General features: G+C 45.5%; 2 protein-coding genes and 4 pseudogenes across 3 annotated transcripts in view; 5 read left to right on the plus strand and 1 right to left on the minus strand.

Moving 5' to 3' along the window:
* Nucleotides 1-12417, plus strand: part of tfcp2l1 (transcription factor CP2-like 1) — a 13193-nt gene extending 776 nt beyond the window's left edge. Inside the window, exons 3-15 of the mRNA XM_014978179.2 lie at nt 1325-1398; nt 2203-2308; nt 2724-2830; nt 2902-3054; nt 3128-3238; nt 3509-3597; nt 5564-5615; nt 5744-5837; nt 6885-6975; nt 7594-7679; nt 9726-9868; nt 11724-11775; nt 11856-12417. Coding sequence (XP_014833665.2) covers nt 1325-1398; nt 2203-2308; nt 2724-2830; nt 2902-3054; nt 3128-3238; nt 3509-3597; nt 5564-5615; nt 5744-5837; nt 6885-6975; nt 7594-7679; nt 9726-9868; nt 11724-11775; nt 11856-11893 — 1196 coding nt within the window. The 3' untranslated portion in view covers nt 11894-12417. The remainder of the gene's footprint in view (nt 1-1324; nt 1399-2202; nt 2309-2723; nt 2831-2901; nt 3055-3127; nt 3239-3508; nt 3598-5563; nt 5616-5743; nt 5838-6884; nt 6976-7593; nt 7680-9725; nt 9869-11723; nt 11776-11855) is intronic.
* Nucleotides 12418-12456: 39 nt separating this feature from the next.
* LOC148160996 (sterile alpha motif domain-containing protein 9-like) lies at nt 12457-18514 on the plus strand (annotated as a pseudogene).
* Nucleotides 18515-18609: 95 nt separating this feature from the next.
* Nucleotides 18610-21140, plus strand: LOC148160997 (uncharacterized; annotated as a pseudogene).
* Nucleotides 21141-21261: 121 nt separating this feature from the next.
* On the plus strand, nt 21262-22011 carry LOC148160998 (sterile alpha motif domain-containing protein 9-like; annotated as a pseudogene).
* Nucleotides 22012-39631: 17620 nt separating this feature from the next.
* Nucleotides 39632-112223, minus strand: LOC106908601 (transcription activator GLI2.L-like). 2 transcript variants are annotated; one of them, XR_015762328.1, is made up of 15 exons: nt 111345-112223; nt 91300-91404; nt 71965-72067; nt 65628-65833; nt 64194-64382; nt 58069-58270; nt 57675-57852; nt 54218-54328; nt 53912-54052; nt 52624-52773; nt 46159-46323; nt 45800-46072; nt 43028-43373; nt 40275-42810; nt 39632-40126 (listed from the first exon to the last, which is right to left on the minus strand). XR_015762328.1 is itself a non-coding variant. In XM_088003674.1 (14 exons), the coding sequence occupies exons 2-14, from the start codon at nt 91388-91390 to the stop codon at nt 40589-40591; spliced, it is 4377 nt and encodes a 1458-aa protein (XP_087859800.1). In that variant the 5' UTR covers nt 91391-91404; nt 111345-112223; the 3' UTR covers nt 39632-40588. The 2 variants fall into 2 exon arrangements, 1 of the variants encoding a protein (XP_087859800.1); XM_088003674.1 differs by having other exon boundaries at nt 39632-42810.
* LOC148160999 (uncharacterized) lies at nt 87127-90873 on the plus strand (annotated as a pseudogene).
* Nucleotides 112224-132500: the final 20277 nt, after the last annotated feature.

The raw sequence follows: 132500 nt of genomic DNA on the forward strand, positions 1-132500 counted from the left end.
AATAATTGTTGATCATCTGCAGCTAAATATCAACATGAGGAAAACTGAACACCAGTAAAGTATAAATACACACATTTCTAATTTAAAAACTTTAAATTAACATTTAATATGATTTAAAATGGAAACACTTAAAAAGTAATCTGTCACATATAGAAATTCAATAATAAATGTATTCTGCTGAATTATTGTAGAAATAATGTTTGTTCACATTAAAATGTAAGACCAGAAGTTTACATACAGCCGTTTTCTGGATGAATGCTGCTTGAATCTGTTGATTTTTATTAAAGATAAAATGACAAAAAACGAGAAGCCAGGTCCAGATATTTACATACCCCAGAGAAACATTTCTCCCTCTGAGAACTGGACCAGAACCAAACCAGTAGAACCAGTCTGGACCCTCAGCATCAGTCTGCCGCCTCCATGCAGCTGCAGACTGAACCCTTTTCCAGATGTTCTTCTGGTCCAAACGGGACTGGGGTGTATGAATATATCTGACCCTGTCAGAAAATCTTTCCCCCTAAAAATGATTGAAATAAATGATTAAAGGTCCAGAAACGATGAAACGGTGAGCTCCAGGTTCTGCAGAACCTCACGGGTCCAACATGTTGGTTCTTCATGTTTATTATGTTTCCTCTTCCTTCCTGTCTCTCTGATCGGTTCTGTCTGGTTTCTGCTAAACTCCAACTGGTCCGAACCAGAACCTCCATTTACTTCGACCAGAACCCTCCAGGTGTTCTGGAGGTTCTGTCTGTGGAGAATCATCTACCTCCAGGGAACAGAGTCCCCAAAGCTGCTTTCGGCTCCCTTTGGACCGGGTTCCGGTCCGGGAACGCGCCTGAGAATGCTGACAGTTTGAAGACGATGATTATTTTCTGCGAGAGTTGGACAGATTTGCTCCAGCAGTTGGGTGAACTGGACCCAGACACAAAGCAGCTGAAACGAGCCGGGTCGGTTCTGTCGGACCGTCACCCCCTCCTCTGGAGGCTCCCGGCTCCATCTCAGGGCAGACGGGAGCCATGATGGGGCGGCTAGGCAGGAAGAAGTCTCCTCCTGCAGGTGACGCCTGGACGTCCCGGCCCGGTCCGGAGCCGTCCCGGCCCGGTCCGGAGCCGTCCCGGCCTCCAGGTCTCGGTCCGGTGTGAAGGAGCTTCTCCGTGCCTCAGGTTTCTGTTTCAGACCTGTTGGAGTTACTATCCTAGGCTGGCCTTCATGTCGGGCTCTCAGGGTTCCTGCAGTGATTCAGTTTCCATCTCCTCTGTTCTGATTGACTGATTTTCCATTTATTAAATTTTAATCAGGTTTTCTTTAATGTTTTAATATGTAGGTCAGTCCTACGAAATCCGTATGCTTAACAGAAAGCTAGTGGAGTATTCAGATATAAGCAGCAGATATGTGAAGGTAGGTGGAAGCCTCCATGTTGTCTGTTTGTTCATGTCTTCTCTGCTTCTCTTTCTCGTCTGTTTCTCCACTGTCTCGGTTTGTCGCGGGTCCCTGAACGCACCGTTCCCTCTCCGAGGGCCGGTGGCAGCTCAGTGCTGTTGCTCCTTCCTCTCCTTCCGCTCCGCCTCGCCGGGCTTTCTCCACGCTTGGCTCAGATGCTTCCTCCAACCCAAACTCCTGAAGAAAACCCGGCAGCTGCTCTGCAGCTCTGAGTTGAAACTGTGTTGAGGCGATGAAGGCCGCCTCCTGCCTGAGGAGGGGCTGCAGGTCCGGTCCGGCCGGTTCTGAGTGAGCGGACCTGTGGGACGTTCCTGCGTCGGCAGGCTGGCTGCCGCTCGCTGCTTCCTGGAAGTAGAAACATGTGGCAGCTGAGCTAACCAGGAGATGTTTGACTTCTCCGCAGTCATGCATGGGGCCTCCCTCCATAAACGTCTCCATGGTGATGCTGCTGATGTCATCAGCAGGTTCTGGTTCCTCTCAGAACCAACATGGTTCATGGGAACAAGACAGGACAGATGGAGTAGAACCTGGAGTCAATCTGGGTGGAGGCTCCAGTCTGTCCTCACCTGTCTGGCACCATGAGTCCTCAGCAGCTGATTGGTCCTCCAGAACCAATCAGACGGCGAGGCTCTGGCTGATCTGGCTTTATTCTGAAAGGAGCTGAACTTCCTGTGAATTTCTCCTCCTTCGTTGAGGCTGATGATGTGACTGAGTGAATCCAGGCGTTCCCCCGCCCTTTGACCTGCCACTGCTTCTCTGCAGAGCATCGTGCGCATCGTGTTTCACGACCGCCGGCTGCAGTACATGGAGCACCAGCATCTGGAGGGATGGAGGTGGAACCGCCCCGGAGACCGGATCCTGGATATAGGTGAGCTCATCCAGAACCCGCTTGAGCCGCGACAGGTTCCTCTAAAGACGCTCTGGTTCATCCTGAAGGGAGAAGAACCGACTCCACCTTTAGGTATCAGGCTCAGCGCCGCAGCTCCACTGCGCATAGGGAGCCGACGGGCAGGTGGGTCGGGCTTATTTCATTATGTTTCCCTTGTTTTCAGCCCACTTTGTCACCAAACAAATGCCCTGGAAAGCCCTGAATTAAAGGTCATTCCTGCTCAGTGGGTGACCTTTGACCCCTCCCAGGTTGATGAACAGCAACAGTTGCTGCTCTGAGATCATTGCTGGAGTCATCGACTTCCTGCTTCACTCTGATGATGATGCTTAGGACTCTCGGTGCGTTCGGACCTTCAGGCTGAGGATCGCTAACCGCACTGCTGTCCTTCCTGCAGATGTTCCCCTCTCCGTGGGGATCCTGGACCCGCGTTCAGACCCTCTGCACCTCAACACCATCGAGTTCCTCTGGGATCCCTTGAAGAACGCTTCTGTCTTCATCCAGGTGCGGATGGACCTTCGTAGAATGCTACTGCCGGCGTTCCTGCTCTAGTCTCACTCCATGTTTCTCCACAGGTCCACTGCATCAGCACCGAGTTCACCCCCAGGAAGCACGGCGGGGAGAAGGGCGTGCCGTTCTGCCTCCAGGTGGACTCCTTCACCTCCAACGACCAGGGGGAATACGTGGAACACGTTCATTCGTCCAGCTGCCAGGTCAAGGTCTTCAAGGTACTCAACCTGGTGAGCGGCGCCCGGCCGGCTGCGTTCAAAACGCTCCAACTTTCTCATCCTGTGTGTGAAGCCCAAAGGAGCAGATCGCAAGCTGAAGACAGACAGAGAGAAGATGGAGAAGAAGACGCCTCAGGACCGGGACAAGTACCAGCTGTCCCATGAGACCACCCTGCTGAAGGAGGTGAGGATCAGAACCAGCCGCTCTCTGATTGGCTGCTGGGCTCAGCAGACAGGATGACATCATCTCAGGGTTTCAGTGTCTCTGAACACGAAGCGGATCAACAGGTTCTGTTAATCTGGTTGAGCTTTAACTGGATCAGAGACATTCCGTAGTGTTGGACCAGTAGAACCAGCAGGAAGCCTTTGGTCCCAACACAGTTCTGCTCCTGAGCAATCAGCTGGTTCTGGTTCTGTGCTGAAGCCTAACTGGGCGGTTTGTCCTCTGTCCCAGTGCTCCCAGTGGCCTGAAAGCCTGAACCTGAGCAGCAGCAGCACTCCGTCACCCGTCTGCCTCAACTCGCCCTGCGGCTTCACGGACGGGTAAGTCGGAGCCGAGCTTCTCCTTAGTGTGGAGGGCAGAGATCAGAGATCCTGATGTCTGATTGGCTGCTTCAAGTCAACATAACTTAGTCTGCCATGTCTGAGTCTGAGGCCGGTGTTTTCCCTGAAATGCAGAAATAACTTCAGTATCAGAACTAAATATCTGTAATTTATCACCGATAAACTGAGCACTAGCTGCTGGAAGCTAGCAGGCGGGGCTAACGGCCAGCTAGCTACCAGCCAGCTAGCTACCAGCCAGCTAGCTACCAGCTAGCTACAGAGTCAAATAAAAAAATATCCCAATGAAATAAAAACTAGATGAAAATTAATGGGAATAGTTTATTAATCAGTTTGTCTCTTGATTTATTCCAGGCTTCATTGTTTGTTTGTTTCATAATGAGTTTAATTCATGAAGCTACTTTACGTATTTTATCAATTTCTATTTTATTACTTTATTTCATGTTCTTATTTTCAAATGAAGGAGCAGAGTTTTCTCTGGCTCCCATTAAAATGTTTTTTTCATTTATTTTGTTTTTCTGTCAATAACAGTATCTATTTATCCGTCGGGTTCTGTGATTTGGTTCTGTTGGACCCGTGCTGCCATGGAAACTGGTTTTCTTCTGCTAACTGAGGACGACGTCGTTTTAATAAAAGCTGAGACCGGTTCAGCTGACCATCTATACATTTGGTTACATCTGAGTTACGTTTTATTGTGAAAGATTAATTCTGTTTCCTGTCAGATCCAAAAGTCGAGAACCGCCAAGGGGAAGAAAAATAAAGTTTTTAACCTTTTTCACAAACTGAATTCTGAGGGTGGTTTGCATTTACGTTCCCGAGTGAGAACTATGAAAACCTCCAGAGACTGTAGGTGTTGTCTGGCCTTTGACTAGGCCATGAGGCTGCTTTGATCTAAAGCAGCGGTGGGCAATCCTGGTCCTGGAGGGCCGGAGTCCTGCAGCTCTTAACGCCTCCCTGGTCCAGCAGCTGAACCTCCTCAGTGCATCAGGTTCTGCTGACGACCTCAGGATTCGACTCGGGTGTGTTGAAGTGGAGACGCATCTAAAAGTTGCAGGAGGCCGACCGTCCAGGCCTGGAGCCGCCCAGCCCTGACCTAAAGCATGCCTCAGTTTTCAGGTTTTTATCAGAAACATCCCATCATTTTCCTTCAACTTGACAGTTTTCCGTTCCAAAAATCACTGAAGGCTGGAACTGGACAAAATGTGACCGATGGTTGATGGGGTGTAAATACTTTCCAGCACAGCGTAGTGAGAACTTCAGCCTCTTAGGGCTGATAAATATAAAACATTCAAGTTGAAATATAAAACTTGCAGCTAACTGGTGCATCTGATGCAGGAACATAAAAAAACTTCAAAAAATAATATTTTCCAAAACTCCCAAAACTATCTAAGGTGCAAAAAAGCTAAAAGTTGCCTGAGCTCTAGGAGAGACGGGTCGAAGGTCCAGGCGTCCTGGAGGCGCCGCTCTGCAGGAACCAGGAGGGAAACGTTTGCACCAGAACCAGCAGCAGAACCAGAACCAGCAGCAGAACCAGAACCAGCAGCAAGCCATTGATTCATCTGAGTGTGAAACAGAGAGGAAGAGGAAGAACTTCAGGTTATTCATCAGCTCCGGTTCCGACTTCTGGTCCTGTTGGACCTGTTGGTTCTGTTGGTTCTATTAAATCGGTCTCATCCTCTGATTGGCTAAACACTAAAGGTGCATTCAGAGTAACTGGATCCTCTGGGCTTCAGGGTTTGGTTTCCCTCCGGGGCTCCTGTAGTAATACCTCACAGGGCCAAAAGGGGGCGATGCAGCCAATACTGTTGTTCTGGTTGTTCAGAAGTAAAAACCAGCAACTTTTCATGCAGTAACTGAACAATAAGTTGTGATTGTGGCGAGTGGTGCAGGCGAAGCAGAAAGTCAATGACTTCCTGTGTTTTTCTTCCGCATGCTCATGTTTCTATAGCAACTGTTCTCCGAAGCAGCAGGCGGAGGTGTTCATGCCTGGCGGCTCGGATGTAAGTAACTGGGTGCAGCGTTAAATGCTTAATCCTGCTCTCTTATCTCCTTTAGGCCAGTATTTGGAGACAGTGGATGCTGTGCAGCAAAACTCATTTCAAGGACTCTTCTTCTTTTTGACATGTAGCATCTTCTGCCGTCGTCGTCGCCGCAGGACGCTCAGCGGTGGCTGCAGCGCCACAGGTTCTCGCCTTTCTCTAGGCTCTTCTTCAGCTTCTCAGGTACAGTGGCAGCGGTACGGGGCGGGGTGGGAACCGCAGCCCGGCTGGAAAATAAACTGGAAATCACTTCGACGTCCTTTAAATGGACATCTCTAAAGGTCAGAGGTCACTGGGGTAAAAACCAAAGACATTCTCCACATATCAGGCAAACGCTAAGCAAGCTACAGCATCAGTGAGTCTAGACTGACTCACTGAGGATTGGTTGGTTTCTGGTGGTTGTTATTTTTGTCCTGAGGTAAGAGTTGCTAACGTTGGGTGGTTTAAAAGCTGCCTGATCTCCGGTCAGAGGAAACGATGAGCAGTAGGACAGACTCCGTGTTTCGGGCTGGAAGCGGTCCAACAGAACCTGAGAAAACAGGACATGATTTTGGGTTTGTTTTCCAGCAGTCAGGAGCTGAACGTTAAAGACTCCAATCTGTGGCCTGGTTCTGATAAGCTATCAGCAGGTCATATTCTGGTACGTCTGCAGAGCCTGGTGTAACAGCCTCAATTAGCCGAAATGCAATAAACAGCCAGCATAAAATTAACAATATTTATTAGTACAAAATGATGTGTATTTGCAAAAAAAAACCAAAAAACAAACAAAAATGAATGAAAAACAAGGAAAAAAGAAAATCAAACTCTAAAAGAACAGCAGGGTGCAGCGACAACTGCAAAAAAAACAAAAATTAAACGATTAAATCTTTGCAATAAAAATACAATTCAATCCAGTTAAAAATATACAAATCCTACCTGCAGGTGATGCTACCGTCAGATCATCAATAATGACAGTGTGGCCCGTCAGCACTGACTTAATACGATCAGATTAAAAGAATTTTGTCCTTACCACAAAAACAGACAAACCTCATTACAAACTGTGGAACACGTGGGCCACACACACCTGGTCGAACACACAGAGGAGATTGACAATTGGCCACTTGCCTGCCAGCTTCCCTTTTATGGGAGCTCAAGATGTGGAGAGAGCGACACCTACTGGTTCCACCTGTTACACTGAGGCAGGTCAGGCCCGGCTGCCAGCAGAACTTGTAGCTTTTGCTCGTGTTGCAGGAGCCGACCTGCTGAGGATGAGCAGAGCGGATCTGATCCAGATCTGTGGTCCGGCTGACGGCATCCGGCTCTTCAACACCATGAAGGGAAGGTGAGGCGCCGCGATGAGCTTCTTCATCACGCCAGAGAAACGCCGCCGGTTCCGGAGGCATCAGATAAAACAACCGAGGCGCCTGATTCTCAGAACGTAACGTCGGTTTGTGCAGCAGCTGGAGAAATGTGCACTTAGCCCAACATCCCAATCGATAGCTGGAAACTTTTTCTTTCACAATCTGTGCAGTCCAACAGAACCCACTGGTTTCATATGTAATCCCACCGGCCCGATTGGAGCGTCTGTCCAAACAGTCCATGTAGAATCCGTGCTGTCCATTTAGTCCATATAGATCAGGGGTCCCCAAAGTGGGTTCTGGAGGCCCGGCATCCTGCATGTTTTAGTCTCTCCCTGGTGGTAACAACCTGTTCAGCAGGTCGATGTTCCTCTAACAGCCATCATTTGATCCAGGCGCGTTAAACCAGGGAGAGACTAAAACATGCAGGATGCCGGGCCTCCAGGACCCACTTTGGGGACCCCTGATATAGATAGAATCCATTGGACCCAATAGGTTCTATTGGACCCATTTGAGTCCATTAGACTCCATCCGGTCCACATCTTCCATTCAGCACATTTGGGTCGGTCCAGCCTGTTGATCCCGTTGCCTCTCTTGTCCAGGAGTGTCCAGCCCCGCCTCACCCTCTACGTGTGTCAGCAGCAGCAGAGCGGCGCCCCGGCGGCCATGACGCCCGGCGGCTCCGACGGTGAGCGGCTCCCTCTCTTCTGGCTCGTAACAAACATTTACTCATCTTCAGGCTACAGCACAGAAACTTCTCATGTGAAGAACCTTTGGGACCCAGCTGGTCGGGTTTCACATTGGACATGTTCAGGGCTGGCATTGGACCAGAGGAGATGTCACCAGTTTAACCAGTCTGCCCAGTAACAGTGAACTGTTTGCTCCTCTGCTGAATTAAATATTTTCTGATATTCATCTTCAGTGGAGCGTCTGCACCTCAGCAGCGCTCTGCGGGTCGGATTCAGACATGATCTGGACCTGCAGCAGCTTTCTCACTCAGCCTGTGAATGAAGTCGGCTTGCTGTGTGCAGTCCAGGGTTTCCCCCAATGTATAAGCCTGGCAGCCCGCCATGCTTTGCTAGCTCCCCCACCAGACTAAACATTGCTTGTTTTTGCTTTTAAGAAAATAATAATTTAGAAAAATAATCACTTACTTTTCTTCTTTATTTTTTTTGCCGGATTGCAAGCATCTGTTGCTCTGAGCGTTTCAGTGACAGAGCAGATTTGTTCCTAAAAGATATGTTTATAGAAGATAGGTTTATAATTGATGCATTTAAAGCCGGGAGAGCGGACCAATCAGGCGCTGCCGCTGCTTTATCTCTAAAGTTTACCTCAGTGCGGGTCGCACGCTCCTCCCTTCTCTCAAACTGGACACAGGCTGACCTGTATGGATGTTTACATCAACCCCCTGTGAGGAATTATGATTCTCTGGAGAACTCCACATCAAGGTAGGAGTCTAAACCCGCCCTGTTAGCTCTGGTTGAGCAGCTCTACGTGAACCGCAGGAATAACGTAGTCGCTTTCAGAGGAGTTGAGGAGCGCTGAGAATGATTTATGTTTGTGAACAAAGAATTATACGCAGCGTTTCCATCTCGACACGCTGCCCAGCGTGTGGCGCTGTCTGCCCTGTAAAGTTCATGTTTGTGTTCCCGGTTGGTCGGAGCGTTAGCGGCTAACGAACCATAACCTCATCATGCAGGTTCAGGTGAGGAGCTTTAGCGCTCGCCTCGCATCACGTTGGTTTTATATTAGTTATTATTATTTTTCCGGCTACACGAAGCATCAAACCATCAGATGCTTTGTCCACTTAGTCAGACAGAGTTAATGAGCGTGGAGATCTGAGAAACTCGTCCCATAAACTCCAGCAACCAGAACAGTTTCTGTGATTCTTATTAAAACTCAACAGACACTAAATGTCAGAGCTGCTAAAGCCACATTAGCAGCATTATATTAAATATGCCATTTGTTGCTCATCTCTGCTCAGTGCAGCAGGTTTAACTCATCCTGCAGGGCCGGTCCAAGGCTGATGAGGCCTGGGGCAGAATCTGACTGAGGGGCCCCATCAGCACCTCTAACAGCTTCTGAGTTGGATTTAATCTGAGAGAGGAGGAGGAGTTTAACTGGCAACATAAAAACAATCAGTTATAATCCAGTTTATTCATTTGTATTTGTGAACAAACAGTTCCAACTCAAAGATTAAACTCGGAGCATCAGATTGTTGCTATGGTAACGAAACAATCTAACTATGAATATTGTTCTTTGAACTTTTAGTAAACTTGCCAGGTCCTTAAAATCTTATATTTAAATGTTAAACAATTTAAAATCCTTTAATCTATTTATGCTGAAACCATTAAATCAAATTCAGCAGAATTGATCATCTCAATAAATAAATGTTGCATTCATGTATTTGTGTTAAGATAGTAGCATTTATGGCCCCTGAAGCCCTGGGGGCCCGATGAGCCGCTGAGTTGATTTGGATTAAACAGAAGTGCAAATAATTGAAATTTATTTTAATTGTATTTTTTGGTTTGTTGTTTTTAAGACTAGTTGTGGGTTTAAGATACCGTTTCACTGGAGATGTTCCAGTAACACATATTTACCCAGTAATATTTTTACATTTCCTGTCTATTTAACATCTTTTAATACCAAAACACGGTGGACCGACCGCCGGGCTGAGCAGGTTTACTGGGGGAACCCTGAGTCCGTCTGAATGAAGTCGGCTTGCTGTGTGCAGTCTACCACGCCCTGTACCTGGAGGAACGGACGCTGCTGAACCTGTTGGAGAAGATCGCTGGGCTCTACAGCATCGCTCCACAACAGATCACACACATCTACCGCCAGAAGACCACAGGGATCCACGTCCTGGTATCTGACCAGGTAACTAGTGCCATTTAGTAGCCGGACCGAGCTGTGGTACCAGAACCGACTTGTTGCAGCCTGGCATCTTCATCTGGAGACGTTCATGGATCAGTCAGCTGTTCTAGAATGTTCTCCCTGCAGACCCCGGCGCCGCCATCGATCAGCCATGTTGAACCGAAACATCGGGCTGATGTCTGCAGCATCTGCTGGTTCTGAGGTCCACTACAGATTTCAGTGTTCTAACACGGTGGTGCAACTGAGAGTCCGGTGGACATCGGAGATGATTTGTGGAAATGTTTATTATTATATGTAAAGGTCATTATTATGTATGTTTATGTTTATTCAGTTAAAAATGTTAACTATGAAAAAACAGAGTCACCTCCAAATCATAGTGCAGCAGATGGAGCTGCTGCTCCACCGCCGTTTCTTTTTGTTTCTTTTATCTCTTAAAATGTCTCCACAAACTGTCACTATTGTTTCTACATCGTCATCTTTGTTTGGTTATTCTAAATTCCCGCTATGTTGGGGGTTTTGTGGATTTTCTTCTGGAATCGGGATGTTCGTGACTGGAATCGGTTCGTGTTGCTCCTGCCTTGAGGCTGAACACGAACCGATCGAACCTGTTGGACTTTTATCAGCTCTGTGGTCACAGAGGTTTGGAGAATCGGCCGACATCCTTAAATCTTGCTGTCTAAACCAGACTTAAGACTCACAGCTCCACTCCTCTCCTCTCGCCCACTGCCCAAACGCTCTGACTCTGGTCGCTATGGTAACGTTTACATATCCCTTCAAAATAAGATACAGATGCGCCACAAAAACGAACATTTTACTTTCGTGAAAATTTTAACTTATTTTAACTTGACTAACGGAGCCCTGAGCTTGTTTCTCTGCAACCAGACGGTCCATCAGGGAGTGATGGAGGCAATGACACCCGAAGTGTTGCTTATATCCTCAGCCTGCTTGGTCTCTACGTGGCGAAGCAGTTTGAAGCTTCATTGCCTCATCAGCAGCCGGTCGCCGCATGTTACGCAGAGCGGCTTGTAATGTTTGACTCACCTACCGGTCCGGGATAAATCCATCCTCCTGTCTCTTCTCTGGGCCTTTTCCCCTTAGCAAAGAAACTTTCCAAAGACATCTGATCTGTTTCTTACTCATTTTGCTGCTTGTGGGCTCAATGTTGGCGCGCAAGTAACCGAGAGAATCCGGTTAAAGGATTTTCAAAATAAAAGATCCTCCAGACTCAAATAATACATAAAACGGAAAAATTTAATTATTTCTTGTGCGGCTGCGCAATTGGAACCCCTGTTGGGAACCACTGTTCTAACAGAACCGGTGTGAGTTGCTTCTAGAACTGTTGTGATTACATCAAGGCTGTTCTGCAGCTCATTAGTGCGTCCGGCCCAACTCCCGATCCAAACGACTGAATCCTGTCCTGCTAACGACCCAATGATGGGACTCAGTTGTTGAACCATAACTGTTGATCTTTGGGTTTGGTTAATGGGGCGGAACAGAACATGTTGACCCAGACACATCCAGAAGTTGCAGGACTGCACTTCCTGTCTGCTACAGGAAGTGGTGGGGATGGCTCTGTTGCACTACTGCATGAGCATCCAAACCTGAAGCTGTGGCCCGGTTCTGGACGGGTCTGATGGTTCTGTCTTCAGCCTCAGCAGGTGAAGCTGTGGTTGCTAACGCGTTAGCATCAATAGCAGCTGAATAAGAACATGGTGGTCAATAACTGGGTTTAACTACACCAGAACCAGAACCAGTAGGAAGGAGACAGCTGCAGTCAGGTTGCTTGTTTATGACCACAGGACCAGGAGTAAAGCTGTATGGTACCAAACTACACGTTCTGGTTCTGGTTCTGTTTCAGATGGTGCAGAACTTGGGAGAAGAAGCCAGTTTTCTCATCAGCACCATCAGAGGTAAAGCTGTTCCTGTGGGCTATAACGGTGCCACCATCAGGCGGTCCTGATCATCACTGACCCAGTTCTCCTCTGAGCAGATGAAACTTCTGACGGCTACCATGTCGTGATGAAATGAGCAGCAGGGGGCGCCGTCAGCGCGGCTGTACAGACTTTACATCAGTAATTCAGTGGAACTTCAGATCCATCTTGATTTTGGACGTTTTCTGTAAATCATTGTACCTGGACCAGCAGAGAAGGACTCCCAATCAGAACCGGTTTTCATCACTGGCAGAGCAGAAACACGGACGACCAAACCTTTCCACCTCTGGGTTTCATTGATGGGTCGGAACAGAACAGGCTTGTTTTCAGGCAGCAGAGGGAACCAGTTTAAACTGGGAACAGCTGGTTTTAATTAGCATTTTGCTCTAAATCATATAATTTATGGCTGTATGTTGCATGTTTAGAAAAATAATGTGGATTTTATTTTGCTGCATAAGAACTGATGTGATGAGAACGGCTCCTAAAGCTAAGCTAAAGCTAAGCTAAAGCTAAGCTAAAGCAGATGCACTTCTGCCTGAAAATGCAAATGGTAGAATAAAAACTTTGATATGTTGGAAAGATGTAAAATAATACTGCAAATATTAAAATGTTTTCTCTGTAGCCAACAGTTTGTTTTATTGTGATCTGGATTGATGGATGATGGAAACTGGAGCAACCAGCCACGGACTGGGGGAGTCCACTGGGACAGACGGTCCAGTTTTGGACCTGAAGCCTCTCCAGGCTGGATGGTGTCAGGAGAATCAGGATCAGGTTTATTGCAGTAGAACAGTTTAGAAATAAGGTTTAGTTTCCCTCAGATGTACCTGCTGCAACGTGACGCCTCTACAGATACAAATATAAGAACAGCAGAACTTCTGTGCAGTTATGAAAACCAGCGTGCTCCCTTCCAAAGGCGTGTGCAGCTCAGTGGGATCATGTTTAAAATGTATACATGTAACATTTAATTGTTAAATGGTAATAAATTAAATGTTTAAAAAAATCGTATTTCTCTTAAGCACTACATGTATTTGATACCTTAATCCTGAACTGCATCAATATACTGTCCTAGTTAAAACAAGTGAGTGAAGTTGTAAATCAGAGCAGGTTTGTTTTGTTTCCTTTCTGCCGCCAGACATTCAGGACTGGAGCAAAAACCATGTGAGGTCCTGGGCTCTGCAGCTGGACATCAGCAGCCCAGTCTAGATGCTTCAGATCTAACCAGTATGGGTCTGACGTTTGGACCAGCTAAACTTATCATTCATGCCAGAGAGAAGGTGATGAACTCAAAGAGCCAGAAGCCAGCCAGTTCCTGCAACAAGCCTGGAAAACCCAGCAAGCCGTTTCCGTTCAGACACATTCAGATACGAAGAGGCCGGCGTTCTAGATGTCACAGAATCTGGTGCTTCAAGTTCACCTCTGAGGTCAGTTCGGTTTGCAGCTGCCTGCACCAATGGTACCATACATTTTGGAATAGGAGACAGGCCAGACTTTGTTCATGGTCAGGTTTTGGGAGTGCTTCTTAATTACAAACAAGCATATGCTAACAGCCTACAGTCAGCCATCAAACCGTTGAGGTTATGAACAGAAATACATGAAGTGGACATTGAGCCTCAGTCTGCCATCTGTGAAGAAAACATCTTCCACACTTACAGCACAAAAAAGGCACAAAGACCAAAGAAACAGAATCACAACCACCAAAGTCTCTCTACATCCGAGACGGTGGCAGCAGCAGAGACCTGCTAGCATCAAGCACATCTTCCACGGTAGGGTACCACACCTTCACTGGCCAAATGCCTCAACTGTCACTGCTCCGCAAGAACGCAGAGGAGAAGCACTTCAAAAGAATAAGGAGCACAACTCAAGGCTCCAGGTTAACTCGCATGATAACCGGTGGAACCCTGTCATAGGATAAGTCCCACTTTGAGCGTAATGTGATCATGACAAGCAAATCTCATCCAAGCCATTTTGAACATCTGGGTTTCCTCATAGAGCTTGACCCGACTGCTGCTTTAGACTTTGACCCTGACTCAGGTAAACATGGATTACAGACTTACTTTGACCAGCAGAGCACTGTGAGCCCACATTTACCTGGGGGTTGAAGACGTAGCTAACAAACCGAAGTTAATTCAAAACACCAGCTGGGTTTTCTGCAGAGAGATTGAGCATGAGGCGCCCTCAGATGTCGAGGCGCCCTTCGCTGATGGACAAGGGCGCCTCGGTTTGAGACGCAATTTCTTTCTTGTGCTGGAAGGGTGTGCTAAACAAGAGGTTCCTTACGGTGGCCGACAGGTGCAAATGCGCAGCAAAAGAGAAAACATGCAAACAAAAGAAAAGACACACCCCCGAATGAAATGCAGCAAACAAAAAGTGTTGAAAACGGAAGTGCTCCAGACCACTAGGGGGAGTCTAACAAAAAATAGCTGTGTCCGAATTCAGGCTCTGCATCCTTTCAAGGGCCCTGAGAAACTGATCCTTCGAAGCATAGACATAATAAAAGAGTACACCCTCCCCCCCACGATTGGCTGCTCCGGCGCAAATACACTTTGCTTTGCTCAACCAAAACAGCAGAAGATGCCTTCAGCACTGCGGAATATTGTTGATCGGATCGACGGACTACTGACGTGAGGGCTCGACAGACTTTTCGCAAGTAAGATGGACATATTACTGTGTATTTTTGTGATTAGAATATTACTATACTGTATTTATGTCCACTGGCGAAATACCAGCTAATGCTAGCTATAGTGCTTGGTGTTCAGCCCCCGCTCTGACAGCTAACCGAGATTCCGTAAATCTTAAAATGTTTCAGTCATTCTCCAACATTTAGATTATCTGATACAAGAGCCTACTATAGAAATGAAACAATATTATAAAAATCATAACATTCACCAGCAAAGTTTACACAGATGACAATGGCTATTATTTAATTATTTAACTCAGTCAACGTAAGATAACTCGAAAATGTCCCGTTTTTGTTTTGAAGGTTTATGTATGTATATGTATATGTGTGCATAATCATGCATAGCCTAATGTATATTATTCAGTATTAATGATTATTTATTTATGTTTGTATACTTATATAAGTATGTATTGATAAGACGAGAGCGGTCCATTAGGCGTCTGTCCTTTTATTATGTCTATGTGAGAAACGGCCCGATCTACAGAAGACGGGTCCTTCGAAGGCCACGAATATGGACGACCAGAAGAGAGAAGCTGTAGCCTCCGGCTAGCTGCCTAGCCTCCATCTCGGCGTTATGTTGCTTAGCAACCGTGACAACGTGAAGCACAGAGCAACGAAGTAAAAAAAACGGACTCAGTTGTTTTTTACTCTTTATTTCTGTATTATTCTTCACCTTTTGTAATAAAGGTTGTTCCATAGTAAAAAGAAAATCTGTCTGATTCTAAAATGTTTAATGTATACAAGGGATATTTGTCATAAAGTGTGGTTGGTAGTGGTGAGGAGAGACACTGAGACCCAGGTTATAGTGAAGATGAATATATTTAATGATGATGCTCAACAAACAGTCCAAGGCAGGCAGCACGGCAGGAACAAGCACGCAGCTAAATACCGGTAGCAACTGTCAAACTGGACTATACGGGGAACAAACACAAACCAGGACTTAACAGTTCTACTGGCGAGTGAAACAAACATCAGACATTGACAAACGACGACATACGACGAGGATCCGACAAGGAACACAGACAACAGGAGGGTTTAAATACACACGGGGTAATTAAGGGAATGAGACACACCTGGGGAGCAATCAACGGGGAGGACAGGACAGAGACTCACAGGGAAACAGGACTGAACACAGAAAACTCAAAAATAAACACACAAAAACACGGATCCTGACAGTACCCCTCCCTCAAGGGCGGATACCAGACGCCCAATCAAAAAACAGAAAAGTCCAAAAACACAACAACCCAACAGGGTGGGCGGAGGGGCGACGGAAGGGGCCAGAGTCCAGAAACAAAAAACTAATCCACACATGAAAACCAGTCCGGGGGCCGCCCACGGCACCAGAGGCGGAGCTTGGACCGCGATGGGCAGCGTCTCCGGCGCAGGAAGCTGAGACGTGGAGGCGGGTCCGGCGGTCTCCTCCGCCGGCGCAGGAAGCTGAGACGTGGAGGCGGGTCCGGCGGTCTCTTCCGCCGGCGCAGGAAGCTGAGACGTGGAGGCGGGTCCGGCGGTCTCTTCCGCCGGCGCAGGAGGAGGCCCTCGGGCCCGTGGGGCCGGCTGGAGGCCCTAGAAGGCCGGCAGAGGGGCCGGCCGGCAGGAGGCTCGGACGGAGCAGACTCGGGAAACTCGGGGGGAGCAGACTCTGGGAGCTCGGGGGGAGCAGACTCAGGGAGCTCGGGGGGAGCAGACTCAGGGAGCTCGGGCTCGTCCGCAAACTCGGGGGGCGGAGCCACAGGGAACTCAGGAAGCTCGGGGGACTCTTGGAGCTGGGAAGACTGACGCCGCCTCGGCGCGGGGACCGGAGGCGGGGGCCGCCTCGGCGCGGGGACCGGAGGCGGGGGCCGCCTCGGCGCGGGGACCGGAGGCGGGGGAGACTGACGCCGCCTCGGCGCGGGGACCGGAGGCGGGGAAGACTGACCCCAGGGGCCGGGACCTCCGGCGGCGCAGGGCGGTGGTGACGTCTGTGCCCAGGGGCCGGGACCTCCGGCGGCGCAGGGCGGTGGTGACGTCTGTGCCCAGGGGCCGGGACCTCCGGCGGCTCAGGCCGGCGGTGACGTCTGTGCCCAGGGACCGGGATCTCCGGCGGCACAGGGCGGCAATGTCGGCGGGGTCCAACCCCTGGTGGGCACAGCACCAGCCGTGTTCCCCACCAGGGATTTGTCCAGCCGTCCATGTTGGTTCCTCACGTCGTTTGTGGTCGGATCCTTCTGTCATAAAGTGTGGTTGGTAGTGGTGAGGAGAGACACTGAGACCCAGGTTATCGTGAAGATGAATATATTTAATGATGATGCTCAACAAACAGTCCAAGGCAGGCAGCACGGCAGGAACAAGCACGCAGCTAAATACCGGTAGCAACTGTCAAACTGGACTATACGGGGAACAAACACAAACCAGGACTTAACAGTTCTACTGGCGAGTGAAACAAACATCAGACATTGACAAACGACGAGGATCCGACAAGGAACACAGACAACAGGAGGGTTTAAATACACACGGGGTAATTAAGGGAATGAGACACACCTGGGGAGCAATCAACGGGGAGGACAGGACAGAGACTCACAGGGAAACAGGACTGAACACAGAAAACTCAAAAATAAACACACAAAAACACGGATCCTGACAATATTATTCATTTTCAAATACTCTCCAGATCACAGGTAGTAAGACATTATAAACTATGTTTGAAGGCTTAACTTTAATCAGTCAAACCCATTTGCTCAGGAATAAATTAAATACTTTATTAATATCTACATGGAGCGCCCGGCCAGCTGACAGCTTGCGAGTGAAGCTGGCTGTTAATGCAGCGGGAGAAGACATCTCCGAAAACGTCGGAGCAATATTGGAAGTAGGTGATTTATTAATGAACCGAGCAGATATTTCAGATCTACACATCTACATTCTCGCCTAAAAACATTGTAAAAAATAATTTTGTGTAATTTTAAGTGTAATACAGCAAAAATTATTTTGTCGCCATTGCTGCTTTTCTGAACACCCGCTTTAAAGGATGCAGAGCCTGAATTCGGACACAGCTATTTTTTGTTAGACTCCCCCTAGTGGTCTGGAGCACTTCCGTTTTCAACACTTTTTGTTTGCTGCATTTGATTCGGGGGTGTGTCTTTTCTTTTGTTTGCATGTTTTCTCTTTTGCTGCGCATTTGCACCTGTCGGCCACCGTAGTTCCTTGTAATTTTCTTACTTTTATCAGCAGTGAGGGAGGAAATGGATCCCCTTGTTGAGACCTTCAGGATGTTCCTGCAGGAGCTCAGAGAGCCAGGACAAATCCTCTGTATCTGTGACAATGAGAACACTTTCATTTCATGGAGGGATCTCATTGAGGCCAAGTGCAGAGTCGACATCTCTGACAGATGCATCTCTGAGCTCAGCTTTGCTGAAGTCAATGGAACCGTCCTCAGTCTCTGGTCAGAAAACCGCAGAGCCAAACGGTTCCTGCCATGTGGGGGTGAGAGCAAGGTGCCTCTTGAGAAAAGATTTGAGCAAACCTTGAATACTTTGGAGATCTTGTGTGTGAATCAGTGTGAAGGAGGAAATGAGGACAGAGCTGCCATAGAGGAGAACTTCTATAGAGGTGGGAAGGTATCATGGTGGAATTTCTATTTCTCTGAATTACCTGGATCAATACCATTCACCAAACGAGATAAGTTTGATTACATCATGAACACCGTTGTACCAGACCTATGCTCCCTACCTAAAGCTTGTGTCATCTTCCACCTTTATGGAGATCTGGTGTGCTGAGACGCAAGATGGCGCCGGTGTGTATGGCTGCTCGTCTGTCATTCTCCCATTTCCTTATGTTTATACTGTTTCTGACCTGTGTCATCTACGGAACTGAATCTCTGCTGGTATATGATCGCAACACACTACTAGGCCTCCAACCTTTGGTCCAGGATATGATGTTATTTGATGTTGCTGGCCAACAATCCTTGCCCTCGATTCTGTTGGAGATTCCGAGTCACCTGTTCCGGGTTCCTGCGCTGCTTTCACAGCGGAGACGTCATTGTCGTCTCGCGGTAGACGAAGCGGCTGGTGAAGCTGAAGTTTTATCTGACCACTGTTCTGCTTTTACCCGATCATCGCAAGGATCATTTCTAGGCTCTCGGCGTTTCTTGGATCCCGTTGATGGCTGCTTGGTGCCCGTGGTCGGCGTTGAAGCCCCTCTACACTGTGCCGGGTTCCCGACCTGTTGAAGCCCAGGATCCAGTTCCTGTCAGGATAATTACAAAACGAACTAGAAAATTCCAGCAGAAATTTTAAGGGGCCTGCCACCTGTGCCCATCCCTTTAAACCGAGCGTTTCAAATTTGTCATTAAAAATAGATATAAGCAGGTCTGACACACTTAACCAAACACTAGCACAGAGTAGCTGTGAATATTGTCAGGTATGTTATGATATATTTGTCACCATTGAAAAGCGAGACCGACGACTATAAGCATCGCACATGTGGTTCTCACTCATGGTCCAAAATAAAAAACATGAAGAAAGTTGGTAATAGTTAATTTCTAAAAACTATTTCAATTTTCATAGTAAAGATTTTAATTTACACTCAAAAATTCAGACAAATAATAATTTTATGTAAGCAAAACATGAAAAGTCACAGGAAATATGTATTATTCCCACAATGCATTGTGAGATCTGCTTCAGCGCTGTGAGATTACTCACTGCCTCTGTCTAGGACCCGTTGCTATGGTAATTAATTATCTGCACCTGGGCTGGCTCTCTCCCTGGTTTCTATACTTGTGAGACACCCAGCGTCGGTCTCAGGGCCCTGACAAAAAACCATAAGCCCTAGGAAAATTTTGAAAACATTTTACGGGAGCAGGCATGTGTATCTATGTCATGACCAACTTTGAGATCAATAGGCCGCTTTTTGTGCCTGTGAGGGGGAGTTAAAGAGAGTTTTGGAGTCAGACCTCCACTGTGCTGTGTGTGTGTTTCAGAGAGAAATCTTAGTGATGCTGCGAGTTCCTCAGATTAAAGTTTTTTCGTTTTTTTAAATTTATGTCGTCATTTTATCTCAGAACCCCACTAAAAGTAATAGCTCCAATGCCGGGATCGAGCCGCTCATTTTGATACCACTTTTGTTGGTGGGCACGCAGCGGTACGAGCCGCATTAACGGTAGTGGAAGAATAATAAATAAGCTATAATAAAGAGACATTCTATTGGGTGTAGAACAATAGGTGCCTGCCATGCAATGCATGGAGGCAGTGACTGACCTGCTTAGTCAATGAAATCTGTTTTTCATCTGCAGGTTTAGGATGTATTTTAATCACGGACCTGGTAAACGCCAGGTCGCTTGCGAATAAAACTTTTATTCTTCGGGACTTTTTCAGTTACCAAAACCTGGATTTTCTGTGTGTGACTGAGACGTGGCTGAGTGTTGGTGAGTCCAGTGCTCTATCTGAGCTTTTACCAGCAGATTCATTTTTAAATTCTTATGTTTGTTTTTAAATCATTGCATAATCTTGCCCCGGCTTACCTCTCTGAGCTTCTTCACCCCTACATACCCCATCGGTCTCTCAGGGCAGCAGATCAGCTGCTCCTGGAGGAACCGAGGTCCAGCAGGAAGCTCAGAGGGGACAGGGCTTCTCTGCCAGGGGCCCCATATGGAGCGACTTGCCTTTGCAGGTCAGAGAGGCCCCTTCACTGTCCACTTTTAAAACCCATTGATTTTACTTGGCTTTCAACTCCAGCAGGATCCAGTTTTAAATTGTATGTTTGTTTTTAAACTGTAAGTTGTTTTTTTAGTTATGTTGTGTTTTAATGTACAGCACTTTGTTTCAGCTGTGGTTGTTTTAAAGTGCTTTATAAATAAAGTTGGTGTGGTTTGGTGTCCTCCTCCATCTACCTGGATGTGGTGGGACGACCTTGGCCAGCATGTGTTCTGGGCTCCGACTTTCCTAGTAGTTACCAATCAAAACAGACAACTGTCCTTTCTATACCTGTGGATGTCTTGGAGAAATTCAGGCTGGACTCGTCGTCAGCCCCGGTGTTTTCTCCTGACCAGGTCCGCCACGACATCCTGAGCCAGGTTCTGTCAGGAGAAGTTAAACTTGAGAGTGTGGAGAGGAACGACCCTCAATAAAAACAGAACCTGTCATTCTGAAACCTTGAAAATCTCAAGTACAGGATGAAGGTGAACATCGAGTACCTTGATAAACTATATGTGAACCTGGGCTTCAGGTTTGGAGCCAAAGACTCGGGAGCAAGTTGCCCAAAATGAGCTTGTTAGATGTTTCAGAGAGTACAAAAAAACTTTTGCAGGACAGAATCTGCACATCTGCTAAAGAATAAGTTAATGGGTTCAAAGATGGAACTCCACCTGGCAAGAAAGTTCCTTGAAAGGGAAAAAGCCGATATCTATTCTGGGATTCTGTTAGGTAAATTGTATTATTATCAACTATTTGTTATACTGTTTTATATGTTCTTAGTTTATGTACTCTTACTTGTTTAGTCATATCTTTAAGAAATGCTTTGTATTGTTAATCACTCTGATTTCCTTTCCCAGAGGGCCCTCTGAATCAGAGCAGTGACAGCAGCTCTTCACAGAGCGCCCTGCTTTGACCTCTTAGACAGCTGTAAATCCATCGGTGTGAAGATTCACAACTTGTCCTGTTTGACCCCGGGTCAGGAACTGGAGAATCTAGATTAAGATGTTAGTTAGCGATAATCTTGGCGCTGTGACTGTGTGAAGTGTTTCCCCCTCCCTTTAGAGTTACAGCGCTCTCTGTGATCAGGGATCCTAAAGACAATAAAAAGAGAGGGGCAGGAAAATGTGCTTCAGAGCGGTAGGAGATTGTAACTGAAAGCACATCTCTGTTTGTTCTCCTCGCGAGTATTGAGAATCTAACTTTCTCTTGTCTTTCCTGTGTTATTTGCTGTGTTTAATAGGTGTCAACTCTGACAGTTTCTGAATTGTCTCTCAAGAGAAATCTCAGCCAACAACATGGAGAAAGTTGTCAAGGAGTATTTTATTGTTTGCCATCCTAAACACCAACATCTGCTGCCCATCCTTCAGTTCTGAGTGAGCGAACTCCATCCACACTGAGTTTGCATCTGTTCTTCATTGCTGTTGTGTTGATGTGGCCAATGCTACCAGACCTGTGTCCCAGAGATCTGGGAAGTTTCATCTCACAGATGAAGACCGCTTATCACACCACGCTGAAGGAAGTGCACAATGGCAATAGCCCCATTATACACTTTGTTTTGGGAAAAAAGCACAGCTATGAGCGACTTGTGCATGTCACAGCAATCCAAAGTTGCATCACGGATGCAGAGCAACAGTTTGCTGCTTTGTGGAGAAATGGCAAAATCTGGAAAGAGAGGAAAGTGAGAGATTTTCTTAGGGTCAAGCGTTCAGTCATCTGGGATTGGGTTAGGATTAGGGAAGCAAGTCTCAGACTGGAATGACTCCGATGTACTGAAGCCGGATTAGTGGATATGCTGAAGCATCCAGAGTGTCGTTCTTTCTGGGTTTCTCAATGACGGGTCCATTGAAGCTCAGTGTTAAAGAGATGATCTGAACACAGTCAATGCTATGACTGTCTGATTTCACACCGTGATGAACTCACTGAAAAATATTTCCAAAAATTATCTTTGTTTTTAACAAAGATAATAGTTAAAAACCAAATAGTGATTGGTTGGTAATTGTACCATACTTTCCATAAAAATGCCTGTCAGTTAGAAACAAATGGTGAAAAGAGATGCACATTACCAGGAAAACATATAATTATTTTAATAACTATTGCTAAAAATTCATCAGACGGTTTCTCTGGCCAAAATCCCAGATGATCTGGAGACTTTTCTGCTGTTGCTACTAAACAGCCTGGTCTCTCTGTGAGCTTTAATGTGCATCAGGTTTGGACCGTTGGGTCGGCTCGTCTCCTGCGCTGTGGGATGATTACACTGAAATATAACTTCTTTGTGATTCTCTGATATTCATGATCTTGTGATCTGATTCATTTGTATGTTTGGAAATGTTGACTGAATAATGAAACAATGTTTGAGTTCTCGATGAAATCTTACTTTTTAACTTTTATTGTGATTTATTGTGATTTTGTCCAAACTACATGCATTTCTTTTGTATTTTTAACAACCAATGTGGTGTTCATGTTTTAATAAAGATGCATAAAATATCCCAATCAGATCTTTTGTTTGGTCTGAATTTAAGAGTCCTGAAGTGGAGGAAGGAACGTCGGTTTTATTGCTGACGTCCAAATCTGTGCTCCGAGATGAACCGGTGGGAGAGCCACCAGGAAAAGGTCTCCAGACAACATTTGGATCACCATTCATATTTTCAGTTAGAAAGCTTTTCCTGTTGCCCACAAGATGGCGCCATGAGCTCAGTGGTGATAAACCAGGGGTCCCCAAAGTGGGTCCTGGAGGCCCGGCATCCTGCATGTTTTAGTCTCTCCCTGGTGGTAACAACCTGTTCAGCAGGTCGATGTTCCTCTAACAGCCGTCATTTGATCCAGGCGCGTTAAACCAGGGAGAGACTAAAACATGCAGGATGCCGGGCCTCCTGGACCCACTTTGGGGACCCCTGTGATAAACCCTCATTTCCACATCCAGCAAATAATTATGCTGGATTATTTCAGCAGAACTAATCCAGATTTCTAGTTGAGTTGAATTAATCCTAACCCAGCATAATAAATTCAACATGAAGAATGTTAGGTTGCACGGTTGACCATCTTCTGTCTTGAGGCATCAAGTTCCTGGGTTGAAATCCCGGCCAGGAGTTTCCTCCGGTTACTCTGGCTACAGTTCAGAAACACGACAGTGAGCTCTGCTTTCTGACGGAGGCGGTCAGGGCCGGCCCCAGCCTCCACGGGGCCCTAAGTGAAATTTGGTTTTGGGCCCTCTATCTCTAACAATGTGGACTGGCTGCAATCAACAGTCCCATGATTAGATCCTTCACACACCTGCTGAACTTATTGCATCTCTGACAGTGATGTTTACATTGTATCTTATGCATTGTATAATATAGAATACATTTCTGGGCGCTGATTTCCTTCATTTTGGGGGATCGTGATCTGCTGATACTTACATGTGAAGCTGATCTTTATAACTCAGCCTCTGTCCTCTCCTGCTCTGCAGTGAGAGGTTTGACTGACAGACCCACCAGGTCTGAACCTTTACAGTTAACAATATTCACCCACTGTGGAAACTCAGTGACTTTCTTGCTATATTTAGCAACATTTCAGACAAAAAAATTCATATCAGCCAAAACCAAAATCAGCAGCTCAGGCTTTTTAAATATCGGTAACCAGGGATCGGCCAGAAAGCTGCAATCGGTGCAGCTCTACACACATTCATGACATTCTGTGATTAAATTAATTTATCTAAAGCATAACTCCAATAGCTAAAAATGTAATTTACACCAGGCGAGTCTTTCTGCCTTGGAATCTGGACCGGTACCGGTACTGGACTGATTCTGAGCCTTCAGATAATTTTAATTGGAAAAGTTTCATATAACTTATTAGATGATGTAAAAATAATGTTTTATTTAGACACATAAGTTATCAGCAAACAACAAATTGCCGAATCCAGCTTAGAGCAGCGCGTTGATATATTAATGCAGCAGCCATGCAGCCTAAACATTTTGCAATGTGAAACATTGAGATTTAATTATTATTATCAAATGTTTTGAAGTTAAAATACCTCAGAAATAAACAGAGCCACCATGAGAATCAACTCATTTAATGTTTAAACTCAGTTTCACTCAAACACAAAGACCCTAGCATAAATGTTTGAACTGGACCGGTCCAGGTCGCTATCAGGCTCATTTCTATTAGCAGCTTCACTAATCTTTACATCACCAAGGCTCATTAAAACAAACCTTCATCTTGACGTATCTTCCCGTTTCTTTTCCCTGTCCCTGAAGGATGGGCCCTTTTTGTGACATTACTTTACTAGTTTATCTTCCACCAGAGTTTTAGAGCCATCACTCATATACCTGGTGAAGCGTGACCTACCGCGGCCACCAGGGGGAACCCAAGAGCGATTTCTTTTTTTTCTCTTTTCTTTTGGTCCATATAAAAATTATTTGTATTATTTTGTACAAATATGTACAATATAATTGTACATATTTGTATATTATCAAATATATTGTTGTAAGAAAAGTTTATAATGAAATTGTGTGTTTTCGTTAATATAATCACATAGAAATCATTACTAATATTAATACTAATATTAAGATTAATAATAATCTGTTCCACTTATGTCCCTAATGGGCCTCTGGCCCCAAACGGATGCTTAGTTTGCTTATACTTTGGGCTGGCCCTGCAGGTGTGTGTGTGTGTGTGTGTGTGTGTGTGTGTGTGTGTGTGTGTGTGTGTGTGTGTGTGTGTGTGTGTGTGTGTGTGTGTGTGTGTCTGCATTTCGTCGCCTCTTGTTTACCGACTTCTGGGGAAAGGCGCCTCCACCTGCTCCACCCGAATCAGAGCCGGTGTCTAAGGCAGAGCTTGAACTCAGTGAGCTTCTGTGAACCAATCAGGTTGTTCCTGACCTTTAATTCCTCGTACCATAGAAACGGATGGCTAATCATCCTGCTTTTGATTTACGTCCCAACGATTAACAATAAGAAAATATTCATCTTTCCAAACTTGTCCAGTAAATCCTGCTATAGTTCCAGACACTTTGATCACTGAGTCACACCGAGTCTGGCTGACCAACAGGAACGTAAAGATTCACCACATATCAGCATCATCATCGGCCCATACATGGAACTGAGCCGATATTAATATCCAATATTAATTTCCTTCTCTTTCTGGTCATTTTTTTCCAAAAGTGCCAAAAAGATAAAGCAATACATATAATATCATATTGGTTATTGACTGTTGATAATAACATCAGCTCAAATTTTTGTATCAGTGCATCCAACACTTTTATGATGCCCACCAATAAATCAGTTTCTTCTTTTTAGAAGAAGAAAACCGAACAGCAGTTGGCCTTACCGCCGCCAACCGGTGAGAAAATCAGTCAGAAGGATAATCTCACAGAATTTGCGAAACAAAAACAAACAAAACAGTAAAACTTTGGGTCTTGCAGAAGAACTGTTCTTTTCTTCTGCCTTCAGCTCCACGTCAACAAAACGACGAGTTCGAGTCTCTGAGCGGTCCGGTCCTGCGGTCCGGTCCTGCGGTCCGGTCAGGATATGCAGCTGCAGGATCTCGATGTCTTCTGGAGCGATTCCTGAATCTCAGACAGAACTTCAACATCTAGGCTGAAAAGCGGCTGAACCAAATCTTTTAGTTTTTCTGACCTCAGACGAGAAGTTTCCCACAATTCCCTGCGGCTGCCAGCCGGAGTGACCCCCTCCCCCCCTATCTGTGTCTGCCAGCGGTGAATTATAACCTTCACTCTGGGGAAACAAAGTGACGATTGTGACTGGATTTTAATTACGGCGCTGAGCTGAAAGCGGAGGCTTCCTGAGAGAAGCGGCCGGATTCATGGCTGCCGTCCTGGCCGCTGGCCCCACATCCTCTCTGATCTGCTTTTACTCCGGTGACCCCACGACCCGGGGGTCATTAGCAGCCCCCCAAATACTCTGCCTGGCCGGCGGCCCGCTTTGCAGCGCCTGTTTTCCAATCAAATCACTATATTTAACGGACACGAGTCCAGAGCCAAGTCCAAACGGACATCTGTTTGAAATTGGTCCTCGCAATTATTTCACACAGAAGCTCTGCCCCCCTTGCTCCACTTGGTCTTTTGTTTGTTGTTGTTTGTTTTCAGGCCCCCCCCCCCTCCACACACACACACACACACACACACACACACACACACACACACACACACACACTGATGGACAGAAACGAGTGGGGGAGGGGGGTCTGGCTCCTGTAGCTGCCCCGTTGAAACCAGCCAGGTCTTTGTGGTTCAGCACAAAGCGGGTTTTTACCCAGAGCGGCTTTCACTCTGCGGGGCGGCGGACCGCAGCCAGGCTCATGACGTCATGACCATCAGCGACGCAGAGAGCCGCTTTCACCTGCTGAGCGAACTGGAGAAGTTTTAGACTGAACACCTGTCGGCTTTCTCCACCAGCTATGGGGTCATCCTGAGCTGTGTCTGTAGTCATGATGCTACAGGCACCTGCAGGACAGTTTGGCCATGTCTCTCACTTTCTTCTCCTGTTACTCTCCAGTCTGCATTATCTGCTGTTATTGTAACTGGAATCTTTTTATTTACCCAGATATTTTCTCTCCCAGAAGCTACACCTGGTCTGGCGTTCTGGTTGGCTTATTCCTTCCTGGAGGTGGGGCATCAGCTGCCATCACCTAACCGTAATCCGTCTCCTTCTATAGCTTTTGGCTGCAGGACGCGATTTGTTCCGTGTTTCTATAAATGCCTGTCACACACATACCAACACTAAGTGTAACAACAATGACCAAAATAAAACACAGCATATATTAAGGTCAGCTAAATTCTCGTTGCGGGAGCTGAAGGACCCCTGAACGCTGCGGACCGACGTTGTTGCCACGGTTGCCTAGAGACGGACACTATGCAGCCGCGGTGAGCTGCTGTCAACCCGCGTCTTTTTAAAACCTCCTGACCCGATTTCATGTCCTTAGAAGCAAAACCTGTTGTAAAGATACAGACGTGAGAAGGAAGACACAAATCTGAATAATGTCAGTGAGGATGAACACAGCCAATTAAAAAAATGTGTCCATCGTGGAGCAGTGCGATGCCAGACAGAATAAATCAGGAGAGGAACTGCAGACCCGCTAGAACCTGAAGGGTCTGCAGGTTCTGACTCTGCCATCTCCTGTACCATCAGATGTTCTGCATCATCTCCTAGGCTGATATGGTGCAGAACATTTTGCTATGATTACGTTTCTTATTGTTCTTTTATCGACTATGTTGGTTTGATTATTTGCTTATTTAATGTATAACAATATCAGCCAAATAATACAAATGATCATTTAAAGAACAAATCATACATTAGATTCACAGTAAATACATAAATACTTCCTACTTTAAAAGGTTTGTTTGGGCTTTCTGTAGGTTTATTTTGAAATGTTGATATATTTTATGAATTCATTGTTCAGTGGTCATTTAATGTATTATTAATGCACCAGACCCAGACCTGCAGCCCAGGGGCGGTTCTAGATGGGGGCCAATGGGAACCAAAGAAGTTATACTAAATAAATGTCTTATGTTAATACTCAGTGGTGGATTTTTTAACCTTCACAATTTTACTTTAACAATGAATAAAATGTTCTAGTGCTGCACTTTTAGCTGCTGTATAGGATCAGACTTTCCATCTGCAGGGATCTGCAGCCTGGATCTCTGGAGACACAAGTGGCTCTTTGGCTCACTTAAAAGTTTAGTCAGAGATCATTTTGGCATTTGTTCATACAGTAAAATACATTTTGATGATTTAATCAGTTAATGAAAATGATGTATGGACCCCTTGCAGCATGTCACGTATGAAAGACTATTTCCCTGCTGGAGGTTAAAAAGCTGCTGGGTGTTGGTGGCTACTCTTGGTTACTTTGTCAATATAATGCTCTAAATCTTAAAAGTACGACTGACACAACTAGATAAGGTCAAGAAAATGTTTTCAGCTAACAGCAGCGGCAGCTAAAAGCAGCGGCAGCTAACAGCAGCAGTAGCTAACAGAAGCAGTAGCTAACAGCAGCAGTAGCTAACAGAAGCAGTAACTAACAGCAGCAGTAGCTAACAGCAGCGGCAGCTAACAGCAGCAGTAGCTAACAGAAGCAGTAACTAACAGCAGCAGTAGCTAACAGCAGCGGCAGCTAACAGCAGCAGTAACTAACAGCAGCAGTAGCTAACAGCAGCAGTAGCTAACAGAAGCAGTAACTAACAGCAGCAGTAGCTAAAAGCAGCGGCAGCTAACAGCAGCAGTAACTAACAGCAGCAGTAGCTAACAGCAGCAGTAGCTAACAGAAGCAGTAACTAACAGCAGCAGTAGCTAACAGCAGCGGCAGCTAACAGCAGCAGTAACTAACAGCAGCAGTAGCTAACAGCAGCAGTAGCTAACAGAAGCAGTAACTAACAGCAGCAGTAGCTAACAGCAGCAGTAACTAACAGCAGCAGTAGCTAACAGCAGCAGTAGCTAACAGAAGCAGTAACTAACAGCAGCAGTAGCTAACAGAAGCAGTAGCTAACAGCAGCAGTAGCTAACAGAAGCAGTAACTAACAGCAGCAGTAGCTAACAGCAGCGGCAGCTAACAGCAGCAGTAGCTAACAGAAGCAGTAACTAACAGCAGCAGTAGCTAACAGCAGCGGCAGCTAACAGCAGCAGTAACTAACAGCAGCAGTAGCTAACAGCAGCAGTAGCTAACAGAAGCAGTAACTAACAGCAGCAGTAGCTAAAAGCAGCGGCAGCTAACAGCAGCAGTAACTAACAGCAGCAGTAGCTAACAGCAGCAGTAGCTAACAGAAGCAGTAACTAACAGCAGCAGTAGCTAACAGCAGCGGCAGCTAACAGCAGCAGTAACTAACAGCAGCAGTAGCTAACAGCAGCAGTAGCTAACAGAAGCAGTAACTAACAGCAGCAGTAGCTAACAGCAGCAGTAACTAACAGCAGCAGTAGCTAACAGCAGCAGTAGCTAACAGAAGCAGTAACTAACAGCAGCAGTAGCTAACAGCAGCGGCAGCTAACAGCAGCAGTAACTAACAGCAGCAGTAACTAACAGCAGCAGTAGCTAACAGAAGCAGTAACTAACAGCAGCAGTAGCTAACAGCAGCAGTAGCTAACAGAAGCAGTAACTAACAGCAGCAGTAGCTAACAGCAGCGGCAGCTAAAAGCAGCGGCAGCTAACAGCAGCAGTAGCTAACAGAAGCAGTAACTAACAGCAGCAGTAGCTAACAGCAGCAGTAGCTAACAGAAGCAGTAACTAACAGCAGCAGTAGCTAACAGCAGCGGCAGCTAACAGCAGCAGTAACTAACAGCAGCAGTAGCTAACAGCAGCAGTAGCTAACAGAAGCAGTAACTAACAGCAGCAGTAGCTAACAGCAGCGGCAGCTAACAGCAGCAGTAACTAACAGCAGCAGTAGCTAACAGCAGCAGTAGCTAACAGAAGCAGTAACTAACAGCAGCAGTAGCTAAAAGCAGCGGCAGCTAACAGCAGCAGTAACTAACAGCAGCAGTAGCTAACAGCAGCAGTAGCTAACAGAAGCAGTAACTAACAGCAGCAGTAGCTAACAGCAGCGGCAGCTAACAGCAGCAGTAACTAACAGCAGCAGTAGCTAACAGCAGCAGTAGCTAACAGAAGCAGTAACTAACAGCAGCAGTAGCTAACAGCAGCAGTAACTAACAGCAGCAGTAGCTAACAGCAGCAGTAGCTAACAGAAGCAGTAACTAACAGCAGCAGTAGCTAACAGCAGCGGCAGCTAACAGCAGCAGTAACTAACAGCAGCAGTAACTAACAGCAGCAGTAGCTAACAGAAGCAGTAACTAACAGCAGCAGTAGCTAACAGCAGCAGTAGCTAACAGAAGCAGTAACTAACAGCAGCAGTAGCTAACAGCAGCGGCAGCTAAAAGCAGCGGCAGCTAACAGCAGCAGTAGCTAACAGAAGCAGTAACTAACAGCAGCAGTAGCTAACAGCAGCAGTAGCTAACAGAAGCAGTAACTAACAGCAGCAGTAGCTAACAGCAGCGGCAGCTAACAGCAGCAGTAACTAACAGCAGCAGTAGCTAACAGCAGCAGTAGCTAACAGAAGCAGTAACTAACAGCAGCAGTAGCTAACAGCAGCGGCAGCTAACAGCAGCAGTAACTAACAGCAGCAGTAGCTAACAGCAGCAGTAGCTAACAGAAGCAGTAACTAACAGCAGCAGTAGCTAACAGCAGCAGTAGCTCATCTTCCACAGTGATCACTTATTAACAAATCACAAATAAACATCAAGCCTGAAAACATAAGACTGTAACGGATGGAGAGTTCTGCTCTTTGTGTGGGAAATGTTTGAGTGTTTTTTGGTGTTCAATGCAGAAACATAAAGTAGCATTGTTTTCAGTTGCTATGGCAACGAGTTTGTGTGTAGTGTAACCAACACAGACGAGAAAAAATAAGAATGTTAGTTTTGAGTTATTGTAAAATGTTTTCCTTCATTATTTTTCGCTTTGCTGTGGCACATTAATAATTCCTGCATTTCCAGGTTTCATTTTGTTCTGGATGGAGAAGTAAATCGTCTTTCTGCCCTCCAGGATTCGGGGTGTGGGTGGCATTTCTGGACGCAAACAATAGTAAGTACTGGAAGTTTCATAACAGGAACTGTTGAAGTGCTGCTGCCTCATTACAGTATGAGAGCATTCTGTTACAACAGAAGAAGTCGGACAGTCCTTGATGGAGCGATTTACCCAGAAGCCCCTGCTACAGTTTCTCCTAAAATAAATGCTTCATGGAAGATGAGTTAGTCCATCACTTTCAGCATAAAACTTCCCTTCAGAGGATTTAATATTGGAGACATGGGGCCTTGAGGAGGTTCTGGGCCGGGACCAGAACCTGTGCTAATAGACAGAACCATCCAAACAGCCTGATGACTTCATGGTCCGGTTTAAGTGAGATCCTGTGGGACTCAGACTCGCCTGCAGTAATGTTTTAGCGTTTAGCCGCTCCCGCCCATGTAGCTGGACGTTAGACGTGTGATGATGTTTCGCCACCTCAAATGGAGCGTTTTGACACCTCGGGTGCTAAAAGCCTCCGGGCCACTAAAAGCTGCTTCCTTCACTCATTCAGAGAAATAAAAACATCAACGCCATAAAGACACAATCCCAATAAACTCCCAACTTTCCAGAAACGTCTGAGGAAAAAAGGTTTTATGTCTGGATAATATTTTAGATTATTTTGAGATTAGCTCTTCCCCGGTTTGGCCCTTTGGCTCATCATCTACAACCAATCATTGCTCCACCCAGACCAGAACCCAGACCAGAATCCGAGCCAGAACCCGGAGGTAGTCAATTCAGAAACATCTGAAACTTCTTCTAGTTTCCGTCTGAATTGAACTGCTCGACCCGACCCGACCCGACCCGCGTCCTAGGAGAAGGTTACAGTCCTGGGCCTCCACTCTGGCTCAGAGTAGTGCAGCTAGCCTCAGAGACAGTTGGACTTCTCGACCGTCTTCAGCTCTGATTTGGCCTTGATCACCTCTGAAGAACCCTGGTAGGTTTTGTTTGGACTGGAAACTGAGTCGGATCAGCCGACCCTGGTCAACAGAACCACCACTCTCCTCCTTCGACCTGCTGGACTCATCAGTCCAACCGTCTGCTGAATCAATCAGAGGACCCAATAACCGTTTTCACTCATTGATGTGAAAACCCCACGATGATAAACTCTGTGGTCTGCAGAACCAACAGAACCAGCAAAACTGGCAGAACCTGATCGGCACCAGAACATTCAATCACTTCCTGTCAGGATCTTTCTGTTGCTCCACTCAGCACCTCTGAAACCTGCGACTCGCTGAGGCTCCCAAGTTGGTCACGGACTGTGGGAACTTCATCTCCCAGCATTCATTGCACTGGAGATGTCACAGATAAGGACTGACCTGCTACGAAGTCCACAGTTGGTCCAGAAGACTTTTAACCCTTCGAGGTGTTGCCTGGAGAACTGATGGCCGTTAGCGCATCCAGCTCTCAGAACCAGTAGCTTATCTGCTGGTCCAGAACCACTTCCTGTTCTCCTTCCTTCATTATGGACTTTCCTTCACAGCTTTTCTGATTAGATGCTGTTCCGTCCTCTGGACGCTGCAGGCTGGATCTGCTGAAATGTTTCTTCCTGCTCATTCTCCCTCCAGCCAATGAGCAATCAGCTGTCAGCTCCGGCTCGTTCATCCTCATCTGAGTTCTGCTCTAGTTAGTTTCTGTAGTCCAGCCTCTCGCATCGTCATCCTTCTGTGGATTTGACTAGACAAACATTGATCAGATTGTAAGGAAAGATAACCTGAAAAAGAGTGGACCCCCATACTCTGATACCCCTAAACAGAGTCCAGCTGGGACTAACAACTAACTATTGTGTTCGTGTCTGAATGGTTTAAAGCGCTGCTTTCTGTGCCGTTCCATCTGAGCCTCAACAGACATAAACATGCAGTAAATAAATCGATTTTCAATCAGTTTTTTGCACCAAAGCGTTAATAATAATAAACACGTTTTCACTGAGGCTCTATAAGAGCAATATGAATGAAATAAGTAATTATTGATATGACAGGAGCAGCGGCTTTGACACCTGGTGGTGGGCGTGTCGATGTGGGCGTGACGTCACAGGTATGAATGGGAAGGTGACGCTGCTGGCTGCGTGTGTGAGGCAGCGGGTGAGCTGGGGGGTCAGTCCTCGCAAAGTTTGGAGCATAATAAAAATGAAATAAATCGATAATTGTGACAGAACAAAGAGGTTTGGAGTTGATTGATACACGGACAGATGAGATTCCCCGAGTTAACCCAGTGCGGCGTCTACCACCATTATGTTTTATAATAATAAAACGTGTTTATTATTATTAACGCTTTGGTGCAAAAAACTGATTGAAAATCGATTTATTTACTGCATGTTTATGTCTGTTAAGGCTCAGATGGAACGGCACTGAAAGCAGCCCTTTAAACCATTCAGACACGAACACAATGGAGACACAATCAGATGACTGATGACCCGCGATAATAACTCAATAGTCCATGGAAAAACCTTATAAGCTTGTATTAAAGCAGAAAGTACGGCGGCCACCGTAAAAAGGCTTATAGTATCAATTATGCCGCATGAACTGATCAGTAGATTATTGCGAGGGAACGCAAAAGAAAAAAATTCCCTGTAATAGATTAGTTTGTTGCCCCCTAGTGGTCAGAAATACAGACATAACTGTTTCTAGGGATAGTTTCTGATAGGCCAACAATTAGGTTGTCGAGAGCTGACGTCAGACACTGGTGTGGTTGTTCTGTTCTGTGTTCCGCCATTAAACCAAGTAAACCCGTATTCGCAGCTCCTCTCTCTGATTCCTTTCCAACCGAGAATATCACAACTGGCGACGAGGATTTTAAAAGATTTCCACAGCGTGAAAAACACATGAGCCTGTCGAAGGACTCTGTACGGAAGTAAGAGAAACAACCGTATATATATATATATATATATATTTTTTTTTCATCGCTACGGGATTTAGCATCGAGAAGCTAATATGGCTATGCACGTGGGTCGTGTGGATGCATATGATGAGTCAAAAGAAGATTTTGAGTCATATTTGGAGCGTTTGGAGCAATGGATGTTGGCTAATGATGTTCCGGATGAGAAGACAGTTTGCACGTTTCTCTCGGTGATCGGAGCAGATACGTACAGGCTGCTAAAGAATCTTGTGTCTCCGAAAGTACCGAGCACAATGGCGTATGCAGCGCTGACTGAAGTGTTACAAGCACACTATAAGCCGACACCAGTGGTGATAGCTGAGCGTTTTCGATTCCAAAAACGTAACCAGAAGGAGGGGGAGTCAGTTTCAGACTACGTTGTTGCCCTGAGGCAGTTGTCAGCTACATGTAATTTTGGACAATATTTGGATGAGGCGCTGAGAGATCGTTTTGTTAGTGGGCTGCGTTCGGATGCTGTGCAGCGCAAGCTACTGTCAGAAAAAGATCTAACTTTTTCTCGTGCGTGTGAGATCGCCGTGAACATGGAACTTGCTTCCAAAAATACCATGGAGTTCTCTGGACACCATGACCCTCACCAAGTAAATGCCTTGATGAATGCTCCAAAATGTTCTGACAGAGGATGGAAGGGACAAAACACAAAAGAGGAAAAAACTAGAATAAAGAGCTGGACGGAATATAAAAAAGACTCAGCAAAAAAGCAACCATGCTATCGATGTGGAGGAAAACAACTGGCACGCGACTGCAGATTTAAAAGTGAACAGTGTCATGTTTGTGCAAAAATAGGACACATTGCTCGTGCTTGCAGGAATAAAAAAAGCAGACAAAAAACTCAAACTCAGTATGTGGAAACTGACAACGTTGCATCAAAAAGGAATGATGAAGCCGAACTTTTTGGAGTTTATTCAGTGTACTCCATCGCTTCTAGTGAGAAAGGTTACACAGTTGATGTTTCACTTGGAGACAAAAACACCACCATGTTGCTGGATACAGGATCAGCAGTGTCAGTGATAAGTGACAAGTACTACTATTCACATCTCAACCAGTTTCCTATAAGACCAGCAGTTGGGTTAAAGCTCAAGTCCTACTCAGGCCAAAACATCGGGGTTCGTGGATATATTGTTGTACCAGTACAATATGAAGCACAAAAGACTACCTTACCACTGATCGTTGTTCAGGGAAACAGACCATCCCTGATTGGACGAAACTGGTTAAAGAAACTACAGCTGAACTGGAAACAGATCTTCACAGTACACAAGGTTCTAGTAAAAACAGATGCAAAACCCGGAGTACAGGAAGCGATCCAACGCCATCAGGCAGTGTTTTCAGATGATCAAGGCTGCATCAAGGGATTTAAGGCAAGAATCCGCATTAAATCAAACACCTCACCAGTTTTCTGTAAAGCTCGCCCAGTTCCTTATGCACTAAAGGAAGCTGTAGAAAAAGAGTTGGACAGATTGGAAAAGGTGAAGGTGATTTCAAGAGTGGAGAAAAGTGAGTGGGCTTCTCCTATTGTTACAGTACCGAAAGCTGACAAAACAATTAGGATCTGTGGTGACTACAAGGTCAGCATAAATCAGTGCATTGAAGAGGAACGTTATCCACTTCCAAATGCTGAAGACCTGTTTGCTACTTTGGCTGGAGGAACATTATTCAGTAAGCTGGATCTTTCTCATGCCTACCAGCAGTTAGAGTTAGATGAAGAGTCAGAGAAGTATCTGGTTATCAACACACACAAGGGACTGTATAAGTACAATCGCCTTAGCTATGGTGTTTCCAGTGCTCCTGCTCTTTTTCAGTCTGTGATGGATCAGATTTTTCAAGGGATGGACCATGTGACCTGTTTTCTGGATGATATTCTCATCACTGCATCATCTGAGGAGGAACATTTGCAGAGGTTGGAAGAAGTTCTCACTCGCCTGGAGAAGCATGGTGTTAGAGTGAAACTTGCAAAGTGTTGCTTCTTTCAGAGTAGTGTGGAGTACCTGGGACATAGGATTGACAAAGATGGACTGCACCCTGTGGAGGAAAAGGTTGCAGCCATAACAAAAGCACCAGAACCAACAAATGTCACGGAACTAAAGTCCTTTTTGGGTCTTCTAAATTACTACAGTCGATTTCTAAAACATCCATCCACCATCCTACAGCCTCTCCACAACCTGTTAAGGAAAGATGAAAAATGGATTTGGACAACAGAATGTGCACAAGCATTCAAAGATGCAAAAAGGCTTATGCTACAGAACAAGGTGTTAGTGCATTATAGCACATGCCTGCCATTAAAGTTAGCCTGTGACGCATCACCTTATGGGGTAGGTGCAGTCATTTCTCATATCTTGGAAAATGGAGAGGAAAGGCCTGTGGCATTTGCTTCAAGAACATTAACTGATGCTGAGCGGAAATATGCCCAAATAGAGAAAGAGGCTCTTGCCATCATTTTTGGAGTCAAGAAATTCCACAAATATCTGTACGGGCGGAAATTCACACTCATAACAGATCACAAGCCATTGTTGGCCATACTGGGACCAAAGTCAGTATGCCAACACTTGCTGCTTTGAGGATGCAACGCTGGGCTCTTATTCTCATGGCATATAACTATGACATTGAATATAGAAGGTCAGCTGAACATGCAAATGCGGATGCGTTGTCACGATTACCGCAAAACTCACCAGACAACACTGCAGAGGAAGGAAGCATATTCTATTTCTCTCATGTGGAAGAACTACCAGTAGTAGCTAAAGACATTGAGAAAGCTACCAGGAAAGATCCAATTCTCAGCAAAGTGTGGAGCTACACCATGAATGGGTGGCCAAATTATGTACAGGATGAAACGCTTAAGCCTTTGTTCATTCGCAGACACGAACTGTCAGCGGAACAAGGATGTGTTCTTTGGGGACAACGTGTTGTCATCCCACCAGGTTACCGACAGAGAGTGCTGAAGGACCTGCATCATGAACATCCAGGCATCTGCCGTATGAAAGCTCTCGCTCGCAGTTACCTGTGGTGGCCAGGTTGTGATGGTGACATACAAGAACTGGTCCAAAGCTGCCAAATCTGTCAAGCTGTACAGAAGTTGCCAGTGGTCGCACCACTTCACCCATGGAAGTGGCCTGAAAGAACATGGCAACGAATTCACATTGACTTTGCTGAAAAAGACAAACACTACTTCTTAGTGGTTATTGACAGTCATTCAAAATGGTTGGAAGTCTTTCCGATGACATCCATCACGTCTTACAACACCATTGAGATCTTGAGAAGGTTATTCTCTTCATATGGACTTCCAGAAGAACTTGTATCAGACAATGGACCTCAGCTGGTGTCAAAGGAATTCAGCCAGTTTTTGGAGTTAAATGGGATCTGTCACACAACTGTTCCTGCATATCATCCTGCATCAAATGGAGCAGCAGAGAGGTCAGTACAAATTCTAAAACGAGCCTTGATGAAAAATGTACTGGAAGCAGATGGGAGGTCCACGTTGCCACTCAGTCATCGATTGGCCAACTTCCTTATCATGTATCGTAGTACACCTCACACCGTGACAGGTCGCACACCAGCAGAGTTATTCCTGAAACGTCAGATCCGAACCCGTTTCAGTCTTCTTAAACCTGAACTTGCCCAACACATTAAACAGAAACAGTCTGAGCAAAAAAGACATCATGGTTGGAGAGCCCCACCGGTACGTGTGTTTTCGGAAGGAGAAACTGTTCGTATCCGAAATTTCCGAGGAGGACTTGTGAAGTGGACCTGTGGAACAGTTCTGAAGAAGCTAGGAGACATCACTTATCAGATACAAGACAGACAGAGAACACGCACCATACATGTTGACCACATGTTACCATGGAAACAAGCAATGGAGGAATCCCCAGTTATGTCTTCACCGGTTCTCGAGGAGAGACCCGAAGAAATCAGAAGCTGTGTTGTTCCAGAGGTAACACCAAGTCCAATGGAAAACCAAACATCACGACCATCGCCTGCTGAATCACCTGGGCAGACAACTGAAGAACCATCAGTACCAACTCCTGAAACAACCCAAAGACCATCAGCGCAGCGCAGATACCCTGAGAGACACAGAGTTCCTCCAAAGAGACTAAATCTTTGAAAATATATAAAAGATGATTGTTTGTTACTGCCAGTTGATTTTGAGGGATACATCATTAAGAGATGCCTCCATTGTTACATACTTAGTGAAGGCAGTAGGATATTTTATTTGCAGTTAGAATGCATTTTTTCCTACTTATTAGTTGCAGTAACATCTAAAAGGGGAGGAATGTAATAGATTAGTTTGTTGCCCCCTAGTGGTCAGAAATACAGACATAACTGTTTCTAGGGATAGTTTCTGATAGGCCAACTATTAGGTTGTCGAGAGCTGACGTCAGACACTGGTGTGGTTGTTCTGTTCTGTGTTCCGCCATTAAACCAAGTAAACCCGTATTCGCAGCTCCTCTCTCTGATTCCTTTCCAACCGAGAATATCACACCCCATGTCCCCTGAGGGGCTCCGTACGAAATAACCGCAGATTGTTAGCATAGCAGCTAACGTTTTCACACTGTTTTCTAATGAGAGCTGATGAGAAACCGCTGTTAGAGGAGAAGTTCATTAAAAACCAGAGGATTTAGTGAGGAAAGATCAGTCAGGATCAGAGCTGGAGCTGCTGCTCTTCAGTCTGTTTCCAGCTCAGCTTCACCATGTCGGTATTTAGCTATAAAGATGCTACGAGTCAGAGCCCAACATGCTGAAAATGGCTTTTTATGAATGTCAAGGAAACATATATGTAGTTTCTATTTTGGATAATTTCTCTTTTATCCTCGGCTTCAGCCTGAGAACCTGGACGTCTCAGAAGTCATTGAGTTCTCCCAGTGAGACCAGCAGACTGAAGCCTGTGGCCAGTGCTCCCAGTATAATAAATGTTTTAATTCTTTCACTTTTTGTGTATTTTTAAATATCTCAATCTGAAGTATTAGTGTATTAATGTCGCTTATATAATGAAATAAAAAATAATTTACTCTGTTGGAATTATTTTCACTCTGTCAATAGCAGAGTTGACATTCTGTAAATTCTCTGGAAAAAAGTAAGAAAAATATGTAGTTTAATGTTTGACAATGACTGATTTATAAATCAAGTCATTTCTCAATGTATAAAAAATAAATACAGGAAAATTATTTGTTTCTTGTCTTGAAATGTTAAATGTACATTAAATTGATGTTCATCAGTCATTATAAAAATTTTCAGAATCGTTTCTATCAAATAAAACATTGTGCTCTTTAAAGTTAGAAACTCTCTTTAGTAATTTCTTTGATTGCCAAATATATTAATGTGTTTGAGAAAATGTGTCAATGACAGGTATTAACTTAAAATACTTTGTAGAACTTTATCAAGTTCAGCCCATTCACTTGTATTACCTTACTGGCACATATTCCACATGCAGTAAATATACACACACACACACACACACACACATATGTGTGTGTGTATATATGTGTGTGTTTGTGTATATGTATATATAAAACATATTCATAACTGGTGCTATTTGTCCCACTTTAGTTGATGTAAAAGAAATTGTTAATGAGTCTGTTAAATCATTTGACCGTGTAATAAAGCTTAGTGAAATCTTTATTGCTTGTCCTACTTGTTTTGCTTTATTTCAGGGAGTGGAAATATTAATCATTGTTTTGTTAAAGCTTTTGCTAGTATAATAATTAAATCATTATGATTACTATTATGACAAATTTATGTCAGATGATGATTTCTTGGTTAATGTCAAGTTGTCATAAAGACATTTTGAATAATGTCAACTTTGTATTAAAAGTGTCATAATTTACTGAATGACGCTTTATGACAACAGTCATAAATATTCATGAAGGCTTATTGATGTTCATGACAGTGTCATGACGGTCTTATTCACCCCCTTCAAATAAAGTGTTACCAAGTTCATCTTCCAGCAGGACAACTAGCCTGAACATGCAGCCAGAGATATTATGGGATGGTTAGAACGGCCTAGTCAAAGTCCTGCTGAAAATCTGAAACCTGCTAATTTTAACATCTGACTCCAATGAAAACACAAAATGAATTTAACAGAAAAGAGAAGATAGTTTATTTAAAATGTACAAAAGCTACACAGTCACTGAGTGGAGCGGGACACATGGATGGGGTCGAGTTCACTGGGATTGAGTCTCTGCTGACAACACAGACAATACATCATCATCACCACCAGGGATAAAGAAGAAACTGATCCAGAAACAAAACCTTCAGAATTAAAACCCAGGAAGGGTGTCTGCAGGGACACCCTGGGATGGTGTCCCTTCCCAGAAGACACCATCCTGTAGGGTGAGTCCAGCCTCCTGCCAGAACCCGCAGCTGGTTTCGCTCTCTAACTGTGAGGACAGAGGACAGGAGGCGTCCGCTGGGACAGAGGGTTTTCATCTCCATAACAGACCAGAACAATGGATGCTCCCATCCACACTCCTGGAACCGTATTCTCTGGGCCAGTCTCTCCCCAACCGGAAGGTGGAGGTCCGCCTTCTTCCAGCTGAGGAACATGGCCTCCGGCGGGGTTAGGGTCAGTCTTTAATCAAAAAGCAAAAGGAAACATTCCCGACATAAAGTGGAGCTGTTAGCAGCCCCAGTTTAAACACACAGAATACAGCATAAGTTAAAATGGTAAACTCCAAACACATCAGAGATCAGTCTTCCTGTATCTACATGTTCATTACCTGATAAGTGTGTCCTCAGGTGATGAGCTGTGATGTCCCAGAAAGGCACAATATGGTCTGTTTTCAGTGCACCACTTTGTAAACACCAGTAGTCCTGACAAGCATTAATACACCCTGGGCTGGGTTACTGTTAAAATATGGCTTTAAAGACAGAAAACAGTCCCTCCAGCTAAGCTAACTATGAAAAAGAGAAGATTATCATGGTCCCATAGACAGCGGAAACAAAGGTCTGAAGCAGCCAATCAGTGCTTTCTGCGAGTTTCCTGAAGGTGCCCAGATGTTCCCATCTCCAGGAAAAAGATGAGGTGGAGGTCTCAACTGATGAAGTTGAGGAACTTGCTCTCTTCAGCCAGAGCTGTAAGCATGGAGTTCATGTCTCCAATGGCCATGTTGCCGATCCCAGCTGGGACAGACGCCAGGGTGACGGAATTGCGTGGCGTGGTGAGACGGGAGGAGCTCTGGGACAGGCTCTGCAGAAGCCCTGGACTCAGCGTCCCAGACATCAGGCTGGAATGATCTCCGTCATCTAGCATGGTGTCGAAGTCGATCTGAGTGTGCTCTGTGGCTCTGGACCGGCTGGTGGACGAGTCAACGGTACTGCTGGAGACCTGGTTGGCTCCTGGAGAGGCCATGGTGGCTGCAGCAGCCATGTCACTGCAGGTGGCCTCATTGACACTTGGGGACATCGAGTCATCATCACTGCTGTGAGACGAAGGCTGAAACATGTGAATCTGAGCCATGTAGAACACAGCAGAGTTCTGGTTGACTGGGCTGCTGTGGTTCAGCCCCTGGCTCTGCTTCTTTGGGCTTGCTTCAGAGCAGATGTTACTGGGGTTCAGTTCAACTAGCCTGGGGCTCGGTTGGGTCATGGCAGAGGCTGAGTGGTGTCTGGGGAAGGACTTGGGCTCGTTAGGCGGCCGGGGTTGTAACATCCCTCTGGCTCCGTTCTGGATCACATACTGCTGCTGTTTGAGGGGAATGCTGTAGCTTTGCTCTTGGTTCACTTGGTTCCCATGACAGTACCCTTCAACCTGGGCTCTGGTCTTAAAGCTCTGCAGTTCAGAGCTAGCCACAGTGTTGAGGGTTGTGGTAGAGCTTCCAGATAACAAACGAAGCCTTCCTTCCTGACTGAGCCCTTGCTGATGACTCATGTGCTCATTAAAGCTGCATTGTCTCTGCTGCTGCTGATGCTGGAGGGAGGTATTCCCCGGCCTCTGGAGGCTGTGGTACCCCTGTATAGAGAAGTTGTGGCTTATCGGGACGACCTGCTGGTTGCCGCTCGGGGCAACGAGCAGGCAACCAGGCTGCCTTTGCTGAGTGGCAGCCAGGTTGCTCCTGATGGGATGCTGCTGAGGTTTGGGGAGTTTGGTGTCCATCGTCCCGGAACTCACCTCGTTCCATTGCACTGGCATGTTGTTCTTATTGTCTTGTGGTGATGGGAAGAGGTGCTGAGAACCACTGACACCTCCCTGGTAGGAAATGTCATGACCAGACTGTGCCAGGGTGGCGTCCACCATGGCCATCCTCCTTTGTCCATGAAAGTGCAGCGGAGGGGCCATGCTGGCCTGGTAGCCCTGACTGTTATAGCTGTGACTTGTTGGGCCAGAACTCTGAGACCTCAGGTACTGAACCACATCATCTGGAAGCACAAGCTCATCTTCTGCACTCTGCTCCCCACTGCTCATCAGCCTGTCGACTGCCATGGTCTCCATAGCAATGTTCTCAGAAATGCTTGGTGGTCTTGGGGCGAATGGGTAACGCTGGAGACTCCCATCTGAGCGTGTGTAACCCTGCATAGCCAACACTTGATGGCGCTCGGCAGATGACGGGGCATTCATAGGGTTCACATTGTTCATGCTGCTGTAGCGCTGACCCCTTGGAAGAGACGGCGGGTCTAGAGGTGGACGGCAGACGGGGTCACTTGCGCGACGTGGGAGGTTGGTGGGAACTTCATGGGGCATCATGCTGTGTGAGCCATAGGTGATGTCGCTGCACCGCCGGGTTGCATCGCTGGTGGCCGGCTGGAGGAAAGAGGAGCCTTCCTGGTAGTCGCTGTATAGAGCCATCCTTGTCCTCAGGCTCATTCGATCCATGTTGGGGAGAGGAGTAGGTGGAGCACCTCCAGTAGCGGCTGCATACTTCGCTTTGAGCCGATAATGCTGGGCTGGGGTTAGACTCAGAAGGCTGGGCAGGGCTCCTCCACCAGCTACACCTACACCACAGTGACTGGCCTCGCTGGAGCGCCTGGAGAGATCGGTGGAGATCGGGTCGTACGAGTCGGCTGAGCTGATGTTGTTGTGGCGGTTAGCGCCAAACTGGGATGCCTCACTGGAGCGCCGGCTAGAGTAGCAGGGTGAGATGCCGGAGGAGCGTCGACTGAAGGTGTAGGCTGAGCTGATGGTGCTGGTGATGCTGTCGCGGCGGTCGTTGAGCTGGTTCAGCAGCGTTATGTCACAGGAAGTCAGCTCCCCAGTGGGTTGGCCAGCGTACGGAGCGTGGAGGCTGCTCGTCATGATGGAGCTCTCTAGCAAGGAACCTAGCAGACACGAAGGGAAAATTACCCCAGGAACCTAGATGGTTCTGTGAAGTTTTACAGTTTACAGAGAGATTATGATTGATTTCTGTTCCCATAGGGCAGAGGGAAGCAACTGGTAAATGCTGTCCACTGGTTTTTACTCTAACTGGCCTGATCTTCTTCACTGCTGGAGCTCAGAGACATTAGTGGTAATGGACATTCAACATGTGATGCTCACCAGCTGCAGGGATGGGAGGAAGCTTCATGCCCTGTGGTCTGCTGGTAGCCCAGCTGCAGGTCTCCCGCACCGCCTTCAGCCTCTCCTGCTTGATGTTCTCCAGCTTGATGGTGACCGCTCCTCCGTGAGCCACCGATTTCCTCAGCTGAAGCCCCATTCCTGCCTGCAGCACCCCTGCGGGGATTGTGGAGTCGACCGTGGGACCCTCGTCCGGCGCACTGAGGTCCCCGAAGCTGCCCCCGCTGTACATGGCCATCTCTACCCCACTGTCGTTGTTGTTGGCGCTGCTGAGAGGCGACGGCTCGCTGCTGCACGATGACTGGCCGCCAGGACTGGACTGATGCGTCTACAGAGGAACAGCAGGGGGCAGCAGTCATGCAACACTGAAAATATTCTGCTCAAACTGATTTGGGTTTTCTGTGGGAATATTTGATGCAAATAAAGACAAAGAATGAGATGAAAGGTGATAAAAATGCAAATGAAAATAGAACCATGCCATGTTCACACAGCTCCATTATGCATTAATCACTAGTTAATTATTACCAAAGTTCAGATATTCTGACTGTAATGGTGTTTTGTAATGACTAATGCAGGCTTGTACTTCGAGAGTCATTATTTATGGATGCATGGGATTTATTAACAATATGAAAACAAGAGAATAATAGATGATTCTATGCTAAACAGTCCAGAATCCAGAAGTCTGATCATAGTTTGACCCACAGCTGAAAACTGATTTGCTGAATATTAATGTGACAGCGGCCGGATGATCGGCTCGACTGGAGCGATTCATGCAGGTCTTTCATATGAATAAAGAGACGGAGATGCTCTCTCACCTCAGAGATGTCTATCCGATTGTTAGAGGAGAAGCAGAGGAAAGCAAGAATCCAGACAGTTCAGTGGAAAACGACTCAGTCAACATTTACGGGAACCCGAAACACATTTTATTCTCCTGCTTCCCCAGCAGCAACCAGCATTCACACCCCTTGATGTGACTGGAGGTGATATTAATGTCCAGACTCTGGTCCAGACTCAGGCCTGATAGAGACTTGGCTGCAGATTAGGGTGATGGTAGGAAGGCCTTCCATGGAGGCTTTGAAAGCTGTTCAGTTGTAATTGGATGGTCTGAATGCTGTGATGCTAACTAATGGGTCCAAATGCTATTCAACATTTAAATTTTATTGAAAACTTTTTGAACACTGAAGTCTCTTTTCTTCTCTTCCTTAGTTAAAGAGTTCCTGGTTGAAACCTTTAAATCTGCCAGGGGTGTGAATAGTTTAAGGCGTAACTGTAGAAGATAAATGTGAAATCTCTGCCCAAAATCACCATTACTTAAAAAACTGGACTGCACCAGAGTTCACATGTTAGCTGAGGCTGAAACAGAACATCCTCCACACAGCAGAACATGGTAATGGCAGGAGCATGCTGTGGGGATAATTGACATGATGCCGGCTCCACCCACATGCGGACGTAGAGCAATCCTCTGTCAATCATTCCAGTACATTTGTCAGCAACTGACCAATTGGTGGTCGCAGTTTGTCCGGAGGTTTCACGCCCTTATCTGGAGGACCTGACCTTCAGCAAACACGCTGCGGTCAGAGAGATTTCCAGGAAAAGAACAGGAAGTCATGGCCCAGCATTGTCAGTGGGGAATGGGCAACCCCAACAGCCGTTGCCCAGAACAAGTGGAGGGTGGAATACATTTTATTACATTTCCAAAACCAAAAGAGTCTGGAATATCACAAGAAATGGATCATGGCCTGCAGCCAATCTCATGTCCAGCTGAATGCAACTGTGAACAGTAACTACCACGTCAGTCTGCACGAAGGTAACTGGTAGTAAACATCCCATTTTTTGTCATAAAGGCACATCTTCATAGTATGGTCATCAAATCAAAGATCAATAAGTAAAGGTGTGCTGGATTTTATATGTGCAGATTCCAACGGTAGCTCTGTGGCAGCATGATAATGTGCTGCAGTAACTGCAGTATTTACATTTAATAACCTTTTTATGCTATTGTTTATTTTTAATCATTTCCCTGAAGGAAGATTTTCATGAGCTGGTATTATTCAAGTCATTTCTCACCTTCTAGTATGTGCAAAATGTGTCCGACAGCGTTCACACTCAGATCCAACCAGACTTTGTTACCCTCAGCATTGATCCCCATTTATCGTTGATTTCTCTGTTGTTTCTAATAATCTTACAGACCTGAGGTAGGACTCGTTAGACAATTTTCTTGCCTGCCATCTTTGCCTCAGTGTTGTATTATAAGGCAAAAATGTCTCAGGTAATGCATTGAGTTCCACCACCTACTGGTATACATAACACAGCTTGTTGGAGTTTGGTTTGCTCTGCTTCCACATGGGGGCGGAACTGGCATCATGTCAATTAAACTGGCCAGAAATAAATTAGGAAATTAAGAAAAATAAATAAGAGCATTATTTTGTAATTTTGGACTGACGTCTCAAAACCAGCAAACTCCAGAAAAAGCCTGATCTCCAGTTTAAAGATGTTTCCTTCTGACTGAAATCCTCACCATCTGCTCTGTGATCAGTCGGTGGTAAAACATCCTGAAAAATGCAGCCAGAGACGCATTTTAGCATCAGGGACGGGATTCATGCCATGCGGAGGGAAACGGGCAGTTCGATAGAAGAAAGACTAACTAGCCTTTGAGACGGTTAATTAGGGAAGAGAAGCAGATATAGATTTAGGATGGTGGAGGAGAAAGTGTCCTGCTAGCTGCAATCCCGTGACGGTGAGGTTACAGGAACTCACCACAGAGTTCTCCATCTTGATTGGTTTGGCCTGCAGCTGCTCGTCTCCTCCTCTGGATGCGCCGTTGGCCTCCGTCTTCCTGTCTGCGCCCGCCGGGCCATGCTTGGCCTCGTTCTCCCCGTTTCCTCTAGGGGGCAGTCTAGGCGGCGCGTCGCTCCGCTGCTTCTTAGTGACGTGGGCGTCGGGTCCGTGAACCGTCTTGACGTGCTTCCTAAGGGAGCTGGGGTCGGTGTAGCGCTTGGTGCAGCCGAGGATTTTACAGACGTACGGTTTCTGCAAACAAACGTCTAGTTTACTGCCAAACACATTCAACCGCTGGCTAAGCACCGTCTTCATGGAGGCACATAGGAGACCGGTACCTCATTGGAGTGTGTGCGGTTCTGATGCTTGGCCCTATCCGAGGCGTTGGAGAAAGCCTTGTTGCAGCCTTCGTGCTCACACACGTACGGTTTCTCGCCGGTGTGGGACCGGAGGTGAGTCTTCAGATTCTCTAGGCGAGAGTAAGCCTTGAAGCATCCCTCAAACTGCAGAGACACAGGGGACCAATGAGGGACCAACTGGCAACTGGACGCTTAATGCAGGTACAAACACCATTATACACCAAGTCAAGAAACGCCCAATGGCGTGAGGCGGAGCTCCTAGTAGAGACAGAGTACTGCTGCTGCTTGCAGCGCCTCCTAGTGGAGACAGAGAGTACTGCTGTCTGCAGCTCCTTGTTCTCAACAAGTTACCAGAGAAAATGTCAGAACTTCTTCCCTTCAGAGCTGCAGCTCTGAGACGGTCCATGAGGGACTCATTAGGGAGCGGGGCCCCCTGCTGGGAGGTTATCTTAATTACCCCCCTCACTGCTTTCATGCTTGCAGCAGGACAAGAGCTTTAAAGCTTTGCTTCAGTCGGCAACATGGAATATTCCTGCTCTGCTGCAAAACTATTTTGACTCCTTCAACTTTATTTAAACAGATTTATGTTTTCTTTTTATTTAGACAGATTTCCATCTCATTCATTAGTTACATTTAAGGGTGCACATGAAGATGGAAGCAGACAGTCCAAGTGATTTTGTCCATACTGCCTTTCTAGTATTTTTTTACAGACCGTCACCGATTTTGGTTGTGAACGATAACAAAATTGAACAAAACTGGGGAGTGCACCACCTCGAGCAATAAAAACCACAATAACAAAAAAGGGCAGGACACATAATTCATAAGAACAGTCAGATGAAGTCAGATCTGGTTGGTTTTACATACTCAGTCCATTTGGTCCAGATCTTATACAGTTCTTCTTTTTCTACTTGGAGGGAAAAATAAATCTTTTCCATAACATAAATCTGGTAAACAATTTCAATCCATTCATCGATAGTGGGTGGTTCTGATTGTGTCGGCTGCCAGTAGTATAGCCAGCAGTTTTTTTGTCTTTATTGGTCCATGAGTCCAATTGTAGGTTGCCCAGTGACACGTTTCACATTTGAATGGAACGTTTACATTGAATATATTTTCAATATGTTTGTGGAGCTCTTCCCAAGATGGTTTTATTACCTGGCAGTCCCAAAAAACATGGAGGTGGTTGGCTCCCTTAGACCCACAGAGTCTCCAGCAGGCGTCTCCGATACTTTGAATGTGTGGAACAAAAAATGGTGCGATGTTTTTCCAGCAAAACTCCCGCCATGTGTTTGATCCGGTCGAGGCCCACTGCTGTGTACATATTTCCTCCCAGCTTTCTTGTGAGATTATCACCTTCATTTCTTTTTCCTTTCCTCCTTATGTATTCTGTATTCTCATGTTTGGATAGTTGTATTATATAATTTAGAGATAATTCTGCTGTCTGATCTGGGCTTAATTAATGTTAGAAATTCCCCCATGAAACTTGAATCACTTTTTGTCAGCACCTCTTTAAATTTCTATTAAAATAAAGTCTCACCTCCAGGTACCTAAAAAAAAATCATCTTTTTTGATGATCCTTCTGTCAGGTTTCAGACTTCTGGGATCTGCTGTTCTTCCTGTAACTTATAATCACTAAGTAGGGCTGTTATTGGGATTCATTTGCCTTCTCTTTCCTTCCATTGAAGACGGTGGATCATAGTTAAATGTTAATACTTGAGTTTTATTTATATTAATTTTGTAACTAGAGATTAAACTCTTCGAGCAACTTCATCAGTTTTGGGATCGTCTGTGTGGGCTGCGTTATACTTATCAATAAATCGTCAGCGAACAGATTTTGTTGACCTGATTTCTTTGTGACCTTTGACCTCTGCCTGATCAGTTGACTCATGGGTTCAATAAATAAGGCAAAGAGGAGCGGCGAAGCACAACACCTCTGTCTCGTTCCTCTTTCCAAAATGAACGAATTGGTCAAATCTCCATTAATTTTCATTCTAGCTGTTGGTTTAGTATATAACGATTTAAATGTGTCAATTATATGAAATCCAAATTTAGAGAGCACTTTATATAAAAAAGTCCACCTTACTGAATCAAATGCTCTCTCTGCATCTAAACTAATATCACTGCCTCTAGTTTTTGCTGAGTGACTTCGCTCATAATGTGTTTTTCTAATATCTGTCTTTGCCTGACAAAGCCAGTCTGGTCTTTATGCATTAAAGCTGGTAATATGACTTCTATTCTTTTAGATCAGGGGTGCCCAAGTCCAGTCCTGGAGAGCCACCGTCCTGCAAGTTTTAGAAGTGTCCTTACTCCAACAGACCGGATCGGCTCTACAGAGGCCTGGTAACGAGCCATTCATTTGATTCAGGTGTGTTGAAGCAGGGATGCATCTGAAAGTTGCAGGATGGCGGCTCTGGAGGACTGGACTTGGGCTCCCCTGTTTTAGATAATATGGAGGTGATACAGGACGATAACTCCCACATTCCAGTTTGTCTTCCCCTTCCTTCGGTATGACTGAAATCACTGCCTCTCGCCATGAGGGGGAATATTTTTATTTTCTAAAACCCAGTTGAACGTTTTCTCTAATGTTGGAATTAGTTGGTCTTGAATAATTTTGTACCATTCTGTAGTGAATCCATCAGTCCCTGGAGACTTTCCTTTTTTAGTTCTCCTGATTGCTGATTGAATTTCCTCTTTTGTAATTTTGGATATGAATTTCTTATTTTGTTCATCAGTGACCTTTGGAAGATTGATCTTTTCCAGAAAGGCATCGATCTGGTTGTCGCTGCTTGTCTGTGATTGGGAATATAATGTTTTATAGTATTTTTGGAAGCAGTTTTTGATTTTCTCCGGATTAGTTTCTATTTCCTTTGGTGCACCGTTTCTTATTTTATGTATAGCCCTTGAGGCTTGTTCTTTTCTTAACCTATATGATAAAAGTTTCAGGGATTTCCCACCTACCTCATAGTATTGTTGCTTTATAAAATAATCTTTTTTTTTGGATTTCCTGAGTATTTATTTCTTCTATTTCTTTTTTTAGTTTTATAATCTTATGTTTGGTATTGTCATCTTTGGGAGACTTTGGATGTTCTCTCTGTAATCTTTTCAAATCCTCTTCTAACTCCTGGAGGGTTTTTTTCTCTGATTCTCTTCTCATATGAGGTTATGGATATAATTTTACCCCTAATCACCGCTTTTAATGCGTCCCAGATTATAGGAGTTACTTCCTCATTATCATTATTTTCTAAATATAAATTAATTTCACGTTTTAGTTTATCTCTAATGACCGATTTAGAGATAAAATCGTGGATCTCCTCTTAGGCAGACTGAGATGTAAATGGGACCATGATCTGAAAGAGACCTAGGGCGTATTTCACAGCTGTCTACCCTACAAAGATCTCCCTTGAACAAAGAAGTAATCTATGTGGGAGTAGACGTTGTGAATAATCTCAACTCTTTGGGTTTCTTTCTCTCCAAACGTCGACGACTCCCACCTCACTCATCCAGGTATTTAACCTTCTGCTAATGTCTTTTGTGTTGGGTTTCCCATTTGATGAGTCAGTTCCATCCATCCATTTTCTAACACCCTTGTCCCCTAGTGGGGTCAGGAGGAACTGCTGCCTCTCCTGCTAACGTTCCTGGCGAGAGGCAGGGTCACCTGGACGGGTCACCTGGACGGGTCACCTGGACAGGTCACCAGTCTGTCACAGGGCAACACAGAGACACACAACCACACCTAGGGACAATTTGGAGAGACCAATTAACCTGACAGTCATGTTTTTGGACTGTGGGAGGAAACCAGAGAAAACCCACCAGGCACAGGGAGAACATGCAGACTCCATGCAGAAAGACCGGGTCCGGGAATCGAACCCAGAACCTTTCTGCTGCAAGGCAACAGCTCTACCCACTGCACCACTGTGCAGGCCTTGATGAGTCAATTTTCAGATTTAATCGGACATTAAAATCTCCACCACATATTAAAATCCCCTGACTTTTTGTTGTCATTACATCGACTATTTGTTTATAAAAGGACCAGTCACTTCCAGGAGGAACATACACGAGAGTTATCACGATTCCTTCTGCTTTGCCTGTAACCATGACAAATCTGCCTTCATTGTCGTTATATTCTGAAACGTGCTCATAATTTACAGCCTTGGATATGAGGGCCCCCACTCGTCTCCGCCTCCCTGATCCATGTGAAGAGAAGTAAACATGTTTAAATCCTTGTTTATTTAATTTGGCATGTTCTGAGTCCTTGAGCGTCTCTTGCAAAAAAGTGACTTGGATTTTATCTTTCTTTAATTTTGATAAGATTATTTCCCTCTTAACTGGATTGAGTACTCCATTTATATTAAATGATGCCATTTTTAAAGATCCGTTTTGCATCTATGTGATTCTCCTCCCCATCTCACTCAGATACCTGGTGGATTTCCCCTCCCCTTGAGAACCGACAGGGAACAAACATTTAACATAACACACATAAAACTGAACACAATTTGTCCATGTAACTTCCTAAGTAGGGTTCTATTAGCCTGACCCTGAGAGTCCCCACAAGGGGCAACCTGCAACAGTCACATTTCGGAAAAAAAGGAAAAGGCGAGAAAAGTGTCCAAAGGAAAAAAAAAGGTCCCAAATGAACCGGATTGTTCTATAGTTTGTTTCCACCACTAGTTACAGATTTGGTTGAAGGTATTTCACAGTTCCTCCCACCGTCTTCGGTCTGGGGAAGATCCTCTAGGTCTCCTGAAGGCTCGCAGCTTCTCCTTGTAACTGGAACCCCAGCCGGCTTTAAATGTGCCCTTCATCGCTCGTCGGTCCACTCTTGTCCAAGACAGCTGCTGCACCTGCTCCATGAGCGTCTCCGGAGGTTTGATGGTTGATACGGTGAAGCCTCGTCTCAGCAGGTCCTCTGATGCCTCCTCTACTGTATCATAGGTTTTGGTTCCGTCTTCGTATCTAACACGCAACTTCGTGGGGCAGAGGGTCTGGAAGTGGATGTTATTTTCCTTGGATACTTTGCGGCTTTCGGTATATTCCCTTCGTCTTTTAAGTATGAGAGGTGGATAGTTGTGATCCAGGTTTATATGATTTTCTTGCCAGGTAAATTATAAAACTCAAGACCTTCATGCAGTAAGCTTTCAAACAAATGAGGTCATTGTCGATTCCTTCTTGGATCCCTCCGCTACTCCATGCATCCTTATATCTTCACGTCTGGATCGACTTTCCAGATCCATCAATTTCTCCTCCAGCTTAGCATGTAGCTTTAGCATAGCCGTGATGACCTCCTCCATGTTTAGGATCCTTTCTTCTGCCTTCTCCATACATCCCTTCACCTCCTCCATCCTGGTGTTCACTTTTACAATTTCTTCTTTTTATGGTCTCAGATTGATCTTTATTTTCTTGGCGAAACCCTCTTAGTTCTCGGAGTCGGCCATTTTTAGACGCTCCGCCTTTTTGCTTGTTGGTTTCAATGCGCTAGCTGCTAATTCTTGCTGCATTCCCGTGTCTCTCACCCATCTGACTTCAGTCGGCATTTATCGCTTGAAGCAGTGGTACAACTTTTATTTCCCTTTTTAAGGAGTTATATTGGTAGCTTTACTTAGTTTATATGGGGAAATTTCTCTAATTACTCTGGTTCAACCAGGAGCGCTCTCACTATGCGACCATCTTGATCAGCGTTTCTCCACCTGGTCCTCAGCCCCCCCCCCTGCTCTGCATGTTCTAGATGAGCCTCTGTTCCAGAACAGCTGATCCAAATGACTGCAGGACCATCAGGAGCTGCAGAAACCTGCTAATCACCCAGAGATACATCCAGGTGGCAGAAGGGAAACACCTGAAACATGCAGGACAGGAGGCCTGAGGACCAGGATGGAGAAACTCTGATCTTGATGGTGGTTTGACCCAGAAGTCTATTTTATGGGCTTTAGCATGACGAACCAAGAGAGTAGAGCTGAACTGGGATGGTTAGGGTAACTGACTCTGTTTTCAACATTTTTTTACAAATAAGAATCCCAAAAAGTGTTGTTTGCATTTATGTTCAGCACCTTCACTCTGATGCCCCTAAATAAAGAACAGCTCAACCTCCAAATCACACCATCTAAATCTGTACAGTCAGTGACCTAGTCAAAGTCCAAACCTAGATCTAACTGAGGATCTCTTGGAGACGGATATTCTGATATTTTCTCCCTCCAGTCTGTCTCAGCTGGAGACCAACCAAACTTCTGACTGGGGCGTAAATATTTATGCACTGTGGAAAACCAATAATTCATTTTCCTTCACATTTGGTGACTTTCTATTGTCTGATGCAGAACATCTCCAACTGAACTGAAGTTTGTGTTTGGTACCATCTGGTACCAGTAGAAAGTACACCTGGTCAGAATGTTGATCAGTGTCAACATCCAGGTTTGCACAAGGTTTTCATGTTTGTATCATGTTTTCAGCCCTCCTCACCGTGCATTTGTGCGGCTTCTCGCCGGTGTGCCTCCTCATGTGGACCACCAGCATGTACTGGGCCTTGAAGGGCTTCTGCTCCCGGGAACAGTCCTCCCAGCGGCACACAAACTCTTTCTTCTCTCCGTGGATGTGGTCGTTGTTGATGTGCTGCGTGGAGGAAAGCAGCTCAGGTCAGCCATGTCTCTGCAGCAGACACAGCTCTACACACAGTGCAGATAGAAATATAGAAGTAAAGAAGAGCAGGTGGAATGAGTGGAAGTATGCCTGATCTGGATCTGGACCTTCTGGTAGCCTAGGGCTATCGGCTATCAGCTGCTGACTGTTGCAGTCAGCATCTTACAGCAATAATGTATTTCATGAGAAACAAATGGGAGTTAACTTTTCAAAGTCATGTTATCATAAATGTTTCAGTCTTCATATCTAGTTTGCAGGCTGCAGATAAACAGTTAGCCTGCTAACTAAATATGTAGCCTGGAGCATTTAGTTTGCCAACAGTTAGTTTGGAGGCGCTAGTTTATCCGGTGTAGTGAGGAGTTATGGACGTTGCTCACCATAATTCAGTAAATAATCCCAAACTCCCAGATTAAAAGCTCCTGGAAGAAAACAACAGCATGGTGGCGCTCTCTCTGTGTCGCTTTGCTAACACAAAATGGAGGACGATTGATCTAGTGGTTCTGGTTCTGCAGAGATGTTTCCTTCCTGCTGCAGCTGGGAGACAGTTGGTCAGCAACGGGTGGGGGTGGGATAGGTGGATTTATAGCTGCGCCCGCACAGGTCGGGAAGTTGCTGACCAAGAGGTCAGAGATCACCAAGAACTCTGTGGGGTGGTCGTTAAGGTCAGTATCACTAAGCAGGAAGGACATCCGGGGCAGAACCGACCCAATCAGAATCATGTAATGACTGCCTGGTCCAGAGAGGAAGGCCCTGTGGGCCAGAAGTTCTGTTAGGGTTCTGGGTGGGTTTAGATCCACCAGAACCAGAACCATTAGCCTGGACTGAACTGGAATTAACGTGAAATGTCTTTAATAACTGAACTGGACCGACTGGTTCAGTTCATATGGTTCTGGGGCCAAAGCCCAGTTATGAATGGGAGGACCAGAACCAGGTCTGGACTAGAACCTTGACCAGAATTCTGGACTCTCAGAACTCAGACCTAACCCCTGACCCTAATCTTGATTATTGGACTACACCTGACAGGAACTGAGCCAGTCTAATGCTCATCTGTAGATGGCTGTAGTGCAAACTGGCTGTGAAGCAGCTGGATTAAATAATCCCTGGGTCTCACATGGACAAGCTGGTCCTGGGTGTCGTACTCCCTGCTGCAGCCCTCCCAGTGGCAGTTGGTCTCGTAAACGGCCTCTGGCTCCTGCTTGCACTCGTCCTTGTCCAGATCTTCGCTCAGGTCCAGGACTCCTCCGGCGTGGTCCTGATGGCAACAACAAGTGGCAGGAAAAAAACCTCTTTATTCTGACTCGTTAATATGATCCTTAATCTGCAGCTTCATTACAATCAATCAAAGGTGAATCGGTAAACACTGGTTTCCGGGGAGTGGAGCTGTGCCGCCTTCTGGTTCTGGTTCTGCTGGTCCCACCTGAGCGGACGGTGAAATGGGAACTGGACCCTCTGCTTCAGTCTTCACCTTGGTCCTCTTGGTGTTCAGCGGATTCACTGTGCTGCTGACCGCCGGATCTCCACCGGAGCTCTGAGCAACATAAAGACAAGAGAGGGAAGTCGGAGGAAGACACGAAACATCTGAAAAAAGACTCAGATGACCAAGAGACTCCTGAACTGGTCTCTGTGTCGCCTTTGGATGAAGCACGTCGTATTACTGCAGGGAATTGTCAGTTCATTAGATCTTTGGTGAAGCATTACAGATGTGTGGCAGAACAGATGACCTGTGTGGGGTGGTTTCATCAGAAACCTCTGAACAGAACCAAACTGCCGCCAACCAGACGCAGCCGGGGCAGAAAGTCCAGCAGGAAGCACCTGAGGCATGTCTGACCCTGTTGATGAGCATTGCTCTGTGGTTCTGAATGGTCCATATAACTCGTATAAATTTTTGCTCATTTTTGTGCATTCTGTTTGATGAGGTTTTCCATCCTTGGTATTTCGGCAGACCAGGGGTTAGAGCAGGAGGAGGCACTGCCAGACCTGGAGGGAATCTGGTTCCTTACATGAAAATCCCACGACTTTCACATGTGATTACTTTGTGGTGATTCTCACATGTGAAATCATGGCACCTGTCTGTAGGAGTTGGACCAGGTGCATGTTTGAACCCCTGGGCCCCGAGGAACACCGGTACCCTCCTTCAGGTTGGGATCAGTGGACATGACGTTCTGGTAGGATCTCTGAGGGGATTCCTGATTCTCAGAGCGACTCCAGCTCTGAATCATGGATGGTAAATGGTAAATGGACTGAACTTATGAAGCTGCGGTCTGCAGGTGTGTGATGGATGTGAACGCTGAACATGAAGCATGTTGAGATGGAGCAGTCTCACTGGTGATGGACCAACGCTACGTTAGCACAGCAGGTCTTCAGGCTAGATTCTGACTTTTCCCTTAGACTCCCCAATACTCCCCTTTGTGATTCATCAATTAATGCTCTAAGTTCCTTCGATTTATTGGCATATTTTTCCATGTATGATTTGAAATGATTGGAACCTTCCTTTCAGGTGCTGCAGTTGTTTTAGGGGCAACAGAAGAGAGACAAATAACTAAAACTCTGTAGCAACAGAAATGCAGAGCTGGATTCGTCAGACTGGGAGCCGCCGCCAAGACTAAACAGTTTAGACGACTTTGAGATAGGAGAAACCTCGCCAAAATATGAAAGAAGAGTTACTGCTGCTGTTACAGATTGGGCCGGATGCATTAGGAGTGGGGGCTTTGATCTACCCAATGACTCTGAACATGACGCAGAGGCTGAAGGCCTTTAAGCGCTAATGGCGGCAGAGAGAAGGGGAGGTTTGAGGCTGCATCAGCGGAGGGGTCTAATCCCACCCAGACGCTCTGCAAAGACAGGATATGGTTCTGATCAGCGCTAATAAAGCTGTGGCGGCATTCCCAGAGACGCCAGGAGGGACGTCAGCTGGAGGTCACGACCTTTCTGTCACCTCTTTATTCATTTTAAGTCATTTATTCCTTCATTTGCTCATTTGAATTATTTTGCTGTTTGATCTTATTGTGAAGCACTTTGTGATTTTTTTATCTGTGAAAAGTGATGAATAAATAAAGTCTGAGCAGCTTGTTCTCTGAACAATAATCCTCTTATTGTTTTATTACACAATCAACCTTCAATCATTAACATTTAAACCAAGCATGTTCATTTGTGGCAAGAAATCCAACTGATTTATAAAACTCAATATTTTGTCATTTTCATTAAGATTATTATCAACACTTTAATTTCTTGTTGTGTTCAGTGTTATATTCCATGTTGGTTTAAAGTGGCTCTAAGCGTCTCATTCAGATTAACTGAAATTAGGACATATTTAGAAATAATAAAAATACAATTATCTATACATTTGAACAAAATCAGCATGTTATTCGCAGTAATACTGGGAAAAATATGGGTCATATCATAATGTAGTTGAGCAGAGATTGTGTTTACTCTAAATAGAGAAGGTAACTCTACCCAGATATCTATCATTCTTCCTTCTCTCCTTCCTTCCTAACTCCGTCACGAGATAAATTAAAATAAAGTAAAGCACTCCAACATGAACAAAACTTAGACCGCACGGAGGCCTCAAACGTGTAAAGATCAGAGTTAAATTGAACTCTTACTTGGTTCACCATTATAACTCGGCCTGGCAGCACCTGTTCAGGTCAGGCATCTTGGCTAAAGCAACAGGCTGGTTTCACCTGACCTCACGCAGCTGAACCTCCAGAGCGCAGACAGAGGTCTGCGCTCTGGAGACTCTAACCCTAACCCTGGGAAACAATTCCCATGTTTATGCCTGCTCTGACTCTTCTAATCAAGAAAACAGGAAAGCCTATTACCGAGGGCCAAATGTCGTCATTTGTAAATGTGACATGTAAAAAAGTCAAAGAACATTGTAAAAAGTGAATTTTATGTCAGGACATTTAGGAGGCAAAGTTAACAGCAGGTTAGTTATCCAACGTGGTTTCTGTGGCTGTATATACCATGCGCACCTAAACCAGTGTTTCATGTGGCGAGCTAGCCAGGAGTGCATGAATGAATAAACAGGACCATAACAAATAAATTAAAGGGCTTAAAAATGGTCACATGGGTTACATTGACGTTGTAGCCACAACTGCTAGGTGCTAGCATCATATCTTATAAAACAGTATATGACACTCATCATGATAAAAACCAAACCACATTTTTCATGGAGCAGTTTGGTATCAAGGATCTGCTGCTTGGTATTGTGGGATCCTTAAAGAACCAGGTAGTTTCTGATACCAACATCTTCAAGTGTTGGTAAATCTTTAATTTGTTTTCTACTCTTTATATCCAACATATTTGTTAATTTGCTTTGTGTATCTTTGCATTGGAATGGGGTGCTGTGGTGGGGCAGGGGTAAAGCACAACCCTCATATGCAGGCCTTGGTCCTTGACGTTCAAGTCCCGGCCTGGTGACCTTTGCCACATGCCCTGTCTCATTACCCACTTTCTTGACTGACCACTTTCAAGTAAAGACCACTTTGGCCAATATAACCTTTAATCAAACAAAACAAACAAGGAAAAAAAACTGATTTCAAGCTCTACAATACGGTGTCTCGCCAACAGTTACCTTCAATAGCTTATAACTTCCTGCCTTCCCTCTGAAATTGCACCATGTTCATGTGTCATCAAAATCAATAAACTCTGCCCTCATATGGCAGCAAATGGGACCAATGCTTTTTGCATAATCCCCCTCATGCTGTTGCCATGGAAACGAGTTGGGGTCTGAAATTGGTGAAGCTACCCTCCCTTACCATCAAGACACCACGTCCCCCCAGGGACCAAACCCCACAACTTGAGAATCACTGGTCAACAGGTGAAGCTGGTCTGTAAGTGAAGCGAGTTCAGAAGGCTCGTCATGCTGGTCCTACCTGGTTCACCTCTGCAGACATGGAGGACGTAGTGTTGGGGTGCTGGCGGGTGGGGAAAGAGGCCGGCGGTGGCTGCAGGAGGGGGGCCGTGTGGCCGAAGGTGTTGAGCGGTCTCTGCTGGGACAGCAGCTGCTGGTAGGCCACAGGGTTGAGGGAGTGGGGGAAGCTGAAGGTCGGGCTGCAGGAAGACATGGAGCAGAAGATTCAGAATGAAGGCCTGGAAACTTCACACAGAACCCAACACTCCAGAACACAAGTTAAGCCTCTGAAAGACCTTCAGAAACTCTAGTGCCCTGCTAACCAACACAACTCCAACACCTAAGAGAAAGAAGCCGTGAACCGTCACAGACTGCTAACATGCCTAGCGCTGTGCAGAGCTGGCTAACATCCGCACCTGAGTCCCCCCACGGACAGGTGTCCATAGGAGCTGCTGGCTGCTGAGCTGGAGCGCGAGTTGTTGATGTAGGCTACTAAGGAGTTGGGCGACGTGCGGATCATGGTCTGCAGGTCAATGCTGGCGTCCGACAGCGGGGAGATGGACAGCGCCCTCTTCCTATTCAGCCGGGGCGTCAACCTTGGGCTGGAGAAACGGGACACTGGAGACAGAGACAACTTCAAGATCAGGAATTACCTGGAGGTTTCCCTCATCAGGGTTCTCATGACAGAATTCCTGACTTTTCCAAACACAAATTTCAAGGCTTCTTCCCTCATTTTAAGTAAACTTTACGATGAATTTGTTGTATAAATATCTACGAATGAACTGATGAACAGAATATTGATCTGTTTTCCTTTGCCAGGTCAACCTATCCAGGTGAAGGAAATGATTAAATTTCAGATGTTTTCAGTCTTGATAAAACCTTGAATAAAGAACCAGACCAGAACCTTGGACCAGAACCAGCAGAGAGCTGGAGGTTTGGCCTGGTTCTACTCCTGTCTATCTCTATCTCACCCTGCTCAGCATGCGCAGCCTCTAGTGAATAATGAACGCTTCTCAGTTGTTACTGCGATAGCATCTCAAGTTAAATGGAGGCAATTCCATCTAATTGATTTGAGAATAGCATTAGAACAAAGGTGGAGTTCAGGGCCATCCAGAAAAACTCCAGGCTCCACCTCTTTGTTCAGTTTGCTCAACAAGCAGCCATCCATTCTTTTTATTCATGATTGAAACATTTAGCTGCAGGTTTCCTGAGAGAGGCCCAGATTGGAGCCAGCAGGTGCCTCAGGAAGCCAGGCCAGGCTGCTTTGTGTTTAACCAGGACATGATCAGAGGTGTGAGAGGCAGGAAGCTGTTTATGGGCCCATCGCAGCTCACCCTCCTGGCTTCAGCTGCAGCACTGGCAGCATGGTGCCGATGCTGCAGCCTTAGCTGGAGGAGTTCACAGCGCCTCAGATCAATGGATTCAGGCAGCGGCAGCCGTAAAGCTGCAGCGCTCGGAGGTGGCGAGTCGTAAACTGTGGACATGTGGCCTTGATTAAAGGGCCCCCAGGGCGTCTGGTGGCCCCGAGACAAGGAGGGAGAGAAACACCGCTGGAAACAAGGAGGCCTTCTCAGGAACATTTGACTCAACGAGTCGCCTCTCTGCGCCATGCAGACAGCCGGGACCCTTTCTGCGTTAAGGCCAGCAGCTTTACATGTTTGCATTAATACATGAAGCAGGAAACGGGCCCCATGAGGTTTGGCCTCATGGCGTGGTGCCCAGTGCCGCGTTACACCTCCATCTTCACCATCCTCACATCGCCGAGATCCAGCAGCGAAACATCCAGCAGTCATTCCTCCGTAAGCTGAGTTTAATCTGGCCTAAGTCTCCCCAGATTCCCCCCCAACCCTCGGAGAGGGAGGCATTTGTAGGTGGAGGGTATAATTGAGAGGGTGAGTATGTTCCGGCTCTGAGTGAGAAAACAGATGTTGCGCAGGCTGAGGCAGCGCAGCGGCATACATGTCTGGAAGTGTGAGTGCGTGCACGGCGGCGTGTTGCTATGTGGGCCGAGTTGAGGCTGGTTGTAATTGTGGGATCTGGATTTATATAGAGAGACATAATTACACAGCGATGCAGAAAGAGAGGGAAATATTTAGAAAGCACCGCAGAGGGGAGTTATGTGTTCAGGATTATTTCAAGCATGTACTGCAGATTCAGAAGGAACGTTAATTTGAGGTTTGTGCTTTGGTGTCGTCATGGCGGCTCACAGAGCGGCTGTGGCAACAGTTAGTCTAAGACTCCAGCTTTGAGCTCTGCACCAGTTTCTTCTGGTAATTACCAGCCTGCAGGGGGCAGCATTGGGAGCAGCGGTGCACCAACTCCACATGTGGACAGAGTCTGGACCGGGACGCAACACATTTCACCTCGCAGGCCAAGTGGCATTAGCTACAAACTAGCTACCAGACTCAGCTGAGGTTCTGGCTCCATCAGGATGCCTGTGTCACAGATGGACACTAGGTAGTGCTGGAGCTCCTCCCTTCTTCCTCTGGACAAAAAAAAGTGCCCTTCAAAAATTGTTGTTCTGTTTTTCGGTACACAAATTGTCTGTTTATTAAACATTTAATTTACATCCATAAATAAGGGCCGAGTGACATTACAGTTCGTACGCAACAAAAAATCTCTTAGTGAAGTCGTGTTCAGTGAAAGTTGGCTAGATTAAGTTGCATTTCCTATGTCTATGTGTAGAAATGATCAAAGTGTTTTATTATGTAATAATCTCAGAAATATCTTGTTGTCTGGGCCGCAGTTGGTGGAACTGTTGCCTTGCAGCAAGAAGGTGCGAGGTTGAAATCCCAGTTTCTCCCTGGTCATGTGTGGGCGCACCTCGGTTCTCCAGTTTCCTCCCACAGTTTGAAAACATGACAGGTTGATTGATGTCTGGATTCTTGTCTGTCTTTGTGTTACCTTGCAACTGACTGGCGACCTGGCCAGGTGACCCCGCCTCTTGCCCCCTGGAGATGGGCTCCACCCCCAATGACCCTGAGAGGGTTAGATAGGTAATGGACAGATGCTGCTGTCAGTTCTCAGTGCCTTGAAGTTAAGCTCCTTAATCTGAACTCTGGCTTCATGCAGAAGTAGATATGATTATTCTTCTGGTCATTTTCTGCATTGTTGCTCTGCCGTACTTGGGCTGTTGTTGCCAACTTGGTTTAGAGAAGGCTTATTATTGATGAGAAACAGGTTTGTGTGGATGGATGTTTTGTGAAATCAGTCCTTTATCAGAACCCCGGCTGGTAAAACATCTCAAGAAGAAGGATCGTCTCCTCAGCAGTGCTGCCACCACCGCTACACCCACCAGTAGCTCCAGCAGCTGACTTGGTGCCAGCGCTGCTGCCTCAGGACTGTCCATGGTGTTCCTCCCTGCCGGCCTCTTCAGCCTCAGTTTCAATCCCAACTCTGGGAGTTTTATAAATCGTCGGCGCCCAGTGCCAGCATGTTTATTCTCACACTTCCAGCAAGGCGCTCATCAACTAACATTTAGCTAAGTGTTTGTGTTTGCAGTCTGAGGGGACGGCTCGTCCCCCGCTGAGCCTCCGGCACCACATCAGAACCCGGGTCATTCCCGCTCTGCCTCGCCTGCAGCTGCACACAAACCTCTTTCTCTGCAGGATGGTAGACATTTTCTTTGGCAGTTGCTTTTGTCGTGGCAGTTTCTACTCTCACCACCCTGCCTCTACCCCCTCAGGGGCCCTCCCCCCAATCCCTGACATAGCGACCCACTTGTCCCCTGAATGCCTCCCAATGTGAACTTTCTGCTCTCACTCAACACTGCTAGCACTAATCATATTTGAAAAATACTCTAGCTTCAAATCACCCTCTTTAAAGGACCATAACCTGCAGTGCTGTGAAAAGTATTAGCAACCCCCAGCGTTCCTCTGTTGATGCCAGTGTTGAATGCTAATCACACAGATAACCTGAGTGAAAACAAACGACAATTTATGATTGCATTCACTGAAGTCATAAATCTAATCAAGCTGGAACTGTGTGGAAAAGTAATCACACCCTAATAGCTGACTCTCCTGTCTTTGGCAAAAACAGTTGCCATCAAGTGTGATAGCTGCTCATCTTTAGGACCATCTCAGTCAGACTGAAGTCGAGATTTTGAGTCAGATTTCAAAGCTTTGTAATTTTGATCAATGACTGAAAAAATTTGCGTGGGTGGCAGATTCTCATGGCACAAGGTTGCACATATTGATATTATTTGCCCAGATGTTCATGAAACTTTCATTTTATATATGAACGTGTGTCTGATGCTCAAGTTGCCATTCGGGATGAAAAGGAGCCAAGAGTCCAGAGAGGACGTCCACCTTGGACAGTCCACCACTGATGGAGACAGCATGGATGGTTTTGGGCTGTGGAACAAAGCTGGAGTACCTGGAGAAAACCTCTGCGCCAATCCTGGGTGGTAGGTGTCTGGTCCAAGGCGTACTCCAGAGAAACCTGCTGGAGTTTCTCTGGGTCAGTTGAGCTCCAGTTGGGTCACAGATTGAGAAAACTTTCCCCCAACAGTCCTGATGGCCTTTTCTCCAGGGCAGAAGAGAAGTTGTACCATGAGTTCACTGAGGGCTTTCAGGCCTTGTGGTGGGTCTGCTGAATATTAATGCGTCAATTGATTTTTTAATATGATATTTATCTGTGGCTCCATCCAAAGTAAACAGAAAGGATTGGATGTAGGTTCTATTTGCCACCTTCACCACTGCTGAGGCCCAGTTCTCACTCTAAATAAGCTCTTTGATTAAATCTGAGGCGGCCCGCAACCACCATTAGCTGCTGCCTCGGTCAATATGGCCTCTGTGAGTGGAAGAGCCCCCAGACTGGCAGAGCGGTCCGCTCCTGACCACATCACTCACAAAGACCTGGGGCCAGAGGCTGCCAGCGTTGATGCTGCCGACCGGTGGCTCATCAGGGTGACTGAGGTTGTGGCTACGCCAGCTAACTGCGTCCCAAACAAGCATGGCCAGCAGAGGTTGCTGAGGTGGTTGGGCACTTTCAGCTCCTTTTGTTTACCTCTGTGATGGGCCCCATTTCTAAGATTCATGGTCCAGTAATCCAATATCCCATTTTATTACTCGGTGTCCTGTCAAGATGGCTGCAGAGATTATGAACCTGCAGTGGCTGGTTGTTGGGTAACTGGCTGGATGGAATCAAAGACTCCTGGAGGAGCAGGCGATTGGATGATGGAGCACCAGGAAGACTCACTGTACTGGACTGAGAGAGCTTTTTGGATGCTGTTTGCTGCTGAAATCCAACTCCAGCTCTGCCGAAGGAGTTCAGATTCTAACCTGCATGAAAGAACAGGCTGGTCTCTGTAGGCTGCTGTGTAAATACTTCTCCCTTTTACAGGGTTCTTACACATTCTTCTTGTCAGGATTCCAGACTCGCATTACAAGAGTTCCTGGTCCCTTTAAACCCAACATAGGACTGTACTACTTAGTGGCATCATAGCTTTAAAGATGGATGAACGGACATGTTGGACCTCCACTTGTCTACAGGAGGCGGGCATATTCATTGATTCAACAATGTGCTAGATTTTGACCCACTTTGGTTCCAACAGAAGGAAGAGGAGGAGTTTAGGGAGGAAACTCTGTGATGTCAAGAGGACATTAAAACCCCACAACTAGGACCAAAATATTCTCATTCTATGGTGCTTGAGAGGACAAGGCGCATGACCTGAAACCTTCCTCTGCTGGCGGTGGAAGACCGCTCCATTGGATGCATGATTCAGTTGACTGTATTGTATTGATCGGCCAAAGAAATTAACCTTGATCCTCATTTTACTCAGAATTCTGCAGAAGGAACTTTATGGTTTCAGGTTCTTTAAGATTGCTGTCGACATGCTGATGCTGACTGCTTGCCACCCCATTTCTTCAAATGGAGAAGAAATAGAGAGCTGAGAGAAACAGTTTCACCAGCCTGATCCAGAGCTGAGAACGCCATGTAACGAGTCTGATTGGTGCACAGCAGACCGTAGCTGTTGGCCACTGAAGCTAACCTCTGGTTCCCGACAGTGAGCTGAAAGCTCGCTTTGTCAATACGAACTCCATTCACAGTGGCTGGTGTCTAATAAGGCAGGGCTTTCTGACTCTACCATTTGGCTGTTTCTTGATATTTGAGTGGTGCCCTGTCTTCGACATTTTGATATCAATTACTAATTTATTAAGATTGCTGTAAGGAATTATTTATAATTATTCAAAGCTAAATGCCTACTAGCACAACAGATGGACAGGCAGAATGATGAACATGATGAAGAGTAATCCCAGACTCAAGAGTTCTTCTTCTCCAGGTTTTCAGAATCTTTGTCCTCAAACAGTACAAAAGCACAATTTCAATGCTTTACAAGTTCCTGGCGTCCATTGTGGCCACGCCATGCAATGATCACGCCCCCACTATGACCACGCCCAGATGGTCATGCCCCTACAATGACTGAGCCCCCCGATGGTGGGAAGCGTTCCAGCAAATGCCTCTAGAGGAAGGAGAAAGGGACGTCATGATGGCCGATCATTGTTTGGTCTTTAGTTGGATGCTTGCTGCTTCTCCTCACCGTCCACAGGGCCGATGTAATCCGGCAGATGAACCGCTGTGGCCGCTGTGCCGTTCTGGATCAGCAGGTCGCCGTAGGGGCTTCTCTGGCTGGCGCTGGCCATCAGGTGGTAGTACTCCGAGGGGTTGGCCCCGGGTTGTGGAGGGGGGAAGCTGAACAGGGCCCGGTCCTTCAGATGCTCGTGGGTCACTGGAGGAACAGAAAGGAGGAGAATCAGAGTGATTGAGGGGCAAGGGGGTTCCTCTAGGACAGACCATGCTTTATAGGATGAAATGAGGTCATTCCCAGAGTGCAGGTGCACTTCTTTTACCGGAGCAACAGCAATATTGACATAAAATGTGTTCAAACCTGTATGCAGTAAAGCTGCATTTAAGACGTCAGAACCAATTAGAACCAGAGCTGCAGCTGACGGTGCAGGGGTATCTGGACTGGATACCACAACCTTCTACTGCACCCAGTCTGCGTCCATCAGAATCAGTTCAGTGGAGAACCTGGATGATGTTTTTGCTGGTATACAGATTTCCTGGAACCTTCATCACTGATTGAAACTAAATCAATGTCTACTCATTCTTGAGTCTATTATTATTATAAACTGTGGAAAAGACGTCATTTAAACATTATTATTATTATCTTTATGACCACAGATGTCATTATTGTCCTTATGTGGATTTGTTTCTTCTTTAATAATAACACCAGCACACCAATAAAACAGAACGTTAACTACCAACAAAAAGAAAACCCACAAAGGCAGCGATTGGACAACTCCTGTGGTGATTTGTTGCTCCCTGGTATCTTGTCTTCTCCAAACTGGTTTTATCTTTTCAATCTCAAACAAACCCTGATGGAGCTGTGAAGATAATTTGATGACAGGTATGTTTCAGTAGCTGCAGCTGGAAATGGACTGTATGCCGGATGATAATCAGGACTGGAACCTCCGTCTATACAGACTCAGTGAGATGCAGCCAAGCAGGAGGAGCTGCTCCTCAAACATCTGGATGTCTGCTCAGCTCTAATCTGCTCTTCATCACTAAAGTCTTCACTTCTTAGCATCTCACCAACCGCAGGAAACCGTCTTTGCTAGATGTGTGACACCAGTTTCCATGGAGATAACTGAAGTTAATTGTTCATCTAAATAAACAAAACCTTGTTCAGCTGGAGAGCGCGCAGAGGAAATGTTTCAGTTTGACTGTATGAGGCGAGACAAGGGCAAATATTTAGGTTCTTATGGAAAGACTTCATGTTGTAGCTCCACAATAAACTGGACTCGACTCTCTCTCTCTGTCTCACAAGGCTCAACCGTAGGTTCCTGGTAGGTAGGCCACCAGGTCAGCACCTGACCTCTAAGGTCATCAGAGACCTGTCAACCCAAAGATTGTGACCCAGAACTAAACAATTCAGACTTCTCGTTAATTCTGCAGTGATTTAAAGTTGTACCTTCAGCTGGGCTCAGTCCTCGTGCCGCTGAGATCATGGACAGGGTTGGACTGCCATGGACTGAGCGGAGGTACTGGTCCATGTGAGGGCTGACGTACGGATGGGGCAGGCTGAACGGGGACTCGCCGGTCCCAGCCGTGGCATGTGGTGAGAGTCGAATCAGAGAAATGTCTGTGATGACTGGACTTCCTGTCAGTCCTGGGGGACTGTAAAGAGGAGGTAGGAGTTAAACACCTGAAGAATCACAAATTGGTGTGTTTAAAAACTAGACTTGCTATCTTTTATTTAACTAAAATGTTTGAGTGTCAGTTTGCCTCCAGTCCCTAACCCCCACAGATAATACACAATAATCCCTTTGTGTTCACCTTCTTCTATTAAAGCCTGCAGCTACAAACAAGCCAGGACTGATGGCTTTCAATTGAGAGGCTACGAGAGATGTAGAAAGTACACTGTATTGGTTTGGGTGGCCAAAGCTGCTGGGTCCCTCCCACCAGACTGCAGGACCAGACAGAACCTGGGGCAACTAGCTTCCAGAACCCGGAGCAGCTAGCTTCCAGAACCCGGAGCAGCTAGCTTCCAGAACCCGGAGCAGCTAGCTTCCAGAACCCGGAGCAGCTAGCTTTCAGAACCCGGAGCAGCTAGCTTCCAGAACCCGGAGCAGCTAGCTTCCAGAACCCGGAGCAGCTAGCTTCCAGAACCCGGAGCAGCTAGCTTCCAGAACCCGGAGCAGCTAGCGTCCAGAACCCGGAGCAGCTAGCTTTCAGTCTGCTGCAGGATGGTCTGAATCTGTCTGCCTATCAGATCAGGCTGAGCAGTAAAGTTGTTGTCTCTGGAAGATAATTGGTGGATGTTTGAGAGAACAAAGACTAGTTAGTGTTGTAATTCCTGACAGCCTCCAGGGCTGAGCTGGAGATGAAGACGTCTGCTGCAGGAGATGCCTTTGACAGCTCTCATGGTGACTTAGTCTCATCTTGATCATGTTCTCAGTCTGAGGTCCAAACACCTGAGCAGTGGTGGGAAGTACTTCGTTACTGTACTTAAGTACAATTTTTGTGTATCTGTACTTTACTTAAGTAGATTTAATAATGGATACTTTCTACTTTTACTCCACTACATTTTACAGTAAGTATCTGTACTTTCTACTTCACTACATTTCTACTAAACTGTCCCGTTACTCGTTACATCCAAGTCGCGTTGCTCTTTTTGTCCGTTAAAATGTGAAGTTCAAGGTCTTAAGGTGGCGCCGTAAAATCCAAGCAATAACGTGACTTAGTGTCTGTTGTCACCCATCGCCTCCACCTTTACTCGCAGGCGGAGCTCCAGACATGCGCAGTGGTTTCCTCTGAGCGGGAGAAGATGTCTAACTAATCGATAATAGCTGCATAAATCATAAGATATGGCGACATGTAAAACCAGCAGCGCTTCGTTTTCACAGACGGTGGGACTGAGTCCAACTTTTAGCGTCACTTGGAAGGAAAGCTTAAAGAAAGGTAAGATCTGTGGACGTGATGCTAGCAAAGCTAGCTGTACTGAGACATGTTGCATCTGCGATGAAAAACGTTGTCACTCATGCGCTGAATTATTGTGTGGAGGTGTTGACTGAGGTGTTCATATATGGGACAACGCTGTGACCAAAGTGCAATATAGTGATATGACATTCAGGAACGATCCGATTCTTCTGGACGGATCTTTACTGATTAAATTTATTTCAGCTTTAAGTATTTAATATCTAGGTGTTTTATGGGAATGTGGAGTTTTCAGATCAATTTGAGAAGCAATTTTGAAGGTAAAACTTAATGTTTTTGTGTCACGTAGCGCAGGGTGCTGGTCTTGGTCTTGACTTGGTCTCGGGTTCGGTGGTCTTGACTACAACTCTGCTAAGTGGCTCCTTGGTTCCATGTCCTCCTCCACCCACCTTCTTTCCATCCCCTTTCTGTTGGATTTCTTTCAAAATAAAAGCCACTAGTGGCAAAAAAAAGTGAAGTTCATGCTATGTTAGGACAGGAGACAAGATGTTTCCATCCCTGAAATTATGATGCATAGAATCACATATCTAAGTCTAAACTATATTACAGAGATTAAACACAATAAAAACATGCTTTATCTGTGGCATTGTTCAATAAAATGGCACATTTCTAATGTATTAAAATTAAATACGATCGGTTCACTTAATGATATTATATTAGCGATTCAGCAAGTACTTTTACTTTTAATACTTAAGTATTTTTAAAAGCCAGTACTTTTTTACTTTAACTTAAGTACAAATGTTAATGTGGTAGTTTTACTTTTACCTAAGTACATTTTTTGAGTACTTTCTCCACCACTGCACCTGAGCAACCATTAGAGGAGGGACATCTTGACATGACAAGCAATTCCTTCATACTGCAAACTCCTGATTCCTCTTTCCAAATTGTGTTGGCAGTAATATTGAAATTTCAAGATAAAAAGATTATTTCTTTCTTTTTAAAAGGCCTACAGGTTGTTGAGGCTTCTCCTGACCGGTGATGATGCTGCTCATCTTCTGAAGCCCTTTCTGTTTCAGTCTTTGTGCGACCTCCAGGACGTGTGACCGAGCTGCTGTATCAGGAAGTGGAGGAGCAACACAGAGAGGTCATGACCCTGGCCTCTCCTAGGCTGTCAGACTAATGGATCAGAGTCCAACCTACAGCTCATTATGAGCAACATTAATGTTCAAATAATGTGAAAATATTCCACGTTTCTTTTCTCTTTAGCAGTTTGTTTTCTGAGCCGGAGCCTCTGCCTCCTTGGCCCAGATGTTGGTTTTGTTCAGCTCTGCTGTTTTTCACCCCATGTCTGTCACTGAGACTCAAAGTCGACAGTAAAATACAGGAAACATAGAAGTGACTCAGAACAAACAAAGAAGCTAAACCTTCTGCAGTTAACAAGCCTCTGAATGTTGCTGTGCTGTAAGTCAGGCTGGCTGCAGGTGAACGATGGGCCAGGGAGCTGGCATGGCTGGCCCAAACTCTCGCTCCATTTCCAGTAAGCGCCTGCAGACTGCTGGTCTTGTCCCAGTGCCAACTTTCTGCCGTATTCCACTGCAAACAGCCATAAAGACCCCTCTGTTTGGGGCGGCAGGGAGACGTGAGAAGAAACAGACGGTCCATACACAAAAACACGCTTCGCTCGCCATCCATGGAGGTTGGCACTGCCGTCTCAGATTAGCGCAGGGGTGATCTGCTGGGATAACTGGCACTGGGATGGCTTCTCTGCTTCTTCTACAAGGTGTCTGAAAGTCATCGCTCACCATGGCTCCCAGTGAACCACAGGAAAACACGGATGCATCCCATTATAAGGTACCAGGTTACGTCTGTTGATGTAAATGATGAGGAAAAGTCTAAATATTCATCACAAATTTAACTAAATATTAATAATTGATGTCATCCTAACTGATCTAAAACTTTTGTTCTGATTTAATGTCAAACTACGAAGAATAAATGAAGCAAACTGTAAGTAACTATCTGGTTTAAGCTGCAGTTTTCCTCTAAGGGAACAAAAAGGAAATAAAGTAGCTATTATTGTTTTCTATGTTAAGGCTTAAATGTTTTAAGATCTAAAAATAAGTTAATTAAACCATGACAAACAAGATGAGGTGGATTCATCAAGATTTTAACCAAGAGATGCCTGGGGATAATAAAAAAAGTTGGAGTTAAATCATCAGTTGGAGAACCTGGAGAAAAGAGCAGCTGCATCAGCAATGAACTGCCTTCTTGGTGCTTTTGATTGATCATCATCTGCTCTGATTTCCTCTGCAAAAGGTTCAATAAACCTCAGACTTCACTTGTTCTTGGTGACTTTGACGGAACCTTGACAATGAACCCTGCAGCAGAGCAGCCAGGAGCTCCTGAAGCCTCAGAGGGACAAGATATTTCCTGACACGAGCAGTCGGACGAGAGTTAGCACCGAAGGCCGGCTGGTCCAGCCTCTGCCAGACGAGATGGAGGCTGGAGTGTTTCCTGAGGGTCCAAGGATGGAGGGTCCCCCTGACCGAACAGAGCTGGTGGAGTGAGATGCTCTCAAACAGCTGCTGTTTGGCTCTCTGCACGATCACTAGCTCCATTGTTTGGTGGTTCTAACTGCCAGGAGGAAAGTTGCTGGGACAAGGTGCAGCTTGTGGAGCAACAGCAGGAGTAAGAGTATACCACAGCTCTGGCTTCTGCTGGAAGCAGAGTCCAGGCCCGGCTCCATCCGGAACCAGAACTAGCCGTGGATGGAGCTCCTGGTTCCGAGTAACGATGGAGAGAAACTGACTCGTTGGAAGGTTCTACTATGAGCTGAGATGATCCATAACCAGACCTTTAGACCCAAACCACTGTCTCCCTGCAGCTTCTGCAATGCTCCATTCAAGTACATCTGGATTCTTTACATTTCTATCAACTGTCAACAGAGTTATTGAAAAACAACAACACTGAACCTTTTCAGGTAGTTTTATTGATTTTGTGATCTAATTAAACCTTCGGTCAGTCTATACAGCCTTCCAGCTGCTCTCTGTGCAGGTGAGCAGTCGGTGAGCTCAGGTGTTCCTGCCAGGTGTTCACGCCGTCCCGTCCACCTCTGAACGTCCTCAGGATCTTTCTCTCCACAGCAGTTTCTGACCCCAGTCCAGCATGATGGACATGAATCCTCCACTGGGACTGTTTCCAGACTCGGAGCATCAGGACCATTTTGTTCCCACTAGAGGGGGCAGCAGACGAGGTGGGATTACCCTCGGGGTAATTAGCCTTTCTCCTGCCCCGCCACTGTCACTAAGCATTTGGTTTTGTCTTGATTACGTAAAAACGGTGTTGAGACCATGCGATAAAGCAAGAAACTCTCTGGCTGCTGATCGGTGACATGCCACTCCCTGATTGATGTTTCCAAGGTTCTGTGTTTTCAGCGGCACATTCCTGGCTCTGTCAGGGGAGCCGTGACGATGAGTAGGACCTTGGAGACGAAGAACATGTCCCTCCCACTGTCCACTGTATGCTTCCCTTCCTTCTCCTCACCAAACCAAAACAATGAAGGGATACTTCATCTGTAAACTGGATGTAGTCAACACATTCCCCACCGAGGGGCTGCAAGGATCCACCGGGCCACAGCTTCTGAACACAACCACGTGTTTGTACAGAGCGGTGCAGACCACAGCTCCACCACACACAAACCTTCAGCATATTTTAACGTCTCAAAGCCTCTTTCTATCCAACCACTTCCCAAAACACCCAGGTCTGGGATCGGGAACAGTTGGAGGATCCGTGTTCCATATTCTGTTGTGTTGTCACTGAGTTTCTGGGATCGGCAGGCTGGATCCTGGGTGCTAATTACCTGCTCAAACACGCCGACTCTCCTAGGCTTCTGGTTTTTGCAGAACATGCCTGACCACCAGCAGGAGAAAAGTGGACAGTCTGCTGAAGAGGAAAGGTTGCAGTGACAGCCAGAACTCCAGATCATAGCACTGCTACACGTCAGTGAACTCCTGACCCTAGGCCAGACGAAGTCTCTGTGAACCATTAGAGAATTCGTCTCATCGTTTTGAAGCTGAGATCCTGATGAATTTAGCAGGAGTGCTTCATCAGAGTCTTCCAGCATTAATCACAGCACCTCCTGTGCTGCTGGTGATGAACAGCTGCAGTGTTTGGAATGTATTACCTGATTTGCAGCTGAATTTAAACGTGTTGATGGAGCTACTATTGATCTGGGTTCCTCTCTTCCCTCCAGCCTCCTAATCAGCTGAAGGCCTGAGAACTCCAAACAGATCCCACGGTTTGAAGTCGGATCAGTGGGAAGCGCTCAGTGAGACTCCCTGCCTTTGCTGCACACTGTTAGTCAGCTGTGTGAAAGAAGACTCCTTCACATGAGGCTACTCTGAAATAAATCCCAATATACAGAGAAACTAAAGGAGCGAAGAGAAACTGCACCTAATTTAATGTACAGTTGGATTTTTCCAGATTTCTTCCAGAATGCTCAGATTGAGAGATGATGGTTCTGACCCGGTAAAACATTCAGAACCTTCTGGATCGAAACAGCTTCTCCATCTAATCACAGATCTTTCTTTCTCCCATTGCTTAAGACTTGCTGTTTTCTGACCAGAGTCCAGAGAGCAGACACACCCACCCTCCAGTAGATTTGGTTCTGATTGGTTCTGTTTAACGGACCAGATCTCCTACATCAGTTCTGGGGGTCCACCAACAGAACTTCTTTACCGTGACCTTTAGGAGTCACACAGGGATCGTTTGAGTCTATGATGAACAGGAAAAGGCCGGAGTCACCATAGCAACCAGTGAATCAGCACTTCCTGTACCCAAGAAGAGAGGAAACCCAGCCGGGTCCGGCTCCCTACCTGTGCATGGCGTGGAGCGGGTGTGGCTCGTAATGGTACCGGCCCTCATGGTGCCTCGTGTCGATGGGGATGGGGCTGTGGAACGGGAAAAGGTGGTGAGCACCTGTAAAGATAAAAACACACGTCAGGGTGCTGAGAGGAAATACTTGAGCTACGATCCAATTTCTTATTAATGTGGGCCCAGCAGAACCTTTTGCTGTTCCCGTAACTCTGCACTTAATTCCAGCTTTTATTCTGTCGCCCTGAGAAACAGCGACCCATTAATGACTCCCTCATCCAGCGAGACCAAAGCAGCTTCGACACTGCCAAGTTTTTATGGCTCAAACAAAGTCTGCAGAGATGCAGCGCTTCCTGCCATAAACCGTCTGAAGGCCGCGGGCCAGGCCCGTCAGAACAACGCAGCAGATCCTCATTAATTATCCCTCATTCCAGCAGCGATCCGCCTCATGTTGTACAGAGAAAAACACAATCTACAGCAGGTTTGCTGCCTGCTGGGGTTAAAGGTCAGGGAACGCCCTCACCTGTTCTCAGATTTTACCTCAGCAGATGAAACATGAATTTCATTTGCTAACCATGTCTCATCATGCACTCTGAATGCAAATTCTGAACTTTGACCCAGATAGATGAGCGCGTCCGGTCAGAGGAACGCCACAAACTGAGAAAACTTTACTTTAAAAGAAGGAGAAACGTTTTCTGACTCCTTCCTGTTGGAGACGAGCAGCGGCGGTGGAGCAGAACCTGCTCCTGCAGGCTCCAGCAGCGCAGCAGACTGTTGTCTTTAGACCAGCCAGACATTTCTGCTGCTTTAAGCCTGATTGAGCCTTTTGTTGTGTGACTGAGGCAATCATGGTGACGCTGCAGCGTCTTGTTCTCTGTGAATGTTGGTGGGATTACAGCCGAGTGAGGAAGAGGAGAGTTTCCCTCCAGGCACACAAACCTTTGACTGCCTCCGCTCTTTGGGTTAAATCTCCGGATCAGGATGAGATCTGCTTCTTTAATCATCTCTTGTTCTGGTTGAGGATCTCCTAAAAAGTTCAGGTGAAGGTGAATTTCTGTCCCCTGGATGTTGTAATGAGGAAAACAGGCACCTGAGCTGGAACCAGAACAGACTGCATGTTTCAACAAGTCTTATTTCAGACTTTTTAGGACCTTTTTTATGCCTCCATGAATGAAATTTAAGCTGAAAAAATTCTTGCTGTTTTAAAGTTGTGAAGTTTCTGTTTGTGGCTCTTGGCTTTGAGCTCCTTCATGACTCTACAGCCTGAACCACCACAGGTTTCCTATCAACGCTCCCAGCCTCGTCTGGGTTGGCAACAGAAATGGGCCGGTGACAAAAGCAAACACCATCATCATCCAGCCAACTGGACGTAAAGGCCCTGCCACATGGGAGGCGACGTTGCTCCTCTCCATTCATTTCCTACGGAGCTAGCATGATGAGGCAGCAACCTCGAGCTGTCCTCCAGCCAAGAGACCGATAGCTTTCACGCAGGGGAACTTTGTACATGTAGACATGCAGAAAGGGTTAGCGACACCACCAATCTGGGCCTAGAGAGCGCTGTCGTCTCCATCACGTTTCATCGACTGCAGAGGACACAATTGTTGTTTGAGTGTGGAGATGAGGCCCAACAGATTTGCTTTCACCAGTGGAGCGTTACGCCGGAGCTTTCCTGGCTGTTTGAGAGACTGACTCGGAGTCGGCTGCCTCCCAGAGTGTTTGCTTCAGAGGCGGAACCAGAACCCGGGCCGGTCTGCTGCCTGGCGGCTGTGAGGTGTGTTTATAAAGTGGAGCTCTGGAGGCTCGGCTCTTCCCGGTGGACGCGGGGTGAGGAGGGCTCAGCAGGACCTTCTATCACCCAGACAGCTGCTTTGTTCTGCAGGCTGCAGAGACGCATCAGGGTTTGATTTACGGCCCGTCCTCTCTGAGTGGAGACACGGGGGACAGACCCACGGCTGCTTCCTGAGGAACCACCGACGCTCATCGTTTCCTCCTCAGCGGGTCGCTTTCCGACCCAAAACAGGAATTTTTCCGTAAATTGATTTTTTTTGTTCTGATTTCAGAAAAAAAAAATCTTAAAATAAATTAGATTTATGATCAAACACATGAAACTGGAATGGAAATGATTAAGCTGCAATGAAGTACAATTATTAAGATTATAACAATAAATTTGAGTGAATGTAGAAATATAGACTAAATAAACTGAGTGGATTATTTTATCTGATTCAAATGAATGGAGTGGATTAAAGTGGATCCTGAACTGATTTAATCATGAAAACGTTGAAATGAGAAGAGGACATTTTACATGAAATATAAAATGTATTAATAACCAGATAAATGGGAGCTGAATGAGATGTAACTGGAATAATTAACATGGAACAACAGACTGACTGGAATGTGGCCGAACAACTAAATTGTATTTACAGTTTTATTCCTTGAACTTTTCCAGGTTTTGTCACATTACATCCACAGAAAAATATATTTTATTGGGATTTTATATGAATGACCAACAATAAAAAACTGAAATGAATAAAATGTTCCAATCTGATTTCACTGAATCAGAGTAAAACTGAACAAATTGAACTGGATGAACTGAACTATTTCAGCTCTGGGTCCCAGAATAAATGAATCTGTCGCCTGTCCTCCAGGACGCTGAGAGGATGTGGAGCTTTGAGGGACGAGAGGTGAAACAAAGAGGCCAACAGGCGGGGGAGGGGCGCTCAGACAGGAAATTCCAGCAGGAAGAGTTGGCTCGGTTCCTAACGACACAGCGCCGCGCCAACACACACACACACACACACACAGCTCAGAGAAGAAGCAACTGAAACCCAGAGTTAGCGGTGCCGGTTCTCCAGAACCTCATGAAACCCAGAGGGTCTCTGGTTCTGGACAGATCCACATGGAACCTCCAGGGAGAGTAAACGGTACCGGGTTCGGACCAGAACATCACAACTCTGGGATGAGATCAAACTCTCCAAGAACTAAAACCAGAACCTCAAACTGGATCCAGACCCTGAACTGGTCTGTCTAACAGAACCAGTATACTATAATATACTATAGTATATTGTGCTATACTGCACTGTACTCTATTGTATTCTATTATCCTGTATTCTGCTCTGTTCTGAGCGTAGAGCCCGGTCTTGTGGTTCTGGTTCTGATGCTTTATGGATTATTAATTCTGGTGAATATTTGGCTGTTTTCTGATTCAGGAGGAAGGATTTTTCTCTGACGAAGTTCGATGATTAAAATCTCTCCATGTGGGCCTCAGGCCTGTGTTTACATGTGGTAACCATGGCGCCCTGATTGCTTCCTGCTCCGGTTCCTGTCCCGGCCTGTTTGCAGACCCGACCCGGCCCGTTCCTCCCTGTGAGCCTCATCCATCACGGAGCTGCTGCTCCTCTTATCGTCTCACCTGAGCAGAGGCTAATTGGTGCCGAGGGAAGCAGCAGCAACTCTCATCCAGATCTCTTACTCTCTCAACAAAACTACAAATGAAGCTTAAATCAAACTTTAATCAAACCTCGCTTTTGCTGCCGACGGGGGAAACGTCTCTGTTGATGACATGACAGCCATGAAATGACCAACGTGGATCATCTGGATGTGGATAGGAACCTTCACACCCCTGATGAAGAAGAGCGATGAGCTGCCAGACTGAGCAGCCCCTGATTTATCGCCTGGCGTCTCCCCACAGAGCCAGAGCCATCAGTGGATCAACACACGGCTCGGTTCAGGCAGGAAACTAGATGTGGAGCCAAGAGCAGATCCGCCGGACCCAACGGAGGATCAGCCGTCAGAAGATGGATGGATGCTGAGTTTATGGAGAATCTGTGCTTTTAATGCATTGCTGCTGCAGCTGCATTGCTGCTGCAGTCGGTCCGCTGCAGCGCCCCCCGCAGGCCGGCCGCTGACTCTGCAGCCGGATAATTTCATCCGGCCCAGCGAGCGGCGCCGGAGACAAACCAGTGGTGATGCTGACAGACTGCCGCTGCTCGGTGCTGCAGCAGCTGCTGCAGCTCTGGAGCCTCGGGGGCTCTGCTGCCGCCATCACTAAGCTCCGCCTCCAACGACGATCCTTGGCCTCTGACCTTTCCTCCTGGGTCAAACTGCTTCCTGTCTCATAGATATTTTCTGCTTTGAGTTCCAGCAACAGGATCAGGGGTGAGGGGTCACGGTCAGGGTCAGCAGCCCTTCAGAAGCCAAAGGAAAACAAATAACTGCCGTCAGTTCCCGGATCGGCCCACCGACCCGGTCCACCGTAACACCGGGTTCGGACCTGCAGTTCTTCTGCCGCCTCATGAAGCGCCGAACGCTCCTGGACCAGACGGCCCGCCCTCCACCTGTTGCTGTTAGCAGCTTCCTCTGAGGAAACCGGGTCACAAGACGCCAACAAATGGACCGACCAGCTTCTGTCCAGAACTACAAAGATCCAAACATGCAACCGCAGTGAATTAGGATCGGTCTGCAGATCTGCAGGCGGGCGGCCCAAACCAGCAGCCTCAGCTATAACAACGAACAGAACCGACACCGACTGCTGCAGCAGAACCGAGGATTTTTACTAAACAATGAAAACTTCTGGACGATGGAGCTCATAAAAGCAGCTGAGATGAAATAATAAAAATAACCGGACCGGACCGGACCAGAAAGCAATAAAAGATAGTCTGAGCTACGGGATGAGCAGAACCGAACCCGTCTGGTGAAGCAGTCCAGAACCGCTCCGGTCCATAATTACAGGTTTTCCTCAAGAAACGAAACATTAAAACCTGCAGAGGAAAATTACAGTTTCCCTGAGAGGAAATGTCAACAAGTGGAGAGAATCCTGCTGATCCGTGGGAACCGTCACCGGAACCACAGCGGCGTGGAGCCAGCCGGTTCTGGTTCTGACCCGTTACGGATCGTAGAGAAATCGGTTTTTGCTTCAGCAGCTCAACTTTGAACTCATCCAGAAATCAGAAGAAAATATGAAAACCAATAAAATCTCCAGAAGTTCAGTGAATTCTAAAGTTATTATTTCTGAACCTCAAATTATTATTAAATGATAATATTTCAAATCATTAATATTTGTTTTTTTACCACATTTATAACAATTTTTCTCTGTCAAATAAAGAACCCGGTAAGTGTGTTCTGTGTTCCAGTTTGACCCGGTTCCATCGGGTTCTGATCAGCTCCATTTGGACTCGTTCAGATTTCACTGATTTTCACAAACTAACTGGAAAAAGTTTAGATTTTTAATAATAATCTGATAGCTGATGGTGTCATGAAATCGGTACCGGCCCGATGCTCTGACCGGGTAACGGTTCCTCCTGGGCGGAGCCAGATCACACGCCATGTTTATTAAATCTGACAGGCTGGATTTGAATCGAAATATTTTAGTTGCATATTCAGAAAAACGTGTAAAAACTTGAAGTGATCATTTTAACACATTTTCAGCAACGAGGCTGAAAATTATTATTTTGAAATTGTTTTAAATGTCTGCAGCAGCGTTAATAATTTGCTACAGACGGAGCCGGTTGCTAACTACTCACTTTCAGTACTTGGAATAGGCCAAGTACGCTGAAACCCTTGGTCTGGGCATCCCTAACAACAATAATCATAACAATAATTGCACGATAATATCAGAGCTTAATTAGGAAACTGTTTCCCTCCATGCTTGATGTTTGGCTCGGATCGGGTCGGTTCCGGCTCTGCAGTAGACGTGTCTGTACCTGCAGCTCCGGGTCGGGGATGACCCGCTTTGCTTTGAAGCCCGAGCCAAGAATTCACAGGAGCAGCGAAGAGCGCCGGGAAATCACCAGGCAAACACACACACACCTACACACACACACACACACACACACACCTACACACAGCAGACATGCTTCTCCCTTTGTAAACCCCCACATGATTCCTCGGCGATGCTGACAACAGAACCTGAACTGGAAAACGATTCAGGATGCTAACGATGAGTTCGACCCTGAACTGCAGGAAGATGCATCAGTCAGACTGGACAACATTTCTATCTATGTCCTTGATCTTGTGTTTCCTGCCAACACGTAAAAATGAGCAGAAGCTAATGCTAATGTTAAGATGGCTGTCGTCTTCTCCTTCCGGCTGACGGCTGAGACCCGCTAACAGCAAAACCCTCGGTTTCTGATTCTGCTGCATTTTAGTCCTGTAAAGTTCGAACACGATGAACAAACTGTGATGTGGCATGAAGTTCATTGAAGTCGAGAAAATTGGGGATATTTTATGTTAATAATTGGTTTAAAAGCTGCTCATGGGAAATCTGAGCTAACGTGAGGGGTTAGCATGCTAATGTTTATACAGCAGGCAGTGAAACGCTGCAGCAATAAATAAATGCAGAAACTTATAGGAACCAGGATCGGGTTTCTGTTCAAACGGGCCGGTTGGGTTTGGACCTGCAGCCAGGCCATCCCTGGGACCAACTCTTCATCGTCCAGAACATAGACATAAATACGTAGACGCCTCATGGAGCGGGTCGGCCCGTTGCTGCGATACGTCACAGCGTCCGCCATATTGAATGTGGAATATGTGCCAGTAAGCTAATACAGGTAAATGGGCCGAACTTAAGTTCCGTTCTACAAAGTATTTTGAGCTCATTCCTGTCATTGACACATTTTCACACACACTAATATATTTAGCAATCAAAGAAATGACTAGAGAGAGTTTCTAACTTTTGTTGTGATTAATTGTTTTGGGGCATTTCTGATAAAGAGCACAATGTTTTATTTGATAGAAATTATTCTGATCATTTTTATATTAACATTGATGAACAGACACTTTTACAGTGTTTAAAGGACATATTTACATAATTCCATGATTTAATATACATTTAACATTTCAAGACAAGAAACAAATTATTTTCTTGTATTTATTTTTTATACATTGAGAAATGACTTGATTTATAAATCAGTCATTGTCAAACATTAAACTACATATTTTTCTTACTTTTTTCCAGAGAATTTACAGAATGTCAACTCTGCTATTGACAGCAAAGAGTGAAAATAATTCCAACAGAGTAAATTATTTTTATTTCATTATATAAGCGACATTAATACACTAATACTTCAGATTGAGATATTTAAAAATACACAAAAAGTGAAAGAATTAAAACATTTATTATACTGGGAGCACTGGCCACAGGCTTCAGTCTGCTGGTCACACTGGGAGAACTCAATGACTTCTGAGACGTCCAGGTTCACAGGCTGAAGCCGAGGATAAAAGAGAAATGATCCAAAATAGAAACTACATATATGTTTCCTTCACCTTCATAAAAAGCCATTTTCAGCATGTTGGGCTCTGACTCGTAGCATCTTTATAGCTAAATACCGACATGGAGAAGCTGAGCTGGAAACAGACTGAAGAGCAGCAGCTCCAGCTCTGATCCTGACTGATCTTTCCTCACTAAATCCTCTGGTTTCTAATGAACTTCTCCTCTAACAGCGGTTTTTCATCACCTCTCATTAGAAAACAGTGTGAAAACGTTAGCTGCTATGCTAACAATCTGCGGTTATTTCGGGCCAATTTAGCTACATAGGAAATATTTCTCGGTTGTTTAGAAGTGAATTTCTGGCTGCAAAGTAATTCTGATCTTTCATCCTTACCTGGGGAAGGTAAAGCCAATGAATCCAGTTTGTTTCGTAAAGCGGTTGAAACACACAGAACAGGACTGAAGGAGCTCCGATCCTCTGCTGCCCATAGAAGATGGCGGACGCTGTCAGCGCTCAGTGAGGGGTCTACGTATTGATGTCTACGGTCCAGAACGTTTTAGGACGTTTGATCCACAGTTTGACCTTTGACCCACAGAACCGCTTAGTGGACCAGTTCTGATGTAAGACAGTTCATTTCTGCTTCATGTGTTTAATAAAGGCAGAAGGTTCCCCAGCACCTGTGTACCATGCAGAGACGCTGTCCTGGTCAGACTCTGTCCTGCAGGGACCAGGACAGAGTCTCAGCAGGACAGAGTATCCCCGTCCAGGAGGCAGCAGGGACTTTTTGACTGTCAAACTTTCCTGGAAGCTGGTTGCTTCTCCAGCATCAGGCTTTATTGAGCCGCTGGAACGAGAAGCTGCAGGATTCGACACCTGATGGAGCCGCTCTCCTCAGGTTTCGGCCCGATCCACGGCCAGCCGAGAAACCAGGAGGAAGAGCTGCTGCAGCCACAGATACCACAAATATCAGAGTTCAGGATCAGATATTTATCAGTTTCCTTTCATAAAGTCTCACATTTTACAGGAATTGTCATAACTGCAGCATAACTGGGAGCAAAGAGCATTTCTAACCAGATTCCATTCAGTTTTTCTAATATAAATGCTTCACATTTAATACAAATGTTCCCATTTTCAGGACAGAGAGAATCGTGTCTTCAAATGTTTCCTCTGGATCTGAACACCTTTACATACATTTATTGGTTCATTTTGACATCTGAAGCTGCAGGAAGGAAACATTTCTGTGACAATTACTGCAAAAATGTTGGGGGGGGGGCCTGAGGGACATGGGGACGAAGGGGTCAGGGTGGGGGGTTAGGGTACCACCAGGGAAACCTTTACACTCAACCTGCAACCCAGAATCACTGAGTCCATGATTAATCTGCTGACCTTTCCCAGTCCAACCAGTAAGTCTGGATCCATAGAGAAGATGGTGGAGGTGGGCGGAGCTAAATCAGGACATTCCAGCACAGACTGGAGATCGGGGTCAAAGTTCGCCTTGAACCTTCAGCCAGAGGTATTATGGGATGGTTTAGGTCAGAGCAGAGTCATGGTTAGAATGACATAGTTAAAGTTCAGACCTGAATCCAACTGTGGAAATTCTGCAACTGCAGCAATGTCATCACAAATCACCAAATGTTATGGTCATGTGACCCGATGGCAGGTCATGTGACCTGCCGGTCAGAATATGTGAAGGAAGCAGTTCCACATGTGAACACCTGGAGGACCCAGAGGACTCGCTGGGAGTCGGGTTGCAGCGTCTCGGCCTGTAGGCGCACGCTGGGACGCAGTGAGACAGAAGGACAGATGAAGGACAACGGTCCCAGTGTCCCTCGTCCATCGCTGCTTCCACAACATTTTCACTGAACTGGTCTGGCAGGACCAGACACGTCCCCCTGAGACATGAGCAACCTGAGCTGCTTTCACAACAGACAAGATCCTTAATCCCAGATTAGCGTCTGCTCAGGATGTTGCAGCATTAAGGGATCGCTGTGCAGCCTCAAATCAAAAATCTTTCTTTGTTTTGCTCACAGATGTAATTTATGGCTGTTAGCTTGAAGCTAACTCTTTGACGCTAGCACCAAGCGACACCGTGTCCGGCTCACTCAGCAGTCCCTCCACCATTGCAATGTTCCCACAAAAAAAACATTGAGTTGAAGTGATGCTAAATCCCACCTGCAGGTGGCACTATGTCTCATTACTCTGCTTTCTCAGTCTTACTTCATGTCAAGTTAAAGTCCAACATTGATGCAGCGAGTAACAAAAATGGAGCGATGGAAGTTCTTTAAACCGTAAAAGTGTCTGCTTCATTTTTCCCTCATTTTTTATCTTTGATATGTACATTTTGGATGGAGTTTAAAAATTCTGGAACATTTCTTTCTAATATTTCTAAAGTAGCTTCACAATGCCAGTAATTATGATTATCATGAGCCACTGAAGCGATATAATGTATCAACTTCGCATTTGCACAAAAAGATGCCGGGATTGCTTCCAGAATCTCAGAATCAAGAAAAACTGGAAGGATTTCAGAAGGAGCAGCAGCCTGGAAATGCCTGAAACACTCAGATCGTTAACCGATCATGGGCTGAGAGCGTGAACCAGCAGACCAATCAGAGCCCAACCCAAGTCAACCAGAGCCAAGCACGCCCTGTTCACGTGATCCGTATGAGCACAATAATCTGAGCAGAATAAGTTTTATATCAAATTATAAAGCAAAGAACAAGTTAAAAGATAATAAAAAGAATAATGATTATCAAAGAACATAAAAGATAATAAAAAGATAATAAAAAGATAAAAATACAAAATACCATATCAAACTCCTTCACTTTTCATGCAGTTTTGCTGATAAACCGTGTTTCGGAGGCGATGTGTTTATGCCGTGACGCTAATGAGAGCGCACGTATCCATGGAAACAAACGATAATTTGTAATGTTGAGCATTTAGTTACATATCTAACACACGCTTCACTCTGACACTCCTGCGCCTTGTGTATGGTATACCAGGAAGACCAAAGAGTGCCAGGGTTTGTACCATTCATGGAAAACCTGGAAAGTCATGGACAGTCATGGAATTTGCAAATAAGGGCAAAAAATTGTGTTTTTCTCTGTGTGGTGCATGTTTCTATGGTTCTTGTCTCGACCGTTGAGGACTCGGGATTTTATTTCTAGACCCATCCATCCATTTTCTAACACCCTTGTCCCCGTGGGGTCAGAAGGTGCTGCTGCCTCTCCAGCGAAAGTTTCGGGTGAGAGGCGGGGTCACCAGGACCTGTTCTCTCCCCCCTGTCTGCGTCAAATGGTTCGATCCTGTTGGAGCTTCAGAGTGACGCCGTCAGCACCAGTCAGTGGAAATCACGAACGATGGTGGCAGTTACTAAGCTGCTAAGAAAAGTTATAAAATCAGGTTTTCAAAAGAAAGAGAGAGAAAGAAAAAGGCAAGAGTGTTAATTTATAACCCAGTTTTTCTCCAAGAGAGGTGAGACCCTCCTCCTGGTTCTGATTGGTGGTTTTGGTCAGAACGGAGCATTACTTTAACCAGTAATAGTTCAGGATGGAGGTGGAGGAGATTGATTGTTTTCACAGATTATCTGTCTCATAACAAACTGCTACGACATGGTGACAGCTTTAACAAATATGGAGAAAACAGATTTTTATTAAAGTTATACTGCAGCTTGAATAAAATGCAACTACATGGCATGTTTAGAAGTCTGGATTGCTTTATGTGTATTTCACGTTGCTTTTGGCTGTTGCTCATGGGGAGACATTTCAGTATCTAAAACTAATAGAAAAAAATTAAACAACCTACCTGCATACTGGATGTGGACTGTTGGATGTTAAATTCATGAGCAGTAAATATTGTGCTAGTTATCAGTATTGAACCACAGAAAGCAAGGCAGATGCAGGCCTTTAAAATTGTGACGCTTTTTATGGGTCAAATTGACAAAACAAATTGTAACAGCAGCTGCGTGGGGGGGGGGGGCAAACAAATTTTTTGTCAGGGGGCCCAAGAGTCCTTGCGGCACCCTGCGCACACACACACCTAGGGAGAATTTAGAGAGACCAATTAACCTGACAGTCATGTTTCTGGACTGTGGGAGGAAGCCAGAGTACTAGAAAGAACCCACCATGCACAGGGAGAACATGCAAACTCCATGTAGAAAGACCCTGGGCCGGGAATCGAACCCAGGACATTTTTGCAGTGCTAGCAACTGTGCCACTCTGCAGCCCCTATTTCTATTTCTACACCACAACTGTGGAAATGTCACTAAACTGCCAGCATATTGTCCAGAACAACAACTTTGTTTTCACTGGATGTAAAACATACCGATTCAAATCCAAGCCATAACGTGATTTACTAATTACATGTTTCTACTGTCAGCCTCGCAGGCGGCGCTCTGAGACATGCGCAGTTTGTCTCAGAGCGGGAGAAGATGTCTGGCTAATCGCCGGTAATAAGCGATGAGCATCAGGGAGTCCTTTCTCACATGGCGGACGACAGAAAGTATGACAGCGGGACGCAGGAAAGAAAGACATGAGCGGGACAGGGAGGTGATAACGAACATATCTAAGCTAACTGGGTTTTATAAAGTCATATTGGACATGGAACAGAACCACCGTCCCTCTCTGCGTTTTGAGCGTCAGGCGCGTCTGATTTACATTCAAAGTCTACGTGGAGGCGCGTCGAGGGCTGGTGCGGCGCGTTAGACTTTGAATGTAAACCAGATGCGCCTGACGCTCAAAACGCGTTTGGTGTGAACGCACCATTAGCCTCCAGCTAGCAGCAGCGGGAGGAACTGTCCTACTGCTGCTGCCGAAGATCAAAGCGTACAAATTAGCTCGAGTGTGTCATGCCCTGCCCTGACCTGCAGATAAAATCCAGTCCTAAAGTAAAAGTTTTGACCAGGTTTGACTGTAAGAGGGGGAATACTCAGCCTGACTGTCTGAGCTTGGTGGAAATAAACCTGATAATTACAGAGAATGATTCAGTTGATAAAAATTGAAAGGAGAAAGGGAGACAGATAAAAAAGATGAAGGATAAATAAATACAGTACATGGAGAATGAATAGAGAACATTGTCAAGTTTTCCTTCCTTAGGCATGTTCTCTCAAATATGTAGACATGTTCAAGATGTTCCAGTATTTCTTTAATAACCACTAAATGTACACTGATTACAGTAATCAACCGTTCTGCAGACAGATCAAAAAGAAAGCAGCGGCGCACTGATTGCAGTTTTCTGGCCGATCTTTAAAAGACCTGACTTGCTGATTTGTTTTGTTTGTGCAAAATATAGTGAAAAAGTAACTAAGTTGGTGTGACTGTTGTAAACCATGCAAATAGAGAGTTGACCTGGTTAACCCTCCATCTTGGCAGAGCAAAAGGAAACGGTGGCCGATTACGGTAGAGGCCCCACAGTGACTCAGGCCCAGGGACCCACGCCCTCCTGAGTCCGGCCCTGTGTTGCACAGACAATACTGCGACTAAATTCTGCAATATAGTAATGCAACATTCAGGAACGAACCGATTCCTCTGAACGATTCTTTACTGTGAACGATAGTAAAGAGCCAGTTCTCAGTTTTTTGTTTCTGTAATGCTCTGCACACACTGCAGTAGCTATTATTATATTAAAAATCTATATTTATTTATCATTGAATTAGCTTCTGATGGAAGGTGTTGCACTCTGTTCTGAACTTTTATAGAAGCAGTTAGTTCTGCATATGTACAGTCTTGTGTTTGCATTACTGTAATATGTTTTTGTTTATGACACTATCATCATATGATTCCTCAGTTATTATATTGACACTTTTCAGTTCGCGCCAGTCTGTTGGGATTCATATCCACATTTCTGTCATTTGTACTTCCTCCCCATCTGCCTGCTTTTTCACATGTTTGCTGTAGTTCAACTTGGTGGCTTTAGGTCTGTCAGTCATACAATTCTGAACCTGTTGTTTGTGGGTCATGGAAAATGATACCGAAGGTCATGGAGAGTCATGGAAAAGCCATGGAATGTTTTTTTTCTAAATACCAGTGGGAACCTTAAGTGCAAAATTCTGTCACAACTGAAGCCACAAAACCAGCCAATCAGACGGATCACTTTCATCCAATCAGAGTATTCATTGGATGAAAGAGAACCAATCACAACCAACACGTCAAAATTCTGTAGGAAGTGGCAGAAATCACCAAACTGATTTGCAGAAAAACACGACGATTTGACATATTTGAATGTTGCAGCTTAAGAGAGAAAACCTGTTTTGTTCATTTCAGCTGTCATAAAACCCACAGGAAGGACTTCCAGTTTGGACTGGGCTGATCCTGGTTAGAATGTAAAACCTGTACCGGATACTGTGGGCTTGTTCTGACGTAGAGCAGACTAATGGACCTGATGGTTCTGAGAGTTCTGTTGGTTTTGATGGACCTGTTGGTTCTGTTGGTTCTGGGCCTATTATTTTTTGGCCTAAAGAGGAGCGATCTAGAGTCATAGATCTAGAGTCAATGCACAGCTTCAGTTATTACAACTAAAACCAGCGATCAGCCCAAAACCTGGGAGTAGTGATGACCTCTGACCTGAACATTCAGAGCCACATTAAGACAGTCACAAAGTCGGCCTTCTATCACCTGAAGAATCTCCAGGATCAGAGGACTGATGTCTCAGATCAGAGAAACTCATCCAGGCGTTTATCTTTAGTCGCATTGATTCCTGCAGCAGCATCTTCACAGGTCTGACTAACAAATCAATCAAACAGCTGCAGCTGATCCAGAAGCTGCTGCTGCTGTTCTGACTAAAACCAGGAAGACGGGAACACAACACCAGTTTTAAGGTCCCTACACTGGCTCCCTGTAGCTCAGAGGATAGACTTTAAAATACTGTTAGTTTATAAATCACTGAACGGCAATACCTTAAAGATCTGTTATTGCTGTACCAACCGTCTAGACCAGTGGTTCTTAATTTTTTTTGAGGTACCGAACCCACCAGTTTCATAAGCGCATTCACTGAACCCTTCTGTAGTGATAAATAAAATATGATTTTTTTTCCAAATTCTAGTTGGGTCACCCCAAGATCACCAAGTCTTCTTCAAAGGTAGAGTCTCTGAGATCAGTTCTTCAAAATATAATCAGTGTTTTCAGCAAAGGTGAGCTGACTGTCCAGGAACGAGCCAAATGTACCACAGTTTCAACAGGTTGGCCATCGAGAGAAACTGGAACCACTTTAAGGTTTTGTTTAGGTCATTTAATTAGCTCTACATTCTTAAGAAAATGAAAAATGAATAATAAATAATAAAGACTTTGCGGTATTCTGATTTAGTAATGTAATTATATTATTTGTGTTACCACCTCCACACCACTAGAGGCAGTAGCAGGCCCGAAAAGATGCGACTAAGAAGCAGATTTAGAAGTACAGCAAAAGCTACAGAATTTGGTAAAAACTGAGTTTTGCTGAAGTAATTAAAGACACAAGTTCAAATCCCTGCTGAGAGGAGCTCCTCCAATCAGAGCTCCTCTGCAGCTCTGATTGGCTCAGCAATGTAACGTGATCCTCTGCAGCGAAGCGGGGCGTCATCACGACTTTACACAGTGTGTCTTTACCTCCGCGGCAGAGGCTCCGCTGAACCCCTGAGACCGACTCATCGAACCCCTGGGGTTAAGAACCACTGGTCTAGACCCCTCAGGTTCTGGTTCTGGTTCTGGTCTGCATCCTCGGAACCAAAACCAAATGAGGAGAAGCAGCATTCAGCTTCTATGCACCACAAATTTGGAACAAACTTCCAGAAAACTGTAAAACAGCTGAAACACTGAGAGCCTTTAAATCTCGACTTATAACCCACCAGTTTAGAGCTGCTTATGGCTAAATTAGGGTTTTGATTTTATTTGATTGTTTATTACTCTGTGATTTTGTTTTTAATGATGTAAAGCACTTTGAAATGCCTTGCTGCTGAAATGTGCTATAGAAATAAAATTTGATTGATTGATGGTTCTGTTGGTTCTGGTGGACCCCTGCCTCTGTTTGGGCCCGGCGGTCGGTCCCTCTCTCTGCCCGTCGTGGTTCCTGCGGCTCGGTTCTGGCCGCTCCTCCTCCTGTGTTAGTAATTCATAAGGCCGAGGCCCAAACTGGATCCTCCGCCTCATTATGAGGAGTTTTCATCGCTCTAATGCAAACATGAGCTCTCGTCATTCACAGAGGGTCTCTCCGGCCCTCATGGGGTCCAGCTGCTTTTCTCTTCAGCAAGATTATAAAAATTCAGCCTACATGGCACACCGTGGTCATAACACCATCAATAATTCATGCCATGGCCATCTCAATATTTTCTTCTCTTGTTTGAAGAACTTGAGGTTCCTTTTGTGGAGGTGCCAGCTTCTGGACTGGCCCACTTTCTCCTCAAACATCCCTAAACAATTAATGATGGCAGGCCACCAAGTCCATCATTAGGCGCAAATAAAGCCACACTGTCATACGACATCTTGTTAGCATTTCAAAGACGACCCCCGCCTAGACTCGCTCCTGCTCCACGCCGGCCACTGCCATGCCAAGCAGGTTTTAGTAATTCATGAAATTTACACTCGGGAGGTGAGACAACTGTCCTTGGCCTCATTAGAGCATTTCTCATCACAGATTCTCTGACATGTCGGCTCAGACTCCGGGTCGGACTCTTTTCATGAGCCAGCTGGCTTCTCATCATCCCACGTTTCCTGTTATTGCAGCGCACATCCGCCACAACAACCAAAGAACAACCAGAGAGAGAACAATCGCAGAAAACAACCAGAGAGAGAACAACTAGAGAGAGAACAACCGGAGAGAGAACAATGGCAGAAAACAACCAGAGAGAGAACAACTAGAGAGAGAACAACCAGAGAGAGAACAACCAGAGAGAGAACAATCGCAGAGAACAACCAGAGAGAGAACAACCGGAGAGAGAACAACCAGAGAGAGAACAATCGCAGAGAACAACCGGAGAGAGAACAACCAGAGAGAGAACAACCAGAGAGAGAACAATCGCAGAGAAACACCGGAGAGAGAACAACCAGAGAGAGAACAACTAGAGAGAACAACCGTAGAGAGAACAACCAGAGAGAGAACAATCGCAGAGAACCACCGGAGAGAGAACAACCAGAGAGAGAACAACCGTAGAGAGAACAATCAGAGAGAGAACAACCAGAGAGAGAACAACCGGAGAGAGAACAACCGGAGAGAGAACAATCGCAGAGAACAACCGGAGAGAGAACAACCAGAGAGAGAACAATCGCAGAAAACAACCAGAGAGAGAACAACCAGAGAGAGAACAACCGGAGAGAGAACAACCAGAGAGAGAACAACCAGAGAGAGAACAACCGGAGAGAGAACAACCGGAGAGAGAACAACCAGAGAGAGAACAAACAGAGAGAGAACAACCAGAGAGAGAACAACCAGAGAGAGAACAACCGGAGAGAGAACAATCGCAGAAAACAACCGGAGAGAGAACAACCAGAGAGAGAACAATCGCAGAGAACAACCGGAGAGAGAACAACCAGAGAGAGAACAATCGCAGAAAACAACCGGAGAGAGAACAACCAGAGAGAGAACAATCGCAGAAAACAACCAGAGAGAGAACAACCAGAGAGAGAACAATCGCAGAAAACAACCGGAGAGAGAACAACCAGAGAGAGAACAACTAGAGAGAGAACAACCAGAGAGAGAACAACTAGAGAGAGAACAACTAGAGAGAGAACAACCAGAGAGAGAACAACCGGAGAGAGAACAACCAGAGAAAGAACAACTAGTGAGAGAACAACCAGAGAGAAAACAACCAGAGAAAGAACAACCGGAGAGAGAACAACCAGAGAAAGAACAACCGGAGAGAGAACAACCGGAGAGAGAACAACTAGAGAGAGAACAACTAGAGAGAGAACAACCAGAGAGAGAACAACTAGTGAGAGAACAACCAGAGAGAGAACAACAAGAGAGAGAACAACCAGAGAGAGAACAACCAGAGAGAGAACAATCGCAAAGAACAACCAGAGAGAGAACAACCGTAGAGAGAACAACCGTAGAGAGAACAACCGTAGAGAGAACAACCAGAGAGAGAACAACTAGAGAGAGAACAACTAGAGAGAGAACAACCAGAGAGAGAACAACCAGAGAGAGAACAACCAGAGAGAGAACAACCAGAGAAAGAACAACCAGAGAGAGAACAATCGCAAAGAACAACCAGAGAGAGAACAACCAGAGAGAGAACAACCGTAGAGAGAACAACCGTAGAGAGAACAACCAGAGAGAGAACAACTAGAGAGAGAACAACCAGAGAGAGAACAACCAGAGAAAGAACAACCAGAGAGAGAACAATCGCAAAGAACAACCAGAGAGAGAACAACCAGAGAGAGAACAATCGCAAAGAACAACCAGAGAGAGAACAACCAGAGAGAGAACAATCGCAGAGAACAACCGGAGAGAGAACAACCAGAGAGAGAACAACCAGAGAGAGAACAATCGCAGAGAACAACCGGAGAGAGAACAACTAGCGAGAGAACAATCGCAGAAAACAACCAGAGAGAGAACAACCAGAGAGAGAACAATCGCAGAAAACAACCGGAGAGAGAACAACCAGAGAGAGAACAACTAGAGAGAGAACAACTAGAGAGAGAACAACCAGAGAGAGAACAACTAGTGAGAGAACAACCAGAGAGAGAACAACTAGAGAGAGAACAACTAGAGAGAGAACAACTAGAGAGAGAACAACCAGAGAGAGAACAACCAGAGAGAGAACAACTAGAGAGAGAACAACCAGAGAGAGAACAATCGCAGAGAACAACCGGAGAGAGAACAACCAGAGAGAGAACAATCGCAGAAAACAACCGGAGAGAGAACAACCAGAGAGAGAACAACTAGAGAGAGAACAACCAGAGAGAGAACAACTAGAGAGAGAACAACTAGAGAGAGAACAACCAGAGAGAGAACAACTAGTGAGAGAACAACCAGAGAGAGAACAATCGCAGAGAACAACCAGAGAGAGAACAATCGCAGAGAACAACCGGAGAGAGAACAACCAGAGAGAGAACAACCAGAGAGAGAACAACCGTAGAGAGAACAACCGTAGAGAGAACAACCAGAGAGAGAACAATCGCAGAGAACAACCAGAGAGAGAACAACCGTAGAGAGAACAACCGGAGAGAGAACAACCAGAGAGAGAACAACCAGAGAGAGAACAATCGCAGAGAACAACCGGAGAGAGAACAACCGTAGAGAGAACAACTAGCGAGAGAACAACCGTAGAGAGAACAACCAGAGAGAGAACAACCAGAGAGAGAACAATCGCAGAGAACAACCGGAGAGAGAACAACCAGAGAGAGAACAACCAGAGAGAGAACAACTAGAGAGAGAACAACTAGAGAGAGAACAACTAGAGAGAGAACAACCGGAGAGAGAACAACCAGAGAGAGAACAACCAGAGAGAGAACAACCGGAGAGAGAACAACCAGAGAGAGAACAATCGCAGAGAACAACCGGAGAGAGAACAACCAGAGAGAGAACAACCAGAGAGAGAACAACTAGAGAGAGAACAACTAGAGAGAGAACAACTGGAGAGAGAACAACCAGAGAGAGAACAATCGGAGAGAGAACAACCGGAGAGAGAACAACCAGAGAGAGAACAACCGGAGAGAGAACAACCAGAGAGAGAACAACCAGAGAGAGAACAATCGCAGAGAACAACCGGAGAGAGAACTAGAGAGAGAACAACCGTAGAGAGAACAATCGCAGAGAACAATCGCAGAGAACAACCAGAGAGAGAACAACCAGAGAGAGAACAATCGCAGAGAACAATCGCAGAGAACAACCAGAGAGAGAACAACCATAGAGAGAACAACCAGAGAGAGAACAACCGTAGAGAGAACAACCAGAGAGAGAACAACCATAGAGAGAACAACTAGAGAGAGAACAATCGCAGAGAACAATCGCAGAGAACAACCAGAGAGAGAACAACCATAGAGAGAACAACCAGAGAGAGAACAATCGCAGAGAACAATCGCAGAGAACAACCGGAGAGAGAACAACCATAGAGAGAACAACTAGAGAGAGAACAACCGTAGAGAGAACAACTAGAGAGAGAACAACCGTAGAGAGAACAACCAGAGAGAGAACAACCAGAGAGAGAACAACTGGAGTGTCTACCTCTGCTCATGCTGCTGGGCGACAGTTTCTTGGGAATCTCGGAGAAGCTGCTCCCATCCGGGCCAGAGCCTTTGACTTCCTTTTTGTCCATGCTTCTGAATCCACCTGGAGAGAAACAGGACACAGGTAGATATTAGACAGGTAGATAGATGATAGACAGGTGATGAGGTCAGCAGTGTGTTTGACTTGGTGGGAGCGACAGCATCGTCGTCTGCAGAGAGCAAACACAGCAGCAGTTTGAAAGCAGATTTGCTCCCGACTCCTGGGTCAGGGTCAAAGGTCAGTGCTGTTTGATGAAGGCCTGACTGTCTTTTGGAGCTGCAAGAAGTCGACTGAGGGTGCTCTGCCACATTTGATCCATTTCTGACCACAAAGTTCAATTTTATTCAGAGCAGTGGAAGGAAGTGACTGAAGTTTTTAAACCATTTATAGAAGTAACAATCTGAAAAGTGTGGCATGCAATTATATTCATCCCGTCTGCGTCAGAACACAGTGGAGCCTCCACTGCAGCTCTGCTGGGTTTGTTCTCCTTTAGATCCAACTGGATGGAAAACAGCAGTTTTCTTCCCACAGAGCCACAGTTGAATTCAGATCTGGACTTTGACTAGGCCATTCTAACCCATGAGTCTGTTCTAAGCATCCCATAACACCTCTGGCTGCATGTTGAGGGCGGTCTCCAGGTTTTCCTCCAGGACTGTCCTGGTTTAGATCTCTGCAGCTCCTCCAAATGGCGACAGCTATATTTCATGAGTCACTAGACTGTAGAAAGGTTTTCCAAATCGGATTCTCTTGAAGATTTGGGAATTGAGGTAAAAGACCATAAAAAAGCCTGACACAAACTCCCAAAATGAATTATTTTATTGACCTTAAAGAGTTTCTATCTGTAATATTCAGTGATTACTGTTTAATAAATGTGGGAGATTTCAACATCCATGTTGACAAACCCAAAGACAGAGAAGCAAACAGCTGATGAGGCACTTTAAAACTTTGTTCTGATTCAAGATGTTAAATCTGGAGCTGATGATCAGTCAGGATGTGACTGATGTTTGATCGATTCAGTTTTATCCATCAGCCAAACATTTCATCAGTTCTTCAACTCGCCTTTAAACACTCACCGGACACTTTATTAGGTATGCCAATCACATGGCAGCAACTCAATGCATGTAGGCATGTAGACATGGCCAAGACGATCTGCTGCAGTTCAAACTGAGCATCAGAATGTGGAAGAAAGGTGATTTAAATGACTTTGAACGTGGAATGGTTGTTGGTGCCAGATGGGCTGGTCTGACTATTTCAGAAACTGCTGACCTATTGGGATTTTCACTGATGAGTCTTGATTTCTGCTGCGACATTCGAATGGCCGGGTCACAATTTGGTGTCAACAACATAATAGCGTGGATCAAGCCTGCCTGGTATCAACGGTTGAGGCTGGTGGTGGTGCAGTGGTGTGGAGGATATTTTCCTGGCATACTTTGGGTCCATTAGCACCAATTGAGCATCATGTCAACACCACAGCCTACCTGAGTATTGTTGCTGACCATGTCCATCCCTTATGACCTCAGTGTACCATCTTCTCATTGCTACTTCCAGCAGGATAATGCTCCAGGTCATAAAGTGCGACTCATGTCAGACTGGTTTCTTGATTATGAGTTCACTGAACTCGACTGGCCTCCACAGTCACCAGATCTCAGTCCAATAGAACCTTTGGGATGTGGTGGAACGAGATTCGCATCATAGATGTGCAGCTGACAAATCTGCAGCAACTGCCTGATGCTATCATGTCAACATGGACCAAACTCTGAGGAATGTTTCCAGTACCTTGTTGGAACAATGTCACCAAGGATTAAGGCACTTCTGAAGGCAAAAGGGGACCAACTGGTACTAGCCAGATGTTCCTAATAAAGTGGCCAGTGAGTGAACATAACTAACCTTAACCTGTTAAACCAGGGAGAAAACTAACCTTAACCTGTTAAACCAGGGAGAGAGGTGTTTTAAACACAGCAGGTGTCAAACTAGTGGAATGGTTCTGGATCAATCTCAGCCCATCCCCAACCTTCGTTCATCAGCAGCATTGCTGGAAAATCTGTTAAACAGTTAACCAGCTGCTTCCAGTCTGGTTCCCATGATTACCGCAGCACTGAGCCTGGCCTAGTCCAAGAGTTTAGTGACATCCATATAAACACAGACGGTGGAAGAACCACAGTCCTGGTTCTGGTTCTGTTGGACCTAGTGTTGTTCATGACATGTCACTGAACCGACTGGAGAACTGGGTCGGACTCTCCAGTCCAGAACTCAACTGGTTCCAGTCCAACATGAAGAACTGGGATTTCTTTGTTTCAAAGGGAAACTTCTCATCCAGAGGTCAGAGGTCACAATGTGGTGTATCCCAAGGCTCCATCCTAGGACTCCTCTTTTTCTATATCTATATGTTCTCACTCTTGCTCTCAGGTTACAACAGGAAATAAGATCAGTTACCATGATCTACGTTACCATGTAGACCTGAACATTCAGAGCCACATTAAGACAGTCACAAAGTCGGCCTTCTATCACCTGAAGAATCTCCAGGATCAGAGGACTGATGTCTCAGATCAGAGAAACTCATCCAGGCGTTTATCTTTAGTCGCATTGATTCCTGCAGCAGCGTCTTCACAGGTCTGACTAACAAATCAATCAAACAGCTGCAGCTGATCCAGAAGCTGCTGCTGCTGTTCTGACTAGAACCAGGAAGACGGAGACATAACACCAGATCTACAGTCCTTCACCGGTGTTCTGTCAGATATCCATACATTGTCAGGATAACATACATGCAGTCAGTACCATGTCCGCGCATTAAGAAGTCCGACCGTCAGTGGAGTTGTCAGTTTAGCATACGCAACAAGTTATGACGAAAATAAGTCATTACATTTTTAATATTATCATATAATATAATAACTAGATAGTTATACATGTGTTGTCGTGGTTTTAAAGTGTATTTAAAGCAGGTCTGGCTGCAGCTGCAGTCAGTTACAACACACGCCCGTAAAACTCATTAACCGCTAAGTCAGGATGCCATACAGCTGTTAATAATAAAGTGTATGATGATCTACGTCACGATTCTATGTTGTTGATTAACCTGTTACCCAAATTTGGGTCCTCTCGTGACAGGGGTGTCAAACTCCAGTCCTCAAGTGCCACTGTCCTGCAACTTTTAGATGTGCCTCTGCTGCACCACACCTGAAAAGAATAATCAGGTCATTAGCAAGGCTCAGGAGAACCGATCTACACAGCGAGGAGGTAATTAAGCCATTTCATTCCACTGTTTTTTACCTGTGGCACCTCTAAACACTGCAGGACAGCGGCCCTTGAGGACTGGAGTTTGACACCCCTGTCATTGTGAATGACAACCTGTGAATGACAGGTTAAATAAAATCATATGGTAATGACTGCATATACATGTCTGAGCTAAGGTATGACTATCTGACAAGGTATGCTGATCTGACAGAACAGCGGCTCCCTGTAGCTCAGCGAACAGACTATAAAATATTGTTAGTTTATAAGTCACTGAATGGTTTAGCACCACAATATATTAAAGATCTGTTATCGTTGTATCAACTGTCTAGACCCCGCAGGTTCTGGTTCTGCTTTACATCAGAACCAGAACCAAACATGGAGCAGCAGCATTCAGCTTCTATGCACCATAAATCTGGAGCAAACTTCCAGAAAACTGTAAAACAGCTGAAACACAGAGTTGCTTTCAGGCTAATCCAGCTGTTTGGAGTTTATTAGTAATAAGTGGAACGCTGATCAACCTTTTTGATGCGTATTGATGATTTTGATGATATTTGACAAAATGTAATGTTTACTGCTTGTCTCATAATTTGTGACTGTCTTTAAACCACCTTGTTGCTGAAATGTTCCACCCAAATAAGGTTGACTCGACTTGCTCCGATCCGTCCGTGTCCTGGCAGGTCTTGACTCGGCTGGATTTTTTTCGATTTTTATTCTGAAATAAAATAGTTTACCTTCTATGAAGACTTGAAGATGTGACGTGTCAGAGGACACAGTAAACCGTGTCAATTGTGTCATAAACCTGTTTGAGGCATTTTCAGCTGAACTGAACTCGTGGCTAAAAGTCCAGATCAGCATCGTGAGCTGATCCTTCAGCAGTTGATTGCTCAGTGATCTGCTGAGCCTGAATGTGTGAAGAGCTGCTTTGGCTTCCTGTGGATTTCCAACATGTCGTCCTCCAGTGAGAGCCGTGTCTACCGGGGCGGTGCCGGTCACCTGTCAGGGCGCCAGGGTAAGCCGATTAGAGGTGGGTGACCAGCAGCTTTAGGGAGCTTGTTTTTCCCTCCTGCCTGGAGCGTCCAGCAGCGAGTCGCCTTGTCTGGGTAACGGTGACTCCAAAGCTCTGCCAGCAGAGCGCTCCCTGGTGGCTTAGAGGGGAACAACCAGCGGCCGGCGGTCTCAGGAACATCTGGCAGCTCCCTGAATGCTGCTACATCTACTGCTCTCCAGTTGGGTCTCTGAAATAGGAGCCAGGTTCTGGAGAAGTGTTGTGGGGCCGGCACCACAAACGGTCATCACAAGAAGGAATGGAATCATTTCTTGTTAAATTCAGGGAAACTGGAAAGTAAACCTTAAATTAGCTTTGAAAAATGTCCTGAAGTTCACCCGTCCTTAATTCAGAGTCCCTGCAGACCAGACCCGAGGACAGGGACGTCCAGCTCTGACGGGCGGGTCCAGCTGTCAGGAAGCAAGCGGACAGATGGCGTCGGCCAAAGGTGAACCAATGACAAGGGCGCGCTCCTTCTTCTGTCTGCTGGTCGGCAGGGCGGCCCGACGGGACAAGCGCCTCCTGATTCCACCCAGAGTCATGTGACCGCAGGCCGCAGAGAGCCGGATTGGGCCCGTTTCTCTGAGACACCAACAAGGTTCCTGGAGGTAAGGTTGGTTTTCCGACCTGCTGGAGAAACATCCAAGTGGAACAACGACTCCAGAAGCCAGAAGGTACTCTGCGTAATGTCAGAGTTTTCACTATTTAAATCTTGATCAAACATTTTCCATTCTTCCACGTTTATTTAGTTTGGTTCTTCCTCCACAGTCAGCCCACCTAAAAATACTCTCCATCTCCCACTTCATCCACCATTGTTACAAAAACAAATATTTCCTCTTCGACCAGCAATGCATCTTGGGAAATGGTGGGCAGAGTAGGAGGAACAGCTTTCGCTGCTTGGCCTTCGAAGGACGCAGGTCCTGAATCTGGACTCAAGCTAACGGTGCTACCAACCAGCTTAGGTAATTTTATTTATATAGCACATTTTCAGCAACAAGGCAGCTCAAAGTGCTTTACATGAATTAGAAGGAAAAATAAATAAAATAACAAACCAAAGGAAAGAGCAAAAGAAGAAAAATAATCTAATAATGTTGGTCTAAAGTATATCAACTAGATACTCCTTGTCTGGGTTGCTAGATAAGTATTCTAAGTATGCTCTAAATTTGCAAAAGTAGACCCTAACCCCTACTCCACAATTTCTAAGTAAAAATAAAAACTAAATGTTCCTGTTTTGGAAGTAGTTTTTCTGTATTCTAAGTTTATTCTAATTCCTTTTCTGGGTTAATAGTGAGTATTCCACAGTTTATAAAACAAAAAAGAAGTATGCACATAGCAACATTGAGACAAAACAAGGACATGAGTGAAAGGCGGTGACATTATGAGTGTATGCATTTGTGTGTTGATTTACATGGCCATGATCCGTGGAGCTCAGTCTCCCTGTAATAGTCTGATATGATGGTGTTATCTAGGAGCAAGTCTTTGGGAGCGTCCAGCTCACAGTCGCATGGATAACAGGACGGGGTGAGGAGGGAAGGAGCGTGATGTTCACATATCTCCAGGAGATTTGAAATATGCAGCCCTTCCAGAGCTGACACAGGCAAGCAGGTTCAGATACAGAGTGTTTTAGGTAGATTTTAAATTTCCCCTACAGTCTCACCAATATAACTCAGTTCATCCCAATTATCCAAATTAGTGTGACTGTTCCACTGAACCAAAGCTAGCAACTTCTCAAAGATCGATTCCATCCCGTTAGTGAGTTTTGAGTCCTAAGCTGGGCTGTGAGTCTCAGTAAGACTCACATCCAACTTACACCTCGGTCCCACAGCATGTCAGTCTGAGTTTTCAGACGGATTGGGTAGTCGGCCCAATCCGTCACAAATTTGTCGACATGCCACGTATCCGTCAACTCCAAACAGAAACCCTATTATCATGAATCTTAATAAATCCAGGGTGAATCCCGCCGGGTGTGTCCCTGCAGGACAGGAGGGCTCTACTCCGCCCAGTCTCTCATCGGGAAAATTTGATCGATTGCATTGAGAGAGCAGCTGACCAGATCCATAATTTGTAGATTTGGAAGATATGCAAAAAATAAGGCTCCAAAAAAGAGAAAACAGCCCTGCCAGCTAGCTTAGCTTGCCGTCCTCTCAGTGTTTGATGGTTTTCTGCTCGTTGCTCCACCAGTTCTCCATCTGATTTCTGTGGATTGTTCATGGTGGAACAACATTCAGAGCCTGAGAATGAAGACCACGAGCAGCAGAATACTTAGTTACAAGCTGACAAGTCAATCAATCAATCAATTGAATTTTATTTGCATAGCACATTTCAGCAACAAGGCATTTCAAAGTGCTTTACATCATAAAAACACAAAAAACACAAAGTCAGGCAAGAATCAACAATCGAAACATTACATTTAATCAAGTGCCATTGTTAAATTCTTACTCGATTATGTTTCAAAGGCGACTCTAACCAGGTGGGTTTTAGTCTAGAATTAAAGGCATTTAGTGGGAAAATTATTATAATATCTGCTTGTTACAGTGTATCACAAAAGTGAGTACACCCCTCACATTTCTGCAGATATTTAAGTAAATCTTTTCATGGGACAACACTGACAAAATGACACTTTGACACAATGAACAAGAACTGGGCGGGTGGTGTAGAACCGGGTGGTGTAGATCTGGGTGGTGTAGAACCGGGTGGTGTAGAACCACGTGGTGTAGAACCGGGTGGTGTAGAACCGGGTGGTGTAGAACCACGTGGTGTAGAACCGGGTGGTGTAGAACCGGGTGGTGTAGATCTGGGTGGTGTAGAACCGGATGGTGTAGAACCGGGTGGTGTAGAACCGGGTGGTGTAGATCTGGGTGGTGTAGAACCGGGTGGTGTAGAACCGGGTGGTGTAGAACCAGGTGGTGTAGAACCGGGTGGTGTAGAGCCGGGTGGTGTAGAACCGGGTGGTGTAGAGCCAGGTGATGTAGAACCGGGTGGTGTAGAACCAGGTGATGTAGAACCGGGTGGTGTAGAACCGGGTGGTGTAGAACCAGGTGGTGTAGAACTAGATGATGTAGAACCAGGTGGTGTAGAACTAGATGATGTAGAACCAGGTGGTGTAGAGCCAGGTGGTGTAGAACCAGGTGGTGTAGAACCAGGTGGTGTAGAACTAGATGATGTAGAACCAGGTGGTGTAGAACTAGATGATGTAGAACCAGGTGGTGTAGAGCCAGGATGGTGTAGAACCAGGTGGTGTAGAACTAGATGATGTAGAACCAGGTGGTGTAGAACTAGATGATGTAGAACCAGGTGATGTAGAACCGGGTGGTGTAGAACCAGGTGATGTAGAACCGGGTGATGTAGAACCGGGTGGTGTAGAACCGGGTGGTGTAGAACCAGGTGGTGTAGAACTAGATGATGTAGAACCAGGTGGTGTAGAACCAGGTGGTGTAGAACCAGGTGGTGTAGAACCAGGTGGTGTAGAACCAGGTGGTGTAGAACCAGGTGGTGTAGAGCCAGGTGGTGTAGAACCAGGTGGTGTAGAACCAGGTGGTGTAGAACCAGGTGGTGTCTCTACCCTCCTGGTTCTAGTCAGATCTCCAGCTGCAGCTTCTGGTCGTCAGTCTGACCTGCTGCAGGAATCAAACCACTAAATCCTGGATGAGTTTCTCTGGTCTCAGACTTTAGTCCTCTGGGCCTGAATGTCCTGCAGCTGCTAGAAGGTCCACTGAGGAACCGAAGGGTCAGGGCAGAGGTCAGAGGTCAGCCTGATCTCTGGTCTCCAGCTGGAAGAACTGAACCTGACTCTAGATCTATAGCTCTAGATTGTTCCTCTTTAGTGTCATGATTTGAGGTTGTGGGGTGGTGAGGTAGACACGGTGGACCCAGGTCTGAAGAGTAAACGATGGTACAATGAAGAAGTGAGCATCGTTCAGCACAGATGAACAATGAGGCTAAGAACTCATCTGGTAGCACGAAATGACAACAGACGACTGCATCGACACAACAAGGATCCGACAAGGAGCAGGAGACACAGGTGGCATTAAATACACAAGGCAGGTAATCAGGTGAAACGAGGGACAGCTGGGGACGGTCACAGGGTAGATGGGACAACACAGACACTCAACTGAACACAGAAACCTAAATGAATACACAGAAAAACCAAATCCACACAGATAACTTAAGTTTTGTTTTTATTCAGCTGGAGAAAGTTTTGGCACATCAACATATTTATCTGCTCTAAGCATCTGTTCAGTGATTGGATGGGGTCAAAGGTCACCTAGTGATGTCGTAATGACATCGTAGTGTAGAGCTGTATCAAACATAATCAGCAGCCTGGCCATGTAACGCTCTGTATGTCAGCACAAGAACTTTAAAACCGGAGTGTAGGAGGGATACGACAGGATTTGGTCTGACTGCTGCGTTCTGTATTCATACCAAACGAGAAATTAAAGATTGGTCCAGGTAGGCAAAAAGGGCGTTAAATTAACAGACGAGATGAGACTAAAGCATAAATGATGTTCTCCAGATCTACTCTGGAGAACATCTGTCTGATTTTAGAAAAGTTTGTTAAATGAAAGAAACAGGAACAGGAAACGGCCTTAATGTGAGTCACAGCCTGATGATGAATCAAATGTGTTTTCTGGACTTTTCACCGTTGATTTTACTAATGGGCAGAAGGATGCAGTAGTCTGTCTGATGTTTTGATGCAACTGACTGGGAGCAATAATCATAGTTTCCATTTTACTGGTGTTTAGATCCAGAAAGTTACTGGAAAGCCGTTCACTGATCAGGACAAACACGAGGATGGCCAACCTGTCCAGCTGATGCGTCTAAATGAAAAATGTAATGATGAGAGAAATCTGAAAAGGACTCGATAATGCCAGCAAGTGGAATAATATAAAAGGAAAACAGAAACACAGGAAGAGCCTCGTCTGATTCTTGATCTGCAATTGTGAAAATCAACCAATCAGTGCAGAGATAGAATCCACTAAACTTGCTGGTGACAGGGTGAATCCTGAAGGTGAAGTGGTGAGTGTTTGGTCCGATGATGTCAGCTGGTCCCAGAGGTTAATGAAGCTTTTCATTCAGGCAGACGGTCATCTAGAGCAGAGGAGCAGTAACTGGGTCAGCACTTCTCTTTCTTCTTTGGCCCGTTTGACGTTTCCAGATAATGCCGCTTCCTCTCTTCAACTTCATCTACTTTCTGCCCTCTTTTGTCTCACACTTGCAGGACTTTTGTTATGAGACCTGGTGTGTGTTTTTCTTAGCGCCTCGTTCAGTTTCAAGTGTTCCTCTCCTCCACCAGCGCCCGGCAGCTCCCCTTTCACCAACACTGAGAGGAATGCAAACACACATGAAAAGAGGCCCTCTCGTTTTGAAGATTTCCAGGCTTTGCTCGTCCCACTTTCTTCCTTCCTATCTTTCGCTGGATGCGATCCGTATGCTGGTCGGCTGCCTTCCTTGCCAGCACATGCACACAAACACACATTGGGTTGTTGAGCGGCTCACCAACTGCTGCTGCACACTCTGCTCACTTGGCAGACTCTGAGGGACGGATAAGTGAGGTCTGCTGCCCTCATGCCGCCTGCACTCAGGTTTCTGACAGCCAGTCATGCAGGCGAACAAAACAACCAATAAAAGCCAAAATATGGCTTTGTTTGACATTTTTTCTGTCTTCCTTACTGATGCAGTTATCTTGGACGGGTGGTTAGATTACATGCAGTCTTTTCATTTGCCTTTCCACCAGTCTGATGGACTTTGATTTTTATGTTCTGGAGAATAAATCTCTGATGCAGTTCTTCCAGGCTCAAGTTTTGTGCAAACTCTAGTCCATCTATCTAGACAAAGTCAGGTTTGGTTGGTGAGGTGTGGATGCTAATTGCCCTCTGACCTCTGGTCCTCCAAAGCTCGGTCTGGGTTCGGTTGATGTGAACTCTGGTTTGGTTTGAATACATATGTGAAAGCCAAGCGGACCGGAGACCGCTCCAAAAGGAGGAAGTTGTGGAGCCGTAGGAGAAGCTGTGACAGCAAACACAGGGCCGTAACACAGAACCTGGAGGCTGGGGCAGGGAGGGGGGCTCTAAAGTCCGACTTAGAGTTTTTTCCAGAACCCGTCACAGAGAATCTTCACGTCATGCAGGTCTGGTCTGACGGTTCTGATCCCAATGGTTTGGATCAGATGTTAACCCAGCCATGTGGAGGTTCCCTTCCCATCGGAACCAGTCTCTGAGGATCCAGTTACACACTGGTTTTTTGCTGACGTCCCCAGGTTTTACTGGGACCACCTGTCTTCATGGCTGAGCCCAGACGGGTCCAGAACCAGTGATCCTAACGAGCCGGTTCTGGCCCGGTGCCAGAAGAGGGGGCACAGTTAAAGACAACCACATGCTGCCTCTCACTCCCGATGCGTCTCCCGCTTCAATCACAGAGGAGACTGTGGCCTGGCAGCGACTCAACTCCCTTCAGCTCTAATGCGTCCCATCCCACCAGAGCCAGGAGCCCCGCCCACCAGACGTCAGAGCCAGGAGCCCCGCCCACCAGACGTCAGAGCCAGGAGCCCCGCCCGCCAGACGTCAGAGCCAGGAGCCCCGCCCACCAGACGTCAGAGCCAGGAGCCCCGCCCACCAGACGTCAGAGCCAGGAGCCCCGCCCACCGACGTCAGAGCCAGGAGCCCCGCCCACCAGACGTCAGAGCAAGGAGCCCCGCCCACCGACGTCAGAGCCAGGAGCCCCGCCCACCAGACGTCAGAGCCAGGAGCCCCGCCCACCAGGCCCCGCCCACCAGACGTCAGAGCCAGGAGCCCCGCCCACCAGGCGTCAGCGCCAGGAGCCCCGCCCACCAGACGTCAGAGCCAGGAGCCCCGCCCACCTGGCCCCGCCCACCAGACGTCAGAGCCAGGAGCCCCGCCCACCAGGCGTCAGAGCCAGGAGCCCCGCCCACCAGACGTCAGAGCCAGGAGCCCCGCCCACCAGGCCCCGCCCACCAGGCGTCAGAGCCAGGAGCCCCGCCCACCAGACGTCAGAGCCAGGAGCCCCGCCCACCAGGCCCCGCCCACCAGACGTCAGAGCCAGGAGCCCCGCCCACCAGGCGTCAGCGCCAGGAGCCCCGCCCACCAGACGTCAGAGCCAGGAGCCCCGCCCACCTGGCCCCGCCCACCAGACGTCAGAGCCAGGAGCCCCGCCCACCAGGCGTCAGCGCCAGGAGCCCCGCCCACCAGACGTCAGAGCCAGGAGCCCCGCCCACCTGGCCCCGCCCACCAGACGTCAGAGCCAGGAGCCCCGCCCACCAGACGTCAGAGCCAGGAGCCCCGCCCACCTGGCCCCGCCCACCAGACGTCAGAGCCAGGAGCCCCGCCCACCTACCAGCTACAGGACAGGCCTCGTCTAAACCAGAGCTGACAAACTGTCCTCTCTGCTTCCCAACACACCGTCCTGCAGCTCAGATTCTGCTCTATGTACATCTACATAGTTCTGTAAGCTGCATCTCTGCAGCATAAAAAGTTACACAAACTCAGAGCAACTCAAAAAAGTTCCTCTGCACTGACCTTCAACCCGACGTTGGTAAGAACCGTCCATCACTGACCAAATGCTGAGAGCAGAGAAATGAGCCGAAACCTTCTGCAGCCGATCAGAAACTGAAATTAAAGAACAAGGTAGACTTATAGCTCTAGTGTTATAGATCTAGTGCAGTGGTTCTTAACCTTTTTTGAGGTACCAAACCCACCAGTTTCATAAGCGCATTCACTGAACCCTTCTGTAGTGATAAATAAAATATGATTCCCCCCACCCCAAATTCAAGACAAGATCATCAAGTCTTCTTAAAACGTAGAGTCTCTGATATCAGTTCTTCAAAATATAATCAGTGTTTTCAGCAAAGTTGAGCTGAGTGTCCAGGAACGAGCCAATCAGAGCTCCTCTGCAGCTCTGATTGGCTCAGCAATGTAACGTGACCCTCTGCAGCGAAGCGGGGCGTCATCACGACTTTACAGTGTGTCTTTACCTCCGCGGCAGAGGCTCCGCTGAACCCCTGAGACCGACTCATCGAACCCCTGGGGTTAAGAACCACTCATCTAGAGCTATAGATCTAGAGTCAGGTTCAGTTCTTCCAGCTGGAGACCAGAGATCAGGCTGACCTCTGACCTCTGCCCTGACCCTTCGGTTCCTCAGTGGACCTTCTAGCAGCTGCAGGACATTCAGGCCCAGAGGACTAAAGTCTGAGACCAGAGAAACTCATCCAGGATTTAGTGGTTTGATTCCTGCAGCAGGTCAGACTGACGACCAGAAGCTGCAGCTGGAGATCTGACTAGAACCAGGAGGGTAGAGACACCACCTGGCTCTACACCACCTGGTTCTACACCACCTGGTTCTACACCACCTGGTTCTACACCACCTGGTTCTACACCACCTGGTTCTACACCACCTGGTTCTACATCATCTAGTTCTACACCACCCGGTTCTACACCACCCGGTTCTACATCACCTGGTTCTACATCACCTGGTTCTACATCATCTAGTTCTACACCACCTGGTTCTACACCACCCGGTTCTACACCACCCGGTTCTACATCACCTGGCTCTACACCACCTGGTTCTACACCACCTGGTTCTACACCACCTGGTTCTACATCATCTAGTTCTACACCACCTGGTTCTACATCATCTAGTTCTACACCACCTGGTTCTACACCACCCGGTTCTACACCACCCGGTTCTACATCACCTGGTTCTACATCACCTGGTTCTACACCACCCGGTTCTACATCATCTAGTTCTACACCATCTAGTTCTACACCACCCGGTTCTACACCACCCGGTACTACACCATCTAGTTCTACACCATCTAGTTCTACATCATCTAGTTCTACACCACCCGGTTCTACACCACACGGTTCTACACCACCCGGTTCTACACCATCTAGTTCTACACCATCTAGTTCTACACCATCTAGTTCTACACCACCCGGTTCTACACCACCCGGTACTACACCATCTAGTTCTACACCATCTAGTTCTACATCATCTAGTTCTACACCACCCGGTTCTACACCACACGGTTCTACACCACCCGGTACTACACCATCTAGTTCTACTTGATCTAGTTCTACACCACCCGGTTCTACACCACACGGTTCTACACCACCCGGTTCTACACCACCCGGTACTACACCATCTAGTTCTACACCATCTAGTTCTACATCATCTAGTTCTACACCATCTAGTTCTACACCACCCGGTTCTACATCATCTAGTTCTACACCATCTAGTTCTACATCATCTAGTTCTACACCATCTAGTTCTACACCACCCGGTTCTACATCATCTAGTTCTGCACCATCTAGTTCAACACCACCCGGTTCTTCACCACCCGGTTCTACACCACCCGGTACTACACCATCTAGTTCTACACCATCTAGTTCTACACCACCCGGTTCTACACCACCCGGTACTACACCATCTAGTTCTACACCACCCGGTTCTACATCATCTAGTTCTACATCATCTAGTTCTGCACCATCTAGTTCTACACCACCCGGTTCTACACCACCCGGTTCTACACCACCCGGTACTACACCATCCAGTTCTACATCATCTAGTTCAACACCACCCGGTTCTTCACCACCCGGTTCTACACCACCCGGTACTACACCATCTAGTTCTACACCATCTAGTTCTACACCATCTAGTTCTACACCACCCGGTTCTACACCATCTAGTTCTACACCATCTAGTTCTACACCACCCGGTTCTTCACCACCCGGTTCTACACCACCCGGTACTACACCATCTAGTTCTACACCATCTAGTTCTACACCACCCGGTTCTACACCACCCGGTACTACACCACCCGGTACTACACCATCTAGTTCTACACCATCTAGTTCTACACCACCCGGTTCTACATCATCTAGTTCTACACCATCTAGTTCTACACCACCCGGTTCTACACCATCTAGTTCTACACCATCTAGTTCTACATCATCTAGTTCTACACCACCCGGTTCTACACCACCCGGTTCTACACCATCTAGTTCTACATCATCTAGTTCTACACCACCCGGTTCTACACCATCTAGTTCTACACCACCCGGTTCTACACCATCTAGTTCTACACCATCTAGTTCTACATCATCTAGTTCTACACCACCCGGTTCTACACCACCCGGTTCTACACCATCTAGTTCTACATCATCTAGTTCTACACCACCCGGTTCTACATCATCTAGTTCTACACCACCCGGTTCTACACCATCTAGTTCTACACCACCCGGTTCTACATCATCTAGTTCTACACCACCCGGTTCTACATCATCTAGTTCTACACCACCCGGTTCTACATCATCTAGTTCTACACCACCCGGTTCTACATCATCTAGTTCTACACCACCCGGTTCTACATCATCTAGTTCTACACCACCCGGTTCTACACCATCTAGTTCTACATCATCTAGTTCTACACCATCTAGTTCTACACCACCCGGTTCTACACCATCTAGTTCTACACCATCTAGTTCTACACCATCTAGTTCTACACCACCTGGTTCTACTCCACCTGGTTCTACATCATCTAGTTCTACACCACCCGGTTCTACACCATCTAGTTCTACATCATCTAGTTCTACACCACCTGGTTCTACACCACCCGGTTCTACATCATCTAGTTCTACACCACCCGGTTCTACACCATCTAGTTCTACATCATCTAGTTCTACATCATCTAGTTCTACACCACCCGGTTCTACATCATCTAGTTCTACACCACCCGGTTCTACACCATCTAGTTCTACATCATCTAGTTCTACAGCTATGTTTCCATCATTTAAATCTTCTCAACTTCCTTGTTGCTGAATCTCCTTTGCTGACAAACTTGACTAATAAAAAATAAATTTTTAATGTTCTCACTGGAGTCAGAATCATCGGCCACATCATGCAAACCTCTTTATGAAATTTTCTGACTTTATTAATTTTTACACACTCTGTTGTCACAAATTATTAATCCTTCCAATAATACAACAAAGTTCATACATTTTCATGTGATGCAGCTTAAGAATCACAGGAATAACTATTTGATTGATAGTGAAACTGGCCGTCCTCTCATTCTGCTTTCTGAAGATTGTAAAGTTTCTTATGAAATAAACATTTTTCCCTAAAATCTCTTCACTTAAAAGTCTAGTCATTTTAATTTTGATCAGTTTAATTGTGTTTAGCTGCTAACACCACAACAATGTCTCCCCTAGAGATTAAATGTGCCCTAAAAGGTGAAGAAGTCAATCTGGTGACTTCCTATTGTCATGAGAGTTTATCTGGAGTTCAGATAATGAAATCAGCGCCTCCAACCCCTGAGGTGACCTCGCAACCTCAGCACAGCTTCCCCTCTGAAGCTCCGCTCTACGGCGGCCATTGTTCCTTTGTCAGCAGAGGGACATCGATGAAGTTCCTAAAGAAACTTTAGTAGAAGCTTTCTGATGAGTCAGCAGATTCTGAGCATCATCACCATGATGTCATCATGAAGTTGAAGCTGGGAGGAACTGGGAGACAGTGAGGGTCAGTTTCCTGAGGTTTGTGCTGCCTCAGTGAGGTCGATCTCTACAGGCTCGTTAACAGACATTTGACAAGTTTTAGAGCAACAGCAGAAACGAAACGTTTCATTTTCACCTGAGTCTTTAGATGTATTCACCAGGGATCCAGATCGGACAGTTCTGCTCACAGAAAACTGCAAAGAACGTCGGTTAGAACTTCTTTGACATCAGATTTCTCACAGTTCATCCAAGTGCGACGAGTGAATCAGTTGGTTCAAGCAGCAGAGGAAAGGACACTGACTCAGTCTGGACCTGTTGTATCTTCTGTCTGTTCCTGAATCTGCTCATATCCCACCCAACACTGGTCAAGCAGGGATGATGCAAGGCTCTGCACCCAGGACACCCACCTCCAGCACCCTCCGAGAACAGGACAGCAGCAGATAGGAGTGATGTCTCCGTCTTTTACCTCTTCAACCCTTCACCCCGACTCCGAAGCACCCCACCTGCCCCCACTCAGGTCCTCCTTCATCAGTCCTCCATGGGGTCAAAGCAGGATGTGGTTCTGGTTCGCACCCTCTCTGCCCTGCATCAGAGCTTACTCACTGTGAGGAGGAGGAATTGGCACTGCTCCCCCTCCTCAGAGTCGGTCTCTGCTCCAGCGGCCCCCCGTCTCTGTATGCTAGACTGCATCGGTATTTACGCCCGCCCCTGTCAGCCTCTGTCCTCTATCTGCTCCAGATCATTCAAGCGGACCCTCGTACTGAGCGGACCCTGAGGATGAGCGGACCCTCACTCACATTTGAACAGCTTCTTCAGGACAGAAGTCCAACCCTGTTCAGTTTATTTCTATATCACAAATTTACAACACACAGAAACAATTATAAAAATAATTCCATTTCAATTATCCACATATTTCATTTGATCCTATCAATCAGTTTATTATTATTCTCACTAGTTCAGACATTCCCAAGGAAACCGAGCAGACTGAATTGCAGCATTCATTCCACCAGCAGGGGGCGAACAGAAACCCGGCGGCTGATGCTATAGCTGTTTGGAAAGTTACACACAAAACAATGAACAGGACTCATATCTTCAACACATTTTTCATACATTTATTAATGCCACGGTTTCAAGAAAATATTTAATTCAGAAGCTAAATATTTAGGTTATAAATTTAGCTTGAAGATAAATATTTAGTTGGTAAGTTAGGCCCGAGCTAAATATTTAGCAAGCGTCCTATATCTAGTTAACAAATTCAGTCTTTCATTTGGAGCAAAACATTTAGCTTTTTTACTAAATATTTAGCAGTTATTGGCAAATTAGCTTGCTGATAAATGGAAGTGGACTATCAAAATAAAAAGCAATCATATTTTAAAGACAATATATTGATTCTTTTTCACATGAATATTTTTCTGTTCTGCAGTTTCCCGCCCAGTCCGGTCCTTTCAGCTGCAGGCTGCTGAACGTCCATCGGCTGAATCAGGAGAAGAAAGCTGGGAGGCGAGTCTGGAGGACCGGGCTGGAAAAACTGCTCTAACACAGCACATTCCCCAGGGTCAAATATTCTGGTGTCAGTAGATTTAGTGCAAAAGCAGAGTTAATTTTACTCTAATAGAGTCACTTTCTGTTTATGTAACTCTGGGTTGTATAATATTAGTAGTTAAAATCCAGTGTTAAAACAAAGTGTTTCCGTATCAAATCTAGAGATGTTAAAATAGAATCAATAACTCTTGACTTCTGAACTCTGAACTCTCAGCAGCTACAGGAGTAAATTCACTGACTCCGCCCCCAGAATCACAGGTTCCCAGCAAAGCTGTGGTGATTATTATTATTCTCACTAGTTCAGACTAGTGAGAATAACTGGACAACACACAGACTTTTGTGTGTTGTCCAGTTTATTTTGTCCTTGTGCTGTCTTGTCCCCAGTGTCTCCCGTCCCCCTGCGTCCCCTGCTCCCCGCCCCGGTCTGTCTGTTTCGTGGCCCGGTGTCGACCAGTCTGGGCTCGTTGTACCTCCTGGTTTTTGTTACTTTAGTGATGGACGCGGTCATCCTGGGTCTGACCGCGTCCATCCTCACCTTCATCAGAACCTTTTCATGACAGAAGCCGAGTCATTTCAGGACAATTTACTGTCTGAGTTGTTCACCAAGCTTGGTAAGTATATTTTTCTGAGATGGTTTATATTGCTATTATTTTCAGTTGAGACCAACCTGTATGACATGGGATGGCTCAGTGTTAGCATATTTAGCTTAGCATGCCGAGGTTCACTGTTAAGTTGGTATAAGTGATGATTCCATCACTTATCCCCCCTCATGTTGTTGGGTAATGGATGGTTGTACTGGAACTACAATGTTATTGTCTTTCTGACAATGACAATAAAATTCTTCTGATTCTGGTGAACCAGGTCGGCCTGTTCTGTTCTGTAATATCCAACAATGTCATTTCAAAAAATTGACTATATTATATGAACTGCAGACTTTACCTTCTCCACCTTTCATACATGTTGTATTGAAGAAAAATGTATTCAGCATAATGTGTTTTGCATTGACAAGCTGTCAGACCTCTGATAAGCAACATGTGAAACATGAAAGTGTCAATTATTCCGTCTTGTAAGTTTTCTAATTATGGTGCCTGCAGAAAATCATTGCCTCTTTACTCAATGTTTATTTTCCAAAGAATTTTTAAAAGTTCCAAACAATAAAAAGTATAGCAATTTAATAATTACAAATATCTCTTATGAAGTTAAAAAAGTACTCTGGGAGAGTTAATATTTAATATCTTACAGCGAGTTCAAGTTAAATGACAGACAGAGTGGAGGCTGAACTAAAGAAACAAGAAACTACAAGAGTTAAACTCTGTCAGTCTGTCCCCAGTTTGTCCCCAGTCTCTCCCAGGTCTGTCCCCGGTCTCTCCCCAGTCTGTCCCCGGTCTCTCCCCAGTTTGTTCCCAGTCTGTCCCCAGTCTCTCCCAGGTCTGTCCCCGGTCTCTCCCCGGTCTCTCCCCAGTCTGTCCCCGGTCTGTCCCCAGTCTGTCCCCAGTTTGTCCCCAGTCTCTCCCCAGTCTGTCCCCGGTCTCTCCCCAGTTTGTTCCCAGTTTGTCCCCAGTCTGTCCCCAGTCTCTCCCCAGTCTGTCCCCGGTCTCTCCCCAGTTTGTTCCCAGTTTGTCCCCAGTCTGTCCTCAGTCTGTCCCCAGTCTGTCCTCAGTCTGTCCCCAGTCTGTCCCCGGTCTCTCCCCAGTTTGTTCCCAGTTTGTCCCCAGTCTGTCCCCAGTCTCTCCCCAGTCTGTCCCCGGTCTCTCCCCAGTCTGTCCCCGGTCTCTCCCCAGTTTGTTCCCAGTTTGTCCCCAGTCTGTCCTCAGTCTGTCCCCAGTCTGTCCCCAGTCTGTCCCCGGTCTCTCCCCAGTTTGTTCCCAGTTTGTCCCCAGTCTGTCCCCAGTCTCTCCCCAGTCTGTCCCCGGTCTCTCCCCAGTTTGTCCCCAGTCTCTCCCCGGTCTGTCCCCGGTCTCTCCCCAGTTTGTTCCCAGTTTGTCCCCAGTCTCTCCCCAGTCTGTCCCCAGTCTCTCCCCAGTCTGTCCCCGGTCTCTCCCCAGTTTGTTCCCAGTTTGTCCCCAGTCTGTCCCCAGTCTCTCCCCAGTCTGTCCCCGGTCTCTCCCCAGTCTCTCCCCAGTTTGTCCCCAGTCTGTCCCCAGTCTCTCCCCAGTCTGTCCCCGGTCTCTCCCCAGTCTGTCCCCAGTCTCTCCCCAGTCTGTCCCCGGTCTCTCCCCAGTTTGTTCCCAGTTTGTCCCCAGTCTCTCCCCAGTCTGTCCCCGGTCTCTCCCCAGTCTGTCCCCGGTCTCTCCCCAGTTTGTCCCCAGTTTGTCCCCAGTTTGTCCCCACCATGCCGCTGCATTCTTCTGCTCTCTGTTTGGTGATTTTCTTCCTTCTCAGAGGACCCTCCATGTCAGAAACTTTATTATTGATATTCTACAGTGAATTGATTGAAAGTGATCGATTAGCACCTCGTGTGTTTATTGTTAATATTTCTGACTCGATGCAGGAAATGAAAATAATGTGGAGTAAAAAGTCAAAGTTGGAGGATTGGCGCCCAGAAACCTGAGCTCATGTTTCGCCTCGGATCGAGTTGCAGGAACATTTTTTGGATTCTTGTGTCAGAAGTTCAGCCGAGATCCGAAGAGTTAGAGAGCTTCATGTGAACCAGCAGCAGAAACGACTTTAGAAATGTTTCTTACCTTCAGCGGGTCTCCACCGCCGAGGCTCTTCCAGCTTCTGTCGTCCTTTCCTCTAGTTTTGGTTCCGAGGAAAAAGTGAAAACTTTTCTTAGATTCGGATTCCCGGGACTCAGCAGCGCGCTGGATCCTTCGTGGAGCGAGCTGGGAAGTTCTGGGAAGGAGCGGGACATGAGAGTCCCGGAGCGGAGACGAAGACAGAGACAGAGACGGACTCTCGGAACTTTCCCCCACAGTGATCCATGTTGGTCCGGAGCCGCGCAGGTCCGGCTGCTCCGCGCTGCGCCGCTTTCACCAAACTGACATGATGCGAGTCAAAGTTGGACCTGTCTGTCTCAGTGTCCCGGTGTCTCCGTGTCTCTGCCTTAGACACATGCAGTGCTGGTGAGATCTTCGGGCTGCGGATCTGTTTTCACTCCGACCCCCTCCTCCTTCCTGATCTCCTCCCCTCTCGCTCCTCTCGCTCCCCGGTGAGTTGGGCCATTTGCTGCAGCAGATGGGCCGGACTAATTCGGCCCGGTTCGGCCCAGCTCTTCAGAACTTCACAAAACTTTAAGCGTCTCTGGTGACTTCTGGGACAGGCTCGGTTCTGTTCGGGTCAACACATGGAGAATTGAATTTATTGACTGAAACTTTCAGAAGATAAAGGGAGGAAAAATTTACTGCTTATAAAAAAGAATCATGGAAAGAAAAACAAAAAATATTTAAAAGCACCGAGCTGTTAGAAAACACATTGACAGTATTAAAACTACAACTAAAACTACGACTAAAATTATAACTACAACTAAAATTATAACTACAACTAAAAACTAAAATTATAACTACAACTAAAACTACAAGTAAAACTACAACTAAAACTACAACTGAAATTATAACTACAACTAAAACTACAACTAAAACTACAACTAAAATTATAACTACAACTAAAATTATAACTACAACTAAAAACTAAAATTATAACTACAACTAAAACTACAAGTAAAACTACAACTAAAACTACAACTGAAATTATAACTACAACTAAAACTACAAGTAAAACTAAAATTAGAACTACAAGTAAAACTACAACTAAAACTACAACTGAAATTATAGCTACAACTAAAACTACAAGTAAACCTACAACTAAAACTACAACTAAAATTATAGCTACAACTAAAATTATAACTACAACTAAAATTATAACTACAACTAAAAACTAAAATTATAACTACAACTAAAACTACAAGTAAAACTAAAATTAGAACTACAACTAAAACTACAACTAAAACTACGACTAAGATTATAACTACAACTACAACTAAAACTACAACTAAAACTAAAATTAGAACTACAACTAAAACTACAACTAAAATTATAACTACAACTAAAACTACAACTAAAATTATAACTACAACTACAACTAAAACTACAACTAAAATTATAACTACAACTAAAACTACAACTAAAACTAAAATTAGAACTACAACTAAAACTACAACTAAAACTACAACTAAAATTAGAACTACAACTACAACTAAAACTACAACTAAAATTATAACTACAACTAAAATTACAAGTAAAACTACAAGTAAAACTACAACTAAAATTATAACTACAACTACAACTAAAACTACAACTAAAATTATAACTACAACTAAAACTACAACTACAATTATAACTACAACTAAAACTAAAATTATAACTAAAACTACAACTAAAATTATAACTACAACTAAAACTACAACTAAAATTATAACTACAACTAAAACTAAAATTATAACTAAAACTACAACTAAAATTAAAACTACAACTAAAACTACAACTAAAACTACAACTGAAATTATAACTACAACTAAAACTACAACTAAAATTATAACTACAACTAATACTAAAATTATAACTACAACTAAAACTACAACTAAAACTACAACTAAAACTACAACTGAAATTATAACTACAACTAAAACTACAACTAAAACTACAACTAAAATTATAACTACAACTAAAACTAAAATTATAACTACAACTAAAACTACAACTAAAATTATAACTACAACTAAAACTACAACTAAAATTATAACTACAACTAAAACTAAAATTATAACTAAAACTACAACTAAAATTATAACTACAACTAAAACTACAACTAAAATTATAACTACAACTAAAACTAAAATTATAACTAAAACTACAACTAAAATTATAACTACAACTAAAACTACAACTAAAATTATAACTACAACTAAAACTACAACTGAATCTGACTGAAACTCTACAAGTAAAACTAACTACAACCAACTAAAACTATAACTAAAACTACAACTCTACAACTAACTATAACTAAAAATATGACTACAACCAAAAGTATAACTGCAACTAAAACTCACTAAAACTATAATTACCACTAAAACTAACTACAACTAAAACTACAACTAAAATTATAACTATAACTAAAACTACAACTAAAATTGTAACTAACTAGAACTACAACTAAAACTGTCAAACTCTAAAACTACAACTGAAATTATAACTACAACTAAAATTATAACTACAACTAAAACTACAACTAAAATTATAACTACAACTAAAACTACAACTACAATTATAACAATAACTAAAACTACAACTAACTAAACTTACAACTAAAACTACAACTGAAACTAACTAATGGTATGGATTTTTCACAAGGATGCAGCAGAGGGCTGCATCCTAATAAATCTGCTATTAAGGACGCAGCCCTCCATCTCCAACCATGGATCCGTTCACGTCGCGCTGACGTGCAGCGGCTCCATTTCCCTCCTGTACTACCAGATCTACAGCCTTCAACTTAAAACCTTCGTCATATAAACTTCTTCCTGTTTCCATGATGAGGGGGGATGAGTTTGAAAACATTTCTCCGTGGTGCCTGTTGCTAGCATGTGCTTGTTCTAAATGAAAATCAGTACTTTCTTCTTTGATTTCCAATTTTGACTTCCAATGATTCACTTCCTGTTAAAGAGCCCCCTAGTGGTTGAAGAAAAATCCACAGAAAAGCCGCACCGGGCCACAAGCCGCATGGTTCAAAGCGAGGGAGAAATGTAGCGGCTTATAGTCCGATAAATATGGTAAATCAAATTCAGCAGAAAAATAAAACTGGAACCTTTATGACTTCTGTTTCAAATCCGTTTTGCTGCACAGCTTCACGTCCGGTTCGGGTTCTGTAATCACAGCCTCTGTGGCAGCTGGAAGTAGGCTAGAGAATCTCAGAAACCAGAACATCTTGATCTACAGAAGAAGACTCTGATGTCTGGAAACCAATCCAGAGCTGTCTGGAAGGTTCTGGACTCCAGAGCCTCAGCAGAACCAGAGCCACACCTGGACCAGAACCTCTCCAAACGAACTTCAATGACTCATAACCCCACCACCATGTTTCACTGTGTTAGAAGACAACACACAGAAAATCGTGAATTTAATTTTATTTCATGAAGGGGACAATGCATATTAATCAACATTAATATCATTTATCCAAATAGGCTAATTAAAATCAACAACATGACCCATGAATTCTAGCAGTTACAGTAAACATTTATACTAATAAAAAACAAGTTGCAGCCATAAGAAGAAATATGGCTGTAGAGTTAATTTAAAGCAACGGCTTTAAATGAACTTAAGTTCATTTAAAGCCGTTGCTTTAGTGACTGTCGTTTTGGTGATGAAATGTTTTGGATGTTTTCCAAGAGTTTGAATCAGAAAAAGAGGAAAAGAAAGAACATTTCCTGATCGGGGTTATTTGTCACGTTCCTCCACTGCTCTAGAGTCCAGCGGTGGTGGCTTTACACCAATACATCCAACGCTTTGCATCACCTGGTGATGTTTGGCTTGGGTGCAGCTGGTCGCCATGGAAACCCATCCCATCAAGCTGTCTGTTCCTGAGCTAATCTGAAGGCCACATGAAGCCTGGAGGCCTGCAGTGATTGACTCTGCAGAAAGTTGGCGACCTCATCACACTATGAGCTTCAGCAACTGCTGACCGTCAGTTTACGTGGCCGACCACAAGGTGGCAGAGTTGCTTCCATTTTCATATAATATGGCTGACTGGAATATTTAGGAGCGAGGAAATTTCAGGACTGGATTTGTTGCACATCCTATCACAGTCCAGGCTGGAACTCACTGAACCCCTGAGAGCAAAACATTCGTTCTCAAATGTTTGTAAAACCAGTCTGCATGCCCAGTGCTTCAGTCATACACCTGTGTCATGGAAGTGATGGAACACCTGATTTCCATAATCTGGATGGCTGAGTAAATACTTTTGGCTAGATAGGGTACATTAATGATGAAATATTGCACTGATTTTTGCTTCAGTCTTCAATCTTTTCCATCTTTCATTATTTTAACTGTTGATTTAATTTGTTGAAATAAACTGTAAAATAACTAACTAAATAAATAAACTAACTCCTTGATATTTGATCACATCATAGTTCACTGAGCATCTTTAGCTGTGAGAGCGCAGAGCTGAAATGGTTTTGACGTTTTAACCATTCACAACATGTTTTATAATTTCATAGAGATTTATGATGTCGGAACTAAAAGCCTGTTTTTGCAGTAAAACATTTCCATTGTGTGAATGTTTTTATGTTTTCTTGGTCGCCTTGTCAGCTTGCAGCTGCTCACAGATCGATCCATCTGTCAGTCAATCTGGACCCATTACAACCTCCTCTGGTCTCTTGTCAGACTGATGTCAAGAAACAGAAACATTTAAGTTTCCAGATATTTTGGACCCGTTATCAGAAGAGAACAATTATCTATGATGAATTATTTTCAGTCGTTTAAGCTTAATTCAATTTTTTAAATACAGAAATGTATTTTAAAAGTCAACGAAAAATAAACCAGTTAAATGATATTTCATACTTAGGATACTTAAAGACTTAAATAAGACAGACTTCAGATCTCATGGACCGAACCAGAACGTTCAGAAGCAGCTCTGGATTACTTGGACAATGCTGCCCTCTGGTGGCCATTTACAGCATTGCACCAGTTTGTCAACAAAGGTTCAGTCAGTAAAACGTGTTAATGTGAACAGCTGGAGAAACTATGGGGCAAAAACAGAGGGAGGGAAAAAGAGAGAGAGAGAAGGAGACAGAGAGACAGATGAAGGTTGGAGCGTTCTGGAATGAGAGGGACCTGCTGGTTCTCAGTGTTTCTTGGTTCTAACTAAAGAAATGAGGAAGGTTCAGTGAAGCGTCACATTTATGTGGATGTACATGGGGGGTGTACTTACTTTATCTGTGACATCACTGTCTGGTTTTATTTAATTTTTCTCCTCTGATTCTGGGTGGGAGTTAGCGCCCCCCGGTGGTCAGAATGTTATTAGCAGAAACACTCAGAGTTCAAGCAGCCGTCATGCTGCGGGGAGTAAATGTTTACCAGCGCAGACAGAGAGTCTGCATACAGTAGCATGAGATAACACTATGAGCTCATTTCAACAATGTTGCATTTTAAATATGATCAGTATTAATATTTATAATACATCTCTTTTGTTGCTCCCTCTGGAAGTCAAGTCTTTATTTTTTCCTTTTCTTTCTGTCCCAGAACATTTTCAGCGGAATGGCCCTTTAGCTTAAAAACTTGGAGATGGAAAAAGGCTGAAAATTCAGCAGAAATCAGATCTTTAGGCTTATTGTTGCACCAACTTGTCACACAGAAACAATCTGTTTCCAATTCTTTATATTTCAGTAGATGGAAAATCCAAAAGTTAAGGTGAGAAGATGGAGCGGATGTTCATAACCCTTCATCTGGTCTTCAGTTTTAAGATCACAACAGAGGTCGAGGTCATCCGGAAAATACTGAAGAACTGTTAAGAAATATTAGAAAGAATATTTATTAAGAAATGGAGCTGATAGCGAAAATCCAAGCTGGAAGACTCCGCCCCCTCCGTTCGCCCATCGGCGTCATGGTCATCTCCGACCTCAGCGCTGGACCTCACCTGGCGCGTCCAATCATCAATCAAGCTCTGCATAAAAGATCCACACCCAACCCGTCAGCCGGTTCCCAACTGCGTTCAATCCGTTTATCTGCACGCCACAACTTCTCAGCCAGCACGTCTCAGCTTCTCCACAGCTTCGTGATTCTCCGTCCTTCTACCTCTCATCCTGCATTGGCCCTTCTTTTTCCCCTCAGACGCTCCTCGGATGTAAGAGATTTTTCTCCAGGCCTCAGCCTCGATCATTTCAAGCAGCTTCTCCCGCCTATCTCTCACCTGCCTGGGGTTTCACTTACTCCACGATCCACCTTCGAAAACATCATAAGCCCTGCGGTCACCTTGTTACCTTTGACCTTTTGCCCACGACGCAATTGCCTCCCGTACAGTCAGTGAAACCAGGTAGCTAACTGCGGAGCTCCACGTGGAGGAGACAACCTGTTAAAAGATGCCACGTAAAGAAAGACAACAGAAACAAAAGAAAATGATCTAATAGAAGCAGCAAAAGGCCGTCTTCCTTCGCCTCAGGCCGCTAAGGTCTCGCCGCACCGATCCACGTCCCCGTTTTCTCCCTGCTCACCATCCATTATCCCTCATTTTCTCCACCGCCGCTCTTCGCATCGTCTTCACATCGTTGCCACGCGATGGATCAGCCACGTCAACAGCTTCTCTCACTTCCGCATGCCGCCATGGTCAGCACCTTCCGGATTTCCCTCTCTACGCCCGTCTCGGGCTGTCAGGGTGAGACGTAGCATTCACATGTCTCATTCGCAACATTACGAAACGCATTTCAATTAGTCTGTCCTCTCCCGAACTCGTAGGCCACTCAGGCTGCGCCCAAAATGCTCGAGGGCTTTTAACTGAATGATGAATAAATTGAATCGTCTTGTTTGGGGAGGTGCATTTAAACGCAATACGAGCTCTAAGATTCTCTCACTGGGTTTACTCCCGTGCGACAGCAAAGAGACCTGCTGCTGCACAGGTGTGTGTTCAAATTATGGCAGCAACCAGCAATACGCTAGAGCTTCGTATAGTTTTCCTCCAATTAACTGACTGAGTTGAGCAATGCTGTTGGATGCAGGTAATGTTAAATAAATGATGAAAAGATTATACAAATGGAGCACCTTCAGCTTGTCGACTAGTGGCCTGTAGCCTGCTAATATGTTCAAAAGTGTGTAGGACTCTCGATATTGACTGTGAGACCAATACAAGTCATATTACCAATTGACTCTGTGCATGAGAAACATATTAATCATCCAGTAATTAGGAGTTTTGCCTCAGTTGTGAAGGCGTCACACACTGTACAGTTGCTGCCGACAGAACGTGAAGTTGACTAACAAACCCTCCATGACAAATCTCGGTACAATCGTTCCAGACCTTTATCAATTAAACAAGCCATGAATTCTCGCTTTCATCATCCACTATCTTCTCACATCAAATTTTGTTCAGTCCTATTCAGTACCCATCAGAGGAAACCCTAAATAGAAAGTAGTTTGCTGCAGTTTTAAAATTCATGTTTCCGTGTTGACTTGTAGGAATTTCTTCCAGATTTTTACTGCATAGAGGCTGAATGCTGCTTCATGTTTTATCCCGGATGTGCAGTACAAAGCAAATTAGAAGGCCTACATGGTCAAGCGGTTGCTATTTTTCTGGGGTTTATCAAGCGTTCCCAGTCTTAGCTCAAGTTTAAGGCTTCTCTAAGTTGTCCTTCTAGGTAATTCTGGCTCTCAGAAGCTTTATTTGCCTCCCTGCCGGACAAGCAACTGTCCCGTATTCCAATATTTTAAGCTCATGTGGTGTTTCCAAATTTCATCTCTTGTACAAAATCGTCAGCAATCTGCATACCATTATTTCCTAGGCCATCCTTCCCTTCTTGGTTGATGCTGTGTATCTCCCATCATACTTCAGCAGTCTGGCATGGCCCCCTTTTTGGGGGAGAAACTCCAGCGAAGCTGGTGCAGCTTTAACCTCCATTTCAGCAGCTCAAGTCCTCAGCATTTTACTAAACGCGTTCACTGCCGTAACCCGTTTCCCGAGAGCTAATTTCTGCAAGTGATCCCAGATCATCGCTCTCCACTATAAGTTGTGTTTAAACTATAAGCCAAACCTCCACCATCTGTCTCATGTCTTCTTTCGCCATCATATAATTTCAGCATACCTGCTCGTTACAGATCTGGTCATTTGAACACTAATACAGATAGCTGTTTCTCTGCCTGTGCTCTGTCCAGTCCAGCTATTAGACAAGTCACCCATTTCGAAGCTTAATCTCATCCTGCCTGTATATTTCCTCAGTTTTTCATCTCCAATTTGAGTCTCAGCTTTTTCTTCATGCTCATCATAGTTCCAAGCCCTGCATGCATGCAACCTTGAGGCAAAAAAAAGTATAAATCATGCAGCTTTCGACTATGTTCACTGGTATTCTCTTGGCCTTGCGCCAACATCTTTGTCTGTTTTAAACGTTCCCTTCACATTATTATGCATCTCTTCTCTGCCCGCTGTTCCCCAGTGCCAGACGAGCACTGCGCGATTCTCTGGTGGTCGTTGGTCAACCTCATGCAAAGCGCATGTTCTTATCCTTTCAGTGTTACGCATATCTTCCCCCTTTGTCCTTCACACCCTTATTTTCAGGTTTCATTCCGACTGTAACCCCTAAGCTGGCCTTCATCCTCCAGCCCGGCTCCCGCCCCTCCAGTATCCCCTAAGCTGGCCCATGTCCCAGCTGTTCTCCCTTTCTATCCAGTGAGGCTCCTCTCCAGCCTGCACCTACCCTTCAGCCTTTCTTAAGGCTATTCTGTATCCTTTCAGCTCGGCCTCTCCACCTGCCCGGCTCCGCGCCATCCTGTATCCCTTCTGCTGGCCTTCATTCACCAGCCTGGCATCATGTTGTTATGGTATATCCCTGCTGGCCTTCATTCACCAGCTAAGTTTCCACGTGTCATCTGTCACCTCAGAATGATTCCTCCTATCTTTGCCTCACCTTTTCTCGTGAACAGCATCCCTATCGGCTGAGCACTTATATCCTATGCCTTTTCTTTCCTCTCAGCATTCTCCTCCTCCTGTCTCTCAAGTCAACTCACAGGTTTATGGTCCCACTATTCCCTTCTCTCACCTTAGGGCCTCGGCCCCGGTAAAGGTTCTGCAGGAACAAACATGGCTGCATCCATCATGAAACTTTGTTTCGGTCCTGATGAGGTTTTGCTCTCCAGGAGTCGCCGTGTCACCGGACGCCCCATAAATCACAGGGCTGCTGCCCTCTCCCCGGCGGGTTGCGCCTTCGGCAGCGGGAACGTGATCCGGCCGGCATGCGTTGAAGCTGGGAGATGTGCAGATAAAGCTGGGGACTGTGTGCGTCACTCTCTTGTCATCACACTTTGAATGCGATCAGTCGTCTTTGTTTGCAGCTTGCCTAAACACAGAGAGACCCTGGGGACGGATCAGCCCAGAATATGTACACCAGACCCAGATATACGTTGGTGTTTTGAGCCTCAGAGAATAAAAAGACAAGAGAAGAGAAGAAAGGAATAAACTCCTTCTCATCTCTCAATCTCTCTCCCACGTTGCTTCCTTTCAGTCTCGCTCTGAAAATCTGAAGGTACGTTTCTGCCTGCACAGGCAAAACCCTGAAACGGTTTCCGACTTCTGCAGCACAATGGATGCTGCCGAAAGCTGATCTGGTCACTAATCCAGTTTTACTGCCATAATTTTAGTTTGTTTTATTTTGCATTTTGCATATTTTTTGTTATGACATTTATTTTGAAAGGTTCTAAGTAGGAAGTAAAATCCAGCATGTTCTATGGGCAACAGAAAAAAGATGCACATAGTATGGAAGCTTGACTGTAAAAAGCAATTTAAGTTCAAAGAATCGGTTTAATGACCTAATTTCTGCCTCTAAGGCAGGGGTCCCCAAACTTTTTCCTGCGAGGGCCACATAGCTGTTCCTTTCTGTGGTCGGGGGCCGGTCTTAGTTTTTGCAGTAAAAAAAAACAAAGAAATTCTTGTCGACGGGGGGGGGGGGGGGGGTTGTGTATTTGAAACTGTCGAGCGGGGGGGGGGGGGGGGGGGGAGACGACGACACATTCGCGCTTTTGGATAGATTTTTACCCAGAATGCAAATGGAAAAAACCGTGAGTGAAACGGTGACTGACGAGTATATATTCCATTGAGGGAAAGTAAGTTTCACATTTGCTCAAAAGCCCCCTGGTGGTTGAAGAAAAATCCACATATAAACCGGAAAATACAATATATGAAAAAAAACACTGAATGCTCTCTGGTATGAGCAGGCGGGCCGGATCCGGCATTGTTCAGGGGGCCGGACCAAATGACGTGGCGGGCCGGATCCGGCATTGTTCAGGGGGCCGGACCAAATGACGTGGCGGGCCGGATCCGGCCCGCGGGCCGTAGTTTGGGGACCCCTGCTCTAAGGAAAGGTCAGCCAGCGAGGCATGTTTACATGCTTTATCATTTTTTATGTCGTTATTGTACTCATTACATCATTTCATTTAAGTTTATGGTGTTTTTTAGTTCGACGGTGGTGTCGGTGGGAAAGAAAGTTGAGCTGTAACAAGTATAACTTTAAAGATGTGCATCTTAAAAAACCCCGACTTCATACATCAGTAAAACGAACTCCTTATTGCCGTTAAGAAGAGGTGGAAGTGATACCCAGACTTCATTTTTGAAATCATTTTACAGAATAGTACAAAGATTCAGATAAACAGAAAACGGTCAGAAAATCCAGAATTTTGAGTCATCAGTAATCAAATAGAGAATCAGTGAAACACTGAATGCTGCACAGACTGGTCACCTGGACAGCTAACCAGTCCAGGTGACCCCGCCTTTCGCCCGAAATGTCTCGTTGGAGAGGCACCAGCAGCACAAGGGACAAGGTGGAAGAAGATGGATGGATGAAACACTGAATGCATCCTCTGGTTCCAGCAGAAACTGGTCCTGTTGGTTCTGTGAGGTAAGTCCTGATGCCTTTTCAGATTCCATTCAATAAACTCAAAATTAAAAAATCGTTCAGTGTTTCTGTCACGTTGAGGAGAAAAACATGGAAATCTTTAGTCATGAAGATGCTCAGCCCTAAACTAACATCCAGCCTCACCAGAGTGACGGTCTATGACCTCGTGACCTCGTCTCTGGCTCTCCAGGTGAGACGTGGAGATGATGACCTCCTTTCATCAGGTTTTCTTGGCAGGCGTCCCTCTAAGTGGCTCAGAGTCGTTGGTCGATGCCAGCTTCGCTTTAGTCTCTGGGTCGACGGCCATTTTCCTGGCTTGCCTCTGACAGAAGACAGTACCGCAGAGTCAACAGGAATATCTGCAAGAAATCATCCATTTCCTTCCCTAGAAGATTATTGAGGAAACTGAACAGGATAAAAATGATCCTGCTACCAAAAACTAAAAGTTGAAACCAACAAAACATGAAGAACAAAGAATCTCAACAATGTTTTCCTCATAATTTTGGTGGACAAAGTTAGCACATCTGTGGATAAAACATGTTTTATTTCTGGAGATGAATTTGGTTGGTAGATGACTTAAGCTCAGATGGGGTCCAGCTATAACGGAGCAGCGAGGCGGTTCCGGTCCAATGCAGGAACCTTAAGGTCCAAACTTCAGTTCTGTTACTGGGTTCATTAAAATCTAATTTAAACAAAACCAAAAGGTTCTGATGGTTCCACATTAATGGAACCATCAGAACCATGGATTCCTGTTTCCACAATAATGTCTGAGTTCAGCCTCAGAACCAGCCAGAGACTGGACCGAACCGGACTGGGCTGAAAGGCAGCTGCCTTCACAGATAATCCCATTAAACCCATCAAAGCATCACAATGTCAAAGAGACGGCTGATGGATGTTTCACTCTTGGTTCATTCCTGTTTCTGCTACGGTCTCCCACTGCAGAAGAACCTCTAGGCTGAAAGGGTCAAAGGTTAAAGAGAGAAAAAAGGGACGGGAAGATCAGGACATGAGCCTGAGGTCACATGTTTGACTCTGGGACTGAATCACTCTGTCATGTTTCCTGATCAAGGACAGACGTGTCTGATGCTACCTTGGATTATCCATCCATTTTCTGTGCACCCTTGTCCCTGTGGGGCCGGGAGGTGCTGCTGCCTCTGCTGCTAACGTTCCTGGTGACAGGCAAGGTCACCTGGACAGGTCGCCAGTCTGTCGTGGGGCAACACAGAGACACACACTCACACCTAGGGACAATTTGGAGAGGCCAATTAACCTGACATTCATGTTTTGGACTGTGGGAGGAAACTGGAGAACCCAGAGAGAACTCACCATGCACAGTGAGAACATGCAGACTCCATGCAGAAAGACCAGGACCGGGAATCGAACCCAGAACCTTCTTGCTGCAAGGCAACAGCTCTACCCACTGCACCACTGTGCAGCCCTGCTACCTTGGACTAATGCTACTAAAATTAAGTTATACATATTATTGATAAAACTGTCACTTCCAGAAGGGAAAATTGTAAATAAAGCCCTTCTATCAACAACCCGTTCTAAAGAAAACCTGTTTCCACGTGAATCAGCTGTTCCTAGTGCAGAGACGAGAGGGAGACATTAATAAAATGTTACTGCAGCCACATCAAAAACCTGAAGGATAAACTGAGACATCCAGGACTTGTCCATGGTTGGAGCACCAACTAGATCAGTGTTTCTCAACCTTTTTCGGGCCAGCGCCCCCCCAGCCTTTATCCAGGTCCCTCCATTAAAACATGGATAGAACTGGAACTACATTAATCACAGCTCTTCTTCTCTTCAGTGTTTCTGGTGGTGCAGCTCTGTGCTGCCTTCAGGAGAATGGGACATCAGAGTATCATCCATAAAACTTCACCCACATGGCATTTACTGTGCAAACCAGAGCTTTCACTGGAAAAACAAAAGTTCCTTTTAATGCCATAGAAATATGAGACAGAAACATGGATTATATCTTCATATAGACCTGTCTATTGATTATAGATTAATAGTTTTACTGGACAGAAATGACAAAGAACAAATCTGGTTCTTAATCAAATCCTAATGAGTCAAACTGAAAGTGTCATGGAGTCATCAGCCTCATCACATTAACACTGACATGAAAAATAATATTGAAGAAATAAATATATAAAATCTAATTAAAAACATAAATAAGTGATAAGTTACTGTTATGGTCTGTAAGATATATTTATTCTCAGTACTAGATGTGGTCTCAACAAACTCATGGCACTTCAACTATATTATTTTACTTTTTATCTGGAAATAGTGTCTGTTTATTCTTGCCATACAGTCTCTGTATTAATTATTGCTCTAAAGGTCTTGCCATACCAGTTTATTCCTCTGTATTTACTTTAGTTTCTTAGTTTATTCTTGCATTTTGTTCTTCATTCATTTCCATTTAGTTTCCTTTGATTATTATCCTTCTTGGTTTATTGCTATGTCCACTTTAGTATATTTCCTGTTGCTAGATTTATTTTATCGTTTATTGACCATCATTAATCTTCACTCATCACCTGCTGCGCCGCCTAATTGTCATGTGTTGATTTTTCACTGTTCAGCGTCGGATTCTCTGTTTTTATGCCATAATTCACATCTAGTTCGTCGCCCCGTTTTATGTCCCGCTTCTCCAGTTTCAGAGTTTTGCGTAATGGTCTTTTTTTTACCCCCAAAGGTGCAGGGCGGTCGGGAAGCGTATCGATGGGGAAAAGGCAGACTGACATAAACCTTTTAAAACAACAGGAACAATTTCTGATTCTGATTATTTAAATTTAAAAGTGCTGTGTTGTTCCATCACCGGTTCATACCGGACCACTTACAGCTCCGGTATTATCGCTATAAAATGAACGCTCTCTATCTAAATTTACCCATGAACCCATTTAATTTATTTAAATGGGTTCATTTTTCAGAGGGATACACAGTGAGGGTATCGTGATTTTAGCTACCAGAGCTGCGCCAAGAAGCTACAAACGCTGAATAGAAGAGCTGCCATCGATACAGTTGCAGCCAAGCATGTTTAATGTTACACAATACAGTTTTATCAAGTTGCTCAGAGTCTAAACTGGCATTGTTGTGCATTTAAGTTGTAAAGTTTACCTTCGACCAAAAGCCCCCCAAAGGCATCCCAGCGCCCCCCTTTTGTAAAAATGTCCGCCAGCGCCCCCTGCCGTCCTCTGGTACCGCCCACGTTGAGAACCGCTAAACTAGAGGATGAAGGGTTGTGAGTGTGATGCTGGCTGCCATCAGTCCTTCTTCTTCTCCACATTTAGACTTTTATTGAACAAGTTCTGGAGAACTCTGCTTAACATCCGTTAGCTGTCATTTCCTCACAGTTTCAACTAAAAGATGTTGCCTGGATACCAACTGGGAGCTCCAGTTAGAATCCACTGATCAGACCTGAAACCTGGTCTGATGGTACTGAGCCCGGTTCTGGTTCTGGTTCTGATAGAGGTTTCTGCCTAACAAAGGGGAGTCAATCCTCTCCACTGTCGCCCCCTGCTGGTCAGGAGGAGTGATGTTGTGGATCGACCACTCCATGGGTTTCCTTAGACAGAAACTAAGTTGAATAATAAACTGAGCTGAATGATAATAGGAATAGATGATTGGTTGGACTGAGAAGTTCCTCCATCTGTGAGCCACTCTGACTGTAAAGTGAAGCATGAACTGCAGCTGAGATGAAATCAGGAGTTTTTCTCCAAGCTTTTGTTGTGCTCTAGTTTCTTTAGCATCTCTGATCGTGTGAGCGTCCAGAAAGCTCTTTGTAGTGAAACAGAGCCGGCTTACGCGTCCAACAATGCCATCATTTGTCTTTTTGTTCCTCTGCGTCCCCCTGTGGTGTCCATAACACTCGCATTGTAAAGGCATTGTGATGCGTTTGGTGGTGATGCGACACATTTTTCAATATGTGGCGGTTCCTCTGAGAAATGTGTCATGCTGGTGTGTTTTACCCCCTGAGGACGCCACGGTGTCGCGTTTCACACCAGCACTCACTTTTACTGCACACACACACTGACCCCAGCAAGTATTGGTTTGCACACACACTCCTGCTCTTCAGGTGTTGTGATTATTGTTGAAACTGTGATCCAGATTTATTGAGCTGTTTTATCTGCGCTGAGCCCAGCTGGCTTCAGCTGATGGGCTCCCTGGCAACAATGACTTATTATTAAATCTGACGCACATTCGCTGGCTGCAGGTCGGACAGGCGCTCGCCTCAAACCACATGAATGTAAACGTCTGGGGAAGAAGAGCTGAGGTCCAGTCCAGCTGGCTGGCAGTGCTGCAGGACCCTGGGAATCAAACCAGTCTAAGCTGATGGTGAGAGACCAGTTCAACTAGCTGGGAGAGATACAGCAGAGTTCAAAGGTCAATACTAGAAACCACTGATGAGAGAAGAGGCAGTGGTGATTCAGGCAGCAGAGATCTGGACCAGTTAAAGCTTACGGGCGAGCCATGTGGAAAAACATCCCAATGTGGAGGGGTGGAGCCTGATGGTCGAGGGGTGACAACAGACCAGGAACCTCATGTATAAAACACTGCACAGTTTTCACACTAAAACTTGGCGTAGGACAAATTTAGAAAAGTGTAGCGCACAAAAAAGTGCAGATGTATGAAGCTGTGATCAGACCTGCTCACTTTATAAACCCTGATTTACAGGAAACAGAGCAGCTGCTGCTCTGCCTGTTGCACACACATTCACACCTAGGGGCAATTCAGGTTAATTGACATGACTGACAGTCATATTTTTGGACTGTGGGAGGAAACTGGGGTACTGGAGAGAACCCAGCATGCACAGGGAGAACATGCAGAAACACCAGGGCTGGGAATTGAACCCAGAACCTTCTTGCTGCAAGGCAACAGTGCTACCAACTGCACCACTGTGCAGCCCTCTAGAAATACATATTAATGTAAATTGGTATAAATACCTGGAAGTCTGTCGCCACATGAAGCAGTAACCATGGCAACGGCCTTGTTTGTAGCAGAATAGTTTTTATAATAATATTGTGGCAGTATGCCCTGCAGGCTTTGAACGCACCACACAAGTGCCTGAATCTGATTGGTTGTGGCGCTGGCTGCCTGTATATAAAGACCCCTCCCTCACCTGGTTGAGGCTCTCCTTCCGGTTCAGACCTCGGCGTCTGTTGGTGCTGCCCGCTAGGCCAGTGTTTCCCAACCCTGGTCCTCTAGGCTCACTGCATGTTTTAGGTATTTCCTTGCTTCAGACCAGCTGATTTCAATCGATGACTGATTAACAGGCGTTTGCTGAACTGCAATCAGTTGAATTAGGCACATTAAAGCAGGAAAACCTCTAAAACCTGTAGGACAGTGAGCCTTGAGGACCAGGGTTGGGAGACACTGCGCTAGGCAAGGCAGGCTTCATCTCTCTCCATCAAACTTATGACTTGTGATTTATTTCCACTTTCTGTATAACAGCCTCAAATTAATGCGCTTAACGACGCTCTGATCACCGATCCATCGTCCTTGTGGTAAGAATCTTCCCACACTCGATGTTTGTTAGCTTAGCTTTAGCTCAGCTTCTGCTGTATATCCAGGCCGCCTGTACCAGTTTCCTCCTTCCTGTCAGAGGCTCTGCATAAAGAGCTCAGTGGTAAGTGAAGTGCTGGTTTTTGCATGATTTCAGATTCCATTTCTAACATTTATTTTTGATACCCACTGCATGTTTCAACTAGTATTTTTGATTAAACTGAGAACAATGTGTAATAAATAAAATTGTTGAATTGTGTGAGATTGTCTTAAGCCTCATCTGTAGCGGGTCTGTGTGCCTTAAAGGGAACTTTTCATGTGGAGTCATTGCAACCAATTTCATCTTTATTAAAATAGTGGTTTTAAATTTTAGTTGCCCATTTTTACCACTCTGATCCCGCCACAATAATAATTATAGATTTTATTTAAAAGGTGCTTTCAGGGCTCATAAGGTCACCTCACAAAAATAATAAAATTTAAAGAAAAAAACCCTCCAAAGTAAAGAGTAAAGCTGTCCGGGTCGGACCTGCTGCTGCAGCAGAGCCTCCAGCCGGATTACAGACCAGAGAGGTTCTGAATGTGGACGTTTGCTCTGCAGACAGGAATCAGCAGCAGAAGCTGCATTCACAGAGTAGAGATGCTTTCTGTCCATAAGGCGCTTTCACAAAGCGGGCGGCTCCACTGGAGGACGGCTGCAGCTGGACCGGTACCGGTACCGCTGGTACCGCTCTAAGTTCTGCTCTGAGCTCCAGGATGATCAGTCTGGATGAATCTAAACGCTGATGGACCATCAGATGGATCTGATCTGTGATCAATCCTCCATCAGAGCCAAAGCTCCTCAGGTAGCGGCTCACCTGGATCAGCTGCTGATGGACCTGATCGTCTCCTGATCAGAACCGAACCTGGTGGATCCATCTGCTGATCAGCCTGTTTTCTCTCCAGTCAGAATGAAATGAGCCTCAGATGCTTTCAGACGATGAGTTACATCTTCATGAGACAAACTGAGGAAGTTATTATTCACTCAGAGGGAAGTTTTACCTTCCTTTAGTTTATTTCTTTATTTTTCAGGTTATTGTCTGAGGATAAATGTGGTTCAGTTTCATCACTTAAACAATAAAATATTAAAATCATAAAAATCATCAGGTTTAATTCCTGGTCTAAATAACTGAATCAGATTTCAGTGGATTTGTGAGTTTTGACTCTTTGTAGTTTATAATTGTTCATAGATAAAGTTTGTGTGGCTGCTGCACATTTTCACACCAGAGAAAAAGTGTGCGTATATTTACACAAACCTTCATTTTCATGCATGCTGACTTGTAAAATATGGCGCCACACATTTTTTGTGTTTGCCACTTTAGACATGAGGCCTCTGGTGATTGTCATGATGGGTTAGATGGTTGTTGTGGGACCCAAATGCAGGAAACGACCGTGAAACTGAAGAGTAAAAGATATGGAGAAACAAACTTACAAAAATCAAAGCGAGCCATAGCAAAAACACAAAAACCCATAGAAGGAAAAGCAGCAAGAATACAAGGAGAACATGGAGCAGACAGAACCGGCAAGGAGCGACTAAGTCTGAGGTGCTGAATTACGGGGGAGGGTGAAGGCAGAACAAAAGACCTGACTAACTAACTGGTTACAGGGTCAGGAGAGACACTGAAGGAGTACGCAGGGAAACGGGAAATAAATCTAACACTAAAGAATTACTATGAACTAGAAATAAACACCACTAGAAACACCAAGAACTGACCTAAAGGAAAAACAGGAACAGGATTGATATAACCAGAATCAGAAAGTAACACAAAGTAATGAAACTAGAAAAAACAAGGCAGCAGAACTAAAACATAACTGATATAAGTATCAATACCAAACCAGCAGGGATGCTGGCAGCGAAGCTTTATATGGGCAGAGAAGAAGAGAGCGGCATCATGATGAAGCTGCAGAGTCCTGATCTGGAGCTGCTGCAGCATCGGGCCGACCGTCCTGCAGGCAGTCAGGAACCTTCAGAAATCATTATTCTTGTCCCAATGGGCAATTCATTTTACAGAAGGGATTCGACGCCCCGTTGAGACCATGAGCAGCCAGAGCAGAAGGATTAGCTGCTGCAGACGAGGCGTCCAACCCTTAATGCTCATCAGGCCGTCTGCCACTTCCCTCACATTCAGGTTCTCTGCAGTGGATCGGGCCAGGCTGGCAGGAAACACTGGAGCCTTTAAGTTCAACGTTTGATCCGCTGGAATCGGAAAGAATTCAAACTGAACAAAGCAAAGTTTTTGGTCTCCTACAAACCCACATGTTCAAGAGAAAACAGGTCAGACCGACCTGAGAAATCAGATCAAATCAGATAAAAAACCAGGTGAACTCAGGTAAATCAGGCAGTGAAAAGGTCAGCGCCAGCCCTGTGGAAGCGATCTGGACATGGAGGTTTCACCTGATTTACCTGATTGTGTTCCGTCTGCAGCTCTACGCTCTCAGAGAGGATTTGGTTTGTGGCAGAAGTGGGGAACTGGGGCAAACTGGGATCTGTGGTCCTGGGCTGACCCTGGTGCTGCGTCTCATTGGTCCAGCTGCAGCTGGCGGTGAGTTCATGCTGCTGGCAGCTGTCAGTCTGTCTCCACCTGCCTGGGTGCTGGATGGCTGCTTCTTCAGGCAGCCATCCAGCTTGGAAGCTGCATTTCCTTCATGTAGATTTAGTTTTTCATTTTTATTCAACTTTACTGGATTGTCTGAAACATCGGGATGCATTTTTCCAACATGTCCTTCAGGTGAGTCTGTGTCTGAATCCTGCACAGTTAATGTCCTGATTTTATTTAGTCTGCAATGACTTGGTCTTCATGTTTCTGTTACTGACAGAAATGTGTTGCATAAACTTTTCACTGGAATCTGATTAGAAGATCAGCAGGTGCTGCCTCTCCGCCTCGTCGCGGCCGGCTGTCAATCAGGCGGCATCGCCACTGAGTCAAGGGAAAACATGCTGGGAACACGCAGCGTGTCAGAGGCTCTTTAAGAAGCGAAGCAGCGTTTATCCACCGCTGAGAGGAAACGGTAAATCACCGAGCTGCTGTTCTATAATCTGCAGCTAAAACAGCCAAAAAGGCTTCAGGCAGGTTTTGGTGAGAACTGCAGAAAGTTGGAGATGTTTTCTTGGAAACTTTCAGGATGTTTGTGATGATAAAATTGAGAGGAATTAGCAATAAAATACTGGAACCAGTATGAAGAACAGGCCTCATCCCAGGAAGCTCCTGCAGACGAGAAACCACAAATTAAAACTTGTGGCTGATCTGATCTGACTCAACAGGAAGGAGAATTAGTGGACTTCCCAAACGCCTGACCATTCCTGTTAACTTCACTTTAAGGTTAATCACACCCAATCAATCTTTAATGTCTATTCAGCAGATTTTTATCCTCCTGTGGATGTTATCTTCATATTTCTATTCCAGAAAAAACAATGTAAATAGCTGAATTCAGTTCAGTAAATTGTGTCACAAAAAACAGATTTATCTCAACAGCTGGAAATGAAAAGCATTTAAATATAAAAGAATAATAAACATTCACTTTAAATGATCCAGAATTAATAAAAAAGTATTTTTATGTTGCAAAAAAACAATAAAAAAACCCCAGAAACACTAAGTCAGGGGTGCCCAAACTTTTTGAGACCAAGATCTACTTTTTGACTCACCAGCCGCCTGAGATCTACCTCATGATATGAAGACATAAAAATTACAAATTAGACTCTATTGACTTATTTTATATGCAAATATCCATCAGTTATAGCCGAAATAATAAAGTGAGAGAAAACCTGATCCAGTTTCTTCCTCAGTGACATTCTGACACTGGGAGCAGGTTACTGGTTTCTCAGTCAGAAGCTGGTTCTGGTCAGCAGGTCAGTCAGTCATGGTGGATCTGAACTTTGGTTTGATGACCTCAGTATGAGAAACTGCAGCAGGTGTGATGAGCCACAGCAAAGGTGATCAACTCTAACCCACTCCCACCTCTTTACTCTCCATCTCTTGGTCGTTTAAGCACACCTGTTGCCGTGGCAACCGCCTGCGCCCCTCAAGCCGAGCAGAGACGTTAACATTCAGGTTTCCAGGCTTGATATTTATTTCTGGATTATTAATAACCCTCTCATGAACACAGCGCTGGTCGAGCAGCTCATTTAAACTCCTGCTCTGCTCTCAGTCGGTCATCAGTCGCCTTTTTTTTTTTTTGTTAATGGGACCGAAACGCACTGAATTGCGCAACACCTTGTTCAAACAATAATTACTGAGATTATTAATTTTAACACGTTTCGTTGATTTTTTTAATAATTATTCTTTTTTAATGAAGCTACAAACGTTTAGGATCTTAGTGAATATTTTTGATAAGCCTGTCAGAAGAGGAAGTGCTGCTCTCAGCTTCCTGGCGGCGATCAGATTGTCACCTGCCGAGATCAACTCAAAACCTTCCGCGATCGACGTATTGGACACCGCTGGACTAAGTTATTGTCATGATTTGTGTTTGTGAGCAGTGAGGGAGACGCAGACAGGCCCAGGTTGTCATAATGAAATTGAAAATGATTTAATAATAAATCCAATAACAAGTCAACCAGGGTAGCACGAGGATCCGACAAGAGACAAAGACACAGGGGGGGGTAATCAGAGAATGAGACACAGCTGGGAACAATCAACACGGAAGACAGGCAGGGACACGACTAAACCCGGAAAACCTCAAAGAGAAAACACAGAACAGATATGAGCAAAATTAGAGAAGAGGGTTAGATCCA

This window comes from Poecilia mexicana, unplaced genomic scaffold (genome assembly GCF_051168715.1).
Source record: "Poecilia mexicana isolate PSO_F unplaced genomic scaffold, ASM5116871v1 scaffold_2, whole genome shotgun sequence".
Taxonomy (NCBI): domain Eukaryota; kingdom Metazoa; phylum Chordata; class Actinopteri; order Cyprinodontiformes; family Poeciliidae; genus Poecilia; species Poecilia mexicana.

Bases quoted from the DNA above. Each gene is read 5' to 3' on its own strand.
- LOC106908601 (XM_088003674.1), bottom strand. From the start codon at position 91,390: ATGGACAAAAAGGAAGTCAAAGGCTCTGGCCCGGATGGGAGCAGCTTC. The intron at 58,271-64,193 runs GTGAGGAGAAGC...CTCTGTCTCCAG, and splicing joins TTACATCGGCCCTGTGGACG to TGTCCCGTTTCTCCAGCCCA. The intron at 42,811-43,027 runs GTGAGCATCACA...CGTGTCTGCTAG, and splicing joins TCCTCCCATCCCTGCAGCTG to GTTCCTTGCTAGAGAGCTCC.